General features: G+C 40.2%; 5 protein-coding genes and 1 long non-coding RNA gene across 9 annotated transcripts; 2 read left to right on the forward strand and 4 right to left on the reverse strand.

The window, feature by feature from the left end:
- Window positions 1-6,162: 6,162 nt before the first annotated feature.
- On the forward strand, window positions 6,163-10,540 carry fam166b (family with sequence similarity 166 member B). The gene is made up of 6 exons (XM_046067483.1): window positions 6,163-6,376; window positions 6,998-7,206; window positions 7,852-8,006; window positions 8,500-8,626; window positions 10,020-10,232; window positions 10,368-10,540. Exons 1-6 carry the CDS (start codon window positions 6,312-6,314, stop codon window positions 10,460-10,462), a joined length of 864 nt encoding a protein of 287 aa, XP_045923439.1. The 5' UTR covers window positions 6,163-6,311; the 3' UTR covers window positions 10,463-10,540.
- A 1,186-nt stretch (window positions 10,541-11,726) lies between these two features.
- On the reverse strand, window positions 11,727-20,815 carry LOC123982224 (AP-4 complex accessory subunit RUSC2). The gene is made up of 9 exons (XM_046067651.1): window positions 19,469-20,815; window positions 18,863-19,157; window positions 17,697-18,719; window positions 16,500-16,576; window positions 16,175-16,349; window positions 15,965-16,070; window positions 15,825-15,871; window positions 12,881-13,553; window positions 11,727-12,413 (listed from the first exon to the last, which is right to left on the reverse strand). The coding sequence occupies exons 1-9, from the start codon at window positions 20,813-20,815 to the stop codon at window positions 12,302-12,304; spliced, it is 3,855 nt and encodes a 1,284-aa protein (XP_045923607.1). The 3' UTR covers window positions 11,727-12,301.
- A 19,592-nt stretch (window positions 20,816-40,407) lies between these two features.
- On the reverse strand, window positions 40,408-41,272 carry LOC123982132 (liver-expressed antimicrobial peptide 2). Its single transcript, XM_046067526.1, has 3 exons — window positions 41,128-41,272; window positions 40,861-41,000; window positions 40,408-40,490 (listed from the first exon to the last, which is right to left on the reverse strand). The coding sequence occupies exons 1-3, from the start codon at window positions 41,191-41,193 to the stop codon at window positions 40,457-40,459; spliced, it is 240 nt and encodes a 79-aa protein (XP_045923482.1). The 5' UTR covers window positions 41,194-41,272; the 3' UTR covers window positions 40,408-40,456.
- A 2,843-nt stretch (window positions 41,273-44,115) lies between these two features.
- On the reverse strand, window positions 44,116-58,956 carry scarb2c (scavenger receptor class B, member 2c). Its single transcript, XM_046067100.1, has 12 exons — window positions 58,723-58,956; window positions 58,006-58,163; window positions 56,770-56,914; window positions 55,867-56,058; window positions 55,603-55,694; window positions 55,091-55,210; window positions 50,435-50,613; window positions 50,147-50,265; window positions 48,493-48,566; window positions 47,571-47,622; window positions 45,885-46,037; window positions 44,116-45,740 (listed from the first exon to the last, which is right to left on the reverse strand). Exons 1-12 carry the CDS (start codon window positions 58,843-58,845, stop codon window positions 45,702-45,704), a joined length of 1,446 nt encoding a protein of 481 aa, XP_045923056.1. The 5' UTR covers window positions 58,846-58,956; the 3' UTR covers window positions 44,116-45,701.
- Window positions 58,957-61,565: 2,609 nt separating this feature from the next.
- On the forward strand, window positions 61,566-103,893 carry rai14 (retinoic acid induced 14). 4 transcript variants are annotated; one of them, XM_046066359.1, is made up of 22 exons: window positions 61,566-61,815; window positions 63,222-63,303; window positions 86,434-86,564; window positions 88,308-88,396; window positions 88,665-88,729; window positions 89,924-89,981; window positions 90,682-90,752; window positions 94,380-94,486; window positions 94,632-94,807; window positions 95,072-95,097; window positions 95,506-95,592; window positions 95,953-96,042; window positions 97,108-97,233; window positions 97,779-97,880; window positions 98,765-99,481; window positions 99,672-100,165; window positions 100,540-100,708; window positions 100,792-100,959; window positions 101,092-101,250; window positions 101,374-101,439; window positions 101,744-101,809; window positions 101,899-103,893. In XM_046066359.1, exons 2-21 carry the CDS (start codon window positions 63,268-63,270, stop codon window positions 101,777-101,779), a joined length of 2,973 nt encoding a protein of 990 aa, XP_045922315.1. In that variant the 5' UTR covers window positions 61,566-61,815; window positions 63,222-63,267; the 3' UTR covers window positions 101,780-101,809; window positions 101,899-103,893. The 4 variants fall into 4 exon arrangements, with proteins under 4 accessions (XP_045922315.1, XP_045922313.1, XP_045922316.1 ...); XM_046066357.1 differs by lacking the exon at window positions 101,744-101,809; XM_046066358.1 differs by lacking the exons at window positions 61,566-61,815; window positions 101,744-101,809 and adding an exon at window positions 62,653-62,671.
- Window positions 94,551-102,481, reverse strand: LOC123981500. Its single transcript, XR_006827781.1, has 3 exons — window positions 100,869-102,481; window positions 98,758-100,726; window positions 94,551-96,035 (listed from the first exon to the last, which is right to left on the reverse strand). It is a non-coding gene; the product is annotated as an uncharacterized LOC123981500 (long non-coding RNA).
- Window positions 103,894-130,938: the final 27,045 nt, after the last annotated feature.

Here is a 130,938-nt window from a genome sequence, read left to right on the forward strand (position 1 = left end):
AGGATGGGTACATGGTGGCCATAAAGGGATGGACATGGTCAGAAACAATGCTCAGGTAGGCCGTGGCATTTAAACGATGCCAAATTGGCACTAAGGGGCCTAAAGTGTGCCAAGAAAACATCCCCCACACCATTACACCACCACCACCAGCCTGTGGTAACAAGGCATGATGGATCCATGTTCTCATTCTGTTTACGCCACATTCTGACTCTACCATCTGAATGTCTCAACAGAAATCGAGACTCATCAGACCAGGCAACATTTTTCCAGTCTTCAATTGTCCAATTTTGGTGAGCTCTTGCAAATTGTAGCCTCTTTTTCCTATTTGTAGTGGAGATGAGTGGTACCCGGTGGGGTCTTCTGCTGTTGTAGCCCATCCGCCTCAAGGTTGTGCGTGTTGTGGCTTCACAAATGCTTTGCTGCATACCTCGGTTGTAACGAGTGGTTATTTCATTCAAAGTTGCTCTTCTATCAGCTTGAATCAGTCGGCCAATTCTCCTCTGACCTCTAGCATCAACAAGGCATTTTCGCTCACAGGACTGTCGCATACTGGATGTTTTTCCTTTTTCACACCATTCTTTGTAAACCCTAGAAATGGTTGTGCGTGAAAATCCCAGTAACTGAGCAGATTGTGAAATACTCAGACCGGCCCGTCTGGCACCAACAACCATGCCACGCTCAAAATTGCTTAAATCACCTTTCTTTCCCATTCTGACATTCAGTTTGGAGTTCAGGAGATTTTCTTGACCAGGACCACACCCCTAAATGCATTGAAGCAACTGCCATGTGATTGGTTGATTAGATAATTGCATTAATGAGAAATTGAACAGGTGTTCCTAATAATCCTTTAGGTGAGTGTACATCACATGGGCTACATCAACATACATCAATAGGAAGTCAGTTTGAAAGCAGCGACAGGGCTCAGACTCAGAAAGGAAAGCTTTCTCCTCTTAACAAGTGAAACAAAAATGTCCAAACATCATGACAAACACACTTTGGTCCTTTCACATGGGCAGTGTTTTCCTCCTGTTCTTCCTGAACAGCTGGCTCAACCGTCTCCTGGCAGATTTTTTCTCAGATGGCTGCATCTTTTGGCTGTATAGATAAAAAAATAAATCAAATAGAGCTGAGGTAAGCCATTGTACTGTAGAAAGCTGGAAGTGGCAAGTGTAAGCTAGGGTTTGTGAAAAGCAGGACAAAATGTTCAAGAGGAACTGAAGGACAGACTGAAAATGAACTCCCACCAAAGCCTCTGCATCTACTGTGCATTAGCTCTGGATCAGTGCGTCAGTGCGTCTGGCTGCCATGTTGGAGTAGCACACCCATTTCCTCAGAGCATCATGAATCACATAAAATTAACAATACTGCCCCCTTAGAGGTTAAAAATATGTCTCACCCATCTCTCACAGCAGGGTCCTCTCTTCTCAAAGACCCAATTTTTAACTTCCAGTTCTTCTTAATTTTATTCGTCTTCTCCTGAAAAGACACAATTAAACATTTGCAGACAAAAATAAGAGAAGATTTTAAGAGAATAGAATAGAAATAACACATTTCATATAAAGTCATTAGGCTATTACACAATACAAATGACATAGAATTTATATTCTTTAGTTGGTATTTTGATTGTGGTTATTACATAAGTACAAATTATGTGTTGTATTTGAGTGTGTTCTATGTGCTTTACATGGCCTTCCTCTACCTTCTCCGGCAGGTCATCTGTACTCAAATGCTGCCCTCTGCAGTCTGCATTCAATGTTCCTGCACCAAACACACACACAATGATCTAGCTAAAGATGAGCATCTATTTACATATAGGACTATAGAAAACATATCAACACAAAAGGTGAAAGTAGAAAGAAACAGATACACCAGGACTCACTTAAATGCAGCGCTGCAATGGTTGAGTCTGAAGCTGATCTCGGCCGAAAATATCTGTCAGGATAATCTTTCTGCTGCTGTGTTTTGCTGGAACTGTGATCTGCACTTTCTGTATTTTTAAGCCTTTGACAAGAAGAGAGATCCTCCTCAGCAGCTTTAGAGTCACTCTGACAGGTGTAGAGAGCCTGAAAGAGAGCCAAGTGACAGGAAAGACAATGTTGTCAGGGGTTTAATTCATATGAACCCTCAGGCTGCATCATCAGCATCATGACAACTCGTGACAACTTTTTAATTGCGCTGCAAAGAGGCAAGACATGTATGCCTTCAGCTGGCTCACCTTCGCATCTTGAAGCTCCCGCAGGGTTTTTGTCTCCATCTGTAACGCTCGACTGTGCATCTGTTGTCTGGCAATTTCCTCTAACATTTGGCACACCTGCTCCAAGTAGCTGAGCCCGGGACTCAGCCCTTTCCCCTCCTCCTTACCAGGGTTCTGCACAGACCATTAAGCAACAAAAGTGTCATCTTGTAGAATACAATTCAAATTCAACGCATACAAGTTTTGTCAGCTTAAAGGACCATGTTTTTCCTCACTGCTGCTGTGCAAACACACATAGGTGACATTATCCTGTGGCTGTTTTTAGCCAATCTAGCTGAGTGGCTCTATGTCGGTCAGTCAATCAACCACTTTGGAACAGCAGGTTGACATTTGTGATTTTAACTTAAATTTCTAAACTTCTGGATGGATTGCCATGAAATTTGGTTCAGACATCTCTGTCTCCCTCAGGACGAAGTGTAGTAAAAGTGGTGATCCTTTGACTTTTCTTATTGCGCCAGGGCAAAATTTCAACTTGACCGAATACCTGCAAAACCAGTTACCTTCCCATCAGCCTGAGCTGTACTTTGTGTGACCTCTGAACAATGAAATCCTTGACATGTTTAGTCAGAATATCCAGATTTGTTTGACTGACTGATTGCTTATCATTTTCTCTTTATTCATGTGGCACATATCACGTGAATTTTTGAACTGGATAATGAAAGTATAATTACATGTAATTGCAAAAAGTATATAATTAAGTAATTATGACTCCTTGAAATAAATAAACACACACACACACACACCCAATGACTAAAACAGCATTTAAACACAACAGTTAATTAACATACAACTGGTATGATTAATCCAGTTGTCTCAACACCTGTGCCGTCAGCATGGACTGATTTTCACACTAACTCTTGGCAAACTCGAAGAGGAACATATCCAGTGGTTTGTTTTTTTTACAGTGTTGTTCAAAGTCAAATTTCAAATGAAGACTAGTTACTTCCGCCATCTGGTTAGGAACGTGTCTGTCACATTTATCCAAAACCCCACAGACTGCTCAACTTCCCCCACGTCTCCATCCATTCCAGTCTTGCATGTAGGCATAAAGTCACCTGGGCAGACTGGTTTTATGATCCCTCACACCACAGAGTGACTTGTGACAGGTTGCGAAAGATGAAAGAGATAATGTATGAGTGATGACATGCCTGTCCTACTTTAAATTTGAGACAACTTGATGTGTTGCAACCCTTCAATTATGATAAAAGTAGAGGCTTTGTTCCACTTATGGAATTTTTTTCAGGCTTTCTTTTCACATTTACAATGCAGCGCTGTGCAAGACCGTACATGTTATTGTGAAACGTATGTAATCCTGACACTAGTCCAAAATAAGCATGAGTAGAAATCTGACACATTATGGAGATTTTGTGTCCCTTCTGCTTTTCCAAAAATTCAGAATTCTTGGAAATGTGTTTGGTTTGTGACATAAACAGAATCTCACCTCTAATCTTGTCTGAGTTGGCTTCTTGTCACAACTCATAGCCATCAGTTGTCCGCACATTTGGATCATAGACACTGATGGGTTGGCTGTCGTCCTTAGGGCATAAGTGTCTGACAGTTGACTTCGCATAATGTCAGATGTGTGTCGTTTAGGTAGAGAAAATGCTCGAGGTCGTCGCCTGAGCACCTCGTCCACTGTAAGGGGCTTTGGGTTGTCCTTTAGATGTTTAGAGTCAGTCCTCTGTAGTGCCTGCTCCACTTTTTGGTGTAACGTGGTGGAGCTCTCCTGAGCTCTGCTGTGACAGAGGCATGAGGAGGAAATGGAAGATGAGGAAGGCAAAGAAGATGAGAGGACAGGAGACTGTGATGTTGAGGCTGCAGTGAGTCTTTCATCTTCTCTTTCTGGTGTAAATGTGTCTGTTTCTGCGTTTTCTGTTAAGGCGCAGCAGGATATAGCAGGATATAGTGTCGTGTCAGAGCTGGCTGTCTCCACTCCAGAGTCCACAGATTCTAAGCGCAGGTTTGTTCCCATATCAGAGGAAGGTGTAGGTGAGTCTTCATCATATTTTTTGGGACAGTCTGAGTCCGAACACTGGCCTCCTTCACTTATCCAAGCCTCCATGAGGTTTCCAAAGCTCCTGTAAAGATTCATCTCCAAACGTTTCCCCTCACAACCCTGCTGCTGAAGTACAACAAGAAAATGAACAAGACACCAGTTTAGACAGCCCGAGCCACTAAGGTGAACTGCCAGTGTAGAACATCCCCTCTGTTCCGCCTCTGTTCCGTCACCACACCTCCCCCCATCGTCTTTCCTGCCACAGCACGGAGCTGCATGTTAATGCCCGCTCCCTCCTGTCATTAAGTCCTGATAACAAGACTGACTCACTCAGAGTTATTTGAAACATTCTATTTGTTTCACACCTGTAAGAAATCCAAGACATAACAAGAACAAGCCATGACACATAGATACTTGCTGGGATGCTCTGTGTATTTACAGACAATACATTTACGAGTACTGATTTAGCTGCCGCTTTTAACCAAAGCGACTTACAATTGCTATATATGTCAGAGGTTGCACGCCTCTGGGACAACTAGAGGTTAAGTGTATTACTCAGAGACACATTGGTGGTGTCGCAGTGGGAATCAAACGCAGGTCTCTTACACCAAAACACATGTGTCTCATTCACCCACCATCACCACTACTTAAAATTAAATAACAAACTTTTCACAGACAGAGGTGCTACCAAGGGAAATACAAAGTATTATTGATTGCTAAAATTACATCAAAGTCTCGGAACTTTCTTGAGATGGAAACAAAACTCATGCATTAATATAACCCTTCTATTCGTAAGTGTGAGTATGAGAATGGTAACATAACATATTAAAATTCCTTGATAGATGCACAGCATTAAGGTATGTATGTGTGTGAAGGAGAACTGTAAGAAGAAGCGCAGTGTGACTGAACACTGTTTCGTCATACACAGTAAGATTTCTCACAGAGTGTAGGAATGTGGAGAATGAACACTCCTGCCTGCTGATTTCATCTACATTCCCCAGGTGAACAGTGGCAGCATCTGATCAAGCACAAAGACCTAGAAACTCAAAACAAAAGCTTATTTATTTCGAGTCGCTGCACAGTCTTCCCATCGCTGACCATGCATCTGATGTCGCATTGATGAATGTTAACTGTGATTTTAATATTTCTCCATCACCTACCCAGTCAATTTAGCCACCTATATTATTTGCTATTTTCATTAGACCAACAGTGTAGAAACGAAAAGCTGTGTTCATTGTCTATTTATATATCTATCTGTTTCTGTGTTAAAGGATACTTTTTTCAAGTCTGTCTTGACATTTCACACATGTCAATAATCTGGTGGGAGTTACTATATATTGATTAAGGCAGTAGTGCTCAAACTGTTTCTGTCATGCATCCCTTCAGAAGTTGAAAAACATTGATGTAATAAATAGCAATATACTTATAATAATTATGATAAAAGGGGGACCTGAAGTAATATGTTTAATCATATTTTTATTTTGTTATTTATGTTCTTGACCTCACTAAAATGACACTGGTCACTGTAAACATTCCTCCTTGTCATCCTAAGTCTCAGTAAAGCACTGCAGAAAGTCGGTAGGTGTCGTAGTTGAGCATTTTTCCATTGAAAAAGTCACTGCAGACAACAGCACCACCCACTGTTTTTATAACACATTTCATGTTTACTATGTAATCCTCACGGTCTTCTTCTTCATTTAGGCTATTTATTTAAAATCGTTAGCAAAGACAACGAATTTGAATACAGAGCGAGTGTACTCAGCACTCTGAACCTTGACAGAGATGCTGCTTAGTCGGTCTGTCACACAATAGTCTACCACTAAAAGCTGAGAGCTATATGTGTACTATGAATGTATTACACCAGACTATAAACCCCCTCATATAGGCCCTACAGTGTCACAGCAAGTAGACTAGTTGTGTCCATGCACAAAAAGTTTCGGTGCACACTTCAGCACTTGACATTGAGCTCCATCAGTGAGTTTGTGTTTGATTGTCTGTAGCAACCGGCAACCACCGCGGCGAGGGAGGCGACCTGCTTCTTCAGGCTTAAGCTGGATCAATATGGAGAAATATGCCCCTACATTTAGCAAAGTTTTGCTGACACCTGATCCACATTATATACCGGGGTAAGTCCATGCCTGCTGATATGAGATTCGGTAAGAAATAATCATATCCTTTTAAAATGGCAGATAAAATCATATATGTAGGCTAGTGCGTGGGCTCCTTATTAGGCTATACTGTTAAATCATTAGGAGACAAGAACATATCATAAATGCAATAGGGCCTACAATGTGATAACCCTGTAAAACTCACAGCTAACAAGAGGTCTATAATAATATTATTTTATTTTATTTATTTGTTGGTTTGGTTTTGTCAGATTAGTGTTAAAGCTATCTTATGTAGTATGTTTTGCAGCCTTATTTGCTGGTGTATTATAGAGTAAGGTGTCCCTAGTCATTTGTCCACAATGTAAAGAGAGACTTAAAATACAGCAGTAAACTTTCAGCCCACTGTTGTATGGCACCATTGTGTTATTTTGTTATTTTATGTATTTAGCATTTAACAAAAATTTGCATATCTCTACATCCTACTGATTTTTTCAGATTTTGTGTGTTTAATCTGTTAAAGTGACAAATATATGTTAAATATACGTACATTTATTCCTGTTGTGTCCAACTCAAAAGCTGCTACTGAGGCACTACAGCTGCTGGAGTTTGTGTTTACCCCAGACTCCCTATTGTTTCCAGGTATGCAGGGTACTGCCCACAGCTGAAGTACAATGTGGGGAAGTCTTACGGCCAGCTCACAGCCGAGCTGTTGACTAGTCCAGGGGTGAAACACTCCGATCGTCTGGTCCTCCACACGGGTCATGTCCCCTCCACAGAGGCTGACCTTGGTCTGACACAGAGAAACATCCTTGACAGTAACTTGAAGAAGATGATACCAGGATACACAGGTATAGATATCACACACTAACCTGGGGTTAGGCTGTTAATTATTTATGTTGTGTAATAACTAGTCCAACTATATGTGTTAGTTGTAAATAAAAACCGGTCACCTTTATATTTGTGAGTTTAAATGACAACATACAACAAACAGCCATAGGTTCTTGTAGCAGTGTTTGCAGTGTTGATTTGAAAGTGTTTACCTTGTAATACAGAGCATTTTAAAGGGTCAGTTCACCCAAATGACAAAAAAGTTTTTTTCTTCTGGTGATATCTAGCCATTCAGGTTGCTTTGGTTTTATTTGCTCTGTGGCTAGACAACATATCTTTGAAAAACATTGCCTCGATCCACGGACCTCTTTGTGAACTGTCTTTGGAAATACTTTTGTGCCAAAGAAATAGTCCCTTTGAAAAGTTTTCACTTTGTGTTCTGCAGATTATCCAGAGTAACGCTGTTTCTGGAAAGAGTTGCTGCTGTCATTTTTCATTACTGTTAGCACCAGGACCAGCACCTCCCTAATATTTAGGTGGAGGCAGAAATCTCAAAGACAGATATCTCAAAACCTGAATGAGTAAAACCCGAATGATCTTCATGGCTAAACGCCACGAGACATTTGGGTGAACCGATCCTTTAATGATGGTTGTTGCTGTTTTAGGTTTCATTCCAAAAAGTCAGAACTACTTTGCCTGCAGCTATTCTGAAACATGCCGTAAAGCGCTGTCTGAGTTTTACCAGGAGGGGCGTTCAAAGATCCAACGGCAATCAACAGATCTGCCAACTGTTGTCAACCACACCAGCCAACAGTTTGAAGTAACCTACACACACAAGTTCTGGCTCTGCCTCTCTCTCTGTCTCTCTCTCTCTCTCTCTCTCTCTCACCCCACCCTAGTTCACTCGTTTAATTATCCATGGTGGAGTCCAGTGTCAGTTCACTGTAATGTAATCCCCCCTAAAAAAGACTGAGAGGCAGAGCTGGTCAGCTTTCTGACCACAGATTCACCAATTATGTCTCTGAGATTCACATTAATGAACATTTTCAGATAATTACAATGAATTATTAGCAGTATAATCAAGTTATTTATGGCACACATTTCGTTTCACTTGCATTAATACATAATTTTTACAGGAACTGGTTTACATTAATCCTATGGTAATTGGTATTACATATATGGTATTTAGTATATTTGTTGCCTTTTAAACCTTCTGTTATTGCTTATAAACAGGTTTGTCATATGATCCTTTTTGATCATTGAGATCTGGGGTCATGCATGTTTTAATGGTTCTCTGTTATCTTTTGGCCCAGAGACCGAAACCCCCTTTGACGGCAATCTCCAGTAAAGTGATCTACGACAAGCCCTTGAAGTCCTTCACCCCCGCTGGAAAACCATATTTCATGGATGATGATAACCCGTACAAGTACTTTATCTCAGGTACAACACAGGGAACAGCTGGTTCCATTAAAATTAATTTGGCCTGAAACCTGAAATAACATATTTTTTTGTTGATATTGCAAACATGGGAGCAAACACATCCAGCATATATGGCGTACAAGTGCGTACTAGCATACAGTTGGAGAGTCACTCATGCATTTAGCTCTTTTGGTCTCCACTCACTTATGAGAGGATTTCTCTGCTATTCAGCTACTAAATGCTCCACCATGTTCACCAGCCAGTCACTAACTTTGTCTGTTGGTGCTGAGCAGGTAGCGCACAGTAGGTTTTAAGATCTTTTTTGACGAAATCAGCTTGTTGCTGCTGACGAAAACCACACTATGAGAGCAGTGAGGGTGAACCAAAACAAAAAGCTCAGATCTGGAAAAACAAAATACAATGAGCTGAAAGGCTCTGAAATGCTGAGGCTAATTGCAGGTTGTATGATACTTCTTTCTGGGTTCATCGCCACAAGCAACCCCTTTCACATACAAGTAGTCATGTGCTCTATTGTTAATGTACAAATATTGATTATTTAGCTGCTTTAAAGCTGTATTAATTCACTTTTGGTCACTAGGGGGTTGAAAAAGCTGACAGACACAGAGTCCTGCTAAGGCTAACATCTTAGTAAACAATTAGTAGTAAGCACACCCATCAAACACAGAACAACAGTATTGTCCCATTGGAGTCATGTTTGTGACCATCTGGCAAATACAAAGTAATATTCACTTGCCTCCTGAGAAAAATATCTGTGTCTTTAGCTACTAGATATTCAACTTTACTCACCAGGTATTGTTAACTTTGTCTTGCTGTGACTGGAAATGCAATCGTGCAGACTATGAAACCAAAATAACAAACTGCAGCAATGGGTGATGTTCTCTGAGAGTTCATCACTTTGAGTTTTGTTATTTGGGTTGACATAAACAAGACTGATCCTGGCTTTTATACAGTTTTTTCTCTTGCATACCAAAAAGTTCCAAATAATTACAATGTGTATTGGAGCCATTGTAGTATTGTAGTTTTTAATACAAGGGTAATATTCTGTAACAAAGTTGCAAATCTACGAGAAGAAAACTTGGAAAAATAGTGTTTTCCAAGTCATTAATAATAGATGATAAGAGTCAGTGCAGACTAAGAAATGTCTGCAGTTTTTTTCAATTGTTTATGCTTTGAACAGAAGGAAGTACCTCATACTAGGTTGGTGAAAGTAGCTTTGGTGTCTGCATACCCTGCTTTCTCAAAGAAATTGGGACTTTATAATCTCAGAAAATATGTATTTAATAGCTTATTTAATAGTTTTTTCCTGTAAATTAGCATTTATTTCTCATATATTTCCCACTTTTAACGAAGTTTTTCTCAGACTATTTTTTCCCTACAATGGCCCTAATAACAGGTTTTACAGGGCATGTGCCAAAATCCCGCTTCCTAATTGGCAAAGGTTACCCCATCACTACCAACCAGGCACTGATCCAATTTGGAAAGCAGCAGCAGAGTGACCCCACGTCCCAAGACATCCCAAACAGGAAGGACAGTACAATAACCACTCTTCCCACTATCTATCCATCAAACAGAGGTGTGGTTCCGTCATTCACAGGACACATCCCAGGTCTGTGTTTGTGTCAGCAACTCATTTCACTCTACAAAGCCTTGTGATCAGCTATTTTATAACAGTTACTGAATAGAAATGGATCACTCTACCAAGGATTGAAATCAAATTCAAGAATTTCTAACTATCCCACAGGATACCAGTTCATGTATGGACACACCTTTGGTCAACTTTCCCAGAACGCACTGGAAAAGAGTGGCATCAAGAGGATCCTTCAGGCAAAGTCATGAAACCATCATACACTTCAATAAAATGATCATTATTAGCAAGATAAAGGAGTTGTGACACAAGTCAAATAAAAGAACTTATCCATGAAAACAATTTGTGCTGAAATACAAAAACATGTGGCACATGCATAAACATTTGTACTGTTCACTGTTGGCATACAAGAAGAAAACAGGTAAATGCGTTAAGTCTTTATTGACTTTGATTGTCACTGGGCATAGAGGAATTCTTCAGAGGTTAACAAAGTGATGCTGGGTGGAATAATTTCATAGACTTCACGTTATTGCAGTACATTATCTATTTAACAAATGCAAAGGACACATTTTCTGCTCTTTTCTCCCTCTTACCTAACAACCAATCTATCAAAATATACCTGGCACACATTTATATACCTGAAACAGCCACAAGATGGCCTATATTTGTGCAACTGAACAAACCTCACCGGAAGACATACAACTGTACTATACCACACGATTGCACACATTTTAAACTCCAGTCCCAGAAAATGACCAAAACCCAACTACAGCTATAAAAACATTAACAGGAAGCTAAGAGATGTAGTAAATACAGAAGCACCTATTGTATGTTTGTTAACTCATGCACCTACAGTTAATCCATGCTGGGAATTTTCTCATAAAAAGGAAATTACTGGAAATAAAACATCACTGACAATCCACAAGGATAGTGTATCTATATATTTGGCACTAATAAGAGTGTATAGCTAGCTTTTTTTTCCACCTATAGATGAAAGGTACAGCTATGGAGAGAATGACAGCGACGTTTGAGAAATGGACAGTTTTGCACCACAAGAATATTAAACAGTCTACAACAGGTCTATAACTTGTTTTATGATTGATATGTGCCTACAGGAAATATAACGGAGAATAACAGGTAACAGAAGCACCTACTTGTGATTATTCCAGAGTGCAATTGCAAATAGGCCCTCATTCATCAAGCTATTTCCTGGAAAACAGCAATGTAACAACTAATATGAGCACAAATTACATAGCACTGATAAAACGACACAGGGACGTTTTAAGCTGGTTACACCAGGAGCCAGCTGTACCAGCTGTTTGAAAGTTCAAACTAGGCCCAGTTACAGAGATTTGTGCATCACTAAATTAAAAAGGGTTGCACAAAAAATATAGTTCTTACTTAGAGATTAGTTGTCATTGCATGTTTACACCCAGTAACTTCCAGGTGTAACAGTAGCATTAGCTAACCCAAATCTTATGTTAGCTGGCTAACATATGACCTATTTATTTTGAAAAGTAGGAGATAATATGAACAGTTGGCATATGTGACCAGGCAGTTAATCTAAACACTGTATAATGACACACTGGGAGGACTTTTAAATTACACTTCACAAAGTAACAGAATATAGTTACCTCAAATTCTTCAGAGAGGCAAAAATCTACTAACTAACTCTAAAATTTCTAAATGTATGCTTGTATAAATAAATGAAAGTAATCCTAACATTTACAAAGGATTAGCTGTTATATTAAATATAAATTGGACACAAAGTTATTTTTGCAGTTATGACAGCGACTTCCTGTTAGTTGAGCCATTCTAATGGTGCAGCTTGATTTATTTTGAAACTAGCTGATAGTTCAGAAATTAGAAAGGACACACAAACTTAGCAATGGATTCACGAATAAGCTGGTGCAACACAAAGCTTGATGAATACGGGCCATTGCCATATCTGTCAATCCTGTATTTTATGTGTTTTCTGCTCAGATCAGCAGCATCGAGCACTGTGTATGTATTATCATGCAGTCCAGACTTTTTGTTTTTACAGTAAATAGCCTCCACTCTGTCCTCCAGCCACATAGGGTGTCAAGCTTTCAGCAGTCCTTGTCAGTCTGAGAACCCCCTAGCTTCATTGACCTGATGGATTGAGCCAACAGTCCAAGCTGCAATCTCTCCAAATGCAGCCACTGTGATGGCCGTCTGTACCTATGAAAGCGATGATAAAGAGGTATTGGTTACGAGTAGTGAGTTTGAGCGTCAGTCTTCCATCAGCCTAGATCTAATTCTCACAAACAAATCAAAAATTAACCTAAGATTAATAAATGGTAAATGGGCTGCACTTCTATAGTGCCTTTCTAGTCTTCCGATCGCTCAAAGTGCTATACACTGGCTACCATGCAAGGCGCCAACTGGACATCAGAAAGAAACTGATCATTCACACACACTCACACACCGACGGCAAAGCTACAGCAAAGCGCTGGAAAGGTGCTTTACAAGAACAGTCCATTTACATTCGACATAAGGGCTGGGTGAAGCTGGGGATCAAACCGCCGAACTTCAGATTAGTCGGTGACCCGCTCTACCTCAAAACACAGCCGCCCACAATACATAAAAGTAGTTTGAAAATAAAACAAAATCTGTACTTGTTTTCAGTGCTCACAGCTGGTTCTTACCTTCTGTATTGTGCTTCAATGTGACTCTGAGAAACTGTTGCTGTCCTGGTATCAGCTGCTCCAAACAGTTTGGCCCAGCGCAGCCCACCCTGACATGGACTTTCAGCCTGGACACAAGTTAATGCATTTGGGCTCTCATTGTCTTTCTCTCCCCTCCTCTCTTCTTGCCTGCTGTCCATACTTATTTGAGACCAAGTATCTGCATTATTATTCTGGCTACAGTCCTCCCCTTCAACCACACCATCCATAAGGTCAGGCTCTTTTTGCCACCACTGGATGCCACCACCAATTGGAGCTAACAATGGACTCCTGCTGACCTGCATCCCTTCGCAATCCTGGTTAATGCAATTCTGAGAACTGAGCGACTCTTGGTGATGCAGACCTGAAATCATTGTTTGCTGACCGCTGCGGCTGCTGTCAGCCTTTTTGTCAACTTGCAGTAGTGGCCAGCTGGTCGCTAAGAGCGCTGAGCATGGTGGAGGTGGAGAAACACCTTCATCCTCCGAACACAGCTGTCTGTTATGTAGCAGTCGGGGCTCCAGGAGCAAGCTGAGGTCGAAGGGCAACACAGAGAGTGGTTGCAGAAGAAGTAGCAGCTCCTGAAACAAGGGCTGACAATGACCCAGTGACATGGACAGGAACCCCCAAGAATGGTAGTATGTGGTCACCACATCTGTGGAGACACAAAGATCCAAACATATGCAATTATTTGTTGGTAAAGATTGAATAATTATTTAACATGAGTCTACAGACACACAAGCAGCTCAGTGATGCTGTTGAGCAAAATGCATCAAAAAACATCTGCATGCTAGCATAGTCACGATAACAATGCTAACGTGCTGATTCTGAATTTCACTTTGTTTTTCAGACCTTTCAATCTCATCTTACAGTTTTCAGCAGATCACCTAACCTGCCATAGATGATGCGTAGGAATACAAAAGTTTTAAGGTTGAGATAATGTAGTTCCAAATACTGCAAGGTAATTAAACTGAAAATATTAAACACATAGTGTGTACACTTGAACTGATATTGATTTTTTTCCAGTGGGCCTTATTTTACGTGGTTTAATACGTTTCACTGCTGACCTAAGGTGACCACATTTCTGAAACGAAAACCGGGGACATTTTTGGTTTGGTGGTTTTGGTCATTAAAAAATATGTTATTATGAAATAAAAAAGGGAGGTGATTTCGGTTTTATAATCTGTCAAATATAACTCTTCTGAATGAAATCAAGTCATTTTGAGGCAGAAACTACATTTCAGTCAATAAGTAGAGGCTGTAATTACTTTCTGGCAAGTAGAATAATGCATTTTATGTGTGTTTGGCCATTCAAAGGTATTTAAACAAGTAAAAAGGACTGGATTGGTTGGTACACAGCAAGTTAAATAATGTAGAGTCATAAGGATAATTGCAAAAGAGATCTTGTCTTTATTTTATATATAACTCAGCAGTAAGTCATGTTAATTATAGGCTACATTCGTTTTCCAAATATGAGCAAGGATATTAGACATAGGCCTGCCAAACACATAATCTATCGGCAACAACAGGCTTCAATTATTGCCTATAATCGCGTAAATGTCATGCTTGGTTTGATAAACTGCAAACTCTAATTTGGCCACAATTGTGATTATTCTGTTAAAAGAAACGTTAAAAGTAGGCCTATCACAAATACATATCTTTGCTTTTACCACAGACATAAAGTAATGCACGTTATATCTGTTTGATCCACATAAAAGCAGCTGCAGACGTAAAGAGACCGGGCGATACAGCTTTAACATCTTGCTCCTGCGGACGGCAATCAGTTTTCAGCGATCACTTTATGAAAGCTCATTGTGTGTGTGTGTGTGTGTGTGTTGATGCTGTATGTACATTTACTTGACAGAAATACTTGATGGCTATGTGTGAAAAAGAAAAGGTCAAACTGAAGGAATTAATTTGCTTGGCAAATTGTGTTAGATCAGTGCCCATTTAGGCTACCAGGTAGAGTGCACTCAGTGCATTGTGGCTGATTTAGTTAATCTAGAGACAATGTGCAGATTTTTTCCCACATTGACCAATCGCTTGATTGAAGAGCTGGCAGAATTTCAGTTCAGAATTTTAGACCAAAGTATTAGACAAATAAAACTTTTACCGGATAAAGGCTTTTAACCAGAACAAAGAAATATGACCACATTACTCCTATTTTAGCTTCATTACACTGGCTCCCAGTATGTTTTAGAATTGACTTTAAAATTCTATTGATCACTTTTAAAGCTCTTCATGGCCTCTCGCCTTGTTATATTTCTGAACTTTTAGTCCCATACGCACCAGCACGTACCTTGAGATCCTCGGGCAGAGGTCTGTTGTCTGTTCCAGAGTCTCGACTGAAAACTAAAGGGGACAGAGCGTTTGCTGTCAGGGCCCCGAGGCTCTGGAACAGCCTGCCCGAGGAAATCAGGTCGGCTGAGTCAGTGAACTCTTTTAAGACCCTTCTTAAAACATACTTTTATAGGAGAGCCTTTCCCGATCTTATTTGACTTTATTTTATCCCTTTTATTTTATTCTATCTTACTTATTTTATATTTATCTTAAACGTGTATTTTAGTCTTTTCAATGTTTTCTTGCTTTTATCTTGTATTGTTTTTGTATTATTGTCTTTTGGGTATTATTGTCTTTATACTTGTTAAAGCACTTTGTAACTTGTTTTTGAAAAGTGCTCTACAAATAAAGATTATTATTATTATTATTATAAATGAAAAGACATTATTAAAAACATTATTATACAATTCTTTGCGAAACCTGAACGTGTTTTCAAATGTCAAGACAGTTTGTTCATTATATGTTGAAATATTAGAGTACGGACTGCAGCGGTAGACCAACTGACCAACTCACATTTGACATTTTGCCACCCTGCTAGTGTGGTACAGTACAGTACACAAGTACAGTATATTGACTGTGAACCCACCTTTTTGACTCTGAAGGTGACTAAGCCAGAACTCCAAAGCTCTCAGACTGAAAGAGAGCAAATAACAAACATAAGATAAATGTTTATACTATGTGCAGTAATTTCATTATCATTAGTATGATCAAAGGTAATTTTGGTACTTAAGCAGGCCCATGATGAAGGCTCTCAGTCTCATGCAGTGGCTGGTGAGCTGAGGACATTGTCTGATTTTTGAGACCAGGCTGTGAAGGACCCTGGTGGATGGACCTGTAGCAGAGTTGGTCAGAGTTCAAAAAGAGTTCATCAAAGAACCAACAAACAGAGTACCATAAACAATGCTGCTCATGATTCATGCTTTGAGTTAAATTTACCGATCCTAGTAGAGAGTTCCACCACACTCCAGGAGTGGTTGCGGCGCTGCCCGATGATGAGATCCAGTTTGTGATCCCGAAGACCGTCCTCTAAAATATTCTGGACCGAGGGACACAAATGTTCCAGGACCAGACCGGCGATTGTGGGACTGCGAGAGCTGTTACCCAGACGCATCTGTCGCAGATAGAGAGAAATATAATACAGTATTATTATTCCTGCTGGCACAGCAGCTTTGTGACTTTAGTCCAAGAATGTAAGTAATATCCATTTGCACTTTTCCATTGTGACACATCTTTCAAGCTGCTTGGTTCTGCCAATTCATACCTTTTCGTCGGGGTCTCTGCTGCTGCCAAAATGAGCCATGATCAAATCCACCGCCCTGCTCACAGACCTCAGCAAACCTAGAGACAATGGATGTGGAAAAAGGTTATAATTAATGCTTCATACATTGTTAGGGCAGATACAAAACATTGATATATTAATATACACAGTACATGTTACATTGCAAATCCTCATCTTATGTAATTTCTGTGTATTATTGATTGCTGTATTATCGAAAGCTGAAACAACCCGCTAGTGTGGTGGGAGGATTTTAACTAACCTGTTTCCAGTAAATATCAAATTGTGTCTTGAAGCGATTTCCCTTGTTCTGTGTGTCTCGTCCAAAGATACTGACACTCATTTCTAGACAATTGTGATTTGCACTGGAAACAGGTTGAAATGGTGTTACTGCACTGGCAGATGATTTACTTGTTTCAAGAAAAAAAACACTCAATAAAAAAACAAAAAAATTACTCTATAAGATTTTCTTCTCACTAACTGGGTCAATGCATAGAAATACGAGAGAATGCTTTCAAGGTTCATTATCATACTGCAGGAATTCAAATGTGAATGAAAACTGAAGATAAATGAGTCAGTTTTCTATTTTAGAAATGATTCTGATTTACTTGCTTTCCCTCTGCCTTTCTTTTTTCTTCTCACACTGGCTAGCTTTTGCAAATGTCACAGTAAATTCTTTATGCATCTTGTTGCTGCCTGCAGTGCTGCACCACACTGACTGACACCACTGCTGAAAATGTCTCTATCATTGATTATCCATCGCAAAAGGTTTACATTTATATCTTTTCATTCAGTGACCCATACTATAGCCCTAAAACAATATGATTGGGCTATTATAAATCATTAACACTGTTTCTACTGCATCATTCTCCCTCTCGCCCTCTCTTGGAGCTCGCAGTCGTACACACATAGGCTACGGAGCAAAAGGCTCGGCCAATCCCGTGCAGGGAGAGTTAAAAATAGGTCATGTTTGAGAGAAAGCCCCTTCAGGGTATTGAAGGCACTGCTGCAGCACAGTGAGTTTTTGTTGCTGCTCTCAACATCTCATCACTGGATAGACAATCCAATCAAGGAGGAATCCAGTCATTACTGCCTCGGGGTCACTTTTTATTGCATTCAGATTTCAATATATGGCATATACTGTATTTATAGTATATAGTATCAGTCATTCATTGGCCTCACCTCTCCTCTGAAGATGGCTGATAGACATTGACTCATAAGATGTATCGGGTGAGAGGCAAAACTCTGTGGGCGGCCTGTCACTCAGGATCAGCGATTCACTGTGTTGATTCTGACTCGGCTTCCCACTGAGCCCTACAGGGTCCTGGATATGCTGTGGTTGCAGCCCAGAAGCAGCAAAGGATAGCAAAGAACTCAGAGAGGAGAGAGGCGCTATAGAGGAGAGGGCAGCTGTAAAACTACTGTTAAAAAAAAAGCCAGAGTCAGCAGGTGCGGCCCGGTCCTGAGGGAACTCCTTTTCTGGTTGTAAGGTTGTGGAAGGAGACACAGACAACTGCAAATTTTGGTGATGGGTCTCAGTGGTTAGGGGTAAAGTGGGTGGTGTATGAGAGAAAACTGAATGGTAGGAAGTGTGGGTCTGTGAGTGATTGGGACAGTGGGGCTCAGTGTTGGCATGGCTCTGCTCAGGACTGAGGTTAATAAGGTCCTGGTAGGTGGGAATCTTAACAAGGTTAGACTGATTTGGGTCTGGGATCGGATTTAAAAAAGTGTTAGTCTGAGTTTTTCCAGAGTGTGGGCTTGTTTTATCTTGCATCTGAACCAGTCTGGGCTTTGGGCTGGTGTAAGGTGGACCCAGGCTGCTTTTTGATGTACATGGACTGGGGAGTCCTTGACTTCTGCTGGACCGGCTCCATGTATGTCTGCGGCTGAAGCACTCTGGACTCGGCGTGCAGGTGGAGCAGGTATCAGAGCTCGAAGGAGCCTCCAGAAAGATGGGGTAGTGGCTGCCCATTGGTGATAGCTGAAGATCAGAAAAGCCTTGACTCCGTTTGCCCTTGAACTTGAAGCCTGGCTGGGAGCTACCAGACTTGCTGCTCTTCTGATTCATGTACTGCTCCAGAAGACAGCCCAAGTGCTGGGCCTGGGGTTTGCCTGTGGGGACCAGAACAAAGGGCTGTATGGGCAGCGAGGTTGGTCTCTGGGCCTTACTGTAGCGCACCACTGCAGGTTCCAATGAACAGGCTCCTGAGATGGTGGTAGAGGATAAGAAAAATAGTTGAAACAGATGTTTGATTCACTTCATACTTACCAAAATTGTATGTTCGCATTTTTTGCTCTCTCACTTATAAAAGCAAACAACAAAGAATAAATCATATTTGTCACTTTACCCTTCTCAGCAGCATCAGTATCACAGTGCTCCTGGTCTAGAATCACAGATGGCTGTGTGGTTGCAGCGCTCGTGCCTTGGCTTCCACTGCTATGTGGGCTACACTGGCTGGGGCACAGCAAACAAGGTGTATGAGAGGAGTTTTGGATGCTGTCTGTATGTTTCTTCCTGCAGAGGGCTTTCTCGGTGGAGGCGGTGGCAACCTGGTAATCATAGGTCTGAAACGGAGAGCAGTCAAACCCGGCGCTACACTGTGCAGGGGAGAACCTATTTTGCTTTTGTTGATCCTCTGTCTCCTAATGGTGACACAGAAAAGAGAGAACTGCTTAGGTTTACACAACCAAATCGCATATGCATTTTTATGCAAGATGTTGGTACCACTGTCTACCGAGAAGCCCCTTATAATGGGGTTTATACTGATGTCTTCAGTCATTTACTAATGCTAATCCATTGTAAGCCATGTTGTAAACCATTAATAAATACTTGATTGAACAGTGACATCCTTATTTTATCAATACTTTATTCTTTTTGCATTTTCAACGTAAAAAATGTATCTATCTATATCATCTTATTCAGTACAAAGAGACGAGCTGTTGTATTCCCTTACCTTCTTAACTTCTTTGTTTTGTCCGTCTTTCCTATGATCTACAAAGAGGTGCTCAGAGGGAGGGAAGGGGCTAATTCTGCTCTGACCCTCGGGGCAGCTGGTGAGGCTTGACCAGGCTGGGCTGGGTGACTGGGAGGAGAGGTCACAAGTCACAAGCTTGTAGTACTTCTGGTTGGTTCCAATGGCCAATGTGGCCTGGCTTTGGAGACAGGCAGTTAAGTCTGATACCTCCAGTGAGGAGAGACCCGGGGGTAGCGGCTCCAGGGAGTAAAGGTTGCAGTTAGAGTCGAGGCCCTGAGGAGACCAGCAGGAAGCAAAGGGCGTCATGTCATTCTCCTCCTTTGGGGAAGCGTAAACTGCCATGTCCTCATGATGGAGGTCGTCGGCTGGAGTCTTGGGAACAGGTTGGAGGTTGAGGAACACGGATCCCTCAGATGACTGAGAGGGGTGAACAGCAGGACTGCTGAGGTCATGAGGCGTGGCAGGGTTGTTGCTCCGGTTATAGATAGTGCAGAAGTTAACTAAGACGCCGTCAGAGCTGTTACAGGAAGAGTCGCTGACATTCTCTGTGTGGCTGTTGGAGAACTGCTCTGGGGCACATTTGTGTTGGCTGTGGATGCAGCAGGACATTTTATCCTTCAGTCTGTCAGAGTCCTGCTCTCCATAAGCCAACACCGTGATGCCAGATCTGCCCACATGAAAGCACTGGCATTCAGTTTGCAGTAAGTCTGCCTGGTTAGGCTGGTTACAGAGCCACTCTTGGTCACTCTCACTGCCCAAAATGGTTCCTTCATTGCCCCATTCACTCTCCATGTCCCCGTAGGACATTGTATAATTTCTGGCACCATTACTTAGAGGCCAGTTAGAATTTCCATGCAGCACAAAAGATGAGTCCTCATGATATCTGTGTAGATTACCTCCTTCACTATCTTCATCTTCCTCATCCTCATCTAGCTCTATATTGGGAAGGAATGAGTTGTGTGACCGCAGAATGCCTCTAGCTCCAGAGCTTTCCTTCTTCAGATGGGAACTCATCTCCTCTGGTGACGAGGTGGAGTCGTACCTCCCGCTGCTATCACTGCCGCCCTCCTCCTCTGCCCGGTCCTCGTTGAGACTACTGTAGCTGCTGGAGAAATATCTGCGGCCACCGGTGAAGGCATGATCTCGGTTCAGCGACTCTTGTTCCGGGAGGGACACAGCTCGGGTCAGGCCCACTGAGCACAGCCGGCCGGGCCTCTTGGCTGAGCTGCACAGGGCCTGGACAGGAAGTTGCCAAGTGGGCAGCTGAACCACAGGGAAGTGGCACGCTATCAGGGTGTCCCCTGAGAGACCAGATGCTCCAATCATACTGCTGGATGAGGCTGGACCATGGAAACTGTCTCCATGTTCCTAAAATGTAATCCTGAAAGAATAGAATCACTTTGAAGTGCTGTGAATTTGCTTCGAATGTGGTATCAGTGGTATCACAACTATGAAAGAGGATTCATACGAGAGTACAATGGTAGATCAATCAATCAATCATTTATTATTTGTCCTAAATCGGCAATTTGTGTTGCAGCAGGCATAGTAACACAACACACAAATAAAGGAAAATATGACTTGAACATACAATATAATACAGAAACAGAAACACACACACACACACTCATACACCGGATTCCTTACACCATGGAACGTTGGTCGTTCTAGCTAAAAACAAAGGCAGGCATTGATCTCATTATATGTGTGGATATACAATAATTCAATTCAGTTCAATATACATTAAACAATCAATTACTACCACTGCTACTGTGTATTCAGACAGAACATAGTTTGGTTGTCAAGGGTAATGAAAAATGGATTGAACTTACTTCATTAGAATATACTGAGAATTTAAAAATGCATTAAATAAGTCTTATAACTATTATGGCTCCTTGACACATTTCAAAAACTGTTCATGTAATAATAAAGTTGAACGGAGAAGTATTAGACTCTATAAGGGGTTCTGTAAGGTTATGTTTAGTCCAGGCCCATAAGAGTAGAGTTAAAGTTATGAAGCTTCTGAATTTGAGTGAAAATGTTTTCAATTGTGCACAGCTGGACCATAGAGACATTTGTATCTTTGTTGTTGGTGTCTGTATATGAAGTGTTTGTGCTGATGTCCCTGTGGATCCGCTTCTTGATTTTTCTCAGTTTCACGGCCTTAGTGGCCTTTTTATTTGTAATGTTGCGACAAACTTAAAGCCTCAGGGACCTAATTACAGATTTAAAAAACAAATCTTAAAATCTGGGGTAAAAGCATCCCAGCCGAATAGGAAAAAGATAAAAACATAAAGCACAACTGCAGGCAGAGTCTGCTCCCTCGCTTCACACCGCTGGTGCTTAAGTCAAAGTTCTACTCTACCGTCTGCTTCTGGCCCCTCAGCACAGCCTACCCTCCATAATTCAGTCTACCATTAACAAACTCCTCCTCTCTCTGCCTGGCCCAACCACAGTCTCTCACAGTTACTCAGCTGCTCTGTAACTAGGGCAGCTGCACTGCAGAGATGCTCCGCTGGCTCTGCTAAGAGTAAATACATTTTCACATCAGTTTAGTTAATTCAACGTGTCCTACTATATTCAGACGAGTTGCTCCTGATTTCACAGACTACCACATTCAAAGCTTTAAACAAAAGTCTAATCTATACAGAGGCAGCATAATAATAACCATCACCCCTTCATGAAATACAACTAGGACGGAGTAACAAAGCATCTGCACATAAAATATCTAAACACTGGAGACAGCTCATGACATTCAATCGCAGAGAAGTAGAAACTAAAGTGAGTAACGATTTAATAATCCATTTAAGTTATAAGTAGCAATTAACGTTGCTAGGATACAAACACATACACACCAATTAACTGATATCTGCCCACAGCAGTGTTACATAGTCTTGGTGCTATGTTGTGAATTTAAACTGCGCTAAAAATCATGTTCAGAGAATTCAATATTTTAGACGCAAAATCCGGTTTTGGGCTTTATGTCACACATCCAGCAGCCATCAGTTGATAGATCACATTGCTGTGCCACTCTCTTGGCATAATGTGTAAACAACCATAAACAACATCTGTTGCAGATGACCATGAAGAGCTAATCCTCTTTATCATCACATCGCTACAATAAACAACATCCGTATGGCAACACATAGTAAACGCATCAAAATATGCTTATAAGCAGTAATGCCCTTTGATCAGAAATACCAGTTCTAATAAATTAGGTTAATCAATGTTTATGATACAATGCTAACACTAAAACAGAACCAATAGCTAAAACAGCACTTTAAATCATAGCCAAATTACACTTATTTTAAGTTCAACTTTCTATGAAACTGAATGTGCTATTATAGGCTGGCAGAGGGCTCTCTTCTTGCCTGTTAAAGCTGGTAGAATAAAGCTTACTGAACTATTAAACAAGCCGCTTAATAACAGGACAACATCATCTATTAGCCTCTGATTGTTGGCTGCTGCAGTAACTATTTCAAACCAGAAGGGTCTGCCTCTCTTCACCTCCATTTACCCAGTGATGGTGATTACTGGTTTGGAAGCTATGGGTCAAGATGTTCTGGGCTCAGCATTGGTATAAACATGAGGGGACAGTTTCAATCTAGTTCAGTGATCAATTTAAAAAATGGATGTGGCTTAGCTGGGGGCTTGGTGAACTTAATTCAAACAACAACATGAAAACAGAGCATTTTAAAAGACTTAATTCATAATTCTGTTCTGCAACACCAGAGCCAGTTTGTTATTTTGGCACACCCAAACTGTAGATTGCATACGTTTCATGTATTCTATTTCATGTCTAGTATTTCCAGATATGATCTAATGACATTGCATTATTTTATATTTAAATGTGATTACCCATGAACATTAAAAACAGACTATTGTTTGGCACCTAAAAACCAAACTCCACAGTGAAGCTCGGGAGGAAGAGCAGGGGTTTTATCGTCGGGTTGGTGTTTTGCCCTTGAGCAAGACACTAAATCCCCTGCTCCCACTGTATGTGTAGTGGGTGTATAGAAGAAATGTATGGAAATGCTTGTGGACGAAACAGTGTGATAATCATTTTTAGACAAAAAGACATTATCCCTACATAAGTAAATCTGTAAGAAGCAATTATACACAGCATAACAGAATCATTTTAAATCACTATGTTGTCATTTGGTTATTAAGTTAATGTCTCTGGAAAAGTCATATGAGAGATAATATAATCCTTGAGGGGGCTGCATTGCATTGAGTCTTGGTTTATCCTGTCCCTGCTTATTTTCAACAGTTCAATACCACAGGAAAGTAGGCCAGTGTGACTGACTAGCTGTCTGCAGAGGACTAACAATTTCATTGCAAAGCAGACAGGACTCTAGTCTGTGCTCTGAGTACTGGAACACACTGAGATTGTTGTAATTATCTGAACTATTTCACTAGAAATGTCTGTCAGGTCAAGTCGGCCATCTGATGAGGGACAGGACTGTGTGGTTCTGTTAAAAGCAAAAGAGTCTGAGGTCTCAGATGATGATGCATGTTATCAGTGATGTTGCTCTGTAATGAGACATCATTACAGCTCATATTGGTCTATACTCATGTCAGGGAAAGTTTCACTAAGAACTCCATACCAGTTCAACATGATGTTCACCTGAACATCTAAAAAGTAAAACATATTTATGGACAGAGAGAAGAGAAGGGTGATAGATGAGAACTGTACGATCTGGCGTTGGCGCGTGAGTGTTGGATTTCATTATGAAAAGGAAATACTTAAAGCGGCTACAGTAGGACATGTTAGACAGACAGCTGTACACACATGCCAAAGGAACCACACATGACAAGAGTCGCATATCACTCTCTCGCTCTCTCGCTCTCTTCCACACACACAATCACGCATGCAGACGCAGACAAGACTTAAACAGCAGATAAAGTGAGAGAAAAGACTCAAATCAGGATACAGCTGAATAAATGAATCCAAGGAAAAGCAGGTAAAGCACATAAAAATACAAGCTCTCATGCAAGTGCGGCACCACCGGCGACTCTCCTGATAAGCCTTTAATATTAACACCTACTTGAAAATAGTCGTCAGTCAAAGGTGACGATGTCCATCCTCTTCTTCCAGGTGACTCTTATTTGCAGGTGTCTCGCATATACGTTAGGTCGAAAATATCATGCAACCAAACATTTTTTTTTTTTTTAAATCATGCGAGTGCTCGACGCACTTTTGACGTCAAAGGTACATTAGGAAGCGAACAGTTTCAGCTCTGTTCCCTGGTATGTGCTATAAAAATAAATGTCTTATCCTGGGAATTTATAACTGTATCACTGGGTAATATGAAACCGGTCCGACACTGAGGTCCGGGTGGACACAGCGGTCCCCACGCCGCCGATTCAGCGCCGCTCAGCCTGGCTGAGATTTTACGTCACGGTGGCTTTAACCAATGGGCAGCGAGAACTGCCTGCCACTCAAAGTTTCCAAGACATCTGGTACGAAAGGGTTAATTATTAAAGCCTATAAATATTTTTTTTCTTTGAGCAATGATGAAAATAAACACAATAAACATCATCATCATCATCATCATCAAAAATAAACATCACGAGTATGCTTATTTTGGAGTTATAGCACAGTGCCTAAATTTACGACTTTGCATCTTGTAATAATGACTCACAAATATGAGATACTTTATCATTTGACATATAGCCTACTAAATAAAAACATACCCCTAATTAATTATACCGAATAAACACTATGGCCATAATTTTAATCATGAGAGATGTTTCCCAATCCTAACTTTTCATCCTTGTATTATCTGAAATGAGCATAATTTTATTTTCCACAAGGTTTACTAACCCTTCAGGAAAAGGGTTAGTAATCCCCACATAAGTAAAGAATAATTTGCGCATACATGTAGAACTAATCAGTGTTTGAATCCCCTCAATAATGGAGACATGATGCATAAAGTCACACTAGTGTAACTCTAAACTAAAAAATTGCGACCTTTGAAATTGTTGCTGTATATATGTATTATTTGTTAAGAAAAGGCTACAGTTTGCTGGTCAAATCACTAATGTGCTGGTATCATTATGCATCTCACTAACGCTGAGTCAGATCGCCCTCTAGTGGCGTGAATGAGCAGTCAGCGTTCATCTGTTGGTGCATCCATTTTAAATAATGGTCCTACTATGTACGGTGTGGTTCCCCCTATTATATAGTGTAGGTACGCTTTACATCTAAATCCATAATCCACATGGTCATAATGCTGTTCTGTGGGTACCAAAACGGCATCCTCCATAATCAACAGACAGGGGTTGCCTCCTCTTTCATAGAACATGATGCAAGCTCCCTGAAGTCATCTCCTACCACTGTATGTCATTTAGGTGCAGCTGTGTCTTCTTTATCATTCAGAGTAGGCCACACTATCCACTGGCTTCCCTCTACTTGAGCTGCTCCACAGCTGAGGGCCTTAATGTCTGTTTGAGACCTGAGAGCAGCCCCACCTGAACGTGGGATATAATCCAGAGCCACTGTTAAATTGGTTAGAAATGTTATGCTTAACATAGACACAAAGTTTCTGCACGCTAACTAACTCCTTTTAACTTGGTACCGTTATACAGATCACATAAATACATTCTTTCATTCAGCCTCAAAGTTCCCCCTGCACTGGTTTCACCACATGTACTCACACACACATACACCCCCACACTGTCATATCAGACATGCAGATCTCTTTGTTCTCTTTGTCTTAGCTTAGTGCATTTTAGTTAGTTTCTTCTTGTGTGTTTTGCTTTATTTACCTTGTAAATAAATGCTTGCATATACATGCTGGTTTCTTTTCATATTGCATAAGAATGACTATATTGTGAACCTCTGCAACGTACAATTCCAAATCCTTCAACCCACTATCTATTAATGGTAATTTTGTCATAGTTATTCATTTAATTATCAACCAAAGTTCCAAATTAACAGTTTAGTATATTTAATGATACTGAATTAGGTAATTGGTAAAATCAGTTCTCTTGTTTTAAGAGTGGTGCCCACAAGGTGAATATAACTTTAAGTTAAATTCTATTATTAATGGTAATAGTTATTGCATTATTTAATATAAATCGTGATGCCAGCTAAACCCTAATCCCCAACATTAACATGGTCAACAAATGTCACAATTCCCAAATTCCAGGACCTTTGACACTGTGACGACTGTCTCATTTTTCACGTGGACGGGCGATATTTATGTATTTTAATTTGAATTTCAATATTTTTTGTTTCATCAGAGGAGCTTTTGATGGAAAAACAGCAATAAAGACTGAATAATAAATCAAAACATGCAAAGGCAGTGAAACAAAGCTTGTCCTTTGGTCGATGAAGAGTTAGGAAGGAATCACAGGATTAGATGGCCTTGGATGAGTTATTACAGAAAAATAATTTCAATTTTAAGAATCCCATTCATTTTTCCATTAATGTTTTATCATCTTTTCCATTGCATTGAAAGAGCAGAAGGAACTGTGAGAAACATCTGAATTTGTTCTGAACTTGTTGACAAACAACGTCTTGAAAAAAAATTAAATCATATTTGAATATTTACATAGTTTACATTATGTACAAATAAATATATAATGACATGAACCAATAAACTCAGAGCACCTCACAAACTTTGCATGAATATTTATATTTTCTAATTAAAAACATGTTTTACAGTTTGATGTCCTGTAAGTGTTTTAGACAAATAGAAATCAATATCACTATAGATAGAGATATTGACTGTTCATTTATGGCTTTGTTTTGCTGCAGTGCAGTGCCAGATCAGATTACTTTAACTGAATTTGTAAGTCTGATAAACGTCCAGCAGGTCTTCAATTCAGGCCAGAATATCAGAGCTGTCATTTCATGCAGCGTTCGTTTTGAGACAGGTCGCTTTGGTCCATAAGGAAGATGTTTGTTGTGTAGAGAGTCACCCTGAGGGAGTTACGTTTGTGTATCCCTTTGTCAGGCGGATTTCCAGAAGGAACAGATATTTCTCCTGTGAAGATAAGGAGCAACTTTATTGCAATGTCATTACTTTCTGACTTTGTCCACAGCATGCAACATGCATGTGGAAAAAAAACTCACTAACTACACAAACACAATGCAGCAATATTATTTCAAATAGTCTGTGAAAACTACATAAAGGAACATTATGTCTATTTCATATCATGTATTGTCATTTAAAGCACACATCTGGTTTCACATTTATGACAAAACATTACAGATTTTAATGTGAAAAGCCCCTAAAGTAATAGGTGATACCTATCAGAAACACAATCAGACTGTTTTCTGTGAATGTAGGCTGATGTGTTTGATAATATTTCTGATGAATTAGGTTTCAAGATCTCTGAGCAGCTCTGCTGTACCTGCAGTATTTTGTGCCACACTCTAAGTCATCCCTGCAGCCGGCACCCACAGGCTTCATGCTGTTCCAGCGCCACAGAAGTGACCGTTTGGTCCGCTGGAGCAAACAATTCCAGTCTTCAGGGACAGGCAGTGAATCAACCTGTAGAGGCAAATATAAGACTGTGATGAATCTTACGTTGTATGGTGATAAAATCAAATTCTATCAAAAAGCCATGCTGTTCTCTATTAGCACAAAGGAAACTCTCAGGACATGAACAGTACCTGGTAATTGTTAACTGATAACTAACTTACCTGAATGGTGCAGATCAGAGACAGAAAAATGGAAAGCACAATGATTTTTTCCTGAAGAGTCCTCATTCTGTTTGCAGATCCAGACCAAGAGAGAAGCTGTTCTGTGCGTTATCTCGTGCCACCTGTATTAAAGGCTTTAAATGTGTTTGGGAGGAGTTACTCTTTGATAGATATTAAAGATTAATTTTCCAATTTGTTACTTGACTAATGACTAATGAGTAAGGCTGACCTCAAGTCATAGCCAACAATGCAAACTTCTTTGCACAGTGAAACTTATCAGTTTTATAATGAAAAACAAAGTCTATCTGTAGAGAGCCAAAGTACACTTTAACCCAGTAATTGAGGACAATTCCACGTCGGAGGGACCTAAGTGAAACCTTTACATCTGTTACAGACTGTAGAAATCTATCCACCAACCCATTTACTTCATCGCTGTAGTCTCCAGTGACCTCAGGATCTCCATGCTGAGATGTGACAGCTTACCTCTGTAGCTACATAAATGGTCCTTCTCTTAAACTAGCTTGAATTCTGAGAATGGCTGAGCATTTCTGGTCTCTTCTGTGGAGTCGCTCCTGGTGCAGGCTCAGCTCTCAGGGCAGCACCACTGTTAGGACAGAAAATACACACAAAAATTAGGTAAATAAATGACACTTTTTGCCTGTAATTTATATTTAATTAATTAGTCAACATTATAACATGAAAACTATTCATTCTTTATATGTAGCATATATATTTATTTTGCCTAGTCTAGCACATAACATTCGTATCTATGCCAGTGTAGCAACATATATGGATTGAGTAATTCTACTAGCAACAGACATGGACTCTGTCCATATAGTGTAGCAACATGTTTCTCAAAAGACACAGAGACACTTCTCATTCATAAAATCACTGAAGAATAATCTACTAAAGCATATTACTGCAATCAGCTGAATTTAATAGGAAAAACAGACAACTGTGGTTATTTGATATGACTCAAGAAACTGATGTGTCTGCTTACACTGTAACCATTCAAGCAATATTGGCACACATGGAGGGCAGTAATAGTATATTACGATCATATTTATTTTTAAATAATTCTATCATAAGCCTCAACATCTTATTATGTATAATATGTATGATGTTATATGCACTATTCTGTTGTAGATGGTTTCACTTAACTCCTATATATACTATACTTTGCTGATACTTTACTATCATTCGACTTTTAGATTGTATTGTACTGTTGGATTAAATGTATGTAGCTTGGGATTTGATTTCTTTTTTTTTATTTTAGCTTCCCTTGTGTATTTTTATGTTCTATTCTTATTCTTAACTATATCACAATACACATTAATTTGCCTTTGGGTTGGTGGGGACAATTAACTGCTTATAATACAATACACTAAGTTATGTGTTCTTCATGGTAAAATCAAAGTGAAATATTAAGTGCCTCACTAAAAAAACAAAACAAAGCATTGCTTGAAAAATGCACAAACTTGACAAACACAGCATATCACAATAATAGTAACGTTAGTGCGCTACAACTTGTATTCAGAGTCATTAGTTGTTCCTTTTGGCATTCACAGAATGCCCATGGCTATCTGTAATTTCTTGACAAAACTTCCACGTCTTCAACGTTGTAAAATACAAATTGGAATGGCTCCAAGATGGATTCCCTTTTATGTTCGACCATGCCCTCACTTGTTTCCTCAACCCACAGAGCTGTGCAGCCTCTTCCAGCTCCTCTTCCTGTTCCTCTTCCTCTTTGATTTATCTTCTTTTGGAAGACAAATAACCAAACTGAGCATCATCTTCAACGTCCTAAGACAAATGCAGAGCTATGACCTTACTAAACTCTTTACAAAAACGTTCAATGAAGGTCCACACACAATTACACATAAACAGTTAGCTTCGTTATACACAGAAAAATGCTAATCTTACCATAAAACTTGAGGAACAAACACCAGCCACACGTGTATGTAGGTGCTGGCATACATACACAGCCAACATGTGTAACATTAGGTGTGTGATTTAGATTTACACATATTGATGGCTGCAGCTATTTTGATGGTGAATAAATGCACGACGCATGCATTCAGACTTTTCTGAATAATGCATATCAGTCACCTACTATTGTCAAGAGGAGGTAAGATTTGTTAGAGGTAAGGCAACTACAGTTGCCAATGAAATGATTAATTAATAAAGTAATTAAAAATTGCAAACCCCAGAAAGCGTTGCAGCTCCTTCAGTGTGCTGGGTCTGGGCCACTCTGCCACTGCTCTGATCTTTTCTCGGTCTGTCCTCAAATGTCCACTCTTAATAATATTCCCTAGAAAACTGGCTGAGGTGACATGAAACTCTGGAGAACAATGGCGGACATGAGAAATGTGGTCAGACATGCCAGAATGTTGTCAAGGTTAAATAATAGATAAAGAAAGGGCCAAGACTTCACTAAACACTTTTTCTAAGTGATGATATTCAACTGTTATGGAGGACAGATCAAGTGCTTTGGAGATTATAGGTGCGGCAGTGCCCTCTAGAGGGGATAACGCAGATCCCTGTAACAGTCCTATTAATCCGGGAGTTTTGTTAACTCAACCAGGTGTGGCCAAGAACAACAGGATTACAGGATGAGGTGATTAAATGAAACCTAATTTCCTGATCTGGGTCGGGAAACTGTCTGACTCACACCCCCACCTCTATTGATGAGTCATGTCTTTTGGAAGGACGGAGCAGGAGACAGAGATGGCTGTGGTTCCCCTTCGAGGGAACTCGAACTGCGTCGGTGACGACACTATGGGAACGCCTCTGGGTGTGGCAGGGCTGAACATGAATGAAACTACTCCAATCCTATTGGTGTTGCTAGAACGGTAGTGTGTGACGGCGTAACTGGAGACGTATATAAGCACGCCGGCACACAGGACACACGCCTTTTTCTATTCAGCAGGCACTCTGGCATGTTGAAGACTAAGAAAGACTACAGTAAATCCGATCTCTTACCTGGAAGGATGGCAGACAGAGAGATGGCTGGTGAGCAATTCAGGCGATGTGTTTTCCCGTGCCCACGCTACATCACGGCGGGCGAAACTCATATCCTGTGTGTTTCCTGTCTGGGGATGCCGCATGCCCAGGCAGCTCTCGAGGGGGCTGCTTGCGGCCATTGCGAGGCCCTGCCCCTGAGGGTGCTGAGGTCCCGTGCGGCTCTCTTCTCCCAAGACAGCAGGTTGCGCTCTCCCCGTGGATACCGCCAGACCCAGAGGCAGAGTGTCGCTTCACGTGCTCCCCCTCAGCACACTCGGGGTTCGAGGCGGCGCTCTCACCCACAGCCCCCCGAGACAAGGGATATGAGGGATCCGTTCTTCAGTCTCGCCGGGGCTGGGGGAAGAGGTCCTGAGGTTTCTACCCGAGGTCCCCTCCCTCGCGGTAGCTCAGGCAACGGGCGCAGTTTTCCCGCCGCAACACTCGGGACGCGCTAGCCTCCAGAGAGCACGCGCCATGCTGCCTGCCCCGAGGGGCCATAGTCGGCAGGCGCTTTGGCTCACACACACCATGGGTTGTCGGCAGGATCTCCCTGGCGGACCTCCACTTCAGGGTGCCACCGGGGACCTACGCAAGACACCGGCCACCAGCCCCGAGGTCCCCGCAACAGGTGTCGAAGAAAGCGGGAGCCGCATATTTCCACATCTCCATCCGTCCCTCTCACAGGAAGTTCCTGAGATTCGCCTGCGGGGGCGTGGCATACCAGTATCGGGTTCTTCCGTTCGGCCTAGCACTCTCTCCTCACACGTTCACCAAGTGTATGGATGCAGCTCTGGCCCCAGTGAGGCTCCAGGGCATCCGCATATTGAACTACATCGACGACTGACTCATTCTGGCCCAGTCTCGAGAGTTAGCGGTTCAGCATCGAGATGTCGTCCTCGCCCACCTTCGGCGTTTGGAGCTGCGGCTCAACATGAAGAAGAGCGTGCTGACATCCGCCCAACAGACTACGTTCCTAGGGGTGGTGTGGAACTCGATGACGATGCGGGCCCACCTGTCGCCTGCATGCGTCGGGTCCATTGTGTCCTCAGTAACCAGAATAAAGCTAGGGCGCTCCATCACTGTGAAACACTTTCAGAGAGTGTTGGGTCTCATGGCAGCAGCGTCCAGCGTAATCCCGTCTGGCCTGCTGCACATGAGAGCCCTGCAGTGGTGGTTAAAATCCAAGGGATTCTCCCCGAGGGGAAATCCGTTCCGTCTGATACGGATTACGAGCAGGTGCCTTCGTTCCCTGTCAGTATGGAAGAAACCTTGGTTCCTGTCCCAAGGACCCGTGTTGTGAGCGTCATGTCGCCGGACAATTATTTCGACAGAAGCCTCACTCAAGCGATGGGGTGCGGTCATGGACAGCCGCTTCGCGAGAGGCTCCTGGGAGGAGCATCATTTCTCTTGGCACAAAAATTGCCTGGAAATGTTGGCGGTTTTCAGAGCTCTGAGGAGTTTTCTGCCCGCTCTCCGCGGTCGCCACATCCTTGTCAGGACCGACAACACGGCGGTGGTGGCCTATTTGAATCACCAGGGGGGTCTGCGCTTGCGCCCATTATGCAAGCTGGCACATCGGATCCTCCTGTGGTCCCAGCAGAGACTGCTGTCCCTCAGAGCGATGTACATCCCTGGGACCCAGAATCAGGGAGTGTACCTGCTGTCGAGACAGGGGCTGAGGCCCGGGGAATGGAGACTCCATCCCGAGGTGGTGGAGTTATTATGTGAAGAGTTCGGCCCCATAGACGTGGACTTGTTTGCGTCTCAAGAGACGATGCACACTGTGGTTCTCCCTCTCGCCCCCGGCCCTATTAGGCTGGATGCCATGGTACAGACGTGGCCGAGGCTGCGTCTGTATGCCTTTCCCCCAGTCGCTCTGCTTCCAGGGGTTCTGGAGCGGGTCCGTCAGGACGGTGTCAGCCTACTGTTAGTAGCCCCGTTTTGGCCGGCCCGAGTGTGGTTCTCGGACTTAATTTTGCTCCTAGAGGGCCCGCCATGGCAGGTCCCTCTGAGAAAGGACCTGCTGTCTCAGGCGCAGGGCCAGGTCTTTAACCCTTGCCCCGCCCTATGGAGACTGTGGGTCTGGCCCCTGAGGGGGCCCAGTTCCTGGAGGCGGGCCTCATGGCAGGAACAGTCGAGACACTGCTCAGCTCCAGAGCCCCGTCCACGAGAAGGATGTACGGCCTGAAGTGGAATGTGCTTGCCACCTGGTGCAGAGTGGTGGACCCAGTTACCTGTCCGGTGACTATGGTACTGGAGTTCCTCCAGGACCGTTTCTCTGCTGGCCTTTCCCCATCCACACTCAAGGTATATGTTGCTGCCGTGGTGGCGTTCCACACCCCTCTGAGTGATGGGCCCTTGGGGAGGCTTCCACTGGTCGTGCGCTTCCTCCGTGGAGCCCGGAGGATGAGACCCATAACTCGTTCCAGGCTGCCCACCTGGGACCTGGCGGTGATTCTCGAAGCGCTGGCTGAGGCTCCCTTCGAACCCCTGGAGTCGGCTGAGGCCAAGCACCTGACCCTTAAGATGTCCTTTCTCCTCGCTATCACCTCTCTGAGGAGGGTGGGGGATCTCCAGGCACTTTCGGTTTCTCCTCAATGCCTGGAGTTTGCCCCGGGGAGGGTCAGAGCCATCCTGCACCCCTGTCCAGGCTATGTCCCTAAGGTCCCATCCAGGTTGGCAGGGTCGACGGTGCAGCAGGCGTTTCATCCCCCACCTCATGTGACGGCGGAGGACGAGACAACTTCATCTGCTCTGCCCGGTCAGAGCACTGAGTATTTACACTCTGAGGTCTTCCCGGTGGAGGAAAGCAGACCAGTTGCTGGTGTGTTTCGGGTCCCCCAAGGCTGGGCTCCCCGCTTCCAGACACACGATCAGCAACTGGATTGTTCAGACTATTTCCCTGGCCTATCAGGTGCGCGGGTTACCTTCACCTATGGCCTTAAGGGCGCACTCTACTCCGGGCATGGCGGCCTCTAGGGCCCTCCTCGTAGGGGCTTCGTTCCAGGATTTGTGTGAGGCATCTGGCTGGGCCACACATCCGGTTTTACAGTCTGGACCTTCCTTCTGCACCCGGCACCCGTGCGCTCTCCTCCTAGTCGTGCCGTCAGGTTCTGCACGCTGGGGGCAGGCGGGGTTTTGGCGCGGCCTAAGTGGGTATCTCGTTCCCATAGTGTCGTCACCGACGCAGTTCGAGTTCCCTCGAAGGGGAATGTCTCGGGTTACGTATGTAACCCTTGTTCCCCGAGGAGGGGAACGAGACACTGCGTCGGTTTGCCACACCTCACCCCGCCTGGAGTGCCTTGCTTCATAGAGAAGGGCTAATGTGTCCTGTGTGCCGGTGTGCTTATATACGCCTCCAGTTACGCCGTCACACGCTACCGTTCTAGCAACACCAATAGGATTGGAGTAGTTTCATTCATGTTCAGCCCTGCCACACCCAGAGGCGTTCCCATAGTGTCGTCACCGACGCAGTGTCTCGTTCCCCTTCTCGGGGAACAAGGGTTACATACGTAACCCGAGACGTTCCCACAGTACAAGCGCTCACATACTCTCATCCTACCAGTGGCGGTTCTAGACCAGTTTTATTAAGGGGGCCAGGCTGGGGCCAGTTGTTTTGTCAGAGGGGCACATTCAATCCTGGACAAAAGAGACAAAGACAATGGTCAAGCTTTCAAAATGTCTTGTTTAGTATATAATGTAATGTTTTAGTAACTTACAGTTATTTGTTTCAGTAACAGGATCTTTTCAGTAACTTAGTTATAGTTTTATTAAATTACATTATACAAAAAAAAGCTTTAGCTCAAGTTACAGTACATTCTTTGATGCAACACTTCTTTGAAGGGTTAATGAACTGTAGAAGCTCTGGTGTACTAGGCATTCTCTGGATCCCAGTTTGTACTTTGTATCCCACTATAACTTTTGCTAGGAAACAACAAACTTCTCCACATTCACCCCTGTTATTAGTCCTGATGTGAAGTTTACACAAAATTAAATACTTAGGCCATCATTATAGCATATAAAGGGCGATACATATTTTGGTAGACTGCATGTCCAGCCTGGTAGGACCAGTAGGCTACTGTTATTGCTTTTTGCATATTAAAAGTGCTGTTTAAATGCAATGCATTATTAAACTGTTATGATAATAATTTACCCTTTAAGGAGGGGGACTCAGAACAATTTCCAGCAATATCCAAAGGAAACATGGAGTACAAGGAGAAAATATTGTCTACAGTGCTGCATTCAGTTTAATGTACATTTCGTCGCAAGGAAGATATATTACTATGATCAATGCAGACCAGGGCTATTCAATTACAGATTCGAGTGGGCCGGATTTTAAAACCAGGACACAGAGATGGGCCGGACATTTTCTCAGGAGTTGGGATTATTAGGATTTTATTGACACACTTGTATTGGTAATGCTTATTGGTTCAGTTATTTATCGATGCTCTTATCAGTCCTATTTATTACTAAATAATTGCATATATTATTTAAAAAAGTAATTTAACATTTTTTATGAACTAAATGTTGCTTCTAGAGCAGCAACAGGATTTACAACAGCAAAGTCACTAATAGCTCACTGGAAACAAATCTTACATGTCAGTAAAATAAATCATATTCCTGACATCAACATACTGAGTGAAGATCAGAAAGAATGAAGAGCTCCGTCCCTCCTCCTCCTCCCTCTGCTGCTGCTGGAAGAGAGGAGGGTCTATCTCAGTCACCAGCTCAGTTTATAATGCGCCATATTTTAATGTAAGTGGCAAACTAAGCTGAAAAGTCACTAAAGACAAAACTTTCACTATAGCTTGTTTGTAACAATAAGCTATTATCTGAACTAGCACTGTGCTTGTGTAAAACCAAAACACAGCTGCGGTGGATGAGAGACTGAGTGTTTTTATGCTTATTAAACAGGAGTGTTGGTAAAGAATTGGGTTTTTACTAAGTCTTTATTGCACCATGTAGGCCTACATACACAAACGTTCAGGCGTTCAGCAGGCAAAGATGGGAGCGGCCCAGTTGCATGGGTCAGAGAGCACCTATGCTGTATAAGCCTGAGCATCAAGGTCAGGGCCATCCTCAACCCTTGCAGGATTTGATGTGGGAAGGCGAAAGTGGCTGGAAGGTAATGAGTGTTTGGTCCTGTCTCTCACACAGGCGGTTGTCTTAATTGTGAGTGGAGACAAGATAGTCAAAATTTGAGGGTTCATCTTGTGCTGCTAGTTCATACTGAAGTTGTAAAGCATTTACAAATACCCCACCTAGAGTAGTAGCCTACTGTTCTACCCGGAATCCACTGCCAGCATGTGGAACTCCACAGAAAGTCAAGTCAATTATATTAATGTAGCACATTTCATACAGCAAGTACACTTAATTTGCTTCAAAACAACAAAACAGGTGCATTACATGACTAATCCTAAGTAGAAGTTTGAGCTAGGAGTATGTATATGTGAACTGATGAGAAGATAAAAGCAGAAATATAAAATCATCAATGAACGTAATTGCAAAAAACATACATATAGAAACAGATGACACAAATACAATTAAAACAGAAATATAAAATAAATTAAAAAATCAATAAAAATAAAAGCAGAAATATAAAAAACTGATCAGAGATAAAACCATTAACATAAACACACAATAAAAGGTGGACGCTAAAATAAAGTCTACCAAAGCAATTAAAATAAGAGGGTATTATAATAAAAGGGAATCAGATGGAGAAATAAGCTTGCAAGAAGAGATATGTTTTAAAACTGCTTTTAAAAGAGAAAACTGTAGATAGACCTCTGCTCAGGTGGTAGAGAACTTCAGAGAGTGGGAGCATAATGACTGAAAGCACTATAGGCAAGTAGAGTTTAGAGTTTCCTATGGTGAGGAGACCTTTGACTGATGATCTAAGGGATCTGACTTGTATGGATTCAGTCAGCATGTCGGTAAAATAAGAAGGAGCTGAGCCAATCGTAAATTTAAAAATAAGTATTTTAAAATCAATTGTTTTTACTGGAAGCCAGCAAAGAGTAGTTAAAATCAGAGTTATGTGATCAATAATTTTGGTCCTAGTCAAAACTCTGGCTGCAGCATTCTGAATGAGCTGGAGTTTATTAAACATTTGCTTCTAGTGAAAATAACATTTCAGAATTTCTGGGAAATGAAGCATCTAACTTTAGCCATATTTCTAAGATGATAAAAATGCAGCACTATATGCTTCTGAAAGTCAAGATCTGCATCTAAAAACATACCCAGTTTTTTGGCATGCTCACAAGGTTGTAAAGAGTGAGGGCTAACAATTCTTGAATCTGGCCATCCAGATTTTTATATCAGCAATGCACTGGATGAGGTCACTCATTGGGCTGAAGTTATTCGTCAAAACAGATACATATATAACTCATCAGCATAGGAGTGATAAGATATGTTATGTTGCTGAATGATGGATTCAAGTCTAAGCATATACAAATTGAACAGGAGTGGACCAAGAATTGACCCCTGGGGGACGCCAAACAGTACAACAACTTCATCAGATCTGAAGTTGCCAATAGAAACAAGAGTTTGATTTTCCGGTAAGATAGGAAGAGAGCAATTTAAGAGTTGTACCTCTGAGGCCTAAAAGGTGTTCATGTCGCTGAAGGAGAATATTGTGGTCAACTGTGTCAAAGGCTGCACTAAGGTCCAGAAGCACCAAAACAGACTTCATGGTTGCAGTTAATTTTAAGATCATTAGGGATTCTGACTTGACCACAGTTTCTGTACTGTTGTTAGCTCTTAAACCTGACTGACAGTTTATTATGGCATAGAAACTTATGCAGTTGCTGGCATGCAACTTTTTCAAGAGTTGTTCCCAGAAACAGAAGTTTTGAGATTGTTTGTAGTTCTCGCAAGCGAATGGGTCAAGGTTTTTTTAACAGTGGAGTTACTCAGCAATCACTTTATTGGGTACACCCGTTAACACAAATAGCTAATCAGATCTAGATCAGTATCTGTAGGGTCTGTGCAGACATCTGCATGCCTCCCGTTCTTTGTGACCGCATGGACTTGCACACCCACTACGCTACCAAGGCACCAACCAATCTACTGCACATGTGTAGAATGAGAATAATAAGTAGTAAATAAGTAAATAAATAATTAATACAAATGTGAATAAATAAAGAAGCAAATTAAAAGAGATATAGCAATTTATGTCTCATTGTATCATTTTAGGTAGGCTGAGTTTAAATAGCAAGGAAACAGGAGTGTGGACCCAAAATGCAGATAGTGGCGGGGTGGATGCAGTTCAAGACGGTTTATTAAGAAAAACAAAACAGGCTTACTTCTTAGCTCACGGTGAGTCCAAACAAAAGGGAAAATCCTACAAAGGCAGAATACTGTCCAAACACGGGTTAAATCCAACAAAAGGTCAAGGCAATCCAAACACAGGGAAGATCCAAAAATCCAGGGAAAGCGAGCACGAGACAGAACACTCAACATACGAAGATAACACCACAAGGACTGAACACAACTGAGGGCAATATATACAAGGACACACCACACACACACAGGCAGGCAGGGCAATCAATCACAGGTGAGACACATTAGGAATCAAGGTAGACAGGAAACAAAGTTAGACAAAAACACCAAAATTAGATAATAAAACAGGAAGTAACGCTACAGACAATACACAAGGATATATATAACTAAATACAACAGAGAACAAGGAAGCAATGATCAACTAATAAAACCTAAACAAGAACACAGAGGCAATGGGAAAAACAGAAATGTACATTTAACAAAATAACAGAAAAACACCACACATAAATCCAAGGTCGTGACAATGACTACATTTATTTTTTATGTATTTATGTTGCATTTAATAGGATGTTTATTGATTTATTGAAAATGTATTCATTTCAGGATTCATTTTCAGTTGTGGCAGACATAGTCCTCCATACGATTGGCCCTCAGTGGCGAAAATGAGCAGTTAGTGTTCATCTATTCATGCATCCATTTCCAAGAACAGTCTTACAATATGTACTGTGTGGCCCCCGACTATTATATACTGTAGGTACGCTTCATATATAATTCTATAATCCACATGGTCGTAATGCTGTTCCATCGAAAAAAGCATCCTCAGTAACCAAGAGTAAGAGTTTGTCTCCTTGTTAATAGCAAATGAGTGAAAGCTCCTTGAGGTCTTCTCTACCACTGAATGTCATACAGGAGCACTGGTGTCTTCCTCATCATTCAAAGTAGGCCACACTATCCACTTGCTTCCCTCTATTTGAGCTGCTCCACATCTGAGGGCCTCAAGGCCTGTTTGATGTGAACAAGGAGGTCTGAGAGCAGCCCTTCAACATGGAATATAATCCAGAGCTCATTGCATGTGAGCATACAGTATATACCAGCACGGGGAGAGGAAGCCTAACCAAGTCTGCAATGTTAAACCTGTATATGTACTGAACTGAGCCACAAACACTGGTATTGCAGTGGACAGATATCAGAGGTCATCCATCTTTTTAACAAGTCTGATCAGCTCTCCTCATCAACACAAGACATTACAGAGTTGACAGCAGCTTTAACATTTGTTCTCTCCAAACCCACCACGAAGAATTTGACTTATTAACACGGTCAAAAAATCCTCACAATTCCCAACTCTACTATAAATTCCAGGACCTTTGACACAGTCACTGTGTCATTTTTCACACGGAGGGAACATTTATGTATATTCATTTGAATTTCAACATTTTTTGTCCCGGAAGAGCTTTGGGTTGGTGAAGAGTTAAGAAGGAATCACAGGATTACATGGCCTTGGATGAATAAATACAGAAAAATAAATTGATTGAAAGAGCAGAAGGAACAGTGAGAAAATTTTTTATTTGTTCTGAACCTGTTGACAAATACAATTTGAGCGATAAAACCTCTTAAAAATATTTAAAGTATATTTTAATATTTACATAGTTTACATTATGTACAAATAAATATATATTAATAACATGAACCAATAAACTCAGAGCACCTCACAAACATTTCATGAACATTTATATTTTCTAATTAAAAACATGTGTTATAGTCAATAGTAAATATCACTATAGATAGAGATATTGACTGTTCATGTATACAGCATTTATGGCTTTGTTTTGCCTCAGTGCAGTGCCAGATCAGATTACTTTAACTGAATTTGTAAGTCTGATAAACGGCCAGCAGGTCTTCAATTCAGACCAGAATATCAGAGCTGTCATTTCATGCAGCGTTCGTTTTGAGACAGGTCGCTTTGGTCCATAAGGAAGATGTTTGTTGTGTAGAGAGTCACCCTGAGGGAGTTACGTTTGTGTATCCCTTTGTCAGACGGATTTCCAGAAGGAACAGATATTTCTCCTGTGAAGATAAGGAGCAACTTTATTGCAATGTCATTACTTTCTGACTTTGTCCACAGCATGCAACATGCATGTGGAAAAAAAACTCACTAACTACACAAACACAATGCAGCAATATTATTTCAAATAGTCTGTGAAAACTACATAAAGGAACATTATGTCTATTTCATATCATGTATTGTCATTTAAAGCACACATCTGGTTTCACATTTATGACAAAACATTACAGATTTTAATGTCAAAAGCCCCTAAAGTAATAGGTGATACCTATCAGAAACACAATCAGACTGTTTTCTGTGAATGTAGGCTGATGTGTTTGATAATATTTCTGATGAATTAGGTTTCAAGATCTCTGAGCAGCTTTGCTGTACCTGCAGTATTTTGTGCCACACTCTAAGTCATCCCTGCAGCCGGCACCCACAGGCTTCATGCTGTTCCAGCGCCACAGAAGTGACCGTTTGGTCCGCTGGAGCAAACCTTTCCAGTCTTCAGGTACAGGCAGTGAATCAACCTGTAGAGGCAAATATAAGACTGTGATTGACTGACTGATCAAAAAGCCATGCTGTTCTCTATTAGCACAAAGGAAACTCTCAGGACATGAACAGTACCTGGTAATTGTTAACTGATAACTAACTTACCTGAATGGTGCAGATCAGAGACAGAAAAATGGAAAGCACAATGATTTTTTCCTGAAGAGTCCTCATTCTGTTTGCAGATCCAGACCAAGAGAGAAGCTGTTCTGTGCGTTATCTCGTGCCACCTGTATTAAAGGCTTTAATTGGGACAGGGAGGAGCTACTTTTTGACAGATATTAAAGATTAATTTTCCAATTTGTTACTTGACTAATGACTAATGAGTAAGGCTGACCTCAAGTCATAGCCAACAATGCAAACTTCTTTGGACAGTGGTACTTATCAGTTTTATAATGATGATCGAAGTCTGTCTGCAGGGAGCCAAAGTACACTTTAACCCAGTAGGTAAATTCCACGTCAGAGGTACTTCAGTGAAACCTTAACATGTGTCATAGAGTGTAGAAATCTCTCCATCCACCCATTTACTTCAACCCTGTAGTCTCCAGCTCGGATCTGACCCCAGGACCTCCATGCTGAGATACCACTGAAGATACATGCATGTTCTTCTCGTGAAGGCTGGAGGTCCTCAGATAGCTTAATTTCTCAGAATGGATGAGGATTTCTGGTCTCCTCTGTGAAGATGCTTCTGGTGGGGGCTGTGCTCTAAGGGCAGTTTCAAAAAAATGTCCGTGTATCAACATATATGGATGGATAAAATCTACTAGAAACAGACATAAATGAAAAGAAAGTTAGGTGGAGCTTCCTGTCCTTCTCTTCCTGTCTTTTTCAAAAAACACACAGACTCATTCATATCTCCCTTTGAATAATAATATACTATTATTATACTACTGACATTTTACTGCAATCAGATGAATTTAATAGGAAAAACACAGAGCTGTGAGCATTTGATGTGACTCAAGAGCCAGTCACACAGACCCAGCTGAAATACAGGCAGCCAGTACTAGTTTGCAGTTCCAGGATTAATTGCCAGTCTTTATACTAAGCTACGCTGACCACCTCCTGGCTTTGACTTGTTATGTAGCATAACTTGCAGGCATGAGAGTGGCATCAAAATTTTCATCTGTCTGCAAGGAAGCAAATAGGCTTATTTCACAAAACAATTCTCCTATTTAACAAACTCCTATTTTGAGCCTTAAACATGGAGCAGAATGACCATAACTTGCATTTATTAATTTTTAAACAATTTCATCCTCAAAGTTTGTCCTACACAGGAATGGAAATGGGTAAACACAACTTTGAAAGTACTAGTGGTATTAAAAATGTAGGTATGACTCTTATAGGCCAGCAGCATCAACCCAAATCTGTGAACCCTAATCATAATAATCATGAGTGCATAAGTGCAAATGTAACTTGAGGCAGCTTTGATTGGGGTTAACCACAAGCAAAAAGTTTTGAAAAAGCTCCTCATCTCTGTTTGAGGCTAGTGAGGCTACATTAATCACTACTAGCATGACACATCTCCCATACATCTCAGACCGAATGGCAATCTGTCCAGCTGCATTATGGGTAATGTAGAATGCATGGAATAAGAAAGAAATCTCTTGTTCTGTTGCATTGATTTTTATCCTTAAAAAAAACTGTATACCGGTGGAGTAATTTCAGTGTCCCTTAAAATATGCTAATAAAAATCAACATTTCAAAAAGTTTCCTGTAGTTACAGATCAGACCTGAACAACGGTCAGGAGGAATTTTGGACCATTCCTCTTTACAAAACTGTTTCAGTTCACAATATTCTTGGGATGTTTGAATCTCTCGGACTGGCCCACTCCAGAAGGCATATTTTCTTCTGCTGAAGTCATTTTGTTGTTCATTTACTTCTGTGGTTTAGGTCATTCTCCTGTTGCATCACCCATGTTCTGTTGAACTACCGTTGGTGGGCAGATGGGCTTACATTCTCCTGCAAAATTTCTTGATAAACCTTGGAATTAATTTTTCTGTTGATGATAGAAACCCTTCCAGGCCCTGAGGCAGCAAAGCCCCAGACCATGACCCCCTCCACCATACTTCACAGTTTGGATGAAGTTTTGATGCGCTGTACCTTTTTTCTTACACACCTAGGGTTGTGTGTTCCTTCAAAACAACTGAACTTTGATTTCATTTGTCCACAGGATATTTTGCCAGTACTGCTGAGGAACATCCAGGTGCTCTTTCCCAAACTTCAGATATAACAATATTGTTTTTTTGTTTTTTTTTGGTCAGCAGTGGCTTCCTCTGTGGTGTCCTCCCATGAACTCTATTTTTGATTAGTGTTATTGTAGAGTCATCAACAGAGATGTGGGCATGTTCCAGAGATTTCTGTAAGCCTTTAGTTGACACTCTAGGACTCTTCTTAACCTCACTGAGCATTCTGTGCTGTGCTTGTGCAGTCATCTTTGCAGGATGGCCACTACTAGGGAGAGTAGTAACAGAGTTTAACTTTCTCCATTTATAGACAATATAATGAGAATAGCTAAATTAAAATTGATGTGTTTTTACAGGGCAGGGCAGTTCCAACCAACACCTCTAATCTCATCTCATTGACTCCATGTTTGCAGACTACTGACTCCATTTAGCTTTTGGAGAAGTCATTATTCTAGGGGTTCACATACTTTTTCCACCCTACACTTTGAATGTTTACATGGTATGTTACAAAAAAACATATAATTGTGTGTGTGGTTTTTTTAGCCAACTGTGTCTATTGTTATGTGTTTGTGTTTGTATGTATTTTATGATGAATTTATGCAGAAATCCAGATAACTCCAAAGTGTACACATACTTTCCCCTGCAACTGTATATGGCAGATTTAGGTTAGGTGTTCTTTCAAAATACTAAAGTGCTCTCTACAACTACTAGCTATAATTACAAAAGTTTTAATACCACCTTTCAACATCTGCAAATGATAAATTAGTCAGACCAACCCCTGAAGCTCATCATAAGAGAATTCATGATTTACTGATGACCTCTACACAAAAAGGAAAAAGTGAAGTAAGTGATAGTGCACTTTATCAAATCATTGTTCGATGTGTAATGGAAGAAATACAAACACGCCTTTGGTGAATATGAAGCAGGTTTATTGAATTTGTAAATGAAAAGATACTGTGTAAATTGTTAGATATGTGACCTATTGAGAGTACGTAAACAGTCATTACAAATTGATTTTACTGTATGTATTGTAATGTAAACAAATTACTTTTACATATAAAATAAAGACAACAAAAACACAAGACAACCTGTCAGTGATGTGAGTGAAACAGTGGTTATTCAAATTACATTATTCAAACAAAAGTGACTATTATAGTGACATTCTGTGTAGTGTTGGACATAAAATCAATTTCATTTTAAGAACAGGTCAGCTCTAGCCCAATAAAAAAAACATGTTTTTAAATAAAGTCACAATAATGCTGATAACGCTGTTTCGAAGTGCAGACTTTAACCATGAGAACACGGACAACTCCTAGTGGTTGAAAGGCAAAACCTTTTTTTTGTATTTCAGCAAACATTTATCAGTAGTAGTGGCATGATCTTGTTCATCCACTGATTTTAGCATGATATCAGTAGAAATTCAATGAATGAATGAGGGGAAAGAAAACAGCCTTCACACCATCATGAGGCAAGACATCATACACCGCACCAGGAAAAAGCTTTGACTACTGCTGAAGTAATACTATTTGGATGTTATTCCACATTATACTAATGAGATGTATTGTGAGTAACAGGATTTCCACTGAAGGCTACGACACAGTACGTGGTTTTAAAAGGAAGCTGATCCGGTTCACTACAGAATCAGAGCTCCAGCCAGCCCAAGAGACTGAAAGGAAAGTCTGAACAAAAACCATCAAATGTTCTCACAAGACGCAACTCCTTAGACATTAAAATTACATGAGAAACGTTTTCTGACATTTAAGGAAACATAAATAATATTCATCACATTAAAATTAAAGCATTATGCCAGCAGTTGCACACCTTGACTTTGTTATTCACTTTGCAACAATTCAGAAATGTCAAATGATGTTACAAAATTATTAAAAAGCATTTCTCTCTTGCAAAAGCTGCGTAAGCCTCCTTACTAACGCCTCAACAATCTCTCCAGATCGTATTGGCCCACTTTTAAAAACACATGCTGACAGTATTCTTTTGTCACTATTTCAGTTCTGTAGTCATTAATCATTTGGATACAAACACAAACACACAAAAAATATGGACTGTGTTCAAATACTTAAGAGTGACACTTAAGAGTATTTAACTTAAATCCCCGGAGGTTAGTTCACTTCAATTCTGGCTCTCCAGACAATTCAAATTCAGATTTGGTAGTATTCAAATCATGTTGTTTCTATCCAAAATCCTATATTAAGAAGTAAAAAGCAAAATAGATTCAATTTAAGAATTCATTTTTTTAAAAATGGGGATTTTAGCATCATTTCTAGACTTGAAAGGAAGACATTAACCCCAACTCTGTAAAGAGTCCTCTCCACTTTGTTTCCTAAAACTTTAGATAAAAAAAAACAGATTAAAAGGTGGAAAGGTTATCAATGGAAACGGTTACTTGGGGATTAATGGTAAATACTGCAGATCCATTGAAGCCTTGAAATATTGAATTATACTGCAAACATGGCAATTCTCCTTTCACATCCTGTTTGGTGCTATGACGAGAGCAGGGGCTGTCGTTCACCAGCAGTGCTCTGGAAAATGAAACCAGACACAAAAATGTTACCTTAAGACAATGAAAAATATGCCTATGAATTGACACAGTTACATAAATATTTTTAATGTACAATCATACATATTTAACTTTGTACTCAAACTCAAATTAAATAGGCATTCACCTCAGGCACCTTCTGTCGACACATCAGGAACATGAAGACTCCTCCCAGGACGATTCCTAGACCAATCAGCATGAACGGAATGTTCACCACGACATTCTCCTTGACACCAATCGCCTTCAGCTTCAGGACTGATGAGTCGTCGATGACAACGCTCTGAGAAGACGGCAGGAGGGCAAGATTAGAGTTCAGCGTAACATAAACACGCTGCCCGTTAGTGGTGTTACACGGACATACACCACGTAAACACTACACCCATCATCACTTTAAAAAAACAAAAAAACCCCATTTAGTTCATTTTTACTCATCAGCGCCTACGCTTATCAAACAAATTATAATTATAAGCTAAAAGTGTCTGCTCCATACAGCAGCAGCAACAGAGTAACAGGAGCATAGACAGAATATGAAGATTGACGATGTGTCTGCACTGTACAAAATGAAGCTAAAACATCGGAATACGAGCGCTGCCAACTTGCGCTGGTGACATAATTTGGAGCCAGAGTTTGCGCAGTAATGATCAGAGTTGGTCCGTGGTCTTGAGGTCCCACACATGCACCTAACCCCCTTTTTGCAGCATCAACTAACTAATTAAAACCTATCTGATGAAGGTGGCAGCATCTGGAGGCCAAACCTCTAATCTACACACACACTGTGCGGTTTTAAGATTGCAACCAGGTGTGTGCTTGAAATCATGAGCAAGCAAACCCCATCACGTGGAGACAGATTCCCCGGAGACTGCTTCACACAACATGCTAGAAACTAGCTAGCAAACTCCCACTGCAACATTATACTGATATTTTTATTAGCTTGAGGTTGAACTTATCCATACTCGTTGAGGTGGAGTCTATGTTGTGCTGGGAGCCAGTTGTTTTGTGGTGTTAATGGCCTGCATTTCATTAGCTGCGGTGTTGTCACTGTAGTCAGAAAGAGACTCGGGAGCGAGCATGCAGCTAAATCCCGAACCGATACCTTCACATAAGAAGCAATATAGTGGCTGTTCCAAGCAACAAAGAAAACAGGCATGTGGTCCATTTCTAAGTGAGGCTATAGCCCACTGACAAATAGCCAGTAAAAAATGTAGTAATAATAATAAAAAATTTAATTGAAAAGCTACAAGTAGCCCCTTTAAATATCACAATTAGGCAATCAGTCAAATTATGTTGACCTTTCTTTGCTTTCATACTAGTTAGGTGTTTTCATAAGAGTGTGTGCTTCACATTAGCCGCTACTTACAAACTGTCAACTATCCAAAAAGTTTTATTCTCACATCTACAGTGTGTCTGATAAGACACAACAGCAATTAATTCCCAGCTAATCTAAACAATTTCAACATTATTATTATTGTTTACAGAATAAATGCATTTTGATGTGGGACAACTAGTGTAATGTTTAAAATGTGAAATTCAGCAATGAGATGTGTCCCTTCAAAAACATGTTAATGATGCAGACATCATCACATGATATTAAGTGTCATTCCATAACACAGACACCGTTTGTGACAGACAGATGGAGGAACCAAGTGTGGAAAAGGTCAATGAAACTAGGGTCAATGAAGAATATGCGTATTTTGATTTGATTTGGATTACGGGTGGTGTGTTTAGTCTATCATAAAACTGTGTGTGTGTGTGTGTGTGTGTGTGTGTGTGTGTGTGTGTGTGTGTGTGTGTGTGTGTGTGTGTGTGTGTGTACCTCATTGAGATAAACCACAGGAAAGACCACTGTCCTCATGTTTCCTGTTTGACTGAAAGAAAAATGTAATTATTCACAATGTCTTACCTACTATCATAATAATGCATTTCATGGTCCTTATTAGTAATCTGCACATTCGCCTTTAAATTAATAAATAAATGCCAAAAAGACAAGTCTGCGAACGACTAAATCTTTCTGGGCATCCTGTTCACTATGTACATATATAGTGTACATTTAGTTTGTCTACCAATAGTTTAACAACATGTACATCTGTTCTTTGTCTGGACTCAAGACTATTATCGCCGTTTGTTCCTTCAGATACAAAATAGATGCATAACAACTGAGCCATGAATGGCCAAAAGTCCATTCAAAATGATGATGGTGGCATAACCACTTTACACTTATCTTACTGGCAACCCTTCCTAGACTGAGGTAGTCATACAGCTAGGACAACTTCATCAAAGCCCATAGGGCAGTGAGGTTTATGACAAAAGGTGCAGCACTCAGTGTCAGCGTCCATCATTTGGGGCCCTACCCAACCCTGTGGTAGGACTGGTTGGCTGGACAACATGACTAATGAGGAATCACCTAATTTTAGAAAAAATGTGATACATTAAACCATATTTATTTACAGTAGATAGCTTAATCTTTCATGTGCTGCTGGTTAGAGTATTCTTATATAAATTATTCCAGAGAAATATGGCAGAAGGAAAAGTGCGGCAACCAACTCCAGCCTCCCCTTCACAGGAGAAGGTATTCATGTTTTTTTGAATGGCCAGGATAACATATATCTAATAGTTATTTACAAGAATTTGTCTGTCACTGTAAACAGAGACTCCAGTCTGCTCTGTAGTTCAGACACTTCACATAACAATGGCAGTATCTTCACTACAGAGATGGATGGAAGCGATGAGTTGATTACCTGAAGGTGGGGATTTTCTCAACAAACACGTTGACCTGGAGTCGCTTTGCTGCTTGCAGGATGATTCCTGTAAGCTGCAAAACAGAATTAAACTTTTTTTGGGAACCCGTGGTTTGAGGGAAACACATCTGACATTGGCAGGACACATCTGTCACTCCTGATGTTTGAACATCACCACCAATACCACATGTGGTCGAGACACTATGTATTATGTCCAAGATCTTTATGATATTGTAATATTTTATACTTTATGATACGAGAGCTAATACACTAGCCTACACATACCATCTATACACACACACACTAGTGAATTTTGCAACAGAGATGTATCAGAGTACATCTTTATTATAGGCAGCCCAAGTGAAAATCACAGCCCTGAAGGTGGCAGTGAAGGCAGTTTGCTCCACCCATGAAGTTGCACAGGGCACTCCAACCCAGCATTTATGACAGAAGGCGCAGGACTTTGACCAAACTCAATAATCTCATGCAGTGGCACAAATTACAGTAGAGGAGGGAGGATGAAACAGACAAAACAGTAGCTTGTTTACTGGTTTCCAAATTGATTTCAACGTATAAAGCCACCACCTTACACACTGGTGTTAAAGTGTACGTGACTAAAATGAAAGAGTGTGTGTCACATTTGCATGCTGGGTTAGGCAAAGGTTCTTGTCAACATAGTTTTTAATAAATGACAATAACCTCAAGACTCAAACAGAGCTCTGTCTAATAAATAGACTTTAATTTATTTATGTCTTCAACTGTCTGTCTTTGTAGTCCATCTGATTTTTATTTACTTATTCTTATTACTTATTCATTTCTCAAATGTACTACATTATAGTAATAGTAACCCCACTTCCAAATTGCCCTAACTCAAAGTATAAGGCTGAACAACAAATCTCCAGCGACATATTGTGCTCCTGAAAGTGTCTGCTTCCCTTTATCAAGGATTTACTACAGGCTCAGCCAGGTTATTACAGTATTTCACATGATAAGAGCTGTTAGAGCTTATCTTTGGTGACAGCTCCGTTCCATGTACTGCTTTAATTTTTAACCATTGTAAAAAAAGAAAAAAACTTGCTGTTTTGTGGGTAACAAAGCTGAGAAAGTTCACCATCTAGTGGTAAACGTGAATATCACTGTCACCAACATTTTCTACATGGAAAAAATTAACATGTGAGTATAATGTAGAGAAAGGCTCAACAAATGAGTCCCCCTTTGCTCAGAAACGTGTTGCTTATCGTTTCTTAACGTGGATGTTTGACCTTCACTGTGCAGAATGACGTATGTGCACAGTCTAACACTAGAAGGCTGTTTTCCCATTCATCTGCTAAAGAGGGAAAGTTTGAAAGAGGGAAGTAGAAATTTGAACTCTTCCAGGTCACAAACACAGAGTGGTCTTTTCAGTGATGTAAGAGACATCTTATTCCAGCAGTTCAACTTTTAAAATGCTAAACACATTCCCATATTCTTAGATTGTGGATTTTTCAATGTGTGAGAAAGATAGATGTAACATTAAGAATCTTTAACTAGCTCATTTAATTTTTTTGAGGGCAAAAAAATATCAGATACAAATTATTATTCCAAGTAAAGTATTTTCGTATGTCTTAAAACATGTCTGGGGATGTTCTTTAAGAATTAAAGTTGTAATTCCTACCGGATTGATATCAATCAAAGTCTGGTGCTGCTCCTTGTTAGGCCTCATGCCAAATACATCCTGAACAAATTTCTCATCTGCCTGGTAGAAGTGTGGCGAGGACATTATGATGGGAGCTCCTGATCACGCAAAAAAAGATTCAGTTAGAATAACGTTATGAAAGATATTCAGCAGAGCAGATTCAAAAAAACAACAGTTCTGATGAAGATCCAGGACTGAAACAGCTTCCCATGTGACAGGATGATACCTTTTTTTGTGTGTTTTTCTATCCAGACCAGCTGTTCTCACCTTGTTTACATGTGCTGACATTCAGAAGGCCAGAGCCCAGGCAATTTCCAGCAGGGACACAGAAGCCCGCGTTGGCTGGGTTCACGGTCATATTAGCAAACACCTTGCTAGGGGGACTGAAGCGATACCCAGGGATCCCCTTCACTGTCACGTCCTCCTCATACTTGGCGTACAGAGACCTTGGAAACAGAGTCAGATGCAGGTTAATCTTTGCAGGCCCAAATGAATTCTGTAAAGCTGAAAGTGCAACAAAAAGGGTTTGCATAAATGTTGCACATGAGCTCTGTGGTAAGCTGATTTAGGGAAAACCTGGAAAAAACAGGTTTAAAAGTGTCTAAAAGGTTCTGCTGGTCTTTGACAGGCTACTGCCTCATGAACCTTGGCTGCCTTTCCACAATCTCAGTCAGCCGTGAATTGAAATCCACATGCTGCACTATCAGTTCTGATTTCAAAGAGAGCTGATATTAGTTGTTTAAAGCAGCACTAAATACAGTAGGTAGTAAGCTAACAGTGAGCCTTTTCCAAGAGGCCAACACTGGCCAGCAAAGCAAACAGCCGGGCTAAATTGGTATCATTAATCCCATTACCAGACATGAATAATGCTGTGGAAAAAAGCTTAGGAAGACATTCTTAGGACGACTGAGGGGAGAGTCAGTTCACTAACCAACTCAAGCCGGTCAGGTAAGACCAGAAAACTGACGGCTCACTTACAGAGGAAGCAGAAAACCATCCTTTGTCGCTTTATGGTCAACTGTGCTCAACAGAAATGAATGACAAAATTCAATGAAGTGTCCAAAGCTGTTGTTGAACATGAGCACATCCATACGATTTGGAAATACTAATGGCTACAACAACACATAAAATATATATACTGTATATAAAGATGTTAGTTCATGCCCAATTACCTTCGTGGATACGTTTGATCTGACTGCAATCATTTTGTATAATTGTTAGATTCCACAGTCAAAGGAAGTTTTGCAGTTTTGCAATTATTTACATGTTTATATTTAATCATATGTGATTCTATTCTTAATACATTATGTTTAATTCAGGTCTACTAAAAATTACAATTACATTTTTTTTGTTTGTTACCTGTAATGCGAAATGAAGAAATACACACATCCCTTTCAGCACTGACTGCCGACACTCAACAACACTAGTTCAGGGCTATGAGTAGCTGCAGGTGCACAGTGGAGCTTCACAGTTTTCCAACTGTGTTGTGGACTTTTGGAATATACAGATACAAAGAGGCCTTTTGTGTTGAAATGGGATGAGGCAAATCAACTTTCAACCTAAGCAAAAGGTACAATAATGAATCAAAGTCCATGGCTATCTAGGCCAGTTGTTGAATTCTGTCACTTCCATTCAGCTTTTTGAATGAGATCATTTGCATAGAGCCCGACCGATATGGGATTTTTAAGTCCGATACCGATTTTAATATTTGAGGATTTTAAAATCCGATATATAGAAAATAGCCAATATATCACCCAAAATTATTTTTCAAAGATTATCCCTAACATTTGTTATATTGAGACTTCTCCAAGATACCATGACATAATACAGTTTAAAAATAAACTTTTATTGTTAGAAATAGAACTTTGAACAAAAGTACAAAAATATATATTAAAGTTTTGATAAATAAGAGTCAAATGTATAAAACTACAGAAAGCATTTTTAAAATATCTGATTTATTATAAATAATAGAGTACTACTACAAATGAACATTAAATTAAATATTGTATGTACTGTGGGGGGCAGCGAAACAGAAACAATAAAAAATACCAATATAGTACTACTACTGAAAATAATAATGAAACCATATATCATCTCTCATGTCATTGCTACCATAATAATGATAAACAGGGCTCTCCTACATAGGCAAATCATTTTGTCATGCAGTAGTTATTACCTTACATATAATCTGCCATGATGACTACTTTCTACATCTAGTTTATCACCTGCACTCTGTTAATTCCATCCAATGCTACAGAAACCATTTCCTAACAACCTTCTGGCTCTATGATACAGAGACACAGAGGAAATGCTGCCCTTGAATTAATCTATTACTACATGATTACATGTCTTCAACGAGGACCTGCAACTGTGTGTAAGATACTTGTTCAGCTCATGTTTATTCACAAGTCCCCTCTGGTTTAATAATTTCTGACACACCGACTGTAACTAGAGACTCTACAGTTTAATCGCTCATTAACGTTAGCGGTACTTCATTGATAAGCACGGCATTAGCTTTGTGGCAAATTTAGCAACAGGCAGCATTTGCTTCTATTGGTGATAATATTTAGAAGTAATAAATTAGAAAGAAATGAGAGGAGTGGTTGCTAGTACTGACCAAATGTTTCAGAAATAAATCTACAATCACGTCTGTCAGCAGCGTAGCCTCCTCCGTAACATTAAACACACTGCTGTGAGCCCGGAGAGGGCAATGAAAAACAGGATGGTTAGCAAGTCTGGTCTCTGAAGGCTATTTTTATTACTAATTAAGTTATATAATTGGCGTGACAAAAGACCAACTCACCGGGAACACTGAGTGTGAGGGCTACCAGGAGCTACTCACTGTAGCTCCGGCAGAGCTGGTTTTCTGACGATTTATGCTGCCTTGTCAAAAAATGCTACCTTAGCGCAATAAGTCTATTGAGTTACTCTGCCATATCGAAAAATGCTACCTTATGTGTTCCCATTTCCAGTCCCATAAAGGTATAACTCTCACAGTATTATGACATCTTCTGTTTTTTGATTACATTGTAACATCCTTTCAGGGGTAGCGTATTCTAATCGACTAATATCCCCTATCAAATAATGCTCCCACAACAGAATCATTTTATATTGCACCACTGCTCACTCCATGTGTGCTGTAAGGAGATAAGCAGTAGGTTCAAACCTTATATTATGCCATCTTTATTTAAGATTTCAGGGGTAGCGTATTCTGATAGACTAATAATTATTTTTTGTTTTGATATTGCTGACGACCAGCCACTGTCTCGATGGCATGTCCAACAGCAAGGTTGCACAGATTTATGGGCGTGGAAACAGACCACGCTTATGGGTCATGCGCATGCGTAGAACCACTAAGTAGCACATCTCGATTGTATGAATGCACCGATTGTTTGGTCACCGAAATTAATTTGCCAAAAATAGCAAAAAACTGCACTTTCGGTGTTCGGCCTAATAAGTCAAAAGACCTTTTACCGATCAATTACATTGACATGTCGGCAGGGTGGAAGCATTCCAAAGTGTCAGAGAAAGACGCAAAAATCGCTGTTTGCAGACACATCCACACCATCTGTGGCTGACTTCTTAGAAAAGGCAAAAAACGTTCTGACCGTCTTTGAGTGTTTCTGTCACTCATTTCTGAGAAGGCGATTAAGCTTGCCGCACCTAAACTTGGAGTGCACACATATTCAAGCGTTTATGGTAACTGAAATGGACCACTGCGAGCTGACAGGCAGGTTAGCGACTTTATCCTGTCAATTTCTCTCTTTACAAAGACAAGTGTTGCAGTATGAGAGTTCTACCTGAAGAGAGGCTGTGAAGCCTCCATGCTGCGTGATACGAGAACCACATACGACATTATTTATCAAATTGGTTCGGACTTGATGAATTTAGCGCGAGAATACACATGTGACAACGTCCAGTTTTCAAAATAAGCTGTCTGTACGGTATGGAAATAAGATTAATTGGATTATATTCACAGAAAGTATAAAACATATAACATGTGTACATTAAAAGTAAATGGACACATGTAATTTACTTTACCGGACCCTCTTGGGCCTCGGACCCACTCACCATAGTCTCTCCAAATCCTGTGAGAAACACTGAGTAAAAATCACATTTTGACTATTTAATTTATATAATGGTAAAAAAAAAAAAATATTGTATAATGTGAATGTACTTGATCGGCAAATTTTTTCATTATATTCTGTTTCGGCCAAGAATTTTCATTTGCGTGCATCCCTACTCAATAGGTATCATAAATCGACAGAACACCAGCTCTGAGCTCCGGTTGACTGTGATCGGCTGATGTTTTGTTCCACGGTGCTGCAGTGTTGTTAACAGAGGAGCTACAGCACGCCCTCTGGTGGGCAAACTATGCAACACTCCTGACATGAGGGATAGATCGGACTTTGTTTCTCTTTTTTAATAGTCATATATCGGCTGTTATAAACGCTGATGGAGATATATCTGTAAGTAGCTTACATCGGCCGACAATATCTGCAAAACGATAAACTGGTCGGGCCATAATAAAAATGTTTGGCTTTGTGTTTCCCTGTTGCATATTAATGTTTAAAAATAAAAACCAAACATCCTTCAACATTAATTAACTGTCTTCACTAAACTTTATCGTTACAATATGTAAGCCTACACGACACTGTTAGAACAAGCTATTTAAAATAAATCTATGTTCAGCAGAGCAAGAGGTGAAACACTGTTTCATAAAGTGCACGTGCAAATTATTTGAAGATTGACAGTCCTTTGCCAAAGACCGCATCGTTTCGATGAGCAGCCACTGAAATTAACATTGATTGAAATTGTTAATCGCATTTGTATGTATGTATGTATGTATGATTGTATATATATCTTCAAGTAACATTTCATGAGTGTGACAGACCTAGACGTATGTAGTCTTCGTCTACTCACCTGCAAAGATCGGAGATGAACATGTAGAGTGTCTCGTTCTTGGTGACGATTGGATGGAAAGACGCTCCATTGGTTCCATTGATCATGTTGCACTCATCAGATGTCCACCAATTCAGTGAACTGCATGAGTACACACAAAAAATAATATTATTAATGTATTTTCTTTTTTTATCAGTAATATATCATCTATGTATTTAAAAACCCAGGAGTTTCAGGCAATTTAAATGCACAGCACACAACCACTGAATATTTTTTTATGTGTCTATGTTTTTTAACGATTTCTTAGGCAAAAAATATGCTTTTAATCATCATATATAGTGTGGGCTTGTAATATATTAAAACCGAAAATCTTTGTAGGTCCGAAAAAAAACTTGGCTAAAGCTGCAGCTGCTGTTGCAAGTCCATTTAAATTGCATGTAATCAGTGATTTACACAGATTGGTTCTACAGAGCAGGAAGTCATTCTCATTCAGTCATTGTCGTTTTGTGCTGGAGGTGAGTGGAAACAATTACCTTTCACCGTTCCATGTATCCACTCTTGCAAAGTCCTTGGAGTTTTGCTGTCCAGTGAAAAACACATATTCACCGTCATTGGAAGCATTGTTCTGAAAGAAAAAAAAGGAATATTTTCAACTAACAGCTATCCAAAAAACAAAACACAGACTCTTTACAATAATCAGAAACTTTGGATTTGATGTAATGTTTCTGTTTTTATGAATAAACACACTTCAGTCTGTACAAAGTACACAATAACATATTCCTAAGCTTAAATAAGACCTTGTAGAAGAGACCGAAAACATCATCCAGATCAGGTTGTACAACTCTGAGGGCTTTGAGCAGGCCGTCTTCATATCCCCACAGCAGCTCCCCCACTGTGCGGGTGGTGAACAGGCGTTCACCTGTGCCCCTCATGTAGGCAGAGATCACATTGGCCACAACAGAGTGATCCTTGAATTTCTCCATCACTGTCTACCAGGAAAAATAAGGGAAGCACTAAATTGTATAAGTTCTATAAAGAAGACTAGGTAATAGAATTAATCATTAACTAATTAAAATGTAAAAAAAAAACAAATAAAAAACCCACACACACAGTATAGGGTAGTTTTTGTAACAGTAAAAGGAAATCACGTCTAATAAAGCAAAATAAATATTAACGCTGGAGAGTACAGAATAGGATTACTAGATAAAACCGACTCAATTACATGTACTAAACTTTAAAGGGTACAATTTCTGTGCCAAGTAAAGTTTAATTGTTATCAGCGGAAGATAGGAAAAAAAAGAGACAAAACATGAATCATTTGAATAACACACAATATAAATGTAACAACACTTTTTAGACAATCCCTTTATTCTTTTGTGGATACCAAAATCATCTCATAACCTTTAGGGGAGGCAAAACGCCTACTTATGTTATAAATAGCTATTATGTTGTGTGTTGTTACTCCATGGCATGAAGTACTTCTTATTTGATTAACAAGTACTTGTTGTTCCATAGAAAACATATTCATTTATTGATCTTTGACCTTAAAAGGATTACTTAAAATATTAATAAAACACAACATCCTTGTCTGTATGTTGCTGCCCAATAAAATAAATAAATTAAGTGAAATAAAGTGAAAATAACACTACTGTGACTCAATGGTGTATTTTCAAACAACTTCGTAGATTTCGGAAGCTCACCATTGCAGGGATGTTGACTGTCCTGATGAGGTCACTCTCTGGACCTCGGGACATGTTAAGCTGGAATATGTAAGTCTTAGTGTTGACAGCTGTTACTTTAGTGCCATTATCTTGGAAGTGTACTTGCTCCATAGGCCGGTACTCTCTATGTAGAAAAAAACAGAAGAACTGGGTTAAGGTTGAAAGAAGTTAGCTGTGTGATAGTTCCTTGAAAAAAAATCTTAAAAATGTTTGTTCGGGATGGCCTTATATCGCTATTTTTCTAGATATAGTATCAAGCCCCATTCACAACAATAACAAAATGTTGCATTAGCAACATATAATACACAAAATTAGGAATGGTATGATTCATCACCTTTTACAACAAACAAGGATCTCACATTAACTATACATGCAGTATCAGCACCTCAGACTGCAGAGAATTGGAAGTTCTGTATTAAAAATCATAAACATATATGTATATATACACATTTTTTCAGCATAAATGTAAAAAGTTCAGAAGTGAGTAATAATGGCTGCATGAGGTGACTAAAACTGGCAGAGTTTAACTGATCAGTGGTTCAGAGTAGAACATGTGTTACTGTTGCTCAATGCCAAAAAACATAAGAAACCCATCTCAGGTGTGTGGTACGAAATCTACCAAAGTTGGGTTTATACAATAATATGAACTTCAAGATTCTACACACATGTAAATGGACGACAGGGGTATTTTAACTATTGGATTGGCAAATGAAAACTTGTGCCACCGTTACAGTATGTTAAGGAGCTGCCTGCTGGCACAGTAGAATTCTTATTGGCAGATAAGAGGGAGGTAAAAATAGATGTAACTCAGCGATGCAGTTCTGATTTCTCAGCGAGACAAATTGGCAGCTGTACAAAGCTACTGTGTCTGTCATTGCTGAGAGTGAAGAGGCAAGCTGCCTCAAGCTAGCCAGAGACAAGGCAGCACTATGATCTCTCTGCTTCTGCATTCTGTCTTTTTTGAAAAGACAATACTTTAGTGATGGAAGAAACATATTGTCCCCTATTTACAGTATATACTTTGTCTTACTGCAAAATGGAACAAAATGCAAAAAAACATTCTGAGTGATACCATTTGCACTGTTGGGTCCTGTTTTTCCTCTTGTTTCAGTTAACCCTAACCCTAACCTAGTCATCAGCTTTGTGGCACCTTTATACCTTAAGTGATGACAGAAAATGTTTCCATAGCAAGTCGTTCTCCTATTCCTCTCTCACCTATATGTATATGGTCCAATCTCCACCACCGCGGGCCTGTCCCCATCCAGCACCTCCAGGGGATTGGTCAGATTAAAGAAGTAAAACTGCATGTAAATCGGGGCTGGTGGATTCTCCCAGGCCTCAAACGCCTCTGTGCCATTCTCCAAAACTATTTCCTATGTGGGACAAGGGGCAGTGGGTTACTTGTCCTGCAGAGTTGAGAAAAACGACTTCAGACAAACAGTTAGTCTGCTGCTGACTAATCTATCATCGAATCATGTGACAAAATCAGCCGCTGCACAAATCTACTGAATGTGGTGAAATCCTCGGGTTACATACAAGGACATATAATTTTTTTCACATTAAACTAACGTTAGGCTAATTAGCTGAGGACATCACGAAGCAGGGAGAGTCTAATTTCTAATTTAGTGAGTCGGTTGAAATAATATTCCCAAATGTGACTCATTAGTATAACATTCACCTTCACCTTCGTCAGCTAAAGGCCTTAACGTTACTTAAAGCTGTCCAGCAAACATTTTCATTATGAAACTCAGCGGCGAAATCCAAACAACTTTGCTGTTTTGTCAAAGCACGCTAGCTGACATTTACTGTCACCAATACAGTTTATGAACTAACGTTAGCTTATTAGCGACCAATACAGTTTATGGTCTAACGTTATTAGCTACCAGCTAACGATAGCTATTGTAAAACATTAGGCTGAATAAGAATGCTCACCTTTTTAACCTCTGACTGTACGAAATTTGGAAACACGTTAGACAACACCAAAGAAATACCCGCGATCAAAGTCAGCATGGAAAAAAGTCCGACACTGTAAATACAACAGGATTTCAGTTGCATGATGAAACAGCAGCCTGATATCTGATAATTTATTAATCTGATAACAGCAGTTGTGACATTAGCTACTGTGTCTACGCTGTTTGTTTTGTTTTCATCGACCAGGAACTTGCTCGACGGCACAAAGACACACATCCGGAATGAAATAGTGGCATACAAACACTTCCGCTTTCCCTCGAGAGTCGACGGCTTCCTGGAGCATGCAGCCGTGACGAATACACCACAGTGATATATTTAGAGTAGCCAAATTAGTGTAAGTTGTAATTTATTATGCTAAAATGTGACTATGCTCTAACGCTCACCAGATGTGGGCAGAATAATATTTTTCCACATTAGCTGGACGTTGAAGGTCAAATGCAGGGAAAATATCTGTCTTGCAGATAACAACTCTTCGTTTTAATCACATGGGCGTAACGTCATTAATGAAACAGCCCTTTGTGGACCATTTTGTTACAAACAGACACTATTGATTTGCGTATACTGTGTAGTTATGTAGTATTTACGTGTGAGATACATCACTGGCTTTAATTCATTTGTCGATGTACTAAAGTAAACATAAGGCAAAAGCTAAAGTCTTGCAGGATATTACGTGAATCCAGGAAAAGCTGAGCTACAATGCTTGCATGTTTGCTGGAAGTCTGTTGGAGAATATTTAACATTAAAACTTGGGTAGAATTAAATATTTCATTCAACAACATAACATCTGAGCTTTAATATGTGGCAGGTTAACAAAGTCCAACAGTATGAATGTTAGCATGTTTTGACCCGAAAGGCTTTTCAGGTGGTCGCATAAAATTGAAAATCCTATAACACATCTTTTTCACACTCCTTTGCATATTTAAACAATGGTGGTGATATATATTACATAATCCTATTCACCTTTAGTGTCTTGAAAGATGTATGGAATTTTACAACACATTTAAAATCTGTTTTATCAAAATTAGTTTTGGGTTTTTTTTCTTTATCACACTATTAACCAGAAATTTCCAGTAGCACAAACATTCCAGTTTTATTCCCGTCAAATATTCTGAAGGTTTTTACAGAGGGGTTTGTACAGAAATCATTCATTTAAAATAATATATATAAATATATATATAAACAAAACATTTTTTTATGGCTGTTGATACCTATTTTCTGATTTATGGAGTGATAAAAAGAAATATCCAAAATTCCCTCTGTAAAACCCTTAAGGCTAATAAGTCAACAAGATGAATCAAGAATTGTGAACCATCAGTTTTGCTTAGAGTTCTTAATAACAGAAACCATGCACCTAGAATGAGGTATTTTGTTCTGTCACTTACAATAAGTGAAGCGTGTGTGCTATGCATGCATGCACTACATATTTCAACATAAACAGGAGTATACCAAGTCAAATGTTTTCTCACATATGCAAAAAAGCCCATGTTTCTATGGTTTGTGTGGAGCTAAACAGTTTTATTACCTACTTTGTATTTGGCTATTAAATACAGCATTCATATTGCAGACCAATAATGTATTAAATAACCCCTCCACTAGATGTCACTGTCTTAACATGTAGTAAGACCTCATGCCACTGCCTACATTCTTTGTTGAACTATAAATGGGCGTCATGGCACTTGTTGAGTCAAAATTTCATATAAAAGGGGGCCACGCCTTGGCCAAGCACACTAACCATTAAGCAGGCGTGTGTTTCTCTGCCTCACACTTTTACTTTTTCTGATTGTTTACACAGAAATGACCAAATGACATCATTTCAAAGATAGGCATAGGCCTACAGCTCATACTCATTTTGGAAATAGTAGTCTACTTTCAGATCTGCTAGGGCAATCTGAGCAGATCATCATAGACTGTGTGACACTGAACATTTGCTTTGAATGGATGGTTTTGGCATTATGACAGACACACAGACAGTGAGGCAGCCTTGGTATTCCATCTTAACAAATAGCATTAACATTACAAGGTTACAGCTCAGACACGTTCTTACCTGCGTTAATGTGTTTCATCGCAGTGCTGTTGCAACATAGACCCATTTCATCAGCATGACTTCTCTGACTGGCTATTTCTCAACCATAGAGATGATACACACTGATTTACACTTGAAGACCAGTGAACACATTATGCCATGCCTAATACACACCCTGTAAAGACAAGTGAGAAATGTGTTCCTTGGATCTGGAGGAGCTTTGTGAAGTCTAAGGTGCAATATGGGAAAAGTATAATCCAACTTTTTGGAGCTTGGCTCATAAGGAACAAACATCAGAATATATTGGCCCCTGCTGCATTAGGTTTTTTGTAATTCTGTCTCTTGTAATGCTATGCTGGAATACCACTTTATGCAAATACAACCATTCACTCAGTTTAAATTGAAAACACATTAAATGTTTTGAAATATGTCATAGTTGTATTAGAACTTCTTCAACATACTAGTTTGTTGTATGAAAGTACACCAAACAGCTAGTTATTTGGGGGGGGGGGGGGGGGGGGGGGGGGGGGTGTTCAGGAGTGGCCCTGTCGTGAATTAACAAAAGGGTATGTCAGTAGAAGAGTAAAACGGATTCTATTCTATTATAATTTATTCTATTCTAGCTGTGTGAGTGTGTTTTTGAGGGAAATACTCATGTAACCAGAACATGAACGGGAATGGGACACACTGGAGAACACAAGAGGGCTCGCTCGCCGCGGTCACGAGAGCAATGGGAGAGTGACGTCACTTTCCTAAACCGGGCAACAGCAGTTGAGCTGAGTCCCGAGCGAGAGGCAGGCAGTAGTCGGCGAGGAGCTCAACTTTTAATGTATGCGGGCCGAGTCGGGCCAGTGTGTCGGCGCGCACTGCTTTCTCCTCCTTTATGCATCCTCCTGTTCGACTTGGCTCAACAACTGCTTGCTGGTTTCTCACCGGCTCGGTAGCTAAAGCTGTTTTTGGCACAAAAAGCGGTTTTGTGTCAGTTTCTTTTATGTTGTCCAGCCCTCCTGCGACTCCCAGCACGTAATAGGGTGAGTGTGTCCAGCAATTTCATATCATGTAAGTAGTTGTTGGTGGGAATTATGGCTGGTCATTTTGACAAATAGCCTCAGAAGTAACTGTTTGTAAGCCTCAGTGGCAAATGAAACTGCTTGTATGTACGGCAAAGCGTCCAATCTGATATTCAGGGGTTTCATGATAGGCGTCGCGCGCATTTGATGTGCTGAACGAGTTTTACTCATGTTTGTGCATGCATTCATGCATAACTTCCATTTTCTTACGGAGCAGTATACACATATGCATAGCTAGCTGTTAAAAAACCGTGCACTGAACTGTTTGTTGGTAGCAGTTGACTTAATTTGTGCTCTAACAGTGGATTCAGTAACTGTTAGTGAAGTTTGCTGTCCCAACAGTGAGACAACAGATTTATATGATATCTCTGTTCATTTTTCTGATACCTGTAGAGATTTTCACATTCCACTACCACTTAATAATTGTTTTTTGGATCTCATTTGCCTTTGATGGGCTGGTGATATTCTACAGTAAGTCACATCAGGGGTCCCCAGAAAATAAATATTCGCCTTATGAATGTTGTAGGCAATTATTGGCGAATGATCTGAATGGCTTGAATGTTGCCAGAGGACCCCAGACATGGCTGTCCTTGATGCACCCACGTACAGCACACCCTCTCTAACACACCACTATTTGCCCATGTAAACAGTTAAAAACTCTTTGAAATCTGAACAACTCTTCCTAACAACCTATTATGAATACATAGTATAAACTATTATTCCTTCAGGAACTGCCAGTAATCATTGCAAAGAGGCTCAACTTGCTTACATGGTGCTCCTGGTATACACAGAAGACCCTGGAAATATTAATAATAAAGTAAGTAGACTTATTCTGACTGGAATGCTCACAAGGGTATTTAGGGAGTAAATCACTGACAAGGTCATTTCAGGAATGGAAAAACTGGAAATCGTCGGAGACAGTTAAGGCACAAAAATACAGTCACCAGAAATCCCCAAGGGTTCTGTGGTGATTTAAAACATCCTTATAGGAAACAATACAATTCCGGATACCATTTCCAGGTTTAAATTAGAATCACATGTGGTATGCAAAGTTCATTCCCAAAACTACCAATTAATTGGAGAGGGACTGATACTAGAAGTCATGATGATGATGAGGCTTTGATAAGCAGCATCTATTAGTTTTTATAAGGAAAATGTAGATTTACTATGGCTATAGACTATTGCCACTGTAAATACCTGCTGCTGCACTGGTTATTTACACCTCATTGATTGTAACGTGTGTGGGGAGACACAAAATACCTGAAGAGTCAGGTAGTTTTGTCTTCTCCGAAGCACTAAATCAAATTTGAAATGAAAGCAAACGTCACTGATGCCGAGTTTAAACATCTGTGTTCTTTTCTTCACAGCCTTGACTGAGTGATTGAGTGAGTGACTGCATGGACCGGACTGAACATGAAGAGCCTTAAAGCCAAGTTTAGAAAAACTGATGTAAGTACTGCAACATATGTTCCTGGCTATGTAATGTGTGTGTGTGTGTGTGTGTGTGTGTGTGTGTGTGTGTGTATGCCTCCATGGCTGAGTCAGTGTCTGTGTATGTATGGCTGTAGCAGTCGGGGATGATTTCTGATAGGTTTCTTCAACCTCGGGGTCAGCAGCACCCCGTGGCTTGTTGATATTTAGCAATTCAAGAGTTTTTTTTTGAATTCTTGAAGATTTTTGAAAAATAAAATAAATAGGTTTGAATCATGATGTCGGTGTAATCCATTTAGAGCTTCCCCAATGCCCTTTTCAACTGAAGGAGTATGCCATGGACCATTTTACATGACAACTTGTCAGCTGTAATTGCGGGTGTCATGAGATCTTCAGGACCTAAAAACGGATCGTGAGGTTCAGAAACCATGATTTATGGTGTTAGCGCTATGACACAGACTTTTATTCAGACATGTTGAGTCAATTTGGAAGGTTTCTGTAGAGTATTATGCACTTTTTTTTTATTATTATCACTCCTACATAGACCACAAATGTCTTCAGAGACTCTGACTCTGCGTCGCTCATGATCGTGGTTTGATCTTGCTGACTATGAATCAGTCTTTAGGGAGGAATTTTTATGGCTGTTCAGTCATTCATTCATTCGTTCTAAGATACTCTACACTCAGGAAGTGAGGCTCTCCACAGCGTCTGACTCATCTGTTGTCACAGTGACCGTAATGACACAGAGCCAGACGCCAGACAGGAAAAATCTGAAGGGTTGCTGGATGAATGGGATAAGTTTTAGGGGATGGAGGGAGTGTCCAAAGTAGAGAAGTTGGCGAATGGAGAGAAGAATGCCAATTATATGAGACACTTGGTTTATGTAGACAGTTTCCATGAGATTAAGTGTGTGTGGCAGGGCGGGATGATGATCTTTGGTTAAATGCCATGCTCTGTCGAGAAAGAAACTGTACTGCGGAGGAAGAATTAGGTGGAGTACATCCCTGATTTTACTCAATTATAGCCACAAGATACTGCAAGGCATAACTACTGCATGGATTGTAGAGAGCAAAATCAAATCATCAGGAACCCACCTGTATCTCATATTGAAGAACTTTTAAATGTAAAGTTAAAACCGTTCATAAGAAATACAGACGCAAATTGATGTAAATAGAAAATTGAAAAACAACCAATTATTCCTAGTGTTGATTTAATCACTGCACTTTTACATGGCCCCACTGTGTAATATTAGTAAATTATTGCAAATAATGTCAGCTGTGTGGGGGAGTACAATAGTGTCCATTGTTCTAGAAAATGTTGAGTCGAGCACTGGGCTGCAAGGTCACAATAGTCCCACCCATAGTGCGTAAAATGGTAGTGGCTGTCTCACCTTTACTGGGTGTTCTCCAGTCAAAACCCGCACTGTTACAGTAAGAGATGTGAATTGTGTGAGATAGATGCTTTTGGAGTGAAATGCACGTCCTCACTGAAATAGCCAGTCGTAGGCGGCATGAGAGAAGAAAGGGAAGAGCAGTGGATGGTGAATGTTGCTTAGAAACACGACTGAAGCCACTTGTAGTCATGCATGCCTTTGTAGACCTCACACCCACATACAGTGTCACACTTTGATCGCTTGGATGTCTGAAAATCTTCCAGTTTTTTTTTTTTTCAATTGTAGTAAATTGTATAAAATTTGGGAAACGAAACGACAGAACTGTGGTGCTGCACTTGTCACAGACTGTTGACAGCAGTTTGGACTGATGTACCAACTCTTGCACTCACACACATCAGTAATGATGCATTATTGTTTTGCTGTAGAGAATTACATTGTTGAATAACTGATCTGACTGCAAAAGCATGTTTATTTCTTTGTGTTTCCTGCAAAGCCCTGCCTGTTGTCCACCTCAATACCCTTAGTGTGTGTCACGCTGTGTGTATTGATTATGTACTATAATCAGAAAACAGTGTATTTCAAAAAGCCTATTAGATATATAATTTACACATTACAGTAAAATAATACACTCTTTTAATTATAAGAAAGATCCACTGATGTACTTTTAAAGACAAGGTATGTGTAATCCCTTCTTTTTTTTATGCACAGGAATCCTGGGTTAAAGAGTGCCAGCACTGTATTGCCCACATGGTGATTAAAATTAGTGTTCATGATTAATATATGCAGAGAAAAAACATTTCATAGGCCAACATGTTTATCCTCTGAGCCAGTAGTCATTCCATTGTTTTTTATAGTAACCCAGAACAACCGTAATAGAAAGAAAATATCTCCTTGGTTCTATTTTAGGCTGTGTGTGTCAGTGACGGATTACCCAGGAATGTCCCCCCCCCACACACATTTTTTAAACAAAATAACAGAAACTTAATGCCTCTGTAAATAGTTTTTCTATGAAGTCAAGATATTTCCAGATAATGTGTAATGGAATCTGTGTTTTAAGTGTCAACTCTTTACTGAATGCTTAATGTTGAGGATCCTCCTCCAACTGAATGCATCAGGCTGCCAAACCTTTACTGAAACACCTCCACAACTTGAGGCCTAAATAAGGTAGAAATGTTAAAAATGGGACTGGAGGAGAAAATAAGATGTATTATAATACTGTAATATAACACAGGCAGTATAAGGGCTAAATGTTGATCTGGATGAAATGGGCTTATAATAATACCTTGATTGTATCATTTTCAAATTCCTGGCTGGCTCATGTTTTTAAGAGGTGTTTTTGTTTCTCTACTCTTTAAAGACCACAACGTAATTCTAACACATATACAAATCTTCATCAACCAGATCTACCCCTTTAAAAACAGCAGTATAAGAAAATAATCCACGTGTTTGTCCACGTCATAGATAGATACTGTGGATGGCTTGCTAGCTTGCTGACAGGACTGGGGCATTGTTTGTTTGACATTGCACAGAAAAAGATAACTAAGGCTTTTTCACAGCAGACCTTTTGACTTGTCATAGCAGGGAAAGCACAGGTCTTACTTAAAACATTAACAATGGCTTTGTGTCCAAGTAAGCCATGACAGTGAGCCATCACGCACGTACGAGACTGTACAGAAAAACTGAGCTCACTTTTAAATTCTATTCCACATCATGAATTTTCCTAATGAAAAATATTTAATGCTGAACTGTAGGAAATGTGTAACTAATTATGTACAAGACACCTAAAACCTTCTATTTGATGTAGTAAAACAGCCATAAATTATATATTGTGGTTGGAATATTAAACTTAATATACAGTAAGGGTGAGAGTTACTAATAGGGAGCTAAAGAACATGCATACAACACCAGGTTGTCCTTTTATACCATTAGCTAACAAAAGTCAAGTTTATTGTGTAAAAGTGTTTTATCTGACTTTATAGGCACACAGAGTATTTACTGTAAGGTTAGGAGGTAAATTTTGCTTTCCCCACACTATACTTTATGTCATGAGGTGATCTATTATTGATAAGGCTACTGTACTAGATTGTATCAGAAGCTCGCAGCTTCAGAAGTTTAGCAAACACAATGTCTGAGAGCAACCACCAGCAATGAAAGAACTGCCCATCCCTCCTTTGCCTCTACCAGCAACAACAGTGTATAGTACAAAACACATGTGTGATCACATCCCGACTCCACACAGAGCTTTGGGATCTTTGTGTTTGAAGCCATGGCGCTCATATCGACAAGTGGCAAAGAGGCATGATGACAAACAGTGGGGAATAAGTTTTGAGGGGGGACAGAGGTGTGCTAGCCTCTCATCCCACTGTTAGACATTGTTGCAGCTGCCTATGAAGCCTGGGTTGCTCTGCTCTGGGCTGCGAAGCGTTGGAGGGGTGTCTTCGAGAAGACTAGTCAAAACGAGAGGGGCCGCAGTCTTAGCGCCAGGGAAACCAAGCCCAACGCGGGATGAGGTTTTGAAGGGCAACCAGCTCCTTCTGTTGCGGAACAATTTTCATTTGTTACAGACTGCAGCTTTAACTTTGACTGACAGTCTGGCTTCTTACCAAACTGCTACATGAAAGGAGGCTTTTTGATACCAAAGATGTGAAGGTCAGGTTGTGTATAGATTAGTGTGATCAGTGTGATCCTCTGAGACTCACAAGGGAAAGAAAATTTATCGCACACCATACATGCACCCATTTGCTATTGAATGTGGAATACTTTAGTTTTTGTGATGTAAGGGATGATTGAGGCAGTAGGCTGCAGAATGCAAACTTAATCATCAATATGCATTGCAATTAAAGTGGCAGTTTACGCAGTGCTTAAATGACCTTCCACTTCACAACATTAATTTGCCATTCTCCACCATGACTTTACTAACTTGATGCAGAGCAGCTAAAATGTATCTCCTCATTTTACCTTCCTTATCACAATATGTTTTGGTGAGCTTTTTGACCATTCTGTATATTTAATTGTTATGAAAATATGTTTTGCTGTAGAAATACCTTGCAGACTAGCTTACAGCCAGACACTCAGCACAATGTGTCACCAGGTTAAGTAGATCGGCTTTCTCAAATGCTGCACTGTGAATGCACTGTAAGGCTAAGCAGTGTGAAAACACCGCCTACGCTTAAGGTGCTCATGCATTTCCAACCTTACATATTAAAAAGCTGAATTGCTGCACAAAAGATGAACCTAGAACACCACGGAATGTGTGATTTTCTTCACAGATCACACAGCATTGGTAAAAGCACTGGGATCATCACGGCTGTGTTGCGGTCTGACGGTTTTCCACATTAAATTTCTCCATCAGAAGGCTGTACATGTCAGTACCCAAAAGTTGAGTAACACCAGTTTTGCTTTATCAGACACTGTGAGCAGGTGTATAGTTAATGCAAGGTCAAACTGAAATGGAGGAATTCTGAAAGTGTGTGTGTTCGAAAATGTTTGCATTTCTGTGTGCTAGACATAAGTGTCTGTTTGACGGTGTCGTGTCATGTCGTGCGTGAATATCTGTCTTTTGGGATATATCATCGACATTTCTGGGTTTTGTTTGGGGATAATTTTGGCTAAGCCTATTTGACCAAACAGTCAGTATGGAGTGTGTGTGTGTGTGTGTGTGTGTGTGTGTGTGTGTGTGTGTGAGAGCAGTGTTTAAGACAAGCACACGGTGCAGTCTGGTTTCTGGGAATAGGGTTGGCAAACAGCCACAGAGAGAAGTGCCGGCATTCTGCTTCAGCCATTAGCTATCAGAAATGGGTTAGACGTGTGACCTGTACATGATGTCAATCAGAATGATTCTCTTGTGTTCAAGCTACACCTTATTTATTAAATATGAATGTCTGTTCAGCCAGTTCACGATCAATTTCACTTTGTTTTGATACGTGAGAAACTGAGGTGTGCACACAACCTTTGCAAAGTAAGACGGTGTAAGACTGCAAATGATACTGTATGGTGTCTATCGATTGATCAATCACCAATTCTTCCCCTGTAATTATACTAATTAAAAAAATTCATATCCCGATATAGGCCATTTCATATCCCAATCACAATATATATCCCGATATAGAACTTTTTGTAAATTCAATTAAATATGGCATTTCCAACTGTAACACAGAATATTTCTCTGCATTATAAAGGTGGGGTAAGTGAGAACTTAGAAGGGAGAAATCCAACACCATGACAAATACCATGATAGTGAACGAACCCACAGCAAGTAATGTAACTAATGTTAGGTAGGTTGTGGATTAACACACTGATGCTACTTGCTGCTGCAAAGCAAACATGAGAGGACGAGACGGTCCCAGAGCAGCACAGCAGCTCCAGACAGCGACACTCACTACTCTCATGCTATTACATCTAAGATCACAACTTGGTGAACTATACAGTAAGCTGAATGTGGGCAAGTCATTTAATGTTATGTTAAATTTGACGTTAACGATATATCGCACACCCCTAAAACTAATAAAACTAATATGAGTATAATTGTAGGAGATTGCAGTTATTATTATGGGAATATATTGTGTAGGCCAAACAGCACCATCTGTATTTATGTGAACATTTTTTATTAGATTTAATTGGAATACAAGGCTAAGATTTAGTGTAGTTTTAGTACTACTAGATAGGGTATATTATTATAATACCATATGAGTTTCGGTACTGATACCAAAATGAAAGTTTTTTTTCAACACTTATAAAAATGTAAAGAAATATAAAGTTCTCGAATGTTCAGCTGTGCAAGTAGTAACGAGCAGCCTAAAGTTGACATGAATTTTGATTTAAATCAGGAAGTATCTGATCAAAGAACAAATTTCAAAGCTTTCAATACTTTATAGTTTAATACTTGGTACTAAAGACACATTTTGGTTGAGAATAAGAAGTTATTAAAGTTTAATAACCAGACCTAAATATTACTCAGTATACATGGTATACAGTAAAGCAATGCAAAAACCATTCTAAAATGGAGAAAGCCTTTTTAAAAACATAATAGCTTTTCTTGAGGGCTTCTTGAAATGACCTTAATGTTAGAAAAACAGTCATGCGTAATTAGTTTGAGAAATGTTAATTAAATCCTGTAGTGTGCATCAACCCTTTGAAACCACATTAACGACTCTGTCCCTGCTGTTTGAGCAGAGCTGCTCTAAATTAGTTAATTTGCTTAGACTTTTATCTTACTGTCAGCCTTTTACTACCACCCCACAGTAACTGAGTGGCTGCGTTTTGGTGCTCACACATGCACACAGATGCTTACATGTACACCTTTGTTGGTTATTGTGTGTGTATTCCTGTGTTCACAGTGGTTCTGAGATTAAACCCTCAAGCAGCCGTTCAAACTGTCCCATTACTTAAACCTGCTCCCCCAGCTGCTAGACTAAGCAGGATTACTCAAAGCTTTCACATGTGCGCACACACACACACGCACGCTTTCACATCCATGTGTATAGACAAGTGTCCACAGCGTATGCACAGACACACACCCTCCCTTTGTCATCCAGTCTCGCTGCGTGTAATTGATGTGTGAATTATGTTGTCTCCTCTCACTCCACACAGCTGTTTCATAGCTTCAGTTCATCCGAGCTACATGACACTGGAGACTAAACTGTACATGTACTGTGCATTTACTGGTTGCTGCGTTTGTGGCACATATTCAAATCTATAGTCTGAATTTAGCTTTGTAAGTAGTGGAGGAATGGAGTCCCTCTTATCAGGAGTTATGAAATGTGTCTGCTGTGTTAACTGGAGCAGCACTCCAAAGAAAATCACATGCCGGTCATCTGAAAACATTTCTGAATAGTGCATTGTGTGGTTGAAAATATTTAATTAATAGTTCTTGCTTTTTAGTATACCAAAGGGAAATATGACCAAAAACCTGAGAAGATGTTGCACCCTACTTTTTTCCATGAAAGTCAAAACACACTGCAGTCACAAAGTAAAACACAATAATGCAGCAGTCCTTCAATTATAGTAGGATTCTTTTTTAACTGAGGCACAGCCTGAAGTATCCACTTGGCTGTGTTTGATTTGGCACAGTCTGACTTGGTTTGGCATGGAATGGTTTGCTCTGGCTGGGTGTAGTGAAAGGGTATTAGTACTGTGAGAGACTGTAAAACCTCAGGGGCGACCCAGCATTAATCTGGGGGAGGAGGTGGAGGAAGGGTGTACGTCTGTATGTGTTGTCAGTTGTCAGCAGGAGATAGTACAGCAGTCCAAGGGATAACTATGGCCTTGTTCACACTTAACGTAGTATTTTATCTCTAGATATACAGAAAAAAAATAGCTACGTCATCCAGCTAGGGCTGGGCGATATGGCCAAATCAATATGCGTTAAAAAAAAAAAGTAAAATTAAGTAAAAAATTTCAAATAAATATGGGTGAAATGACCCACCAGCCAATCACATGCAGTTTCATGGGTTTTAGAGCTGAAACGATTAGTTGAACTATATTAGTTGAGCAACAGAAAATTAATCAGCAACTGTTTTAATAATCAATCGTTTAAGTACATTTAAGCAAAAACATTCTCTAGATCCAGCTTCTCAAATGTAATTACTGGCTGCTTCTCTGTTTTATATTCCATACCATTTGTAAACTGAACATCTTTGAGTTTTGGGCTGTTGGTTGCAGAAAAAAGAAGTCATGTTGATCTTTAGGAATTTGTGTTGAGCATTTGTCCATATTTTCTGATAATTTAGTTGCAGTCCTAAACAGAATTCACAATTTCAATTCAAGAAAAAAAAAAGAAACAAGTTCAAAACTTCAATTTTAAACAGTCAACAGTCCAAACTAAAATGAAATTATAAATGGGATTTCTTACTTTCCATTATTGATTTTATTAAAGGGGCTATATGGTAAGTTTTAGATTTTAATAAATCAAATTTTCATTGCATTGTCAGTGGGCTCAAAACTCACTTGTGTGAAGCACACGTCTGTTTTCTCCATTGCTTGCATCAGCCACTATTATGCTTCTTGTGTGAGGTCTCCGGGTCAGATTCAGCCCTGTGCGCGCTCCCGAGTCTCTCTGACTACAGCGACAACACGGCAGCTACCGACATGCAGTCCACTAACACCATAAAACACAGGCTCCACGTAAGGATACAAAACAACAGTACAGGTTTATGTGCTGAAGCCCATCAGACCAAACAGGTTCAGATGATGTCGAGTAAGAACAAAATGAGTATTAATAAAGCTGGAGAAACAAAGTCATGTTAGCTCACCGGCTAACGCCGAGCAGTTGCAAATGTTATCCGGTGCAAAGTTATATCGCTTTCCACATTAATTCAACTAACGTGACCCATGTTACTATCCTGTGTACCACAGATATTATCTCAAAGTGTCATAGCCTGCAAAAAAAGATGTAACGGTAAAAAGCAAATGTGGAACGATTTGTTTACTATCCTATAGTGATGCAGCCAGGAGCAGCCAGCTAATGCTACATTAGCTCGGCTCTGCCACTGTTTGCTTCCTAACATTCAATTTAGATTTATTGCCTTTTACCGATATTCAGGTACACAGCTTCTCCACCTCTCAGTCGCTGTGATTAACATGACCCACATAATATACAACCCAGAGGAAGAGCCATCCACTGACACTACAGTAAATTTTTCCTTACTGCGGTCTTATTATAATGTGCGACACAATCTCGTTAGAATATTCAGCCCAGCTCACTAACTGTTTCGTTATCATCCAATACATGTAGCTGTGCTGACATTGCTGAGCCTCCGGTGAAAGATTCACAGATAGTAAAGACAGTTACTGAAAGCTGCAGGCGATCTAACGATGTAAATGTACCGTGATCATGTAACGAGCATGGATTAGTTCAACCTGCAGCAGATATTACTCTAATGTTGCAGTGGGAGTTTACCTGAGTTTCCAGCTCTGTCTGTTCTCTAGCCGCGGTCACTCTGCCTTTTTCCCTGGGAGAATTGTGCCGATATGCGGCTGGCAGCGCTGAAAAAAGTAACGTTACGGCGCCGGTGTTGATCTGCCTCTGAGCCGGGAACGTTGAAGTAACAGAGCCTGAACATGTCTGTGTGAAAAGCCACAGCCTGCATGCTGGTGTTTCTGCATTTATTGTAGGATTTCTGTATGAAAGTGGTTGCGTTTCGGATTATGCTCACTCATGGGTTGGGGCAAGCACGCGTATGAGCACACACCTGGTTGCAATCTTAAAACCGCACCGCTAGTGGCCGCTGGAAACTACATAATGCCCCTTTAAATGGAAAATTAAATTGATAGGTGTTACACAGACTGATACAGCCCCACAAGGTAACCTGTAATCCTCTCAGTAGTGTATGACATTACATTATTACAGTTTGAAAATACATTCCTAACCCTTAAGCTTCTCACGTGCTTCATGTGGCACATTCAAAGGTATTAAAGCAGTCCTTGTCATAAGTACAGTTTGTCAATCTTGACATAAGGCGTATGCAGAAAGTAAATGTCAAATGTTATTTTTGTCTCCTTCGTTGAACACGCTAGATAGTCTCACCAAGGAGAGTATTTTCCTCTGTGTTTGTACTACCCTTGCTTACGGCAAGCATGGTAAAAAGCAGGCAGTCCTCCGCCGCTCACACCAGCGTCCAACACAAAATCTTCCCATGTACAGCCTCACTGACTGTTCTTCATATCACGGCATGCAGCAGACATCTGAGATCCAGCACACTACTGCATTTAGAGGGAGAACTTAATTACTGAATCAACAACAGCTGTGACAATTTGCTCTCCCTGGCTCTGCTCACCTGAGCCACCTCCCCCACTGTAGCTGAATGCAAACCATGCCCACCTCCACAGTGTTCATGTGAATTTGTTGCTGAAGGTTTATTTATCAGTTGGAGTTAAAGTTCTTTAGAAATCATCCAGTGTAGCATGACTCACTAGACTGAAGTGTCTGTTTACATAGTTGATGTAGATGAAGTAAGGATGTGAGACACAGCTAATCACTGATGACGGCGGCACCAGAGAGACGGACAAAAGCAGATATGTTGGATGAAGGGGGGTTCAGTTGGAAGGTTGTGGAAAAGGGGGGAGGGGTTGTAAAGAATAATGAGAGAAGAGAAACAAACACGAAAGAATAATGAGGAACAAAAACCGGATAAAGGAAGAGAGATGTGGGAAGACCGTGAGCAGGAGAGAAACCCAAGTTTGGTGAGAAGGGCAGTCAGGCCCCTAGTTTGGTTTAGACGGGTTGTTTAGTTTGGCCTGCCCTGAACAACTGAAACAATATTCAAGCTAGGAGATGGATGGAGGGGGGTGGGGTTAGTCCCCGTTCACCTGAAAAAAATGAGATTTGATGCTTAATGAGATTTTGGAATTGCCCCTGCTTGATTTGCAGTATACTTCTGAGAAGTGTTTTTTTTTTCATTAGCAAAAGCTAATGAGGTGTGTTTTTAGTCCTTATGTGTATGAACTAACCTATCCTGACTGAAGTGAGGGATACAGTATATTTTTTTGCCCTACCCCACTGACTTTATGAGCGGCCCTAGAGCATAATGAGGCTGGTTGCTTTCCAGCTCCAGCAGTTTTTTATTTATAGGGCAGGAAAGACTATTTTTGTCTGGAGGAAATGTTGCATGAGGGCTATTTTTGACTGGAGGTTGTCTTGGACCCATAAATGTCTTATGCCAGACGCCTGCATCAATTATTCAGCTTTAAAACACGTACATTCAATGAAAAGAACTGTGTAATAACTTCAATGTAAAGAGTACCAGCAGTAATATCATGTACATAGTTTCTTTTTGCGTCTCTAACAAGGTGCAGCCCATAATGCAATGCTGGATATTGCCACAATGCCTGAAATCAAATTTTAACGTGGCTGTAATTTTAAATATTTAATATCTGTTGAATGAGCACATGGGTACAATGGGTTTCACTTCCCAGAGTCACAGTGGCCTTACAGTATTCCTGTAACTACACAAGTTGTTTTTGAGAGGAGCACTAGAAAAGCAGTAAAGTAAGAGGTAATTAGAGAGGTCAAAGGGGAATGTAGACTAATGTGAGTTTTTCAAGCTCTGATAGTGTAGTGAAGATAGGACGAGAGGAGGCTGATGGATGATGATTTTTCTTATTTTTGTTTTTTTTGCTTTCCTCTCTGTAAAATCTTAATGTTGATGTCCTGTCAACACTGAGACAGAGGCTTTTAAATATCTTTAGTTTATTCAGTTAAATATTAGTTTTACCAGCTTTAGGACAGAACAATCTTCAAGTGCTTATTCTTTGAAATACTGTTTGTGTGAAGCGAAAACATTCTTCCATCTGAGAGGCATTTAGCATTCCAGGAAAAATGATTCTCAGTATTAATAAACACAACTGGAGGAAAGCTAAAAAATAACTGAAATGTAGGCTTAAAGGCACTATGCAAAGCACTACTTTATCTCACCTTAATCTAATCATAACATTCCCTTTTTTAAGTATTATGGCATGATCTGCTGTTAGCAAATTTCATACTAAAAAGCTCCCTTGGCAGACATTGGGTGCTAATAGAGGTGCCAATCAACTTGGTTCTCATTGATGCACAGGGGAGCTATTTACACATCAGAGTCTGTTTAAAGGCCTTGGGGAGTACCACTGCTTATGTGAAAACAGTTGTATAATGCAATTTGTGTCTCCAGAGGAAGTGGAGGAAAGTCTGAAACAGTGCCTCATGTGACGTCACTTAAGTCAGAGTTGGTTGGGGCTGAAGACCAGAAATTTGAAAATGTAAAAAAATCTGTTGGTGTGGAGTTAGAAAGAAGCGAGTTTACCAGACCTCTGTAGCCTGCTCCTCATCTCTGCTTGAGGTATACAGCTCAAGCCTACATTAGCCGGCACGAACATAACACACCCAAACCTCTCAATTAACTTTTTGAGTTGCATTGTAGACAATGTAGGCACCAGGTTTTGACAAGGACGAAGAACGTGTGGCATAAAAAAGACAACTTCTCTGTTTCTGCTGCATTAATTTTGATACTTTTTTCAAACTGTCCATTGTGAGTCCGACAGTGTTATAGGAGTGCGATGCTAAATCAATGGGAGTACTCTTACTTATACCATTGGCTAATTTTTTGAATATGGACCGTACCAATGTTCATTAGTTTTGAGAATAAAAATTTTAAAATATTTAGTGGGCAGAGGGTGGTGCCACAATAATTGCCGTTAATCTAAAACAAAGTTGCCAAATGAGAAAATTGTCCTGATGATGTAAATTTATTTCATCATCTAAATGTGCGGCCCAAATTGGGCAGTACTGTGACATACATGGCAGCATCTTTCATTATGAGAGCGACCATCTGGTCTTTGTTTAACAGTTCTGTCTACTAACTCTCTTATTCTGGGTTTGAGTTTCAGACTCTAGTAAACTATTGTGGTGTGTGTGTGTGTGTGTGTGTGTGTGTGTGTGTGTGTGTGTGTGTGTGTGTGTGCGCGTGCGTGCGTGTGTGCGCGCACGTGTTGATGTGTGTTTGTACTACAGAGGGCAGTAAGCGGTTTCAGCTGTGGCCCCAGAGAAAGGATGTATTGTTTGAGGACATTTGAGCATCTGCTTTGTTGCAGATAAGGGGTTTGAAGTTAACGTCCACTGCTGATCAAAGGGCAGAGATATTGTAGATGTGTCAGTCTCTGTCTTTCCTTCTTTTTTTATTTTCCTTTTTGTTTTGTACATTGTTCACTCTTCTATCCTCTCCTTTACTTCCCGTCTGTACTGCCCTCCTCTGTCTCTTAACTTCTCTCTCAAACAAAGAATATTCTTTTAACCTGTAGAGAGCTTAATCCCCATGGGAATTAAATCTATGTTGCTTATGTGTTTTACCTCCTATCTAACCTACTTTTCTTTCTGCATTGATTTAGCTCTATCTTTCGTCTCTGCATGTAATCCCATAGACAGCATAATTCTCATTTAACACAAAAGACTAATCTGGTTTAGTGTTCGAATTGGAGCAGTGGATTGTTTTGGATTTCGTGTAATGTTCAGTGAAGAAAATGCTTTAATAGAGTTTCTCTGTATTTTCATCCTACTAATCTTGTGCTGCTTTGGTTGTTTTTTCCTTTTCTACTTGACATGACCTGGCTTGGTCTGTTTTATTTCCTTTCCATATTTTAGCATTTTAGTAAGTCAGTCTTTCTGGGAATTATATATAGAAATAAGACTTCCTCATAGGGTTGGCGATGTCTACAAAATTTCCATTGGACGATGTTGGTTCCGTTTGTTTGATAGGTTGCGTCATTAACAAGCCCACAAGCGGCTCACCTGCTGCTGTGATAACAGATTGCGGGTGGAAAAAGACGAATTCTGTGTCTTTTAGGCGACTTTATAAAACGTAATGCTGATGGAGAAAGTGGAGTAGACAGGCAGGGGGGGAGACAGAGAGGCGGGGCAAGCCGGTGTGTTTGAGGTGTAGGCCTCTTGTGTGTCTGAGTGTGGGGAGAAAGGTGATTTAAAATTTGTAATAATAATGTTTGTGGTGATTAAAACCTGCTTTCACATGTCGGTATTAAGTGAAAAATTTGGGTTTTTTTGCTGGGGGGCGGGGTGTTACAATCCCGATGCCTACTCAGCCATCGACCATCTGTCAGCCATCACTGATGGACAATGGCATCGTCTATTGGCCCAGCCCTACTTCCTCACTCATTCTACTCTGTTTTCCCCCATCTATTTCCCTTCTGTTCTCTATTTATGTTAAAGGTTTTCAGTTTTTCTTGCCCAACTAACAGTTGCTCTACTAACACTTCAGTCCAGAGCAAGATTTCCTGGCAATTACTGGCCAGATCACCATGAAATTTGTTAGGGATACTTTTCATCCCCAGAGTATGATTATTACCAGTGATTTTGGTGCCACCGTCAGGTCAAATTTCCTTTAAACAACATTTCAATCAATCACAAGGCATCTGGAAAAGTCATTTTACATTTCATTTCTGGAAAAGTCATATTACATTTGCTGTGGATATGCATAGTCCTGGTTTTGCCTTTCGCACATTTTTCTAATCTTTAGATTTCCTGGGAAAGGATTTGCTTAACATGAGTTTTCTTTTTCATTGTCACTACAGTTGTGACACAAAGTCTATTTTGGAGAGAATAATATAGGTTTTCTAAAGTAAATGTTCTCCAAATGTGATGCAGGAATTACTGCTTCCTGATCTCAGTTTGTTTTTCCTTCAGAGAACTGAGAAAGCCGAGAAAGCCGAAAAAGCACTCTGGGCAGACATGTTTATGCAGAAACCATTAGGTTAACAAACAGTCACTAACACTTGATGAGCATCTGTTTTCTTTGCACTTTATTCTAAAACTGTAGTAATGACTGTATGTTTGAAGTTGTGATCCCATTATTTGTTTTCAAGACTTTACAAAAAGAGAGAAATTAAGGAAGAATATAAGTGTAATGCAACACACAGAAGATAAATAAAAAGAAGATAAACAATTCTTCATACAGTCCAATATCTTCCTGTTTCTTTTTGTCTCTCAGCATGTCTCTACCAATTCATTAAGTTCTGTCTCTTTTTCTAACCTCTTTACCTCGCTTGCTCTCTACTCTCTGTCCTTGTCCTCACAGCCAGCCTCAGGCCTGGACAAACAGGAAACACTTAGTGTTATCAGCCGACTCTTTGTGTGTCTTAATGAGTGTCAGGCTAAAGACAGAGAGGGAACAAACCCTACCGTCCACACCCTGATCCCACTGTAAACACACTTATCGCAGCACAAGAAACAGAAAGAGAGGGAAAACCTAAAAGAGAGGCAGGCAGACAGAGACAGAGCCGGAGAGGACGGGGGCAGTCAGGGAAACACAACTGAAAGCAAGACAACAAGTGAGATCCTTTTCACTTCCCGGTGGTATGCGCAGACCAACATAGTGCTGCGTCGTTCAAGGAATGTTTCGTTCATTTGACCTAATCTTGTATATGACTCAGGAGGAACGAGTAGTCTGAGGGAGTAATTTGTTCATTTTCATGCATGTGGAAATAGTCTTGGACTCTTACGTTCACTCGTCACACAGCTGCTGCATGGGCTCCGTCAGCACAGGAAACAGAATTGATTAGTTTGCAACTCATAACTGTGGGTCTCTGGATTTGAGCTGTTCATTTGTCACGTGACAGCTCGGCTACAGGGCTGTGGTTAGCAGGCAGCACAGGAAACAGAAATGATTAGTTCACGACTGTCAACTGTGGGTCTCTATGTTTGAGTCGTTCGTCACATGACAGCTCGGCCACTGTGGAGCTGACATGAACTATTCATTCACCACTCAGATGGGTCCTCGGAGTCTTTCGTTCATTCGGCAGGCTGAGTTACTGCCAGCGCCGGAGAATGAGAGGCAAGTAGGTTGTAAGGTAACAGTCACTGGACTGACATTATATATCTATTTTGTTAATTATGTGACATTTTATAAAGCATAACGTTATTACAGCGTATGTTGTGCTATAGTTTTAACACAGCCGTTCTGTAACTTTATTCCTGCTAGTGTTTAGAGCTAACAGCTGATGAGAGTTGTTATGGGTCCGCTCCACTTCAGTGGAGCTGTGTTAATATATAGATTTTACTCATGGATAGGGACGTTAGGCTACTGTATAAATGAACACTTTAGAGATATAATGATAGTAATTATAATTATATATGGCTGGTCTGGTTGTAAACTAAAGATTGTGAAAATGGACGGATATAGCAACAGTAGTGGCGATTGAATATTTACAACATATTTCTGTAGTTTTTACATGGTTTGAATTTGGTTGTGGCCCTTGGGGCTTTATAGAACGATGATAGAGAATGAGAAAAAGATGAATTTGTGCATTATAATTTGTCAATTAAAGCAAACCAGGTAGCCTTCCGTGTTTGAGAACTGCGCTGTTTTTTTTACATCGGCCACTAGAGTGCTGCAGCACCGCAATAACCAGCCTTGTTCAAATGAACGAAATGACTCAAAAAAAGATTAGTTCATTTTAATGAATGAAATGTGAAGTTTCGAGTCAGTCAAAACAGTCAGTTTTCCCATCACTAGACTAACAGCAGTCGTACTGGTTTATAATCTTGAACTTTGATGTATTGCTGGTGCGAACCAATGTGGGCTAAACCCTTGCTGTCCAGTGCAAGTCAGTGTAAGCTAGCTAAGCCTACAGTATTCACTGTGATCAGAAATTATCCAAAGTGACTGAGTTCATGTGTTGCGCACATGTTCAGCAATTTTTAAATATGTGGTATTTGGGCAATATTTGACCTGTTGTATCCAGATTATTTATCACGAGAAGCAGGGCTGCAACTAATGATTATTTTAATTCAAATATAATCAATATTTTTTATAATAACACTGTCAAATGACAATGTGAAGACCATGTGAAAGGGGCCGCTCACATTGATAATGAACCTACAGAGAATTACTTTTCTACTAGTTTTTTACTTCCATAAATGGCTATTTTACATTGCAGGGTCTGAGGAATTCTTTCAAACCATGGCAGAGATACATTACATTAAACAAAACAAATTATTTCCACTGTGTACCTGATTTCATCTCTTGTTGTCGAGGGCTAGTATGCATACAAGCAAGTGCCACAAATTTTCATTTTCACTATTGGTGCACTGCAAAGTTATGGTACACTGTTTTCTCTCTCAGAACAGGAGACACTTACCTGCATTATGGCCCATGTTTGGTTTAGAAAACTTTTAAATACACTTTGTGTAATCACGTTTGTTGGAGTGGAGGCCCTCCCTGATTTTGCACCATCTCTGCCAGCACATGATTATTTCATCAGCTTCCCTGCGACGACACGATTTGTGTATGCGGCCGAAACTGGAGCAGTGCATTCCGCTCCACTTAAACCTGTCCATTACATTGTAGTCTAAAGCTATTGGTGTCATGCTGCTCTATCATGACAGCCCATCATTTTTTGTTCAGCCTATTAAAATCACAGAGGCCATTAGGCAGGGTCATGTGATACAGTACATCAGTGTTTCCCTTCTAATTTTTTCTATTAGTGCTGGTAGGGGGTATTTGTGTTGGTATGGGTTCAAAGTCCATTCCAGTTTTTCTCCCACACGTAGTTCTTGTTAATGAGTCCATGATATGAGCATTCACTGCACTTTGGTTTTTGGATGGAGATGTTTCTTTTACTGTAATAAAAAGAAACCAAGTCAGATTGACCCACAAACTATTTACTTTGATAAATAAAAAAGTCAACCACCCAAATTGTAATTACTCCCTGGATATTTGTAGAGCTGCAACAGACAGAGTAATGATCGACACAGAAGGTTCCAGCTTCTCAAATTTGAGATTTTGCTGCTTTTCCTTGTCTTGCATTATAGTAATTTGAATTTCTTTGGGTTTTGGACTGTTTGTCGGACAAAACAAAACAATTTGAGGACTTCACCTTTGGCTCTAGGAAACTGTGAGAGACATTTTTCACTATTTGTTGATGTTATATTGTCCAAACGTGTCGTTAATCAGGAAAAAATATCAGTAGATGAATTGATAATGAAAATAATAACTATTTGCAGCCCAAGATATATATTTTTGCTTTTGTTCCTTGCTGCAGTCGAGCATGACCAGTGTGACGCTTCAGTGCACATAGAGGAAGTCCTGCTCAATATGAAACAAATAATTCAAGAACACTGGAGTGCACTTCTAAGATGCAGATCTATGAAACTCTTTAAGTACACAAAGTTGTGCAGATGTTGACTGGTTTCTCCGTCACATATGTAAATTGCTTTGGGTAATAATAAATGGCATGGTGATAAACAATGACCGTACATATTTCTATTTGATAGAGAAAGGGACGGTTGACTTTACTCTGTAGACATAGTAGATGTTGACATGGGGTAAAAGCTTTTGAAGAGTTGCCTACTTTCAGAGTGAAACTTTTGCCACGGGCAGTGGGCCTTCCTACCCTTTTCTTTGCTCTAAATACTCAGTAGATTCAAAGCAACTGACATCCAACGACAGCATGAAGAAATCTTTACTGAAGCGAGTATACACAGAGCTGGTTGTCTCTTGTTACTGATAGTGGTTTTAATGATTGTACAAAGGTCTGAACCCAGAAACTGTACATTATCCAGATCCCTGGATAATGTACATAATGAACGCCACACTAGCTCATACCTTGTTTTTTCGTTTTGCATCTTAAAATCCACACACTAAATTTCTAATTCCTCTCACTGCCCTTTTAGGTTGGACAGTTTTGTTTGTAAATCTTGGGTGGGTTACATGTTAAGGATACATTTTTTTAGTAGTTTCATTGCATGGTGTATTTAAACACCTGTATCTTCTCTCTGCGAGACATATTTCATTTTGGAATTGTACCAGTGTTTTCTTTTATGGGATTAGGGCTGGGCCGATAGACGATGCCATCGTCCATTGGCAGTGGCTGACAGATGGTCGATGATTGAGCAGGCATCGTGATCGTAAAACCCCGCCCCCCTGGCAAAGAAATCAAAATTTTTCACATAATACCGCCATGTGAAAGCCGGTTTTAATCACCACAAACATTATTATTATAAATTTTAAATTATACCTTTCTCCACACACTCGGACATACAAGAGACCTACACCTCAGGTAAACACAACGGCTTGCCCCGCCTCTCTCTGCCGCCCCCCGACCCCCCACTTTCTGTGCTGCTGTGCGCTAGTGTGTGGAAAGTGTCTCTGAGAAAAGCTTATTCAGCTATATGAACAGATATTGGAATATATTTATAATAGTCTTTCAACCTGGAATAGCCAATGATGCAGGATTAAATTATTTAAAAAAGGTACAGAGTCTGGTTTAATCAGATGGGTAACAGGGAAGCTGGAACCAACCCAAGTGGCAAGTAAGTCAGGACTTCACATATACAAGCAATGTAGAGTTTACTTTCATGGTTAGATACAGGAAATCCATCTATTTTAATAAGCTGTGTTGGCAGACCTTTCATGCAAATATCAACAAGAGCGCCAGTTCCCTGTTATTTAATCTGTCATGTATAGGAGTCCGTTGTTTTGCTGCTGTTTCCGGATCACAAAGGCACTCAATTACAGCACCAAGTTCCACCCTTCCTGATGTCCACAAAGCATGATAAGAACAGTGCTGGGTAGATGGTAAATGGACTGTCATCAGATCACTCAAAGCGCTTTACACTGCAAGTCAACATTCACACACTGATGGCAGTGGTTACCAAGCAAGATGCTCATCAACAGAAATGAATAAATTCACATATACTCATAGCTTTCGGGAGCTATTTGGGGTTCACGATCTTGGACACACACAGACTGGATGAGCCAGGGATTTAACCGCCTACCTTCTGATAAGTAGACGACCCGCTCTACCTCTAAGGCACAGCCGTTCTGTACGGTGCTGAACAATATAAACAAACCACCCTTTAAGTTCCTTTTACATTTTCTTTGAAGACTGTGGTCAAACTCAGGCAACATAAACACAAGGTGTACGGACATATTTCTTTCCATTGTCTTCAGTTATTCCTCAGTTATATCCATCTTTTTTCTCAGTTCCTCTACCATCTCTTAGTGTACCTATTTTAGTTTTGATTGCCTCAGTGCTCTTCACGCTGACTGAACAACACATGACTGTCTGTATGAAAATCATGAGACTTTTCATACCAGCATACTGGGAGGCAAATCTAGCCCACCTTTGTGAAAACAAGGAATCCTAACCAGTAAACCATAGGGGATGTGTCCTTTTATAGCTTCAGCTATCTCCTGCTGTGTCAAGTTACACTGCACACCAATCATTGTGATGGACAGATTCACGTTCTCTGACATTTCTGTTCCACATTCACTTACCCTCCACCACAAACAGTACCTTTTGTGAATGTTTTGCTCCAGACCACAGGGTTTCCTCCTGGAAATGGCCTAGCAGAGGTGGTGAAGCCACCCAGTTCCTGATTCATCTTATCTAATGATCAGTTCTGTAGATTACATTTGTAAACATTTGCCACATTCATTAAAAATATGGCTTTTGCTGTTTGAAACAGCTCCCCCACTAAATTTCCTTGGCGGCAAGTGTTTGAATTCATAAAATTGTATTATTTTATTTGTTTTCTTTTTTATGCTTGCAGAGGTGCTCAGGTGGTTTGTGTATTTTTCCTGCACAATTTTTTTTTTTAAGGATAAAAGTAAAGTGGTAGTTAGTCCTCAGTGCACTGCAACTTAAAGGTGCCCTATGGAGTAGTAAATAATAGTCAAATATTCCCCATTATTGGCAGAATTCTTTAAACAATGACGTAAAAAGTTTTTTTTGAAAATGGAATATGTCTCATTATCACAAATAGGGATGCACCAAATATTCGGCCACCAAAATAGCAAAAAAATATCACTTTCGGTGTGACCTAACAAGTCAAAAGACCAAATAAATTTTACCGATAAATTACGATGACATGTCGGCAGTATGAAAGCATTTTAAAGTGTCTGAGAGAGACTCAAAAATCGCCGTTTGCAGACACTGTTCTGCTGAATTGTCTCCTAGCACATCCACGCCAACTGTGGCTGCCTTCTTAGATAAGGCAACAAACTGTCTGACCCGCTTTGAGTGTTTCTGTCAGTTGTTTCTGATAAGGCGATTAAGCTAGCCGCACCTAAATTAGGAGCGCACACGTATTCAAGCCTTTATGGTAAATCAACTGAAACGGACCACTGCGAGCTGACAGGCATGTTAGCGACTTTATCCTGTAAGTTTCTTTCTTTACAAAGACAAGTGTTGCAGTATGAGAGTCCTACCTGAAGAGAGGCTGTGAAGTCTTCATGTTATGCGATACGAGAACCTCATACAACATTATTTATCAAATTGGGTCGGACTTGACATGTGACAAAGCCCGGTTTTCAAAATAAGGTGTCTGTATAGGATGGAAATAAGATGAATTAGATTATATTCACAGACAGTGTAAAACATATTACATGTGTCAAATAAAAGTAAGTGGACATATGTAATTTACTTTACCCGACCCTCTCGGGCCTCGGTCCCACCCTTAATAGTCTCTCCAAATCACATTTTGGCTATTTAATTTATGCAATGGAAAAAAAGGCAAAATAAATGGATAAAATGTGAGTGTATTTGTTGAGTATTCTGCTAATTTTTCATTATATTAGGTTTCAGCTTTAGCCAAGAATTTTCATTTCGGTGCATCCCTAATCACAAAAAATTAACTAAACTAAAATGATGACCCTGGTCTTCAAAATGAGTTGAGGAGTTTTCCTGTAAACAAGCTAAAGTATTCTTCCACATTGAATATTTAAAATTGTGCAACATTTACATCCATGTGTGGTAGCTTACAGTGTTGTTCTTTTGTGCCTTTGTTGGCTCATTGCTTTGCTTAGTTGTGCATTACTGTCACCAACCATCAATCAGTGGAATAGCGTGAAACCAGCGGCATGAATGTGTATCATGTTCCCATGCATCTCGTCTTACACTGCCTCCTAAATAGTGTCTCACCTCTTACTTTAGTAGTGCTTTGAAGCCTGGATCACAAGGGGTGTGTGTGGGTATTCTTATACTTTTTTTTTTCCAGAGCTCCTTGCCAGAAAGCCAAAAGTGTTTCTCCGCTCTCAGTCATCTTAGACTTTATTTTCTTTATTAGTATTTTTCATATCCCCACTGGTCCACATTCATGACTCTGTGGCATAGGCTGCAGAGCTCAATGGTTGCCTTAGCTGTTTCAGTGACAGAAGGGGTTTTTATAGCCCTGCATTTTTCCACCAGCTGTGCAAAATGTATTGCAGTGATTGCATCTGGGTGTGTGCCACAGAGTATCACCATGTTGGCTTATTGCTCTTAAAATAGGGTACAGTTTGTCACCACAAGTATTTATGGTCAGAGAGTTCACCCCCTTATCATGTGTAGGTCAGTAGGCTATCAGGTCAAATCTAATACTCGAGGGAGAGCTGACGAATGAGCTCGTGCTGCCAACATGTTTGGGGTGCACGGGTTCAGTTCTCCCCCTCACTCTGCTATCAGGTTATGGAAACAAATTGATTTACAACCTGGTCCTTTTCTTTAAAGACATTTTCTAATCCATCTTTAATATAATATGTTTTACTTCAAACTAACAGTTATACAGTTATATGTTTATGGCCAGGCTACCTCTTTGCTAGTTTGACGGTACTGATTTTGTCCATCGTCCCTTTTATATAGTTATTGTAGATGTGTGTTCATAATGTTTTTAGAAAATAGTCTTAGAATGTTGTTTAGGTAAACGCTGTAGCAGGCAGCTCTTAAAACCTACTGTGCTGTATTTTGTGCCCTCAGACTGCAGTGTAGCAAGACTGTCTGTATGAGATCATGTTTGAAGCTTTCAATAGCTGACTTTTCTCTATCTGAACAGCCTGTCAGTGATACAAGTGGGGCCATTTGGTGTGTGTGTGTGTGTGTGTGTGTGTGTGTGTGTGTGTGTGTGTTCCCACATATGGACACAGACGTTTTGTGTGGGCCATAGCAGAGCCAAAACAACATTCTCTCCCTCTGAGAAACATTACTCACATTAAGGACATCTCAGTCGTTTGGCTGCAATATAAGATTTGATAATGAGTGTGTCAATGATTAATGAGCTAATTGTTAGGAATGTATACATTATTAGAGACAAGGTACTTTCCTAAAACCAGGGATACATAGGCCTACCTCACAATGATAACAGCAGTATCTTAAAGAGATAAGATTTACATGGTATTGTCTTCCACCTGGTTCCTGAGTGCATTTGATATCACCTCATCTCACTTATTTTCTCTGACCTTTGCTCCTTTTTTTTTTTTTTTTTTTTCTTTTTACATATTACAAATCATCCCATATAGGTCAATGAGTGGAACAAAAACGACGAGCGTCTGCTTGCTGCGGTGGAGCATGGCGAGGTGGAGAAGGTGGCATCGCTTCTTTCCAAGAAAGGCGCCAGCGCTGTGAAGCTGGACAGCGAGGGCAAATCAGCGTAAGCATTGTTACTATTATCTATACAGGAAAAAAGGCTACAGAAATTTACTTTTTAAGCACATGTTTGTGCTGTATATTGAATATAAACTGTATGCTTCCCAGTGGAGGCCAGTTTCCTCATGGGAACAATTGGGAATCAGAATCACAACATGCTTATAGCTAAAAATTACTTGTGCAGAGTAATTATTTGATAGGACAGACTACGAGGCTCCTGTAAGATGAATACTGTATGACCACTGGGAAGCAGCTTCAATCAGAAAAAGACTAATTTACATCTGCTACACTGACAAGTCTGCAAACCAGAGTAGAATAAAATGTGCTAATCTCCATTTTGCTGCCTGGTTTAGTAATAGCTGACAAGGAAATACAAATGCAGCTACTTAGGCACTATCTGGGACTTTGCTCACACTTTAACAACAAAGGTGTGATAAGAAATGGTTTGACTGTGGTAAAATAAAAGTGTATATTAAATGTCAGGGAAACATTATCCAGTCTTGGTGTTTTGCTTTCAGTTCAAGGATTATATATATATATATATATATATATATATATATATATCTTCAGAGCATATGCTCAAATTCTCAAGTCTTGAGCTTATGAAACTACATCAACACACCACAGCACAATGTTAAAAATGAATGGCCAGTCTAAAAATACAGTATGGCTGTTTCGACATTTCTCAACCAGTCATTCAGCCTCCCTGACTTTTGAGAGCCAGTTCATTTCTACAGAGGCGGTGGAGCTTGTTGCTTCACCAGCTGAAATTGTTGATAACACAGAGGCTCAGTGTTAATATTTGACCTCTTTCTTTTTCTGAAACACAACACCCGCTGACCTCGATGTGTTAAGAAGCTCACGCAGAACCCGGACCATCAAAACACAGGAACAAATGCAAGGAGAAACAAATGTGCAAATTCTCACATGCCGAAACAAACACACAGGCCTTTTTTGTTCCACCAGTATGTCAAATCCTTGACCCTTTTGTGTGTGTGTGTGTGTGTGTGGTGTGTGTGTATCTGTGACTGTGTGTTTGTGACTAGAAGGCAGAAACACATATGCAGATGCATACTCAGGGATCTCAACTCTCCAATCTTTTCAGGACCCACAAAGGAGGAGTCTACAGTATCTCTATGGCGATAAAACCTGATTGAAAGGCATGCGGGCATAGTTGTGTGCGTGTGTGAGTGTGTATCCTACACACACCAGGGGAAGGCTGGGCATGTGTAGAGTTTTTTTTTTCATTCTGCTTACTGAGCTGGAAAGGGCTTGTATTGATTGCCTACTGCACATTTACACACAAACAGACAATGAAGTGTAAAAATGGCAAGTTGTTGTTGACTTTTGTCTCCCCCTTCTGACAGTGAGAGTAATTACACAACACTGCCGACGTGCTTATGACGTATAGGCTCGACCATATTGAGCTGCTGCTATGGCTAAGGTTGCTCCCCCCTTCAGCTCTGACAAACCAATCATTGCTGGTTGATGTAAATTGCATCACTACAGGTTTGCCAATAGTATTTAAAAACTCCAGTATACTGCGAAAAACATTCAATTTACCTGGCGGTGAGAGGCTGTGAACTTGTTTGGCAAGGACTGTAACGTATGTTCATTTATATGTAAAAGTCCTGCACTCTAGCTATAAATGTTAAAGATAGGGTAGTTGCAAAGTTGTTGTCCTTCAAACATCTCTATTACAATTACTGCGTTTCTGATTTGTTCTTTGCTTTGGGTTTGTGTATAGCCTTCATGTGGCAGCTACACGCGGCCAGACAGACTGCCTTTCCGTCATTTTGGCCCATGGAGCTGACCTGTCAGTCACTGATGCTGCAGGTATGTACTGTAGTTATACACAGTAGTGACAGAACATGTGGGACTTGTTTAGAATCTTTTTGTATTTCTGTATAAATGTGAAATTTTTTTCTGATTAAATACTATGAATAGGAAAGTATACTGTTGTTGTGTTACTGGTGGGGGGGGGGGGGGGGGGGGGGGGGGGTGATCTGTTTTATCTGGGGATCTGAAAATTCAAAAGCATTCTTTACCTTCTAAGATGCTTTATTTGTCATTCAATTCTGGGCTTTTCTTGATTTATATCCAGGTTTGAATCCGTTGCACCTGGCTGCAAAAAACAGTCACATCGAGTGCTGCAAAAAGCTCATTCAGGTAAGGTGGATCAAGTAAAGGAGGCTTTTATAAATATGGTCCCACAGTGATAAGCTACTACATGATATTTGATTCAATATAATGGTTGTACAGTATTTTAGGTCCAGTTAAATGTTTTCAAGATGTGTTGTACAACACAAATATGGAAGCAAGAATCTTTTAATGGCAGAGCATCTAGACACCCAGCAGGACTTCTTTTTGGACGCATTACTTGGTGTCGCAAACAAGGAACGTGTTAAAGCAGGAGCATGAACCGTATGAAACGTACTGTCTGAATAGGCTTACTATTCTGTTAAGATGTCTGGAAGCAGACCATTTCACTGCTTCAGTTCTTCAGTCTGCTGATTTTGTGTATATGTGTGCACAGATCAGCAGATCTCAGCAGCAGGAGACACACACACACACTCCCTGCTTTGATCTGCTGACCTAACTATCCCATGACAATCTGCAGCATCTCAGCAACACACATCTGCCTGGTCAAACATCTACGTTAATCTACTGGTACATGGCAACATTTTTAAAGCTCTAAAATCCTTTGTGCCATAAATTGTTTTGTACTGTAAAGTTCTGAAAAACCCATTGGTCTGTGCTATTCATGAAGCCAAATAATGTAACTTTGCTGCTTGCAAAATGTAAACTACTAACAACAAATAATGCTATTATTCCTAGTAAAATATGGGGAGAAAAGACCAAAAACACATTTAAATGCAGTTATATATTATTTGCCGCTAATGTGTATATTCCCAGTGCCTTTACAGTGTTGTCTAAATCTAATTACAATAATCTAAATTTGATAAACATTTAATCTAAAGCATGACTGTCAGACAGGATTCAGTTCCTCAGAAAATAAACACCTCTAAAATTATTGCTGATACTCAAGCCACAAGCCACTGCAACCACAAGGCTTTTTGACTTTTGATAATTATTAGGACACATTTTGGGACATAGTCAGGCACATTCCCTGAAAAGTTTTTGAAAGTAATTTAGGGAAATGTAAGAATTAATTAAATTAGCAGCACACAGGGCAGGAAGATAGAGAGTGGAGATTAAATGTAATCACAGCAGTTCATCACATAAAAAGCACAGAAATGTATTTACAATGTATTTTAACAATGGAACTTTCCTTTCATAATCATTCATAATTTATGTGTGACATTGATCTGCACGTCTAATATGTTTCTGTTTCCCCTTCAGAGTAAATGTCCTATCGATGCTGTAGACAGCTCAGGAAAGGCTGCTCTGCATCATGCTGGTAAGTGTCTCAGTGTTCTGACAGTTCAAAAAAAAACGTGCTTTTAATGACGATTAATCTGCTTAGACAAGGACGTGGGAAAAATATTACGATTGCGATTAAGTTTAAGCTCTATTTGTTGTGGGATGAAATCATTACCATATTTGGAATTAAGCGATTAAATGTGATTTCAGCCCTGTTTGTTTCAATCAAAAGTTCATAATACTCTTACAGGTTTTCATTCAAACCAAACACTTCACTGTCTCTGAGTAATGGGAAGATTTTCAGACTTCACATTGGTTGTTATTTCATGAGGCTGCCACTTTCTACCCCCGAAAAGAGTGCATTTCAACGTCTGCCATCACTGACCATATCGCATCTCTTTTGAGCTTCTTTACAGTTTGTGTTACAATGCTGGTGTTAGTTGACACGGCTGTTTGGGTAAATTATTTGACGTTTTAATCAGTGTTGGACTACAGTACTGCTACCATAAGCCTGCCAATGTTTTTTTGATGAAAAAGAAAGTCGACAGTCGAGTCATGTTTAACTCATCTTATTTTTGTGATTAATTTGGTCTTTTGGAAATCAGAGAGGGAAACAAAGGAGAGACATTTCCTGCTAAATTCAGTCCTGGACCAAACTGATCTAGGCCACACTGATGATCTCTAGACCCCTGTGTGCTTCTTTTCATTGTTTGACTGTTGTTTTATTTTATCCTCAGCTGTCAGTGGGAACATCCAGACCGTCCAACTGCTGTGTGAACTCAAAAGTCCCATCAACTTGAAAGATGCAGTATGTACTTTCATTATTACTTCCACTCTTTCTTTACCAGACTTATTTTTCCTGGCACGAAAGTAAGGGGCTATGAAACAAAATAAAAACCACATAAATGTTCCATTCAGTCTCATTTATACTGCTTCCTACTGCGTTATTTCCAGAGGAATTTGTTCAAGGAAGAGTAATCACTGTTTGTACGCTTTGGATTTCCTTTAAGATTTACCTGTCTCTTGTTCCAGTGTTTGCAGCAGGATGTTCTCTGTATTTATCTGCTGTCAAATATTTTATTTGCCTTATTATAGTTTTGTCTGCTGCATCCCTTTTTATGTTTAAGAAAGCAGAGGAATAACTATTATTATATATAATATTTTAAAACATAAATTAACTGTAGTTGCCTCTAACAGTTTACAATATTTAGGATCCCCCTTATTTAACTGACATATCCTTTCGTTTGTCTTTCTCTTTTTAAAGATTGATATTGTACATTGTGTGTGTGTGTGAGTTGGAGGGTCAGTGTACTGTGGGAACTCTGCTCTCAAGCTCCAGACATGTGGTCTCCATTGCAGTGACGCTCCATGCCTGTGGTTTTTACCCAAGTGGGGTGTGTGAGCATGATATTTTGTGAGTGTGAAAGAAAAAGACAGCAAATGAAAGAAAAGAAATGGAGAATGTGTTGCCAATTTATTTCCCTTTTTATTGTCACGCCACAGGTGGCTTGGAGATAAAAAAACACACACACACACAGACACACACACACACACACACACACACACAGTGGTCTCTTACCCTGCATGTAAAGATGTTGTGTTATTTCTACTTAAAATGTATTGCCGCCTCGTGCTTGTTTAAGCCTGTGACAAGTTGTATGTTGTGGCTTTTGGAACTGGTTCATGCTACCACTTTGTACCAGTGGCTGTAAGGATTTTAAAGCTAAAGTATAGGATTTATGAAGTCCTGTTACAAGCAGACCCAACCAGACATTTTAGGTTTAAGCAAACATTTAAGCAAAATGATTTCACTCAAATGTGTTAACAATTAGAACTTTGATTTACGTGTTCTCCACAAAGGTTTTATACTGGTGAGACGACAAACCATGTTGTCGCAGCTGTTTTCTGTTGACAGGGAGACGAGTCATTTTCATCGAACATCATTGACTTTTCCAGCCATAATCATCTGCACGTGTGTGTGTGTGTGAGAGACATGAGCAGCTCTGTCTGCTTTTAGTCAACATAAAGAAAGAGAACCACAAAGTTGTCTGGGACATATTGCTGTTTCTGTGCTGAGCAGAATGTACCAGCTTGTTCGCCTCAGGTATACATCATGGCTGTAATATCTGTACTTGATCTATATTTACTTAAATAAACACACACGCAATATAGAAGAAAAACAGAGATACATCTGCCAGGTCTTATATATGCTGGACAAAGAATGTTTATAGAAAATCAAGTAAATGTAAACTTTAATTCTGCTCAGAGACAGTTGTACTATGTAGTATAACAGCTTTCTTATGTTGTCAGTTGGAAAGAAATATATTTTTACTTAACAGAAAATATATGTATATTCGCCTGGATGATTTATCTGCCTAGCTCTACTACAGAGGGTTGAATAAAGTATTGCAATAAAATATAACCATTTAAGCTGCTGAAAATGTGATAAGGTATTATGTGAGCTTCTAGTATAAAGTGCAGCACTAAATTCTACTAATCAAAATGTTAGCGGTCACGTTAGCTTAGCAGTTCATGGCATACAGTGCTCAGTAAGAACATCTCTGTGGGAGTGTTGATTTCATTGGTGCATATATATGCTACACAAAGCTCTCCAATCTTTTTTTTGTATTAGTGATAGTTTGACCTCTGCAGGCCTCTAAAATTATTTAAATGACACAATCTAATGGCTCTTTGTTTCAACAGTCCACAACCCATTGACATATGTAACATGTTTAGGGGTCCCAAATAGACATTGCTTCTTTTTACAAAGCTGGATGTTTGCAGCCGGATCCCTCACCCTACTCCTCATTCAGCAGCACATGAAGTGATTGAACTAGCACACTTGTTTGGGCACAACGACCACTTTAGTAATTTCTCCTCTCATTTTTCATGAGTAAGAGGTGGTATGAAAAAAATGCCCTTTCTAAAGTAGTCATTCTCAAGGCCAGTACGCCCACACAGACCTGTGTGTGACTGTCTGCATCATGTAGCAACCACCACAGCTGAGAGTTACTGAGAAATGATGGTCAGGTTTTATTAGGTCATAAGTGTCTAGTTTACATGTTGGGCTCTTTTCCATCCATCTTCAGCACAATAATGCACGGTCAGAGGACAACATTTTATTGCACTCCACACAAGGTGAAACATCACACAATTAACACTTCATTAACAAATCATTTCTGTTATGTTAGACCATGAAGTTCCAGTTGTTCACATATACAAAAGACACAGTACTTTCTTATAGGTGTCCAATACATGTTTAGGTGTTTTGATAATTATTGTCCCATTAATGTATGAAGCTTTAAACAGGGTCTTTTTTTTGTGTGTGTTTGTCTTGATTTACAGGCCTCTCAAATTATCACACTTAGCTGTGATGGTTGCCTGTTCCACTTCAGCTCTGCTGAACAGTTTCAGGCTTTACCTTGCCGCCCAAATGTGGTATCCCGGCTTTAATCTGACAAGTCTGACAAATTGTAAACATAAGTTAACAAGTGTGTACAAACACATTTTATACACCTGTGCTCTCACATTCATCCGCACAGACACTGAATCTAATACCGAGAAGAAAAAAATGGTTTCTGTCTTTTAGATACCAGAGAAAAAAACAGTTCTGTGTAAACCCAGACTGAGCAGAGCAGACGCAGGGCTGTTAAAGCCTTTAGCAGAACCCAGAGGAACCCACAACATAGTTTTGTTCTCTGTGGCGTGTGGAAGCAGCAGCCTTGTAATATAAAACACAAAGCTGTGCTGACACACTTGACCGTTTATTGACATTCTTTTATTCTTTTTTCCAGTTGGACATGACTTTTTTATTTTGTTTTAAACTTTGTTTCACTTTTAATAACACGAACGACGTGTGAAAATATGTATTCATATAGTTTCATATTGAGTTCCTTATCTGTTGTCCTAATGTCATCTTAGTGAAGGAGCCTTCTGGGCAGCAGCTCCTTCCAGACTCCACAAGCCCAGCCAATGAAATGTTTGTTAGATGTAGGTCATAGATAGTTGAGGTTAGGGTAAATGTCATGCTTGGGATTAGGATCTGTCAATCCTAGTGAAAAATGTGGGACCTCTATGTCGCATGAAGTACTGACGCAGTCGCCCAACTCGGGGCAATAAACTCTACTGAGCCAGGCCATTCATTTCGAAATGTAAATATATAATTTGGGGGATTTTACCAAAATCTACGCCACTCTAGAAAGTGGAACAACTTTTGGCTTTTCTATTTATCTGCTTGGAAATTCCTTAGATCCATGTGAAAAAGGAGTGAATGTCTCCTGAGATTTCTCTCACCACACAGACACATCATATTTCATGTATAGGCCCACGTCCTGATGTCACTCCAGATAAGTTATGTAGGTGTGTTATGTTGGTTTGCGGTCCCTCCATTGGATGATTTCAGTAATATCTAATATTTATAATGTCTGTCTCAAAGGATGGGCTCACCCCCTTGCTGTTGTCAGCCAAACACGCTCATGCTGAAGTATGCAGCACTTTGCTAGACTGCGGCGCTGAAGTCAACGCTTCTGACAACAGTGGCAGGTACAAACACAGTCAAGACACACAAAAAGGAAATTCAGTAACCACACGTGCAACAGTAGTGATGACTGATTAAAAACACATATATTCTTCGATGATGGATAGATGTTGCGTCGATGATCAAGTTTTGTACTTTTCCGTGTCGCAGGACAGCCTTGATGCTGGCCAGCGAGTCCAACAGCGTTTCTGTTGTTGAAGTCTTGGTTCAGCGAGGAGCAGATCTGTCGGCTGTAGATTCACAAGGCCACGATGTCGCACAGTACGCGGCCAACTCTGACATCAAAGCTGCCCTCACTGCTGCCCTGAAGAGACAACAGGTCTCAGGTAAGAGTGATGCGTGCACACACACACACACACACACACACACACATAAATGTATGGCCTCTGTGTGGTAGAGATTCATACTGCTCTGGTTTCAGCACACAGGTAACACTGCCATCTAGAGTTCTCTCGTCAGTATTACTTCTCTTTACATGTTTGGTGAAAGCTGTTCTCTATGAATGAGATATGTTACCTGTAGTAGAAAAAGGAATGCTGTAATTATCACTTTTATTTGATTTGTGATGTTCTTCATGTTTCCTTTGACAGATACAAAGTCTCCTAGAAGTCCTCAGGTAAGACACTAGTCTCGTTCTTCAATACTTTTCTTCCTCGCAAACAGGCAGTCAAAGATTCTAAAACACCTGAACTTACAACAACCAATCAACTATTAATGACTGTGAATGACTTTTTAGTATTTAAATGTGATTCACAGTGACAAAGAGCTAAAAATAATGAACAAAAGTTTCTGTTGTGTAGCTAAACCTCATGGACAGTGGTGTCAGCTTTTCTAATGTGTCAAGATCAAATTTCTCAGCTTTGTCAGAGATCTTTTAGTTGCTATTTTTGGAAAACAAAAAAATCTTAGTGTAGCACTCATTGATCGACTCTCCTTTCACTAACCAGCACTGAATCCCACCTTTCTTTTTCTCTCTTTCTCTCGTTCCGTTTTTTTTTCTTCCAAACTTTTGCTGGCTCCTCAGCATGATCAAGTAGCTAAGCTAAGTGATGAACGGATCACAACTCCCAAAAAACGAAAAGCACCTCCACCTCCTATTAGCCCACTGCAGGTAAATGCATGTTTCTCTGTGTGTCTGTCTGCATGGATCAGTATGCCACTCTTTATATTAATGCATGTCTGAAGTATATTCATTAAATGAGTGTTTGCCTGTTTACATATTATCTGTTATATTATTGCTCTCTCTGTCAGCGAGTCTTCAGTTAATGAATGTACCATTCTGTCTTCCAGAGTGTAGGAATTAAAAATGTACTTTATATAAACATATTTAATTGTTGTAACAGGACTAATATTTTGAATCTTACTTCCTGTAAGATTTCTGTACAAACAGATTAGAAAAACAATTTACTCATTTGACAAGGTGTTATGACGAAAACAAATCCAAAAACTAATCAACTTAATCCTTCTTCAGAGCTCTGGACCCTCTTCTCCTGCCACTGTTATCTCCACTGGGACCCCTGCATCCAACAAAAGTGACACTCCCAAAAGATTCACCTACAAGGTAATATAAAAACAAGTCAACATAAAAAATATAATAACTTGAACAGGAGTATTTATGACAGATATGCAGAATAGACTTAATCTACAAGCTGAGGTTTCAACAATGTGCCTTTATTGCTGCAGGAACATCCAGAAGTACCAAGTTATAAAAAAGGGAAAATTCAGTTATATACAATTATTTAATGCTTTTACACAAGGCATTTAATAACCCCCAAACTTGCAGTAAATACGTTCGACCCTGAATGGTGTTAATATTAATGGGAATAAGAAGACCCACAGAATCCATAGAAAAAAAGCATACAGCATATTATGTGGTTATGTGGAAATAAAAAGCCTTAAATACACAATTAAGTATGATCCATCTGGAGCGCAGGTGGCTCAGTCGGTGGAGTGACCACCGCCATGTACAAGGCAGTCCTTAAAGTTGCGGCCCCGGGTTCGATTCCAGTCCTGTGCCCATGTCATCCCCTGTACTCTCCCTCATTTCCTGCTTATCTCTATCCTTAAAAAAAGCCCAAAAATATCTTTTGAAAAAAGTATGATCCAATTATAAATAGGTTAAATCTCATTACACAGTTAGAAGAAAAAAATAAAAATAAATAAATAATAAGCTATAAAAGAGGGGGTGTATGGAGGTTAACTATTCCTGACACTAAAAATATATAAATATAAAAGTATTAATAATATAAAAACAGGTGGAGCAGCATTAACATTTTGTATATAATTAATTTAGATGTATCATATAGTAGCATCTCATGCTACTGAGCTTAGGCTTCGGCCTACACCATTCAGATATTGTTTTATTTTTTTTATATGATTCATGTTTTATTATAGTATTTATTTGACATTCATAACTGTATGGTCAATTTGTTGTTACGATGTATAATTGACCAAAAACAATAAAAATAAACTAACTAATGGTACCAGTTAGCTAAATTCTTGCCCTCATACCGTTTTCTCCACCTCCCCTCACCTTTTACTTTCTCTCTCTTTGCCTTATCCATCTTTTGCTCGTCTCCCCTCCCACTTCTCTTTCCCGCCACTCCTCCCCTTTGTCATTTCAAAGGAGGATGAAGTTCAAGGAATGGCACTGAAAGAGGAGGTTGACAAGCTCCATGAGGAGAGAAACATGTTGCTGGAGACCATCGAGGACCTGAAGCAGACGGTGTCTGTTCCTGAACTGGATACAAAGGTGATTAACGACGCTATAGTGATGTGTTTATATTACATATGAGCAGATCTGAAAACAGATGTGGTGACTAAAACAGAACACTGTGTGAGTTAATAAGGTCTTTTAGTTTGAAAAGTAGAGCATTAAAATGCTTGGTAGAGTACATCACATGTATTGAATATAGTCATTGGTGGGTAAATGAATCATCTACCATCCAATTAAAAACTTTTTGAGGAGAATTAAAAAAACTTTCAGACGTTTTTACAAGCTGTCTATTGTGACTTTTGGTAAATTTTTATGTTGACTTATGTCTCACGAGTTTACTAAACATCTTTCTGGTTATTAAAAACGTAAATCAAAACTACTTTTCTTAGTTTAATACTCTGACAACAAACAGCTTTGTACTGCTGAACTTTTTCACCTTGGGCATTTTTGAAGGAGGTCTAACCTCTTTAGACGTGTCACAACTCGTTTTTGTTTTTCAGTAGAGAGCTAGTGGTCCTTAACGTTGCTGTTATGTGTGTGTGTGTGTGTGTGTGTGTGTGTGTGTGTGTGTGTGTTGACAGGTCGAGCACAGTTTTACAGCATCTGCAGCTCTGGTTTCCGCTCTGCAAGCCAAGATTAATGCTCTTACTTTGGAGAACCAGCAACTTGCAAGCAAACTCAAGGTATAGAACCCATTCATTCATGCTCATGAGATAAACCATAAACCAGCGAATGAACACACTCAAGGTGACGGCAGCATACTGTGTATATAGGGTAAGAACTTAAACAACAGAAATAATTTACATAAGAATTGGATGGTGTTTTTGAAATTCCGTTTATATTTGTACATAAAAAGGCAATCTAGTAGTAGTAACTAGTGTAGTTATTATATATTAATACAACAATACTTCACATGCCCATATGTACATTTAAAGCCTCTGTTATAACTCATTCTGTCCATATTGGCTGTGAGCTTCAAATTATCTTTAGTTAAACTTAAGAATGCAATTTTACACAGAAGGAGAACTGTGGATTTTGTCCTCTATCGCTTACATTTGCATCCTGTTTGGAAATGATCTCTTCACGGCCAGTATGGACAGGAGGATCAACCTACAGCAACCTAAAACTTCCAGTGGGTAGATGGGTAGATGAGCAGTGTATAAAAGTCATGATTAAAATGTGTAGGACAATTAATCATTGATTATCGATAAGTCTTTGTTTTAAGCAAATACACTGAACACAATTATAACCAATTTTGTTTTTGCCCCCATTCAGCATGAGCTGAACTCAAAGATCTAAGACTTTCTCTATGTACACAAAAGGCACATTTTCAAGTGGCCTTTTATTGTGGCCAGCCTCAGGCACACCTGTGCAATACCCATGCTGTCTGTTCAGCATGTTGATATGCCACATGTGAGGATTTGCTGTTCTCTTGGTCCCCTCCATGAAATGGCAGACTCACTCATTCAAGTGGTCTGTGCTTTGTTAGTAAGATTTAAATTTTTCAGTCCCTTAACCTCACTCTAAACCCTTTTTCCTCTTCACCCTGCACCCTCTCACCTCACAGAAATATCCGTTCCTCCAAGGAAGCGAGGACCTGAAGGAGACCAGTCGTCCAAACAGCATGGCCTCCAACTCCTCCTTCCACTCCACCAGGGATGAGTTTGATTCACTTCCGCCACAAGTCCCTTCCACCAACCAGGTGGAAAGAGAAGACGGTTCAGGCGTCAGACGGGAGGAAGAAGAGAGTGAAGGGAGCAAAGAGGAGATCAGACTGTTGAGACAGGCGCTAGAGGGCGTTCAAATGAAACTGTTAGAAACCAGAAAGGAAAACCGCTCGCTGCAGGCCCAGCTGAAACCTGAGCGAGACAGGGAAAGAGAGGAATATGAAAGTGTGCGGGAGAAAGGAAGAGAGGAAGAGTTGATGGAAAGTCTAGCAGAGCTTCAGGCCAAGCTGACAGATACTCAGGAGAGATACCACCAAGCTGTGGAGGACGTGGAGGAGCTGAGAGCGCAGATGGGAAGGGGAGGAGGTGAGCTGATGGAGGAACAGGAGGTCCGGAGACGCGCGTCATCCGAACTCGAACGTGAAGTAAAACAGCTGAAGGCCCAGCTCGCCCAATCAGGACCCGAGCAAGAGAAAGCAGCAGAACGAATCAGACAGCTGGAGGAGGCGCTGAGGAGGGTAGAGGAGGAAAGACACAGTGTAAAGGAGAAAGAACAGAGGACTGCACAGATTGAAGAGCTGTACAAGGAGGCGCAGGAGGAGATTAGGATGCTCCAGGTATTCTGTCTGTTTCTGCTGTATTGATTTTGACTCCCCCACCTCCCCTTTTTTTTTTTTACTGTCCATGAGTCTGACAGTGATATTTTTAAATTCTACTTTTTGTGTCAAATCCTAACTTTGCTCTGTAATGTGTCATATTTCCTTTTATTTAACCCATTCAACCTTTCACTTATTGCCTGTTGTTTAGGAGGCTCTAAGGGGTACAGTGCCAGTTGAAGCTGCAGCCAAAGACTTTGAAGAAATGAAGGCTGAGCTAAACGAGGTAATTGCTGGGATGCAGCGGCGCTTGCTGGAACTCTCGCACTCCTACAGTGAAACAAAGAGTCAGCTAAGTGCTGTGCAGAAACAGCTGGCTGAGGCCCGAGCTGAGAGCAGCGCAGCCTCATCTCCCTCCTCCGAACAACAGCAGCAACAACAACAGGTCCCGCTGCTAAACAGCAAGGTGGAGGAGCTGCAGACGACGCTAGCTGAGACGGAGAAGAAGTACTCTGCTGCTCAAGAGGAGATTTCACTGCTGAGGCAGGAGGCGGAAGCTCAGGCACAGAGCTCTGTGGCACTCGCGGACCACACACAGGTGATGTCATCTCTGGGAAATGCCATCAAAGAGTTGGAAAGCCAGTCAGAAGCCCTGAAGGAACAGCTGCACCAGAAAACACTGCAGGTGGAGGCTCTTCAGAACAGGTGAGAAAGAAAACTGTGATGCCACATCTCTTCCTGCTTTTACTAGAGACGACAGCTGGACACTGGGGTGGAGGTGGGGCTCATGAAATGGTACGTGAGCAATTAGAAAAGCAGTGGAGGAATGTAACAAAGTACATATATGCTACTGGATACTGTATACTCCACTATTGGATACTGTATACTACACTACAAAAATATTCAAAAACAGTCCAGCTTGTGGAGGCTAAAAGGCAATCAATTCGATTGTTTCTCCTGTATTGGTAAGCTGCTCAAGTTGACCATGCATCAGAACTTTGTGGTCACTAGTCCAACTGCTTTATGTTACTCCAACACTAGTCGTCTTCATGTGGTTCTCATGTCTATTTCACAAAAAGGCTGACAGTAGAGAAGGACGTCACACCAGATGATTCAGTCTCCCGTGTGGAATATGAGACCACGAGAGAGCAACTGGAGGGCGAGGTGAACCACCTGACGCAGCTCCTCCAGGGGGCCCTCAGGAAGCAGGACGAGATGGCTCTGGAGGCTGCTGATGCATGGCAGAAGGTGAGACGAAAGATGAGCCTGAGAGGGGACAAACAATATCTTTCTCTTCTTTTTTTTTTATTTACAACCCCTTCATCCATCAGGCCCGGGAGAATCGTGCAGAGCGGGAGGCCCTGCAGGAGCTGGTGATGTCAAGGGAGAAGGAAAATCAGGCACTGACCTCTAGGCTGGCTGAGTCTCAGGATTCTGTGTGTCAACTCAAACAGCTTGTGGAGAATCACGTTGCCTCAGAGAGAGAGAAGAATAAGAGAGTCAGTAATAATCTGATCACTTGAGACATGTATTTATCCACTCTAACTAGATTGTTTAATTTTTTAGACAAAGAAAATCTCCTTAAAGTTCATTATTTCATTAACTGCAAGTGTTCTGTTTTTCCCTCTCAGATAGACGACCTGTCACGAGAGGTGGGGAAGCTGAAAGACGCCTTAAACAGCCTATCACAGCTCTCCTACAGCTCTGGCTCTCCCTCCAAGAGGCTGCAGCAAAACCAGCAGCTGGAGACGATGCAGCAACAAATCAAACAACTCCAGTACCAGCTCGCTGTAAGATTTATTTAACTGTTTTTTATTTTTTAGATTGTTCACAAGAGAGTGCATTGTACTTTGAATACTCAAATGTGATTCTTGAACACTACCTTTAGTATTTACCTCTTGTTTTCTTTGTAGGAGTCAAAGAAGCAGCACAATGAGATCGTGTCAGTCTACAGGATGCACCTCCTCTATGCTGTCCAGGTAAACCCCTCCATTAGTTTACCCAAAGCTTGCAGCTTAAGTTTTCACCTTAAATTTTAACGGACTGATTTGCCCAAATTATGAAAAAAAAATTCTCACTTACTAGTTGTGTTATCTAGTCATGCAGATTGTTATGGTGTTTATTTGATATATTCCCAATACTATAGAAGTACATGGAATTGTGTTTTGGGGCACTCACAAGACTGAAAAATGACTTTCCACAACATAAGGGATTATTTCTTTGGTACAAAGTAGTTCCATTTATGGGGACACTGTAATTTTACAATTCTATTCCCCATTGTAGTGGAGTGGAGGTAGAAATCGTAGACAAAAATCTTAAATCTGGACAAATCAACCCAAAAATGCCCGTGTGAGTAGATACCACCAGATGTGAAAAAATGGCCAGTCAAATCCCTGTAATTTTAGTTATTTAACTGAACCTGTGGCATGTGCCTTCAGGGTCAGATGGACGAGGATGTCCAGAAAGCCTTGAAGCAGATCCTGATGATGTGCAAGATGCCAAGCCAAGCCAAGGAGGCCTGCTGAGACTCACCGGGCCTGGTTTCACAAACGCATGGCGTGAACAAAAGTGTAGCGAGCTGCTGCCTGTCCTCCCATCTGAATTCACACAGTGCTTGTACATAACAAGCAGGGCCAACACATGGTGCCTCTGGATAAATCTTGAGTATTTGTTAATGAGGAACAGGTTTACAATCATTATGTTCATTGCCTTTGCTTGTTTTGATCTAAAGGTCGTCAATGTTGCGGTGGATGATGTTTTTGGGAAACCCAAGCCCGAGCATACAGATACTGTGCATCGGCCAATTGACCATTCATTTGAATGGTATCTTCTGTCTACCAGCCAAACTTATAATCTCAGTATGTGCACGCTAACACTACACTGTCGATGTGCAGTAACCTTAAATCACATGCAGTTGGACAAGTGCGATAATGCAAACATACGTGTGTATTCTGACATAAACATGTAGGTTGGCACTAATCAGTCCAATGTAAACGGTAAGATTGATGTGGTTTGTTCCTGTTACAATGTGCGCTTTCGGAAATAAAGCCTCAGTTAGCGCTGCTTTTAATAGTATCTATTTTATGATACAGCTGTGTTTTTACTTGTCTAAATGTTTCATGGTTGCCAACATTTTCCTGATACAATCTAAATTATTTGTGCCCTCGTATAAATGCATGTGACTTTTGCTCAACGCCAGCCCAAAAATCACAGAAATCTTTTTTGGCCGCACTTCTTGGGAGGAAAAGCACGATACTGTTTGTATTGCTATTTTCCTATTAGCACAAAAATGTATTTTACTGAAATGTATTATCATGCCATGTTTTCTAAGTTACTGTACCTTATTGAAGAGGTTTGATAGCTGTATTTTTGATGGCCTTGTTTTGTGTCTGCGTGTCTGTTGTGTGAATGAGATTTCGTGGAGTAAAAGAACGCACTATTTGGTCTAGTAACACCGTAATTAGTTTATTTTCCAGTTAAAGTCATTTTACATTTAAGGGTTTGAATATAATTGTTTACTCTAATGGAGAAAAAAAAAAAATTCAATTGTAACAAATGCAACAGTATGGTATTTTTGAGTCAGGATAGTTAGGAGGTATGATTTTTAGTTCTTACATTTCCTCTGCTCTTGTCTACTCTTATACTTTGGTTGTTTGTTTCTTGAAAAGCATGCAAAATGTGTTTTATGAAAGGAAAGTGGTTGAGTTTGTCGTCACGTGCCTCTAATCAGACAGTATTTTTCTGGCTCGGCAGTACTTTCAACTGAGTGTTACCATCATTAATCACTAATTCTGGATTTATCATGAATGACAAATTCACCAGGTTTCCTTGTACCATCTTATTAATTTATTTACATTTACCAGGAATGCTTTTTTCTGTCTTCCTGTTTGTGATACTCCCAATCTCTTTTCAGTGTTTCTGCGTAGGTACGGATATACACTGTCTGTTTCAGAATACATTTCTTTTAACATGTCTTCTAGAGGCTTCTGAACTGTTTTCACATCACACTCCTTTGCCTTAGTACTGTACTTATAGCCATACGCCCTGAGATATCACCTTTCTTCTGAACAGATTGACAATATACCTAACACTAATGGGTCTTTTTAACTGTAGTCAGATGAAATTAAAGTGATATCTGAAGCTCAATTGTCACTCAGGAACGTTTTTACTGAGCATGATTTACACCTGACTGACATTTGTTCGACCCTGAGTTGAGCTTCCGCTTTATTTCATAGGTTGTAGGATATCCTAAATTACTTTTCTCTCCTTTTCTCTCTAGGCCTTGACTGAAATGTTTTGTAACGAAAAAGGGAAAAGAAAGGAACACCTTTTCTGCTGGTTGTTTCTTAACTAACAGTTTTGTAGCGACATGAAAAATGCTTGTTTGTCAACTGCTTTTTCTGCCCACATTAATAAATTTCCAAGATACTGAACCATCGTATGTTTTATATTCACATCTTATATATCAAAATGTGTGAAAATTACCTACTTGTTGTAAGAAAGAAAATGTTACTTTATGTGAAACCTTAATAGCCTTTTAGCAGAAAATGGGAAGTTACTGAATGAAATAAGTTTTCATTTTTGTTTCATATGTACACCTACAGTAGGCACAGCCTGCATGGGTTTACAAGCCACCACAGATTAATATAAGCCAGATTCAGGTTACCAGATATACATTTTTCCGGGCTGTAGATATGAAGGTGGCAAACATTAACACATAAAACTTAGAACTGAACTATCTGTCAACTCAGTGTCCACAGGAAGAATACCAGATCAGTTATCAACTGTGCAACTACATTTATAGAAATGAAATATAACATACAGTAGAGGAACTAAGGCCAATAGAAGTTAAGATAGACTACCCTTATGTGAGATAGAACAAAGCTTTTTTTCATTACTTTAATAGTTTAGTTTTTGAAATGGATGGTTGTATGAAATATTTTACTGCAAAATTAATTTATTTGGTTGATGTTGGGATCCTCCCCAAAAACTGAAAGTACAGGCCTCTCTTTAAAAGGGACAGCGTCTGCTTTATCACATGTATCTCTGGAAATAATCAGAATGTCACCAGATTTGAACTTGATCTTGATACACAGTTATTGCATAAAAGAAAGCAAATACTTTATAAATCCATTCATCCATCTTTGAAATTTAGACACTTAAATATTCATGAATTGTAGCTGGAAATTGAATGGGGAATAAAAAATTCAGAAGGTATGTGTATGTCTATCACTATTAAAGTCAGGAGGCCAATCACCACAAAATTTTACCTACTTTTATGGAAAGTTATCTTATCATAACCAGCCAGCACAGTACAGCTATTCTAAATACATTCTTTATATTTATTTTATCTTCGAATAGCATGTGGTATGATGATACTATGAGTTTATGATTAAATACAACCATCCATTCAAAGAAACTGGACAAATTAAAGTTATGAAATAACATGGTTGTGCTTTGTTCTACCTCGGGAAATGGTATCTCAAAAACTAAAGCCTTTTGGGGGGATTTGTTCCTCTACTAATATGATTCAGGGCTTTTTGTCAGATAGGGATTGTTTAAGGCCTGTTGAATGTTCAGTGTCATTAAGCCTTTACTAGCACAGATAGAAGCTGTTCCTCTCTTATCCCAAAATGGGCCACAAGGTGTCTTTCCTCCTTTGAGGGTCGTTGTAAAGTCAATGCAAAATGTATTTAAGCATACTTGTGGAAAATGTTAAGTGAAGCAAGAGCAGGATAAGACCGAACAGGGGATAAATGACCACTAGATGGCAGCCTATGTCAAAAGTGGATCTCATATCGCTCCCATAGGGCCGTCCCACTCACACAATTTACAGATGAGTGACAAATTATAAGGTAAAAGCTGAATAAATGACGCAAAATGAAATGAAATGTAAGAAACAAAATGGTTTGATGATGGGGATGAAAATTACATTAGTCATTTTCTGTGGCCTTCACTAGATCTCAACCTAATTCTCCTCCTATGGGACATCTGTGACAGATGACCATCATTTAAATACATACACAAGATATAGTGTCTCCAATTTCTGTGGTCATCAAACTCTAAGCACATTCTGCTTGACGTTACTCTGACTTCTTCCAGTATCAGAGTTAGAAATAAACACTTTGAGTCTGAAATACTGGTAGAATTTTTAAAAATCAGATGCATTGTTTATCTTCCTGTTGGGTTAGGCACACCATCCTCCATGTCAACACTCTGTCCTCTCTCAATGTCCACTCAGCTTTGGCTCTCAGAAGTCCTGCCAGCCCAACTCTGGGTAATTTATCTGCCATTCTGCTTCCTCTAACCGGTGGCACAACCGCTTCGTTTCCTGCCCTGGCCCTGTGTTCTGCCCGCTAGTCAAACACACATGCACGCAAGACACACGTCTGCCTTTACACGACAACTTCCTGTCAATCTTGCTTTCCCACACGTTCTGCCCTCAGGCCTCGGGGTTTAGTGGAGAGAGATCTAGCGCTGTGATCCTAATCCAGCCAAGGCCCATATTTGTCAAGGATCCCAGCCTGCAGTAAAAACTCTGTGAATGGCAGGATGAACTCTGCTCGACTTGACTGAAATATTCAATTTGATGTTATTTTGCGAAGATGTTCAAACATGGGACCTTTTTCTTTTTTCTCTTTCATTTCTCTTGGTTATTTAATGTCAATTTAAGTTTCATTCATATAAGGGCAATTTATAACTGAAGTTATCTCAATGCACTTTTCATATAGAGCAGGTCTAATCCGTATTCTGTTATATTATTTGCAGAGACCCAACAATTTCTACCATGAGCAAGCACTTGGCGACAAGTAAAAACTCCCTTTTGGGCAGCTTTGGGGGAGAGAGTGAGGGACAGTAGTCCAACAGAATATCCATATAGAGATGTAAAGCAATGGTGGTTGGTGTACAGATTTAAAGATTAAATTGACCTTTTCAGTGTTTAACATATTCTCTCTCCGCTTAGTCCAATGGGAGGAGAAAACAATTAAAAAAATGAATCGTCAAAAATGTTCATAATTAATTGTTTAAATCATTAGTCAAGCTAAAATCCTTGATTGCAGATCCACAAATGTGAAGATTAGCAGCTTTCGAATTTGAGTTTTGGACTGTTGGTTCAGGTTATTTTTCAGACAAAACAAATAACTGAATTCATGACAAAACAATCTGCAGATTAATCTGTGATGAAAATAATCATTAGTTGCTGCCCTATGAAGCAATAGTGTCTTGATTTAAATGTTCGAAACCTGATGTTGTGATTTGTATTACACCCAATCGAGAATTGTAAATATCTTGCATGTAATTTTATGAGGGGACCCAGAATTGAACCCTGAGCACAGGTATTTTGTGATGGACAAAGAAAGACAGCTTATATTATATGAATGCACCAAAAGTACATGCATTGATTCTCCCTTTTGAATTATAAGGTTAAACCAAGGATAGTGGACAGTTCTGTGTAAAGAAAAAGAGTGGAGAGTTCAGACGATGTGAAAAAGTCCTAACAGAAGGTCAAAGCCCAGGAGAGGAAGAGTGCGGCTGCAGGAGCCCATTCGGGGAGGAAATGAGAAGAGGTTGTGGCCAAGAGAAAAAAAAACATGGAGAAGCATTAGTAGCAGGTCAGGAGAGAGGGACAAGTGTATATGTTGAATCACTGGAAGGGTGACTAATCTGCGACTAAGAGACTCCTCTGAAGTAGTGTACAAGCCTGTTTCAGCTGCCAGAAGCGTGAGGGGAACATGCTGAGGAACATGAAGAGGTTACTTTTCTTTGGAGGTTTTTTGAGAGCCATGGCTCATTAGTGATTGAACACTGGAGCAATAAAGTAGTGCAGTTTCAGCTGCCAACTCGCCACTTTTAGAACATGTTTTAAATTTTCCCTCCATGTCTTTGCTTACTATTTGTATATATTGGGTATTTCCTAGTAATCAAGGTTTGTGTACTTAGTAAATACTGTTGAATGGTTTCTCACTAATGTGCGTCATAGCCGTGTTCTCAGTCCCAGGCCTGCGTTATCTGCTCAAGTGTTGGTACTTGTGTCTTCCAGAAGCGTGTATGTGTTGTTGTTTCTGTTGTTGTTTTAATGAAGTATTTCCTATTATTTTTGGCTGCTATTAAAAGACATCTGGACTGGGAATCTCTCTTAGCTAACTTTAGCACATTTACAGAAATATTTATCAACATGCAGAGCTGACTTCTAACCAGCTGCTCCAACCTACATCTCAAGCCTTAAAAGCTGAGAGGTTCCTCTGCCTGGTGACAGCCGTCAACATATCTGGGCTGCAGCAGAACTCTGCCCCATGACTGATCAAACTGTGGTTAGTTGCAACCACAATTAAATGTAGTGGCAAAAAGACTGTTGAGCGCATCGCTCCGCTGTGGCTTGCATTTTTTCACCCACCATGGGAAATACACAGATAGACATCTGTGCATAAAAAGACACACACACACCAACTCATGTCTCTGGGCTGTATGTCTGTGATTTTACAGGACTCAAAAACATTTAACTCTGGTGAATAGGTGGATTCATCTCACATTGTGTGTAAATTTGTACAGTGTGTCACTGTCCACAATTCCTATATCATGGACCAGTGTCAACAGACTGACACTTTAGATGTGCAATATTTTTTCGGATTCCAAAAAATGTGCACGCTCAGGCATTTAAACCTACACACACCCCAACGAGAATTAGCGAGGAAATCCTTTTTGATTTCTTAACTTCGGCTGCTGTTTTTCCCCAGTCCAATCACTTCCCCCAATTGCCATCGTAACCTTCTACGCACTAGGATCACCTGAGCGAGTTCATGCTGCTCACAACATGCAAGATGTGCTTACTGAAGTAAACTGTGTATTCTACCAGATCTGCCACTCCTATCAGAGTGCCGGATATTATTACCATCTTTTTAAAGATCTGTAGCTGACATTTGAGACTTGAAATTTACTTTCAAATGTCACATGTCTGCACTTGGCCTCCTTCATTCGTGTATTTACTACAAATTCCATAGCCCCACCAATAACAAACCCCAGTGCGAAAAAAAAATCTCTAGTGCAGGCTCTACGGAGCCAGGCCTTACTGCCCAACATCAGTGCCTGACCTCACTAACACTCCTGAATTTGAGCAAACCCCTTTAGCCAGGTAACACAATCATGTGGAAAGCTGTCCCAGGAAAGTGGAGGCTGTTATAGAGGCATATCAATGCCAATGTTTTAGAATCAGATATTCAACAATGACACATGGGTTGTGCTCTTCAGGTGTCCACATACTTTTGGCCGTGTAGTGTAGCTCATAGTGCATCAGTGTGTGCAGAGAGCTAGCAGAGGCCATTTCAGTGCCCTCATTGTCCCCATAAACAATACTTGTGTGAGACTACATCTACAAGAGATTATTTTGTTTATTCTTGTTGAACTACAGTTAAGAATAATCATATTGTGACATGTAGCTGTGCTAAGTGCCTTTCGGCAATGTTTAAGGGACAATTGGTCTTTGGCATCCGGGCCCCTGTAAACAGGGGGAGGTTTCAGTAATCAGTAATCTCTGCCATGACATCTACTTGCATGGTTACAGTTATGTTGTCGTTGGGGAACTCGATGTTGGAAAAAGAGAGTGATTGTCACTGACCCGTGGTTCTCTCCTTGGCAGAACATCAAGACCACAGGGGTGTTTGCGTATGTATTTTGATGGGAGGTCTGATGGTAATGAACACTGTGGAAGCAAAGGAATGAAACCGAGAAATGAAATCAGCAACTGTCACACACATTACAGCCTTCACCTAATCTCTCACTTCACCTATACCCTTTACTCCCCTTTGCTTTCCCTCCTCCTCTCCCTCTTCCTTTTAATCTCCTCCTTCTGCTGCTTTATCAACACTGTTAACATGCTGTTACGTTCCATCTAATACAACCACATTTTATTGTCAAGTAATTAGCTGATGTGTGCAACATGTTGTTGCTGTGTTCGCCCATCCAGCCCCAGCCACCAAGCAGTCAAATGCTCTCGGTTTGTCTAATGCAGGCTGGCCTTGAAACAAGACCCTGCACGACGAATAGACGAATGGAGGGGCGTAAGAGACGCATGCAGCTTAATTGCTGCAAGATGTAACCTCGCCTGCAGCCTACTGTGGCCCACAAGCCCACAAACACACTCATGTACATGAAAGCATGCACATGCACACATAGAACAGCATGCAAACACAAAATCAAACATGTGTACACATGGTATATGCAGTAAAGAAAACACAAACTGTTGCAAGTGTATTACTAAATTACAACGGGCCAGGATTTTTTCACTCTGCGTCACAGCACCGGCCCAAACTTCATAGACATATTTTTTGTTTGTTTGTTGGTGAAAAACAAGGTTTGAATTCTACTACAAGGGTTTCCTTTGATGGAGAACATTCAAAAGTCCTTCTCTCTGAAGCAAACCAAATGGAAGCAAACCAAATCAAAATGACTCAAAATCTACTGGTTTCGTTTCCTTAAGGCATCTTAAGACGGTCTTTGAACCAAAGTCTAATGGATAAAAGATGATTGATGCAAAGATGCTTTTGAGTAATCTGCATTTGGCTCTTAGAAGCACTGGTGAATAGAAATGATGAGAGGGAAGAGAGACAGAAGAGAGGCTCTGGCCTGATTTGGTCTTATATAGGAGGAGCGTTCTGAAGCCACAAAGGGAGCTCCTCTGAATTCCACCATTACAATATAATATTGCTGGGACTGCTGAATCTAATACTGCATGTGAACACTTAATGCAGTCAGAAACGATAAAGAATCTGTGACCAGCGCATGGGTCCATAAAGAATCAATTGGAAAAGTTGGAAAAGGTGGCTGTAACAGTATGCTGGAAAATCCCCTCTAGGCAAAAAAACATACATTTTATGACTCAAATCTAACATCCCAGAAAGATCACAAAAACAATGCACCCTCGTCTTGATTGTCTTTCTAGGCGGCACCCCAGGATGACATCACAGATTACAGCCTCAGCTCTCTGGTTTCCCGTTTTGGGAGAAAGGCAATTCGGGTCCCTAAATAAAAAGAGATCTGACGGTGCTACGCCGTTGACCATGGCAGATGTGATTTCTTGAAATTTAGTGGTATTCCCCTACAACCACTACACCATCTCCAGACACACTGGTGCTTTTCCCTGACTGCTGGCCTGGGTCACCGAGATACAGTTACAATCATGACTCTGGAAGACCACAACACAGCAGACCACAGAGAGGTTCATCGGTCCTACACAGAAACACTTCAAGTGGTGTACTGTGAATAAGCCATGCTTATGATAATATAATTTAAAATAGTTAAATTGGGAATGTGTCTGTGTCGATTTAGGATGGAGGGAAGTTAGAGACAGGTGTTTAAATGTGATTTCAGGTTGCATAATTCTTCGTTCCTTAACATGATTCATGACCCACTGTCATCTTTCTTTTTTCCAATTTTTGCATACGCACTGCTGGTATTCAAGAATACACAATCATGTGTTGCATCCCGGATCAGAAGTGCTCCTTCCTCTGCATAGATGTGGGATAGTTGGATAAAATCCCTGATCTGAGAGAGTTTTGGCTACAGATCCAAACCCCAGAGATGTTTATTTCTGCATCTGATTTAGCACAGAATGATTGCAGCAATACTGTCTGGAGGTGGGGTAATAGCGGTGGGTAGAACAAGGCCTTTGATCAGGCTATTTTCTTGTTTGTGCTTTACATTATGGCATCTCACAAATATGTTGAGTGATGTCAATTTACTCGTGTCCCAGGGCACCTACATTTTACCTTGTAAACCAATCATGTAAAAAAAAAAAAAAGGCATTTATGTAAACATTTGGTCCATGAAACAAAAGACTCTGGAAGGAAAAATGTTTTGTACAGTGTGTCCATGTTAGATCATGTGAAAGATGTCAGGAAAAAACAACTTTATTTGGCAATTTATTGTTCGAGCTGGAGAGCAACTTTTTTGTGGGTCATACTATCTTTCCCATGAGTCCTTCTTATTCCAAACAGACTCAGTGAATTTCCATATATCACCGATGTGTATACCTGAGCGCTGAAATAGCTGAGACCCTGTGATTTAATTACCCTACCCTGTGTTGCCGTTCCCACTCTAGGCCAAGCATCCCAGTTGCAGTCCCTTTCGTTCACTCCAGGCTCCCCACATCAGGTTCTGATGAGCTTAACTGGAAACACGTGCTCCACGCTGGCTCCCCTCGACAGATGGGACAATATCATATTATTAATGACAGAAAGAGAGAGATGGAGGGAGGGAGAGAGAGAAGTGGGGAAGGAAAACCCTCCCTCCTCAAAGGCTTGCTGGTCTTAAATAGCTCAACACTGAGCTGCCGTTGCTTCTGAGGAAGTTATTATGGGAAGGCAGCACGTCTGTGTTTGCAAATGGAATATCCTCTCAATCTAATTCAATCCTCTGCAGGCTTAGCCCCATGTCACTCCTCTCCAAGCCGATGAACTCTGGACCTTCATGCACACTAGAGAAAAGATGCATACTACATGCCCGAAACTATGTGGACAAGCCGTTTGGGTGCTTTTGGTGTGGGTCTGTTTTCAGTTTAGCTTAGTACTAATTAAGGGAAATCAAAATATCATAGCTTCCAAAGACATTTTAACAACAGTGTGGTTCCAACTTGGTGACGGCAGGTTGGAGAAGGGCGTCTCCTTTTTCAACATGACAAGGTCTGCCTGCACAAACCATGCCTTGGAAGAACTTGACAGGGCCTCACAGAATCCTGAGCTCATCCCCATCCCAGCACCTCTGGGACGAAGTGGAACGCAGACTGCAGCCAGGGTTCGCTTTCTTTCAAAAAGATATTTTAGACTGGTCGGTCATATTAGGCCAGTCATTATTTTGTTCATAGATTAGTCTAATGTAAGTTAGACAGTTTCACAAAAACAAAGATTGACTTATTCTAAGCCAAAAAAGACATTATCCAAATAATGATATATCAACATGCAGATTCAGCCACCTGGCTTGTTACAAAACCACCGTCTGAGTCTCTGAAATGTAGCAATCTCCTGCTAGCAATGTTAGCTAAGGCGGCATGCCCACAAACGAGGAACACACAGTGCAAGACCCTTGTTCTTCCACTGTGATGGGAATACACTTTGGCATTCTTGTTTGCCCAAAGAAACTATCCTGACTGACAAGTTAACAGAAGTACTGCTCAGACCTATTCGCACAGGTCTGAGCATGCACTGAGAGTTTATGTAACTGGAAGGTTTTTTGTATTGTGATGCTGTTGTGCTGACTTTTCTGACTCTGAGTAAACAGGGCTCAGCAGTTTGATACGGATGCTCAGTCAGCCATGTTCTTTAGTTTGAAAATGTTTTAATATACTTAGAAGTCATATGAAATTACACCTACTTAAGATGGTTAAGAGCAAGACAGCTTTGCGCAACAGATGAATTCAGATGTCTGACTATTCATTTAATCAAAGCAATAGTAAAAACATCAGTCCCTTAACATCAGTGTTCAACCTCATTTATGCTCTTATGTTTGTACTGGAGCTAGGGCTGGGCGATAGAGCCAAAAATGTTATCACGCTAAAAATGTTTGTATCAGTGGATAAATGTCAAATCATTACTCCAGTTTGAAGGCTGATTTTTGCTCCTGTGTGAAAGTTGAAGAAACTTGTTGTATATATTTGTGGTAATTGTGGTAACTATTCTTTATTGTCAGAACATGATAAGCAATTGCCAAACAGTGGATCATTTCACAAATCTGAGGTAGAACATTCAAAACAATTATAATGATAAAATATTTTTTCACTAAACGTGCATGAGGAGAATTAAGAAAAATCTTTTTTCAGAAAATTATATCGCAATAATTATTGTTTTATTGCACAACCCTAATTGGAGCAAAGGTTTCGACTACTTTGATGCAGCAAAGTTTGAGCATTAGAGACAATCATTTTGGCTTTTGGACAAATCACTGCCTACGACGAGTTTTATCTTCCACAAAGACAAAAACAAGATGAAGCGGAGAAGCGATTTCATTATCATTTCATGACTGCTGCTGGCAATATTCATCAGCACCCTGTGCTAACAGCTTGCAGCAAATTACTCCATGAACCAGAGGTCATGCCAATTTGAGCTCTAGTGGCTGAAAGGGAGCAACTCTCTAATAATGGCTATTAATTAATTTTGTAATACGGCTCGCTCGCCCACATACGTTTGTGTATGTTGGTGCGATAAATAGACAAATATTTTCTCTCGAACTGAACTGCACAAAAGCGCACATTCCGAACGACAATTAGGGGGTCTACTGCTTTAATGGCTTTTTTTCACGCCCAGTCACCACTGATTCACTTTGTATCAAAGTACCGGAAACTACATTAACACTGAGTCAAACCAACAGAAACCACCTCTGTCTTTCTCTTTCTTTTGACCTGTCTCTCGCACACACACACGTGTACCATGCCACAGCACATACACAGGAAGGGGTCTCTGAGTTTGCAGCCAAGTGACAAAGAATTTACAGGCGTGTTGTAAGAACCTGTAGAAGTGTGCATGTGAGTGTGTGTGAGAGAGAGAGAGAGAGAAAGAAAGAAAGAAAGCAAGAAAGAAAAAGGTCAGACACTTGTCTATGAGAGCCTTATTAAAAAGGTGAGAAGTGAGTGCAGTGTCTGGAGGAGAGGGTTAATTGTGCTCTTAAAAGAGGACTTCAAAGGGAGGCTGGTGTCAGGGCTGAGGGGCATGAGAGCAAGAATGGATGAAGAGGAAGAGGAGGAGGAGGAAGAAAAGATACTGCGGCTGATGTTGGGGGATCAGGGGAATGGTGGGGAAAAGGGCAGGACTCAGGGGAAGGGAGTGTTGGGGTTATACCAATGATTTTGAGATGCTATGAAGGCAAAGTAGAAGTTAAAGAAAATGAGCAGGGAGACCAGGTAAGAGCACATGCTGTGAAGTAAGAGCTGATTTAGTAGGAGTAGGGGCAGAAGTGTGCTGGGACAAAAGAGGTTGTATGAGTATTATAAATGACTATAAAATGACTACCAATCAACAAACAATCATCTCAGCACTAATTTAGACTTTATTTCACTACAGATACTTGAACGGCCAGAAATGTGCAGTGTGAGAATCACACACTAAACAAACTGAAGTATCTTCTGGTCATTGGATCAGTATTTATTAGCAAAGGCTGCTCTCTATGATTGCAAACAAAACTTTTCTATTGTTTAACATTGGTTATGTTACAAATCTTAACTGAATCATTCATTTAAACTCTGACAGTAACAGCTCCTCCCATGAGCTTTGAGCCCTCATGCTCCCTGACCTCCTGATTGGTTGCGTTAGATGTTAGCTTAATGTAGCATAGATGATTGGACATTATCATTGTTCTAATTAGACCCTCTAACAGGCAGCTGTAAAGCAGATGGGGGAGTGCAGCTCTCAGACTAAACACTCCAGAGCCAGAGGAGACGGATTCACATTCTCCGATATCCCTGCTGTCGGGTGAAAACCTCCCATCTCCAATGCCTAAACTTTTTAGTAAGTAAGACACACAGCTGTGCTTCTGCCCTGATGCCCATATGCTGGATATTTCTGTATATCCAACAGCTTTTAAACATAAATTAGATTATAAAAATTTAAGTAACATGAAAGTAGCAAAGAAGATACAAGGTTTTATGCTCAGCAGAATTGATAATAATACTTTTCTAAGCGGCAGAAGGATTGCAGATAAGGAATTACTAAAGCACATGTTGTTATTAGTCACTAGTTTGCTCTTTCCAAGTATGCATCTGTTTAATTTTTCGGAAGTTCTTGGCAAACTTCCTCCCTTCCCTTAAAATATTACATTTCAAAAAAAGAGCTGTTTGACAAATGTGACAAGGCTTCTTAGAAAATTGATGACATATAATATAATAATAATATAATAAACTAAGCAAGAGAGACGCAGATGCACACTTGAAGACTTTCAACTGATTACTATTCCCTTTAAAAATTGTACAAATAATGCATAGTTATAATCAGATAATATTATGGGAACGTAAAAGCAAAACAATAAAAGGAACCGGTTACATTAAATCTCTTAATGTTCTGGTGCTACAAGCCAGCAACCAAAATCCACTGTATATTGCAAATTGTGTCTTGCAATCACAATTGAGCAAAGCCCACAATGTCTGTAAGTGTACTGTTACCGTTTATCAGTGACAAAATGTAAGTACATTTACTTAAGCACTGTACTAAAGTAAAATTTTGAGACAAGTGTTACTTCACCAATAATAATTATCTCCAATAATATGTGTATGAAAATGTAAATAACATGCTGCAAGGGGCCATTCAGCATAATGAGTATTTGTTGCTTTTGATACTTAAAGCTGCAATAACAGATTTTTTGGCTTTCAGGGCGGACATGACCTTATAAAGTTGATATAGTACATATTTAGCAAACAGATGTGTATTTACACATGCAGCAGTTACAGAGCTACATTAACAAGTCCAATATAAATCTCCTTTCAGCTCTGGTTTCGGGAAATGTCTGTTTCTTTATATGCTAAATGCTCCACTATGTATCCCGGCTAGTTCCTAACTTTGTATGCTGTTTGGTGCTGAGAAAAATTTTTTACATTATAGTATGGCTTTTTTTCATGTAAGTAAAGAAAACACTTTTTTAAATGCATGAAGAAAATTTATGCATGCCTAAATGTACCTTTAAAAAAAAAATATATATATATTACCAGATAAATCAGCAGCTCATCTTCATCATGTCAGGGAAAACCAGTAAAATCACATGTTGATGTGTTTATTAGAGTGACATTCATTACAAAGCAGTGTGTTGACAATGAGGGGACAAAAGACTGTGTTTGTATCCATGACTTTCTGTAGACCAGTGAGGAAGTGTGCTTTGTTTAGGTCTCCAGCAGCAGATTTATTATAGAATGTAAACTCTATCATTAACCATTCAAATCACAACCATTTGAACCACACAAGCAAGACAAACAAATAAAAGTTGCAAATTTATGGCTGAAAAATAACACATGTAATTCGTATCCATTAAGAAAATTATGAAACCCTCTCAAGCTTATGTGAACCACCTTGTGCGCCACATATATTGAAAGAAACCCTGGCAGGCTCAAAAAACTCCAGGTGTTAGACCTATAAACTGTCATATTCTATACAAAAAGGCACACAGTGGCAGGTAGAAATTTCCAAATACCAAAAACTGAGTCACATGAGTAAGAAAAAAAATCCTGAAAATCAGAACCCTTTCTCCTAAGAACTGCCCAAAGCAATGCTTAAGATTTCCAATACAAATTTTTAATCAGCATTAGAACTTTTCCAGTGATTCATGGTCCATCCATGTTATTTCACCTGACACTGATTACTTTCCTCTTAGACAGATGGTTCTGCAGCAGTTGCGTTGAGGGATTTGACCCAACTGCAGCGGCGAAAAATGAAAATGAAAATATCATTTGTAGCTGAATCAACTTGGCCCGCAGCGCTTATGTGTCTTTTTCTATCTTTGAAAAAGTATTTCAGCACTGTTTAAGCCATTTGTCTCGTAGAATGATTATGTTAAGCAGGTATGTTATCAAATATCTAGAGACTTTCTTGGAGCGCAGATCATATTATGAGGATAATTACTGTTCATATTCTTTATTTGCCATTTGCTTGACACCTGCATCTAGAGCACGTCACTGCTTTAATAGCTTTTCTTTATACTGTATAAACACACATACTGAGCTTTAAAACTACAGTGATGCCTGTGCTTACATGACACTGTAATGTTGGCCTCTGAGGTATTTCCTTCCAGCACCCGTCTGACAATAATTACAATGATTCATTTAGTTTTATTATACAACAGACATCTCTCTTTGTGTGTGTCTTGGCCTGGGGAAACCTAAGTGTCTGTAAGTGACAGGTCTTTAATTATAAGCGCAAACAAGCAACACCACATACATATAGTCTGGTTTACTGTAATGAGGGAGACACCAGCATGAAAATAATGTTGTCATCGCACAAGGATTACTGAGAAAGAGATATCAAATTCTCTTTTTTTATCTTCCCCTGCCTATTTCTCTCCATCTCACTGTAAAAAGCAATCATCATTACTGTAAGTTCGGTAATCTAATCTGCTGATATTACTTTGATCCATTGATGTTGCTGAGGCAATGCATCTACATGTACTTACAATAATGAATTTGTTATAGAGTATCTGGCCCTTAGATTCACTTCTCATCAGGGACTTACAGTTCAACCATGTGTTTCTGATCAGTTAAATTAATAACAGTTTGTCTGGCTAAGGTTAATTTCTCACTGGGAAAAAGAAACAACAACATGACTCCAGCTTTTCATACCGCGTCATGCTCTCTGTCTCTGTCACCTGCTGGAGCTTTGCTTGTCAAATGTTCAGAGGAGAGAGGAGTTGAATTACAAACCAAACTTGGTCTGCGAGCTACAGTCAGGTAACAGGCCAAAGGGGCCTGAGAGCTGTGTGCGCAAATGCACAATCTCTAAGCAGTGCTTTTGTGCATGAGGGTATGCATGTTTTTCCGTGAGCGCGTGCACCGCCGTGCACTGTGTGTCAGTGTGTGACCAGAAACACCAAGCATTGTGAGTAATTCCTTAGCCTTTGGATGTCTCTCATATGAAGCGACGTCAGAGCCTGTTAGCAAATGATTAATCAACAACGTTATTTGGGCTAATGCTGTCTGATAGCATTTTTCCTGGAAGCTCTGGAATTCGTCTTCACAGCTGGACTTTTACAAGCGCTCTCTGCTCTGTAAGGGAGTGACAAAGGAAGAAACACAAGAGCGCTGCAGTGTTGCAACAGTCAAGAAACCTCTTAGACAGAAGAATTAAGCGGATACACAATCAAAAACTGAAGACATCGTTTGATCTTAGCTCCCAAACTTTGTAGAACACTGTCACTGTCATTAATAAAACTAAATGATAAAAATGCCAAAAATAAGCATTTTGTCACACCAAACAAAATGAAATGCAGCTTTTAATCGGTTTAACGATGCATGACAAGCACATGTTTTTTCTGCCTCAGCTGAAATCAAGCGAGTGCAAATGCTGGTTTGATATATCTTATATTGTATCTAAGTGGTGATATATTTTGTGGCATTTAACCTCTCTCTCCCTCTCCATCTTTCTTAGATAACAACTTCACCACTCGTCTTTATCTCCCAGACAAATTGTTCCCATGACATCATGGCTTGTTGCATATATCACAGCCCACCCACTCTTCTCAGTACTCCCCCTCCTAACGCACATCTACCCCAGAAGTGTATTTGAGCATAAAATCTATTGAAGATGTTTCAAAATGTGATTACCCAGACTTTTGCTTAAAACAAATTCTAAATCTGGGTCAGTTCAAAGTTGTGTTCATAGACGTATGAGAGTTGGGGAAATTGTGAATATTTTTGTGGTAAAGCAGTGCATTCCAGTTTGTGGTTTTAAGCTACTGTTGGGACAAAAAAAACATGTTCCATTCCATCACAAGCTGGCACCCTTTTTCTACCTCCCAACATCAAGTAGACTCCTCTTGATTTCACGCTGGTGGCTGGATATGCTAGATGTAAGGGACAGACATATATAATGTCAGACATATTGACAGATTTACCACCTCAAGGATCCCTTCATCTGCTGGGTTAACAGAGGACAACATGAACAGGCTAAGAATTGCCGTTTAGGTTCGCTTTATGATTTGACAGGACCAAACTATTTTAGGAAATGAAGACTTTTGTAACTTTTTAGGAACATGACAAAAATTTAACAATTTTGTGTTTGTGCATGTGCATGAATGAGAAAAAAGGAACAAAAATGATGGAGGCAGGCTGACAGATATGCTGTAGGCACAAATGACCAAACAAAATTCAGATTTTGATAGATAATAAAGAAACATAACAATTCTGTGCAATTTCCAGGCTTCATTTCAAGGCACTACAAGCCGGACACTTATAATAAAGCTCAACCCATGCTTGTATTAACAACACTATCTACTTAGTCAGGAGTAAATTGCCTTTTACTGTAAAAAACAAATCACATTTTCAGGGCTGACTGTTACACAAGGAACAATAACAGTAAGGTATAGAAATGCACACATTTCTGCTGAAAACCATCTGAAAATACTCAAAAGAACAAAACTGACATGAAGGCAACTAGAAAGACATACAAAATGTGGGTCACCCTTTCCTACTGAGCTGATCAGGGTGGTATGACCCACTGCTGGAGGTGCTGGAAAAGTGTTATGTTATTAGTAACCTAAATCAAAATAAGAGGTAATATTTACCATTGGACATGTAAAGACATTGATTTAGCAGATACTAAGTATATCTTCTTAAATAAAGTATATCTTCTTCTATGAAATGTTTGCTCAGCACAAACAGAGGAAACAGACATTAATATGTCTATTTTATGTAACTAACAGTAAACTGGAATGGGATCAGATAGAGCAACTTTTACCAGGATCAGCTGGGTTTGTAATAGGTAGAACTTGTCAATGGGGCTGCTCCATTACAAATCATTTATTTTGGTCAATATTGACATGATTATTTAACACAATTAGGCTACTTACTGACATGAAACATCATGCATTTATTGAACTTTTAAAAATGAATTTGCTTCATTTAAAAAAAAAAAAAAGATTACATATGCATTACCCCCCAAATACCAAATATTACATTATTAACTTTAAACAGCATCTTAGAGGGCAAGAGGATGACAACAATGCAGTATTTGCCCAGGTTGACTGCTTTGGGGGGTGGATAGGCCACCAAGGGCACACACTGAGGAGAGACTGGTGAACTACCTAGTAGACGTCAACTCGTTTCATTATGCTGGGAGATATAAGTATAAATAAGTATAAATAATGTGTCATTTGTAAAGCTATGAGCAGAAGAAAAGTCTGTTATCCACTGGGCTACTGCATGCAGTGTAAAATGCCGTAGGCTTAAACTAACAATGGTGACTAGAAACGTATGGCAGTTATAACCCCCGGTCATCTTGGCTCGAGTTGAACTAAACAAGCCACAGCCTGGCTGCAAGTGAGTTTGGGCTTTTAGGGAGGTGCAAGAGCCACTGCTGTAAAGAAAAGGGGTGCGCTGGATTTATAACACAAGACAAAACAAGAGCATCATTGCGAAACAGAATGCAGCACAATATTGTTTTATAGTTGTTTTTATAATCGTTGTAAGACAGAAATGATAACTGATGATTAAATATGATAAATCGCCCAGCCCTACCTACCAAAAGAGAGTGTAGAAAATTCCCCCATCATGAGACTTTAGTAGTCAAACCACAATGGCCTTCCACCATTACGGAAATAATCTGCAGCTCTAGGCAGCCAACACCTACAATGCTTAACAATTAAATGTTATTGTAACTGACCTTCTAAACGACACTTACAAGCATGTGTCTGACTTCCACATATGTCTGGTACCTGACATCGCTATGGTTAAGGATCGCAAAAGCCATTTGGTTAAAGTTGAGAAAACATTGTGGTTTGGGTTAGAATTACAACTTTGTTAAGGTTAGGGGACCTTTGTCGTCATGGCTGCAATAATAACCATGTGGTTCAGGTCAGGGAACCATCATGGTTATGCTAACAAGAAACCAAATGTTGACTGTCAGAAAGAAACAGGAACCAAACAGTTGACTCCCATGCCGTTTGGTTGACCCATTCATTCACCCCTCCCTCTGCATACTTTATTGTCTGTGATAACATATATAAAAGCTATTTCCTCCTTTGCTCCTGACTGACAAGTCATAGTTCCTATTGCCGCTAGAAGGCTTTGCTGAAACAACTGCTGTTATTTTTTCACTTGAAAGGACAGACTTAAAATGTTCGATTACAGGAAGTCCCAGACGAATTTTCAGGATTGGCACTCTAATGCCTGGATTCCAACGGGCACAGCTCTTTAACATCACATCTGCAATCTGGTTTTGTTCCCTCTTCTGCATGGCTTCATAACCTGCTGGGAGTGTTTTGGAAGGGGAGCTTTTTGCCTGCCTGGTTTTGCTGACTTGTTTAGCTTTTGTTGATTTTGTCATTTTTCCTGGATATATGTATTTCTACCCTGGGTAAATTGGCTACGTAGATCATGCGGTTTCTCTTTTTGTCTGTTTTAATGTGATTATTGTTGATTTACAATCGAGTCTGCATAGGGTGTTTTATTTTGAAAATTGACCAGATTCTCTATGCCGTTTCTGTGTCCAGTTCGATCTGCTCTGTACAGCTTGACGTGGCTTCTGTCAAAAAATAGACTAGCTGCGTATTCTCTGCAGAGCAGAGAGGAGAGCTGCTTCTGGGACACTTCTGAATCGTGCTATGGCGCATCTGGTGGAATCACAAGCATGGTCTTGTAAGGCCCTGATCAGCTGCGGCAGCTGGAACGCGACACAGCTGTGCTTGGTGAAATCCATGGGTTCAGGATTGAGCCATTCAGCACCTGCTGTCAGAGTGTCACTGCACCTGCAGGCAACAGGTAGGAATTATGGTTGGGTTTCTCTATAAGACATCAGAGACTTCATGTAGTGAGCATAAAGATGTATGTTATGCACTATGATGTGTGCAAATGTAGTATTTAGTATAATTTTTGCTATAAAAAAGGCAAACTTTTGTGCAAGAGTGGTGGTGGAGAAAAGGTCTATGATGACTTTCCTCAGCCAGTGTCTTTCACTGCCTCTACTTTTCTGATTTAACTTCCCTCAATCAATGCCTGATTTTACACTTCAAACACTTCACTGGAACTGTCACTGTCTTTGGGCTGAATTTGTGAACAGTGGTAAAACATTAGGATTATTTTTAAGAATTTTGTGCATTCTTCCTAAAATGCCAAATTATTTAATCAGCAGCACGTTTGTCTATCATCTTGACAGGCGAGAGACGACTGATTTTGAGAACTCGGTTCGAGACGAAGTTTCAGTGGACCATGATCCAGGTCCCTCCTGTTGAGTGAGCGGATGTCTTGTCTCGGCCCAGTGGACCAGTCAATGTCAGGTCCAGGATTAAATCCATAATTAGACACGATATAATGAGGTTTCAAAGTACTGTAATCCCCACCAGTGAAAGGTTGAGTAATCATCGAATCATGCGTGTTTGTTTTAGGCTCAGCGGGAAATGGCTGAGTGTTCCAAAAATGTTATTTCTCAGATTGGTTTGTTGCTTCTCGACAAGCAAATGTCATCAATGCAATGTTCAAAAACTTACGGCCCTATTTAAACGATCTATACTATAAGTGCATTTAGGGCATGTCCAACTCCACTTTTGCTAGTTATGTGGTGCATAATCTGGGTGCAAAGTAAGATGCAAGGCATAAAAGGGTTGGATTTTTCTCCCTTAATTAATCATTGGGGTGTTTTGGGCATAAGATAATGTCATTGCGTGTATGGATGAACTTACAGTAGATTGTGACATACCTCAAAAAGAGCAGCAGTGACTTTGACAGCAACAGGGAGTACATCTGGACAGCTGGCACTAGTCTCCAAATCACCTGTCAGGAGATTACAGATGCCTGTTACAGCCTGGCGGGATAAGTGAAATGTTACCCTACAGTTCAGTGGTTTATCAGTAAAGTATATGAACTACAGAGCAGACTGGAGTCCATGTTAACAGTGACAGACAGACCACGTTATATATGCTCATCTCCTCTAAGAAACGTCTGTATCCTTACTGCACTGCATTATTATAAACTTTAATGAACTGGTCGTGGGTCACATCTCTCTCTCGTCCAGGCGCTGTCTCTCCCTCTTCATCTCCTTGCAGTTCCTATGCATCAGTTCCTGTTGGTGACTGTGTAGTTGCTATAGCTGTTTTGACATACATTATGTTGTTGTTCAAATTTGCAGTCTGCTGTAGTGTAAAACATTCTCAAATTGTTGTAAATTGTAAACTATTAGATATAAGTTATCCTGGCCATTCAAATGAATACGATAAACATTAATATTGCGCACCATTTAGTATGACGTCGGCACCCCTGACTTACAGCCACCTTGGTGAATGGTCAAATTATTGACAAACATTATCAAATTCAAAAAAGTGTAATAAAAATGAAATCAGCCTAAACACTTAAGATAAATTCATAATGTCTGTGTTTTATTTAATGGCTTTGCTGCACTGGCATTTGGCCTCAAAGAATTGACAACATCAAAATGCTAAGTGCTCTAGCAACAAAAATAATTAAATTCCAGGCCTGGACGTAATATACCGACATTGTGTCCCAGTGTTTTCTCCTCAGTCTTTGTCTATTCCACCAACCACATTCACATCCAAAACAACCCAAGTGACATAAATGCACCCAATAAAACTTAGAAGCAGAATTCTTCTACAGGATTCTCGCTTCTGCCTCCTGTAAGTGGTACATTTCCCACCAATCCACAGCTTGCTTGCACATTAGCAGGAAATTCTGCCTTCACTAGAGGCCTATGATAGGTGTGAAAATGCACACATGCACATGTCTCTTGGCAGCAAGATTACAAGTGTTCCTGTTGAGTACGCTGAGCTGCTGGAGAATGACAAACAACAACGGTTATGAAGAAGAAGGAATCCACTTTGTCTGCAGAGTTTGTTGTTGAAGAAAAGACCTGTCCACGACAGCAGCAGGTGGTTAATGTGTCTCTGATGAGTTTAATTTTGTAGCCCGCTCAGCTGTCTCAGTCTGTCAGTCCACATGGATAACAAAGATGCTAAGCTAATACTGGCTTGGTAGTCTCCCCATGACATGCCTTACTTTCACCAGATGCTTGACAGATCACATCAAAGATACACTGCTGACTGCGTCCAAGCTGTTGTTTTATCGATATCCTGACACATCTTAACAGAACATGTTGAGCTGATGTAGCAGACTGAGGCAACAGTACAGTATTTCTCCATTATCTGTGTCAGAGGCCAGAGGATCCTAAGTACTTGGCTGCTTTTTTTCACCACAACAACAGATATGTTGTGTTTTTTTAAAGTGTTTTTTTAAATATCACATTCAGTTGTCAGATCAGTTGTCTTATATGGGTGTATGTCAGTTAAACCAGCCTGGATACAAAATGGATACAAAGGGCCATGTGCAATTCAGGTAAAGATGCAAAAACTAAGAATTAATGGGAGGTAGGGCTGAACGATTTTGAAAAAAATACCTAAGTGCCTAATTATTTTGACTGATGTTGCAGTATGATATGGTCATTTTTACATCATTATGCTCATTTTCATTTTTAACATTTTTAAATGATTATGGTGTGAGTTTTGCATGTATCTGTATCTATAGAATATCATGTGTAGGCCAGGACATCTCAGCAGCATGACAATATTTAATTTGAAATGTTATTTTGACACACATTTTGACTTTAACAAATATTGCACCTCCTGCAATTTGAAAACCATTTATACATACGATATTGTGATTTTGGTAAGATTAATATTATTATACGATCGATTAATTGTTCAACCCTAATGGGAGAGCTAAGTTTTTTCACGCAGGGCTCAAGTTGGTCTGAACCATAGACTGTTTATAAAAAGGTCTGAACGCAGCCTTACATGACAAGAATAAAGCATACAAATAATCTGATGACCTTAGTTTCTGTGAAGATGAACAAGGATTGTGAGGGTATAAATGAAAGGTTATATAATGATGTAGCCCATTAGTCCTAAGATTTCTGTATTGTATGTCATTTTGTTGCCTTAAAATTAGTTACAGGTGCTTGGTAATGTATTACTGGTTTGGCAAAGTATGCCATAGTCCCTTGTGAAGAGCCCACCGGTGATGTGAGTTACCTAACTTTGCTGATATAACACACAAATGCGAGCTCTACTGTACCAACAACACGGTTTTCCTCCCTGGAAGCTCCCATGTTGCCTCACCATTCATCAACATCTCAGTCATAACCAACAATCAAAACCACTATACAAACAAATGTGACATGTTTTTTTTGTTGTGTATAAAGTTCATGACCTGTTGTGGTGATGTTTGTTAATGCTTTTCTGTTCTATTAGCCATTACTCATCTCTTTGGGAAACATGTGGACTCAGCTGGGTCTGCATCCAAAACATCAAAGACATTTGTGTTGTTGCCTCCATATGAGGGAGTTGGCCCCAGCAGACACTTCTTTCACACACTGCAAAAGGGTACTGCAGACTCAATGTGTGTCTGTGTGTGAGAGAGTGCAAGAGAGAGAGCAAGAGTGAATAGTTAATCTAAAGTTGACACATCCTGATAATGATGACAGAGAAGTCAACATGCCGGTTGTACTGGCCACCACATGGAGAAGATCCTTTGAAATTCACAAAGATATGTCATAGCTCCAAACACTGTATGTCAATGTCATATCTATAAAAGAAAACGTGCAGATCTGTAACAGCTCACAATCCTCAAACTGCTCCAATAGCTTCACATAGATTAGTAAAGGTATACTGAAGAAAAGCATTGGAATACATTGTTCACTGTTTTGAATCCTAGCTGACTACAGCTGCTGTCCCGAAAGAGCAAGAGCACAAGTTTCACATGTACTCAAAAGAAAGTTTATTCGTGAAGTGTTACTTTACACCCTACCTCCTGAGCCACAGCTGCCCCAAAATGTTAGCAGGTGGCTCATTTATGTGTTTATGTACTGTACTGTTAGTAGTTTTATACTTTTAGTTTGGACAACAATGGAGGTCTCTGGCACAGAGGAACATGCTCTATCAGGCTTTGGCTACACAGACAAAACGTTTTTTTACCCCCACAGGATTTGTTGACAATAAGTAAAATATACATATAGAATATCACCAGACATTTCCCAAATGAGCAAAATCCCAATTTCAATGCTTTGAAATTATATTATTGAATAGAGAAATGTTTAAAATAACTATACTTAAACTATGTGTCCAACTTTCTTTTGGCTCAATTGATGCATTCAAACAAGGCAATGTCCCCTTGAGGCCCCTCACACGGTATTTTTTGATCCAATAAATCACAACATAAAAGCAAAGATGAGATGCAAGTCTGGAAAATTTAACTTAATTTTGTGTTTTTCTGCTTTTCTTTGGTAATAAACATCTTGAGATCTTTCTGACTCCTTGTGGGGCTCCTTTCTGGCTCCTTGTGGGGGTCCTGAAGCCCAACTTGAGTACCAATAAGAGACAGTATAGTGCGATTTACCGTTAGTCAGGACAATGTGAGAGACAAGCGCTGTGGGAACCCATGAGTCAAGACATCAGCATCTATACAAGGGGAAGCCCAGACTCACTGTCCTCATTACAAGCAACAGACCGTTGTGATGATGAAGCGTGATGGCTCCTTTTATGTGAGACCAAGTCTCATGTCTAATAGCCCTATCATTACTGAGGAGTGTAAACAGAAGAAAACACTACATACAGACACGGGATTAGTCCTGGAGTAAGTGTTTGTTGTGGTTTTGAAAACCGCATGCTCATGTGTGTGTTTTACGTGTGTCTGTGCAAATGTGTACCATCTCTGGTAGCCACGCTTCTTCTAACGCTGTAAATGCATTTGTTGTTGTGAGCCCCAGTGTGGAATCAAAGTGAGGTAGAGCCCATGGTCGCAGGTGTTCATACTGGCCTTGTAAAAACTTGCAACACAGTTATTACAGACACATGACAACTTATATCATCAGTCAACCAGCACAAAACAATTAGAAATGAAGCATTATAGGTAAATAAACGTCAATCTAAAAATACATCACTTCTCTACAAAAGTTATTTAGACAGGAGAGGTTATTGTAGACAGCTTACACGTCTTACATGTCTTGAGGTGCACAGTGCAGCAGTAGTTCAGTAAGCAGTGTTACAAAGTTTATATTAGGATTAATATTTCCAGTGATGCCATACCTTGATTTACAAATGCAAAAAAATAAATATTGCGCTGAATATCCACTCGCCTCACTTGTAACCGTGGAAGGTGGCTTTGAAAAGCTTACTCTTTTGAGAAGGAAGGCAGCTGTAGTGAGTTTGAAATCACAACAGTTGCAATGAGTTCCAATCACAGCGGGACGCCCTGTCAAAATGTTTTGAAAACATCCATGCAAACCCAATAATCCACTCCTGTCCGTATGTTCTAAACAATCCTCGTTGCACCAGTAAATTAATTCAGGGGAGCTTCACAACTATGAGTGGAAAATACTGTGGCATGGAATTAGTTTATTTGACTTTGTTGTAGAAAAACTCCATCAGAAGAAGTGGATTTATTGGCGAAGCAACAGACAGCATATATTGAAAATATGGATTAGCATGGGAGTGGTTTGAGGAGTTACTGTGGACACTGTGTGATATTATTTGACCATTTTTTCGCTGTGGCTTCGGCACCACAGAGCCATTTTTCAATCCCACAGTCAAGCAGTGGAGAAGGTGGAGCATGTGTGCGCTAAGTTAACCATTTTACTTCTGAGGGCCTGTACAAAGCAGGATTTGCTTCAAAACTGAAGCTCAAAGATGCCAACTTCAAACTTTGAAGCTATAAATTTTGCCATTTTTAACTTGCTGTACGCTTTATTTTGCAGGTTATCCTGTTGAATTTGGTATTAGCATGCTGCAGGGCTAATGTGGCTACTACCACAGGGTCGGGCAATGTTGGACTAATGTTGTTATATTGAGAGACAGTTGAGAGAAAAAGTGTGAGCATTAAGCCTCAGTTGAAGCCAACTATATAACCAGTAGCAGGCTGAATGACAAAAATTGTTTTTTCATGTTGCTTTTTGTGGAACTTCAATTTCTGATTATTTTTTTGTTGACTGACTGATCGATTAATTGACTTATCATTTGGTAGTCCAATATGGGAAGTAATTTGCATCCCCCTATTTTTGCCATGTCAGTGGTTTGCGGGTGCAGTTTTGGCTCCTGTAATCCAGATGAACATGTCAAAATCTATGAGTCTTCTTTGTATCTTAGAAGAAAATACCTTTTAAATACCTCCTCTCAACATCAAGAGCCCTGTAAAATAATCATTCTTGATTGATCTTTAAAGTGGAGTGCCCACTGCTGAGACAAGTGCTTAACAGTTTAATGTAAGTGCATTTCAAGTGCTTCAAAGTTCTTTCAAAGCATTTTCTGCCTTTTTTGGCTCCTCTTCTTCTAATTAATGTCTTCATCAGTCTGTATGGACTTCTTTTACTTTGGTTTGTTTGCATGTCTAGACAGAATGCATTTTGTGGGGCTTTGAGTTGGCTGTCTATTCTCTACCTGTGTACCTGGTGATGGTTGGATGGCTTTGCCACATCACAGGGCTTTGTCTACCCGAGTTTGTTCTCTCATCAGAGACTAGACATAATTGCCTTTCAACTCCTGTCGCCCTCTCTTCTCCTCACTAATGTATTGTGCGGGGGAGGTGGAACGTCTATACCTGCCGAGGATTGCTGCAGGTACACTGGTCACCTGCTAACTGTGCGTGTGCACAAAGGTTAGAAAGGGGAGGGAGTGGGTTATTGGCCAACTTAAACCTGATACCTGAAATCCACCCTCAGAACATGGAACAGGACAGGTGTCTAGTTCCAACTATGGCCAAAGTAATGGAGGTGAGTGGTGGCAGGGGGTGGGTTAGTGGGTGTTAGGTTGGTGTGGGAGGTTACAAAATCCTCTGTAACATTAGGAAGGAGCTGATAGAACTTCCCATGTCTCACTCTTTCCTCTGACCTCTCAACCTTATCTGACCTTTATGCGAATGTGTGTGTATGTGCGTGTGTGTTCATGACCGTGACGGTGTGTTTGTGTTTATGTGTCAGAAAGTGTGTAAGGTTGAAGGTGCGTGTATTCGTGATAACATGGGGACAAGGGAGCACTGAAAACTATCTTTAGTGCCATGCTGTGATGTCTAAAGCAGGATTTTCTTTGTGCTTGAAAGGTCTGGGAGCATTTTGGCCAAATAACTCTCGAGCCTCTGCTCACACCTGGCCTCCATTTTACCTCCTGCCTGACGCATTCTTGCACGTCATGACAGTTGCTCCATAGAAGTGTGCCGTACAGAGGATTTCTCAAGTGAACTTTAGTTACTGCGAAGCATGTGCGCAGGATCGAACCTGAAGAGACAAGCTCATAGCACTGGATCTGTTTGTTAAAGTATCCGTTAATAGATTAGTAGATCTACAGAAACTTAATGGCTACTGTTTTGATAAATCACCGTTTCAGTTTTTTCTTTTTCAAGGAAAGCTTCTCTACTGTGATGATTCTGATGCTTTTTTTGTCATATATAATAGTAAACTGAATATTTTTTGGTTTTGGACATTTGGTCTGATATTTAATAGGTATACTGTTTACTGCCCTAATTTAGCATGAAGCATGCTAGCATTTGTAGTACAGCTGAGGCTGATGGGAATGCCATTAGTTTTAAGTATTGGAGAAATTTAAATTTTGACTTGATGTCAGGGGAGCGCCAACATTGCTACAGGTCTGTACTCATTTTTGCATTATTCCATCCAATGGTTGTCGAGACCTTTCACACAAAACCTTACTGATGAAGCCCTCCGAGTCCGGCTGCGTTGCGTTACTGCTGAGCCTCGGTTTTGTTCTTTCTTCTGCATGGCGTCAACTTCCACTGGAAGTGTCTCAGACGTGTTTCAGCAGTGCAGGATTGTTGACTTTGCGTTCAGTCCTGCACCCTCTGCTTTTGATTGGCTACCTGAACCTAACTAATAAAGGCAACGAGTACTATCCAATCAGAGGCAGCGTTGTCAAAACTCCGGATGGAAAAAGCACTGCAGAGGCGCGGAGTCTGCAGGGGGTGTTTTATTTTTAAAATTGGCCGGATTCTCTATACCGTTCTGTGTCTGACTTCTTGCCCAGTTAGATCTACTCTGTGCTGCTTCACGTGACTTCTGTTAAAAATAGACTCACTGCATATTCTCCGCAGAGCAGAGAGCAGCTTCTGGGACGCTTCTGGGATGCGTTTGGTGGATTCACAAGCATTGCCTAGAATGGCAACAATCAGTTCCGGCAGACGCAGCACAGCCTTAACGAGATGTAGCCGGACTCAGTGGACTTCAGGCTTTACGGTGGCACCAGAGGAAAAGAGATCACTAAAGGGATTAGGCTCAATCCTCTCAGAACCATGAATGTCTGTACAAAATCTGATGCCAATCCATCTAGTAGGTGTTGAGATATTTCACAGGCTAATATTTGAGTCTGAACCAAGGCGACAGACCACCAATGCCATCCATAGAACCATGGCATTAAACATTAACTACCTCTTTCGCAAATGCTGTACTGTACACTAATGCACTTGACATGTACACACTGCAAGTGTAAAGATGCGTTTAAAGAGGAGTTTTACAGACTTAAACCTTTCATCTGTTTGCCTACTTTCAGACAACATGACTGCCGTGTTCTTATCCCGCCCTCTAATGAACCAAACTTTGATTGGTGCTGGCACTCATCCACCTTTTAATGATGACCACTGATTGGTCACAGGCCTACTTTGCTTTCAACTTCCCGCCTGGTGAAATAAACAAGAAAGCCGTGAGAATAATCACTCATCAAAGACAATTACCTCTCTCTTTTTCCCTCTCTCCCTTCCACAGTCCCCCCCCCCCCCCCCCCCCCCCCCCCCCCCCCCCCCCCTC

This window comes from Micropterus dolomieu, linkage group LG13, assembly GCF_021292245.1.
Source record: "Micropterus dolomieu isolate WLL.071019.BEF.003 ecotype Adirondacks linkage group LG13, ASM2129224v1, whole genome shotgun sequence".
Taxonomy (NCBI): Eukaryota; Metazoa; Chordata; class Actinopteri; order Centrarchiformes; family Centrarchidae; genus Micropterus; species Micropterus dolomieu.

What these genes read in the sequence shown, in the direction of transcription:
- fam166b (XM_046067483.1), top strand. Translation starts at nt 6,312, where the DNA reads ATGGAGAAATATGCCCCTACATTTAGCAAAGTTTTGCTGACACCTGAT. An exon ending in GATCCACATTATATACCGGG is followed by an intron (nt 6,377 to 6,997) that starts GTAAGTCCATGC and finishes TATTGTTTCCAG; the next exon opens with GTATGCAGGGTACTGCCCAC. An exon ending in ATTCACAGGACACATCCCAG is followed by an intron (nt 10,233 to 10,367) that starts GTCTGTGTTTGT and finishes ACTATCCCACAG; the next exon opens with GATACCAGTTCATGTATGGA.
- LOC123982224 (XM_046067651.1), bottom strand. Translation starts at nt 20,815, where the DNA reads ATGATTGGAGCATCTGGTCTCTCAGGGGACACCCTGATAGCGTGCCAC. An exon ending in TTCATCATGGGCCTGCTTAA is followed by an intron (nt 15,872 to 15,964) that starts GTACCAAAATTA and finishes GCTCTCTTTCAG; the next exon opens with TCTGAGAGCTTTGGAGTTCT. An exon ending in ATTGAAGCACAATACAGAAG is followed by an intron (nt 12,414 to 12,880) that starts GTAAGAACCAGC and finishes TCGCTTTCATAG; the next exon opens with GTACAGACGGCCATCACAGT.
- LOC123982132 (XM_046067526.1), bottom strand. Translation starts at nt 41,193, where the DNA reads ATGAGGACTCTTCAGGAAAAAATCATTGTGCTTTCCATTTTTCTGTCT. An exon ending in CTCTGATCTGCACCATTCAG is followed by an intron (nt 41,001 to 41,127) that starts GTAAGTTAGTTA and finishes TTGCCTCTACAG; the next exon opens with GTTGATTCACTGCCTGTACC. An exon ending in TGTGGCACAAAATACTGCAG is followed by an intron (nt 40,491 to 40,860) that starts GTACAGCAAAGC and finishes TTATCTTCACAG; the next exon opens with GAGAAATATCTGTTCCTTCT.
- scarb2c (XM_046067100.1), bottom strand. Translation starts at nt 58,845, where the DNA reads ATGCAACTGAAATCCTGTTGTATTTACAGTGTCGGACTTTTTTCCATG. An exon ending in TGTCAGCACATGTAAACAAG is followed by an intron (nt 50,266 to 50,434) that starts GTGAGAACAGCT and finishes TTGCGTGATCAG; the next exon opens with GAGCTCCCATCATAATGTCC. An exon ending in GTCGACAGAAGGTGCCTGAG is followed by an intron (nt 45,741 to 45,884) that starts GTGAATGCCTAT and finishes TTCATTTTCCAG; the next exon opens with AGCACTGCTGGTGAACGACA.
- rai14 (XM_046066357.1), top strand. Translation starts at nt 63,268, where the DNA reads ATGAAGAGCCTTAAAGCCAAGTTTAGAAAAACTGAT. An exon ending in CCAAAAGATTCACCTACAAG is followed by an intron (nt 96,043 to 97,107) that starts GTAATATAAAAA and finishes GTCATTTCAAAG; the next exon opens with GAGGATGAAGTTCAAGGAAT. An exon ending in AGGAGATTAGGATGCTCCAG is followed by an intron (nt 99,482 to 99,671) that starts GTATTCTGTCTG and finishes CCTGTTGTTTAG; the next exon opens with GAGGCTCTAAGGGGTACAGT.